At 52.1% G+C, this 144,179-nt stretch overlaps 1 protein-coding gene across 1 annotated transcript; it reads left to right on the forward strand.

Moving 5' to 3' along the window:
- The first annotated feature begins 5,259 nt into the window (after window positions 1-5,259).
- Window positions 5,260-94,878, forward strand: MEI1 (meiotic double-stranded break formation protein 1). Its single transcript, XM_078599916.1, has 32 exons — window positions 5,260-5,600; window positions 7,154-7,283; window positions 10,036-10,086; window positions 13,939-14,012; window positions 14,963-15,068; window positions 18,308-18,523; window positions 20,188-20,289; window positions 20,705-20,736; window positions 21,469-21,583; window positions 22,250-22,366; window positions 23,675-23,909; window positions 26,623-26,746; window positions 27,750-27,829; window positions 31,846-31,990; window positions 35,890-36,001; window positions 39,665-39,725; window positions 40,420-40,544; window positions 41,552-41,554; window positions 43,624-43,789; window positions 44,537-44,696; window positions 56,510-56,953; window positions 61,113-61,260; window positions 64,663-64,767; window positions 66,191-66,319; window positions 71,471-71,652; window positions 74,037-74,118; window positions 76,933-77,114; window positions 84,679-84,760; window positions 88,503-88,612; window positions 89,611-89,754; window positions 90,397-90,500; window positions 91,629-94,878. Exons 1-32 carry the CDS (start codon window positions 5,448-5,450, stop codon window positions 91,729-91,731), a joined length of 4,122 nt encoding a protein of 1,373 aa, XP_078456042.1. The 5' UTR covers window positions 5,260-5,447; the 3' UTR covers window positions 91,732-94,878.
- Window positions 94,879-144,179: the final 49,301 nt, after the last annotated feature.

A 144,179-nucleotide genomic window follows, 5' to 3' on the forward strand; every position in this document is an offset into this window, starting at 1 on the left:
CAAGGTGCACGATTCCAAAGTGATGTACACATGATTGAAAAGGTTTCCCTCTGGACTTTTGTGGAATGCACGGCACTGCATGATGGCCTTCCCACTCTTGTCAGTCATAATGGTTATTTGAATGGAGGTGTCCCAAGACAATTCGACATCACTTGCCATTAATGTTAGCCATAAACTGAATCGAACTCAGGTTTCTGGGTTCGTAGCGCAATGCGCTGACCACTGTATCGCCGCTACACCCTGCAAAAAAGATGGACAACTAAAAATAGCAGAAAGTGTCCCTCCCTTGCCCCCCCCATGCTCCCTGGCTAGAAGTAACGGTTGGGCTGAGCCCAGGTTACCTTGCTTGCTTTCACATGATTGCTAACTGCAGTGGCCATGGAAGACAACCGCTTGCTTGTGGCAGCAAATCGATCACATTGTACGGATCGTTAATGCTGCTGGTGTGGTGACGCATTTGTTGCGTGGAGGCACCGGTGGCAACAGCGTGTTGCTATTCACGGCTTCCGCACATGCAAGCCAAATGCTTAGAATGTGCCGTACGTATGTTAATGTTATTTTGAAATTTTACTGAAAAAATCTTAAGTTATCTATTCCCGCAGCTTATCGAACAATGTATGTTAATCCATGTAAATGATGTAAGCTAATTTCAACTTGTAAACTATTTCACACTTGACACAGTTGGATCTGTGTCGGAAACAAGTGTGGGTTGTTTGTAATGAAGCTGCTGCTGAGTGGGGGGGTGGGTTTCCGGGCAATTCCATCGACTCGAGCTGGCATGTGTGAGGGCACGCAATGTGCAGGTTGGCACAAACAGCCGCCTGCACACACTATAGTCATGTCACTGAACGATTATATTATAGTGCAGCTGCACCGGGTTATAATTTGAACACCATTTCGCCGGTGTGGGTTTTCACGTCACGTGGCCTGTGCACTGAATTATGGGCATTTGCTCGTGGGAGGAATGTTCTCAATGCATAATTTTGAATAAAATGTGGTAATTTAAAAAAAAGTTCTGTTCATGCGTGTTCAACTGACGTAATGTATGGTCTAAAACTCCTCTCTTTAGAACTGATATTTGTTTTGAGTTGGCCTCACCCCTTATTAGCGCGGTTGGCTACGTACGGTGCGAAAGACGTTCCACACGTGTACGTGAGCGCACTGTGGTGCTAACCTGGATACCCGAGTTCGATTCGAGCTTGCAAGTAATCTTTGTGACACCCGAACCGGTCCTGGGCTTCCCCCCTCATCGGCTCATCCTTAAACGAGTACCTGTCGGGGTATGGAGTAAACATTGGCACTGGGTAGACAAAGACGAGGCCAGGTGTGGTCCTGGCCACATCTCCCCCTCGTCTGCCGTGCCGGCTTTTCATAGGCGCTTGCTCTCACAGCACTTGTCTCCCAACAGCCTGGCAAGGATCCACGTTGGGTCTTTGTTCAAATTTACAACTAGTTTTCCCGGTTGTTGCACATCGCACGCGTCCCTAAAATATAAAATTCCCCGCCGTTTGAATTGTGTTGGGTATTTGGTGACACAGCGAGACGTGTCACCTGAAACTCGTGTGAAACGGTTGAAGTCTGGATGTTTTTTTGTGTGTGGCAGAGTTCACTGTCCCTTTGCTGAGAATGGTAGCGGCATAATTCTTGTTTACAAAATGCCACCACACTTGCCTTGCATTCGGGCGAGGGCACTGAGCTTGTGAATTACGTGCACGCTGGACGAATGCTTTCCCCACGCTGTGCTGATTGTGGCAGATCCAAGGTGGGGTAGTTCGAGTAGAGGGGAGGGGGGCGATTGATGCCTTCCCCGCCCCCTAATTTATTGCTGTGCACCGGCAGATGCTGCCGATGGTTCAGATCTTATATAAGGGTCGGCTACAAAAGTTGTCTTTTACTTTCAGCCTCAGAAGGAAAAAAAGTGGGAATCTAAACGTCAGAGTGATTCATATTCTTGGTTCTTTCGGTAAAGTCACGTAGATAGAAAATAAAATGTAATAAATAAATAAACTAAAAGAAAAAAGCACGACGTTTCGATCGCAACACAAGTGGTCTTCATCAGGCGGAGAGAAACGAGGGGGCAAGCCTCCAAATGCAACTGCGTCTAAGGGCTATCAAAGTGAGCAAAGCTGTGCGGCGTTAACAGCATGGGCGGAGCACCACAAGTCCAAGTAGTGCGTGACTTTACCGAAAGAACCAAGAACATTAATTCCTGCAGTCACGAAGGTTTTCAGTCAAAGTTTCACTGATTATTTCAATTACTAGGGGGCCGTTCATAAATGACGTCACGCGATTTTGGACGATTTTGACCCCCCCCCCCTCGTCACACGGCGTCACAAAAAGTCAACCCCCCCCCCCCTCAAATATGACGCCACAAAGCTCTGCCCCCCCCCCCAAACCATATTTACAAATAAAACATGCTTCAAATCTAGATTTGAAGCTTTCGTGACTGCAAGGATTCATATTGTTAGGTTTTTTTCGGTAAAGTCACTTAAGTGACTTTACCTAAGAATATGCTTCAAATCGCTTTAAACTATTGTCATTGTAGTGCGTATTTAATGTGGCACTGCACTCTGATGTTGTACAATTATATTTAATTAAGTAGAAAGTGTTGTCTGTATTTATTTAAAGTTGCGCATTTTTATGTGACGTCACATTTCTCACCCCCCCCCTTGTCACACATCGTCACAAATGTCTGACCCCCCCCCCCTAGGTGCGTGACGTCATTTATGGAGGGCCCCTAGAGGGGTAGTAGCCGCTGCGCAACTTAGTAATTCACAACCCACACACTCGTTGAGCACTGGCCTGGGTGACCGTTACATGTTTGTGTGCCTCAAATTATTGGCTTTTTCTATCAGATTCTTGGGTTACTGTCTCAATATCGTGAGTTTTCTTTCACCAGTTGCTTGGGTTTGTCCCAAGGATTTTCCATCCAGTTCGGGGCCTTTGCTGATTTTTTTTAACCCTTTAGGACTGACGCGTACGCTCACCCACTCACGGCTGTCTCGCTCAAATCAACTTGTTTGTAGCCCAAAGCTGTATCGAGTCTTTCTTTAAACGTCTTGGTTCTTTCGGTAAAGTCACGTAGAATGGAAATAATAAAATAATAAAAATAAAACATAATAAAATAATATAATAATATATAAAATAATTCTACGTGACTTTACCGAAAGAACCGAGAAGATGAATCCCTGCAGTCACGAAAGCTTTAAATCGAAATTCTTTCTTTAAAGTTGAGGCCGGTGTGCGGAGGGAGGGGCGGAGCCGAAAGAGAAAAAAGGGGGTGTGGCCTAAATACGAGGGGGTGGAGTCTCAAGCAAAAGAGGCGGGGCCTTAAAATAAAGAGGCGGGGCCTGGAGATTAAGGCCCGGGGACTGATGAGGGGCGGGGCTTGCATAAGAGGGTGGGGCCTAATTAGGGGCGGGGCTTGCATAAGAGGGTTGGGCCTGATGAGGGGCGGGGCTTGCATAAGAGGGTGGGGCCTGATGAGGGGCGGGGCTTGCATAAGAGGGCGGGGCTTGAATACGAGGGGGCGTGGCCTGAAGAGGATGGGCGTGGCCTGAAAGGGAGGTGGGCGGTGCCTAAGGATTAATCAATATTTAAGTTACTTCCAATTTAATTAAAACAAGAGCCCAAACAAAACTCTAAACCACAATTCTCAAAAGCTGACAGCGACTTAAAAAAAAGTTGTAATTGTGCGTATAGAAAAGTGTTTCAACCATGAGCTTCCCTGTTGTTTGAATTAAATGAAAGCATCGAATCAAATAAGCGTAGCGGGAAGCTAAAATGTAATGCCCGTAGATGCCGCCACAGGCCAACTCTTAAATAGTGTTTTATGATTGTCATCCTACAAGCCATAACTAAAATAGTCTCAAATACTACGGTCTTATCAGATCTCGGATGTGAAGCAGAATTAGAGCCTGGATAGTGCGAGGATGGTCGACCACAACTCAACATGTTTGTTCTATGGGGCCGTCCATAAATGACGTCACGCACCTAGGGAGGGGGGGGGTCCGACATTTGTGACGATGTGTAACGGGGGGGGGGGGGGGTGTTGAGAAATGTGACGTCACGTAAAAATGCGCAAATTTAAATAAATATAGACAACACGTTCTAATTAATTAAATAGACTTTTTAATAAATGTTCTCTCCTACAACATCAGAGTGCAGCGCCACATTAAATACGCACTACAATGACAATAGTTTAAAGCGATTGGAAGCATGTTTTATTTTTTTTTGTGGCGGGGGGGAGGCAGAGCTTCGTGACGTCATATTTGAGGGGGGGGGGTCTGACTTTTTGTGACGCCATTTGACGATGGGGGGGGGGGGTAAAAAATCGTCCAAAATCGCGTGACGTCATTTATGGACGGCTCCTAGACGCCTGTAGGGGTCACGCTGTGGGCAGCTAAGCAACATCCATTGGTCGCACTGTAATATGATCCAACATCAATTCTCTCACCACCTTCATCAACCCACTACGACCCGCGGTGCGTGGGGAGGCCCTCATCCAGCAGTGGATTGACAGGACGGCTTCTTCACACGCTGTTGGTCACTCACTTTCAGAGGCGTGGGGCCCACATCTTCCGTGTGCGAGGGCCGCCACACACTTGACACCATTGGGGGTTGATAGCAGCACGATGACGATGGGGGGGGGGGGTAGTGTTTTCACTCTTTGTGTATTGTCGGGGGGCTGCAGTGAAGGCCAACCCGGGGCCGCACTGAAGGTCACCAAGGGCCGCACTGAAGGCCACCAAGGGCCGCACTGAAGGCCACCAGGGGCCGCACTGAAGGCCACCAGACTGAAGGTCACCAGGGACCGCACTTAAGGCCACCAGACTGAAGGTCACCAGGGGCCGCACTGAAGGTCACCAGGGGCCGCACTTAAGGCCACCAGACTGAAGGTCACCAGGGGCCGCACTGAAGGGCACCAGACTGAAGGCCACCAGGGGCCGCACTTAAGGCCACCAGACTGAAGGTCACCAGGGGCCGCACTGAAGGCCACCAGACTGAAGGCCACCAGGGGCCGCACTGAAGGCCACCCGACTGAAGGTCACCAGGGGCCGCACTGAAGGCCACCAAGGGCCGCACTGAAGGTCACCAGACTGCTGGTCACCAGGGGCCGAGCTCAAGGTCACCGGGGGCCGCCAATAGCCCGCGGCCTCCAGCCGTAGGCGATTGGCGGGTGACCAATCAGGAGCGATGGGAAGCTTCGTGGCGAGTCTCGAGCACGTGCCGACACAGCATCACCACCACCATCACCATCGCCAAGTGTGCAGGCCATCGACCAGGGCAGGCCTTCTCGCCAATCAGACGTCTCGGACGGGGACCTCACACGGAGGAGAGAAGGCCCAGGCATCATTTTGTTTTAAGGGACATCTACCCAGTCTCGTTTTGTCCCCCCCTGGCGAGCAGTGAAGAGGAGGAGGAGGGAGGCGAGGGGGCGTCTGGCCATGGACCCACTTTGTCATCGCGACCACGCGGCCCATGAACCCAGCTGGACATTGGCCGCGGTCCAGAGACCCGGTCAGCAGCTACAGCAGCAGCAGCAGCTGCAGATGTGCGTGGCATGCGTCCTAGAGATCCTGGGCGATCATAACATCTCGGTGGGTGGTGGCATCGTAACAACAACAACAGCGATGATGATAATTCCACGAATATAATAGCGGCTTTTCGACAGCGATATCAGAATGTACTTTAAGCAGCAGCAGCAGCAGACCACTCGGCGTTACAATAATTATAATATGAATATATTATAATAATCCAGTTACTAAATTGATGACCGAAGCGGCTTCACAACGACTAATTAGAATATATTCTAACATTGGTGTGTGCGCAATAAACGAGTACTGTATAGTGTACGACTCGTACCCAATGGTTCCGCATGTCACATACTGTATTTGTTGCCTTATTTGAAGGTTAAAAAGGTAGAATACACATTGTGCGGAGACTGTAACAGGAGTGTGGTCCAATATGTCTTGCAACCCCCCGCAGAAACGAACAGGCAAAGGTTACGAATGGTTAGGGGTCACTTAAATGTGGGTCACAAGACATCTAGACCACGCCGTACATTCGAGTACAGTGGTGAATGTATGGGCGAGACGATTAATGTACTGTATGTTGAACTTCTTTCGCACCGTACGGTGCTTTTTCTGCAATATTTTGTTGTCTTTTCTTGGATTTCCTATTTGCACATATTCACTTTAAGATGTTTTCTTGTTCATGTTTTTTTGTTTGTTGCGGTTGCACCCGATTCAAGAGCCGAATGGCTCACAGGGCTATACCTAATACATGAACTTGAGTCAGCCTCGCAAATCGGAGGTGCGGGGGGGGTGTGAACAACACTGACCACAGAAAGCAGCCCTAAAGAAACGAGTTTCCAATCTACACTTAAAAGTGAATAGCTCCAGTGGCTTCGTAATATGTGAAGGCAGAGCGTTCCAGACGGCCGCTAAGAAGCGCGTCTTGAGACGAGGCATGCGTTGTGGAGTGGCAGGTCTAGCCTAGGGGACCCTCAGTGGCAAACATCCCTACGTGGCCCACACTTGTTGATGCCTGAGCTTGACTTCAAATTTAGGGTGTCATCTACAAGTAAGGAGGGGGGGGGGGGGGTTAATGTGTTTAATTTCCAATTATAGTTCGTAATCTGCGAGTAATTAAAGCAAATTCGATGATGTCGGCACGCACGAGACCGTTAATGTGTGCTGTGAAACACGTCGCGTATCGTGCAGTATTCATGGTAAATATACCCATAGTATTAACCAGGGCTGCCTTGGGTTCGAACCAAGAACCTCTCCTTCAACATTGGGCACACGGAATGGTTTGAATGATTGGTGGCATGAGTGTTGGGGGATCGGTGGTGTAGCGGTTAGCATACTGCGCTACGAACCCGGCCACCCGAGTTCGATTCCCATTAACGACCAATAACAGTGTCGAATATTTTAACCGTTCCTGGGCCTCCCCTAGGTCGGCTCAGCCTTCCATTTATTTCCTGATGTGATGCGTAAACGTGAGCACTGGAGAGACAGCCGGGCGTGGAACTGGCCACCCACCGCCTCGTGTGCCTTGTTGGCTTTCGTAGACGCTCGATAAACAGCACTTGCCCTAACAGTATGAACGGCTACATGGGGTCTCTTTGTGTTGTCTCATCACTCTTCAGGTCTGCCGCAAGACTCTTGCTCTGTCCCGGCTTCTGGAGCGCTTGCTTCAGGATGGCGGTGGGCCCCTTGTGAGCCTCCTTGCTGCAGGGAACTTGGCAGCTGCCTGGAGCCTGGTGCACAACCTGACAGGTGAAGGTCATGGGCTCGTGAGCTCAACGAAACTTGTTTTTATTTTACCAGGCCCCACTGAGCTATGTAGCTCTCTTTCAGAAGCGACCTGGCCACAAATGATAGCGCAACGAAGTGGCCTGTCGCGTGGGAAATGTATTGCAGCCAAATGCTCTGATGTTGATTATAAACGTGGAGGGAAAAACCGGAGGACCCGGAGAAAAATCCACGCGGCCACAGGGGAGAACATGCAAACTGTAAATATACAGCAGGCGGCAGGGTCGGGATCGAACCCACGAGCTCTCGCATAGCATGCGAGGCAGTTAACATCTTGCCACTGCGGTGAAGGTCGTGGGCTCGTGAACTACCAGCTGAGGGTGAAGGCTGGGTGGGTGATCTTCCATTTGGTAATATTTTGCTTTTAAAATTGGTTGCTGAGCACAAGGACAAATGTCCAAAGCTTTAAGCAGCCAAAAACAAACAGCATTATTGAAGGTGAAGTAGAAAAGAGTTGATGCGTTTCTTGAATTGCGCAAGGTTGCAAAAAAAAAACTTGTGAAGAGAGATGATGCGAAGGATTTTCAAAGGTGGGCAGTGCGGGGAACGAAGCATTGATGTAATATTTCCTTCGTTGTTACACAACTATAACGCTTTCTCAAGTCAATGACTGAAAGATCACCCATGGGAATAATAGGGGGGTGGGGGGAGGGTAGGCGAATGGGTGGGTAGGACTGAGCTGAATGTACATACATTATTAGCAATATCAACATAAATTGGTACACCCCAGTGTCCACTTGCCTATATGATCATCGTCGGCATTGATCTATCCACATGTGGATGAAAGTTTTGCCAAACTGTCGTCCTCTCTCAAGGTCTTATGTGACACGCAGGAGGGTTCTGGAACAGGACTTTTGGATAATTACATCTCAAGGAGTGAATTGCATGTGCAAAGGAAGCCAGAGCATAGCCTTGAGAAAACGCAAACGTATGAGAAGATAACACTCAATTGTCTACACAGATGGGTTTGTGAACCCACTTGCTCTACTGCTATATCCTGACCAGACCACATCAGGTTTAGGATTTTTGCAATATTCTGCGTGATCTACCAACCATTGCCTTTAAAAGCTAAGGAATGCAGTATTTTGCACAGAATTGGAAGACATCAAAACTTGTGATGACAGGTGAAATGTGGTCTTCATTATTGGAGCGTTTGACAAAAGGTTAAACAAACACTCTATTTATTATAATTCAATGACATTCATATAAAAATAAACTCGTTTAAAAGTTTTTTTAAAACAACGGTTTTATTAACAACTTCGTTTAACGCACGGTCGATAAGTACGTCAATGGCGCCTGAGACACGCGGCGCCTGCTTTTTGTGCGAGCCGATTCCACAGTTTAGGGACTGCGGCGTTTTTCACCTACACAAACATATATAAATAATTAAGCCTCCATACACAATGTAAATTGCTTTAAAGTAGCGAATTAATTGATGCCGATTTTGATACAGGCATGCATTGTCACCGGATCTGGGTACGTGTGCAAAATGTGGAATTGATTGGACAATGGGAAGTGGACGAAAGTTTGATTACAAGATTTGACCCAGACATACAGAAGCCTAGTTTATGTGTGAACAATTGTACCGGGTTACGTTATCCACTGAAGTTGTCTCTGCAGAATTTCACCGTCATTAGTGTGCGTGGAGTGTCGAGGTGGTTTGAATGCGGTGCTTCAGGTCATATCAATTACCAAAAAGTTTGGTGTCTGATACCTTTATTACATAAGTGTTATTAAGTTATTTTATTAGGGAATTATTTTCTGGATTGTATGAATGTGTGACCTCCCCCCCCCCCCCCGTCTCCCTGCAGCGAATCCATGAGTTTACATTAGTCAAGATCATGATTCGATTTGGAAATCGATAGTTTTTATTTTATTTTATCATCGTGTATTATATGTTGTCTCGTTGGTACCGTAACCTTAGATTGGCATTATATACAGACATAGGGCCAATTATAATTACATCAGGACTGTTACCTGAAATTACAACTCTATTGCTCTCCAATGTCGGCACGACGTTCGACATTTCGGCATGTGGAGAGAAAACGTCGGACATCATGCCAAATGACGGCCTAAAAACACATCACAGAGCTGTACAGCACAGTCTCAGATACCGACGCAGTTGTATAATTACATTGCGATTGCAATTCATTCCCAATGACACAAATACAATTGTAATCGATATCATGAGTGTAAGATTATATTTTAAAAACATAATTGATGTGTCATTTTATGCCTGCCGGAAATCATAACTATAAGTTTGAGCTGTAGCATAACTAGCTAGGTGGCGGTGGCTATGCACGTGGCCTGGAGTCCAACACTGGAGGCAGCAAGGGTTGGTGGCTCACCGCACAAAGCTTGTGAAACTCCCTTCTCGTGGGCTTCGAGAAAGTGCCATACCCTGGCTTGCCAGAAGAAGGCAGTACAGAAGTGGACTAATCACCATCTCCTTACATCTGTACAGTTATATAGTGTTTCCCCCTTGCTTGTGCAGATTTTCTCCATGTGCTCCGGTTTCCTCCCACACTTTTTAAACATCTTATAATAAAAACACAATGCAGGATCCTCCTGCAATAGAGTCACATGACTCGGTGTGGCTTTCCTAAATAAGAAAATTCCAAGCTGTGAAACAAATGGTCCCAGCTTCTGGTAGTGCTTACGAGGACCGCGATGGTGCTGTTGATATGTCTCTCCGCTTGTGCCTCCGTGTGCTCAGGGATGTTGACCGTTCTTCAGGATGTCCCAGCGCTCAACTTGGTGATGGAAGGTGAGGAATGGTACTAGTAGCTACGGGCCATGAGGGCCTAGGTCTCTTTTGTGAGGCCTGGGCACTATTACAATCGGCGGACTCCCATCCACTGTGGTCTCGCTAAATCCTTCTTGCTGCTCGCGCGGGTGATGGAGCTGTTGTCAAATTGGCTCAAACCTTATGGAACCATCGTTCCACTCTTGCTTTGTTCATGACCTTCTTTGGCTTTAAATCGGGCAGCGGTGTGGCCCAGCGGTAGCGCATTCCCAGCTTGTTGAAGAGGTTCACGTGTTCGAATCTAGCGGGTTCCCTGATTATTTCTCCGAGTGTAATAACGATGATGATGATAATACCACGCTCCGTCTGCTTCACAGTGGATATTACAGATTCCCTGACGTCAGCCCATTACATGTGCCTGCATCTGGGTCCAAATTTTTCCAAATTCGATAATTACACCACAAATGACTAAAGGAATTATAAATAGCAATCATCACCCCCTACTGGTGGGCTAATGCTCCAGGTCACTCTTGAAAATGAGACTCATCCTGGTTTCTTGAGTTTTCACCTGGTTACACGAAAGAAATTAAGCGCACCGCGTATGAGAAGAGGAAATGTGGTAATTGGGTGGTTCCTGATGAACATTATAGTGAATTATGATGGGAGCCATGTCACTGTGACTTATGATGATGCTATTGTGATTCAAAAAATGTTTCAGCCCTCTTGTTAATCCACTGCTGAATAAAGGCTTTCTTATGTCATGGGGATTGTTTGACCATACTTGACCATGCCGGTCATTGCGGGTTGGTGAATAATCTTCCGTTATCATTCGCCACCGACATTACCCGTGTCTGGGAATTGAACTTGGGTTGCCGGGTTCAGCGTGTTAACCACTGCGCCACCGCTCCACCCAAATCATTGCACAGGTATCCCTCGATTTACGGACGATCGGTTTACGAAATGTCGCATTTCATGCAATTCACAAATGATGGACACGTTTAGATTAACGAAATCGAATTTCCGCGTGAACTAAATTTCACTACGGCACGCGCCGTGTGATCATCAAACAAGAAGCACCTGGGAGGCTGCGCTATGTGTCCGTGACAGCGTCACGTGTCCCTACAGGGCAACAGTAACTACTCCGCATCGCCTTGCCAGTAATTCCAGCATGCAGATATTTTTGGTGAGTTCCCTGGAGAAGTAATTTTTCGTTTTAAATTCATTATTATTCTATCGTTTTAATATTTATGTTCTTTATTATTATTTTTGTATAGTAAGAAGTGATATAGGTGTACATATTTAGGTGAGGATTAGAGTTGGAATGACTATCCGAAACACATCCCTCTCGTTTTTAGAATTAAATTAATGGGAAAGGGACCATCCATTGGTTAGGTACGTAAAAATCTGTCAAAACTTGACCCCTCCCCCCCCCTCCCTGTACGCACGCGTACTTTTTACACCCCCCCCCCCACCTGCGTACGTACGCTTGACGCACCCCCCCCCTCCCGAATCCTATAGAATGGCCGATATTGAATCCACGCAGAAACGATCAAGGATGAATAATATTAACGTGTTTAAGCAAACAGATAGTCCACCGCCGGCTGCATTAAATAATGAAGTTGCGTACCTTGGCCACTTATTTTGCTGAGCTGCGTGATAACTGCAGTCAGGGGTACGGTGACATACAAGTGACACCTCTCCCACAGTCCTACTTCTCCCGGTAGTACTTGTTGTCTGACAGCTGAAGAAACTGAACTGTGGCTCATTTGAAGGCCAATGTAGACAAATTATTATCGAGGCTTCACCCCCCCCCCCCCCCGTTTTCTATGCATACATTGTCAGTAGACCCCCCATACGCAAGCGTACGCTATTGGGTTAACCCCCCCCTCCATGCTTACGTACTAAATGGATAGCCCCAAACACCATTCCGATTTACGAAATTTCGCTTTACGCACGTTTTTCTGAAGAATGCATCCCATTCGTAAATCGAGAGATACCTGTACAGTAAAGCACTCAATATTTTACAATATCAGTGCCTACCTTATTACAGATAAATTCAGACCTTATTGGTCACCCTGTGCCCTTATAAATCTCAATGTTCATCCTACAAAGTCCCATCACAAGCAAGAAACACAAAAAATAGACAAACATTATGCTGTATGGACCTGAAAACTCAATTTCTCTGTACAAGAATATGGGTAATCCGTATGGGTTGACAGGTATGTTTTACACATCTGGTGCCTCAAAAGTCTGTGCTTTCAATGCTGCTGCACGATTGAGCAGTTTCATATTTTGTGCATTATTGTTGCAAATCTAGTTGTAACATTTTGTTCATGATACATTCATAAATCACCATCCTTTACACATCGGCCACCCAGTACTGCTGCCATTGTCCTGTCAATGGAACTGTGCGTGTTGGAACATTAGCACCTTAAGTGTCCAATCCGCGTGTTGCCGAATACTAATTCTGTCCAATATTTGCGGGGGGGGGGGGGGGGGGCGAATGCCGATGTCGCCGTCAGGACCGGTGGGACAAATCTGCATGATGAAGGTTTTCGGAAATGTCACCGTTGACACCAACGCTCGAATGACACACGCAAAAAAAACGACTTGATGCATTCGTTAATAACACTGTGGCCGTAAAAGGAGAATTAGTCTTCTTGGTTCTTTTGGTAAAGTCACGTAGAAGGGAGATAATAAAATAATAATAATAAAATAATACAATTCTCACGACGTTTCGGCCACACCGCATTCAGATGCTGTCTTTCCGACAGACCTGTTCTTCACCTGAGGACGGCTGCTTGCGTTGTGGCCGAAACGTCGTGAGAATTGTATTTTATTATTTTTATTATTTTATTATTTCCCTTCTACGTGACTTTACCGAAAGAACCAAGAAGATGAATCCCTGCAGTCACGAAAGCTTTAAATCGAATTTAAGGAGAATTAGTATACAGCAGGCGACGTTTTGGGGGCAGTGGCCCTTCTTCACGGCACATGGAGATGCCAGAGGAGTAGAGGGAAGTGGCAATTGGCATTTCTTCTGAGACCCAGCCTCTGAGGTGTTCTCTGGGCCTTGGAGGGGAGGGTTCAGTTTCTCGTGTCATCTGCTAAAGCCATGATGCGCTAAGGGGTATTTTTGTGGCAGTCGTTGCGAGAATTTGTCACCCGAAACTCGCGTATTTTGAGCAACTGCAGAAAGTTGCTAAGGCGGTGCCACAGAGCAGTGTTTCACAATTCCAGTTTTCGCGACTCCCCATCGTCTGACTTTCCGTGATGAACATTTTTTTGTCGTACCTTGACACACTGCATGCGCCTGATAGTTGGCAATCACTGAAAGCTGTACGTGGTTGTGTCGCAGTGACTGGAGTTGAGAAACACCGCAATAGAGTGGAGGCAGCTCTGTCTAGCAATGAATTTGTTTAAAAGTGTGTTTGATCAACAGATAATTGGTCTCTAATGCACCAAATATGGGTAGTCACGTGACCTCCGCTTATGATCTGATTGGAGATTGTCATCCTAGTTTACCACCAGCGGGAGCAGCAATCACACTTAGAGATAATGATTTGCATATGTGGCGGTATTTGCGTAAATGCTTAAGAAACTGAAACCGCCTTGCGTCACATCTCGTCTCGGCCATTCTAGTACCCTGCTGTAGTCTAGCCAAGCATACCCCTCCCCCTTCAATGTCACCTGTCTCTGTGCGGCACAAGGTGTATGCAGCACCTGCCTGCGAAAGTGCATTCGTCCAGGATGAGCAGCCATATTTTTATCATTTTACAAAATGCGAAACGGTTCAGCACCCGTCGCCGGTGAAGGTTGCCAGCAACAATCGCCCGATAATTATTTATCCTCGTGAAACGCGACCGTTGTCAGTGCTCACTCAGCTCACGTGTCGGCTCAAGTCGGAGGACGTGGCGAGGGCGCTGCTGGCGATGGTGGAGAAGCAGGTCCGTGCCTCACAACGCACCCACGCGCAAAGATCCCCTGTATAGCCTGTTGCGGCAAGAGCGAGTAGCACCTATTAAGGCCGGCACACAAGAGTCTGGGTGGCCAGCACCATGCCCGGCCACCTTTGTCTCCCAAGTGGCGACGATTCCACATTGCACTAGGTACTAATTTTAGGCTGAGTTAACCTAGGCGGAGGCCCAGGACTGGTTCAGATAATTGTCACTGGTGTTGGCCGTGAGCGGGAATCAAACTCGGGTCGCCGGGTAAGGGGAGTGGCTGAGAGTGGAGAGCGCACTCTGGTGTTAATGTACAGCTCTCTATTTCTGTCCTTGAAGAATTTATATTTTATCGTAAAACTTAAAGAAGGCACATGCGGGGCATATTGTCCTATGTAATGCCGTCGAGCATGCGCTGTCCTCAAAAGTATTTAATTAGCTGTACAGAGAAACCGGCAGGGAGCTGTCGCAGCAAACGTGTTTGCACGTTTGAAAATAGTCCTCTTTGCTAGGATTTTTGCCAACCCTTTGATCTATTTGATCAATTTATATTAAAGTTGAATTCATTTTGGATAATTTTGTCTTGAGTTATCATGCCTTTCCGCCATAGAATGACGGGCAGACGGGAGCTAGTACATTAACGCTTTCAGCCACTGCTGGATAGCATTCAAAACACACACACGGTAAATTCCGCCGTTTTATTCTTTACAATGTTTCCCCCCGACCCCAACTCCCTCATTCAAGATTAAAACGATGCTGATAAGGCAACAGGGGCACAATCTCCATAAAATTAGCCCGTCTTAACCATCACTCGAAATTACAAGCCTGCCTCTTTGCCCGCTTCTCTAGCGATAATTGAACAAGTGTATTAAAAACCGGTAATTGCGTTCATTAGTGCCGAAGTGCGCCAGCGTTCGCGAATTCAGTGCCGGTTCTCCATTGTTTCTTGGCAGGTCACAGGGCCGGCGGGCCCAAAGCAGAGCCTCCCTTTCATTGCTCTGCTGGGGAAGCTGATTGATGCTCTGCCACCGTTAGCGGAGCGCCTGGCGCACCATCAAGGTGTGTGCTCTGTGTGTGTTTTTTGTATGCCATTAAAAAACCGAGGAGGGGGGGGGGAAGAAAAAAATCTCCGTTATGGAAATTTCCAGTCGTTAGGTGAACCGATCGTAATTATTGTGGCGTGGAGGAGGGTGGCGGGTGGTGGGGAGGGTGCGCTCGTGGGTTTGTGTTGCGAATTGTTTCTGAGATGCCCCAGGCAAAGGCCGGATTCCCACTTTCGCTGCTGGGCTGGATGATAATTCAGATGCTAATTCGGCCGAGTCATGAGATGGCAACCAATGTGAACGATTCCACGATGCGCTCTGTGCGTTAACATAGCTCTAATATCCCACTGCTGGGCAGAGGCCTGTATAACTATCTTCAGAAGCGACCTGACCATAAATGATAGCTCAGCGAAGTGCCTTATCACGCGGAAATTTATAACACCTAAATACTCACATGTTGCTTCTAAATGTGGAGGGAAAAACCGGAGGACCCGGAGAAAAATCCACGCGACCACAGGGAGAACAAATATCCAGGCGTCAGGGTCGGGATAAAAACCCACGACCTCTTCTGCAGTCTGTCTTTGCTTCTCTCTCATGGGGTGCCACGGTGGTGAGATGTTAACTACCTCACTGGGCATACAGGAGGTCTTGGGTTTGATCCCGAACCTGACGCCAGTATATTTGGAGTGTGCATGTCTCTCTCCCCGTGGTCGTGTGGATTTTTCTCCGGGTCCTCCGTTTCTTCCATTCACATTTACAAACATGCGTTTGGAGTATGTGGCTGCTATAAATGTCCACGTGATAAGCCACATCATTGACCTACCATTTATGGCCAGGTCACTTTTGAAAAAGAGCGACACAGGTCAGTGGGCCTTTATCTGCTAAAATAAAAATAGTTTAGTTTTAGTTTCTCTCGGCTTCCGCTCTAACAGAGTTAGTTTCATCAGCCATTCTCGTGACGTGTGCTGCCAAATTCGACTTGATTTTTCTTTCACTGCACCGTTGGTGTTACCCCTGTTTTTTTCTTTATCTCTTCAAATCCTTAGTCGATCTCTTTCAACTTAATCCTCAAACGTCTTTTCCTGTCGAGTTGTGTTAGACCGTGAAGCGAAGCCTCGCGAGAAAAAGTTTTTTTTTTTTTTTAACGGAGCCATCTTATATAACGTACCAAAAAAATAAGTCGAAGACTTTTGTTTTTAAAGAATGTGTGAGCTGCCCGTGAGGGTGTTTTACTCATACATGTTTAAAGCACGAGCGCACCACTCGGCTGAGCTCTACTTATTCCGGTCATTCATTGCGTGAGAGATGGCTACAGCTTTGGGAGCCCTTCATCCAGCAGTGGATTGATTATGGCTGAGGGTGATGACAATCATCTTTCACTGTGGTCGTCGTGATTCTTTATGAGCATCGTCGCCACTGCCATTGTCACAATGGGAATTGTCATCACCACATTTATCATCATGACCACCACTGGTCATCAACTAACTTCCATCGTCACCACTGCTGTCATCATCGTCGTCACTGTTGTCTTCATCCTCATCGCCATTGTCAACAGATTCACCATGAAACTGCTATCATCTTAATTGCTCTTTGATCATTCGCTATCCGGCATCACGGTTACAATTACCAACTTCATTAACCGTCATCGTCGTTACCGTAGTCTTCATCATTGCTATTTTTGCTGTCATTCACCATCGTCACCACAGTTAATCACGATGGCATGCGATAACACTGGGACACCACATGTTTACCGGTCTTATTACGAAAAAGGAGAAGGAGGCACGGCAAAAAAGGGTACTCCGCCTGTTCCACCTGTACGGGATAAAGTGTTGCATCCTTACATTCATGGGGTTTTCTCTGGGCGTTCAAGTTTCCTCCCACATGTGAACGCTTGTTAATTGGCCGAAAACACCTTCATATGCAGAGGGCCACGGAACTTCAATGGGACTTTGGTGCCGGCTCACCGCATGGCCGTGCCTCTGTGTTGTTCTCTCTCTTCAAGAGCGAGCGAATGACGTGCGGTGGTAGTGGCGGCGGCAGCGGTCGAGTTACGAGTTGGGAATTTTTACGATGAGCAGCAGTCCTTGTCTCTCTTCTCTTCTCGCTTTGTTGTCGCTCCTGGGAGAGACGCGGTAAAACGACTGACAATTATCTCCCTGTTACAGTTCTCTCCGTTTATTTTATTGACAATAAAGTTACCAAAATGATAATCGTATAGTCTAAAAATAATTTGCTTATTTATGCAGGAGAGCCACGCTTGAGTCATAGGACTCTTTTTCAGGAGGGTCCTTGCATTGGTGTTTTTTTTAATTTTAAGATTCTGTCGTTCAATTAATGACGAGTGTGTTCATACAAGTAGGAGGAAACCGGAGCACCCGTATTGGTCTCCTGCCTCATCCACGGGTGCCACGGTGACGAGATGTTAACTACCTCACCCGGTATCGAATAGGTCGTGGGTTTGATCCCGACCCTGACGCCTGTATATTTGGAGTCTGCATGTTCTCCCCGTGGTCGCGTGGATTTTTCTCCGGGTCCTCCGGTTTTTCTCTCCACACTTAGAATCAACATGCGTTTAGAGTCTTTAGGTGTCATACACTTAAATGTGATAAGCCATTTATGGCCAGGTCGCTTCTGAAAATAGTTATACAGCTCAGTGGGCCTTACCTGATGAAATGAAAATATTTTTAAGGTAGAGTAGGAGTATCATCTGCCGCGTTATAGATCTTTTCAGCAGGAATAATTTGTTATGTTCCAGTTCATGGGCATCTTGCAACGGTAAATATGTGATCGTTCTCTTCTGGGCTTGGCATTGGTCGTCCTGGCTTGCTAAGACATTTCCTAGAGTCTGTCTCTGACACTTGTAGTCAGGCGCCAGCAACTTCTTTTTTGTTAGCGTCCACCTCTGCGTTTCACACAGTAATACAGACAATCAGAATCTTTATTTAGACTAGCAAGAATCCGGTGAACTATGAAGCTCTTTTTCACAGATGTCTAGTAGGGGAAGGTCAGAAAGTTACAACAACAAAGAATACAAAAACCGATGGGAGTGCAAAGTATGGGAAAGCTAAGAAAGTCACGAAATATACTTAAAGATAATTCAAGTTTGTAAGTATCAAATTGCATGAAAGCACTGCAGTCTGAAAAACCCTTTGCTCTCCACTCGGACTCATCTCTCCGCTCTTCCAACGACGTTGACCGCTGTCGTACCGAGGGCCTTTGCCAGTTTCTCACGTTCCCTTTCGCCGTTGGGTGCAGCGCCTCTGCTGGAGCAGCTGGTGGCTCTGTTGCGCTTCCCGGACGAGGTGGTGCAGGTGGCGGCGTTCTACGCATGCCGCGGCGCGTGCGGTGGCGGCACAGGCGGCGTGACGTTGGAGGAGCGGTTTCCCGCGCGCCTCCTCCGCACGATGTGCGCCGCCACGCTCGCCACGCTGGGCGGTGCGCCGGGAACGGAGCTGCAGTTCAACGCCCTCGGTGGGTGGCGATGACGGTGGTAGTGGTGATGATGGAGTGATGGTGACGGCGATGATGTGGTGGAGGAGTGGATTATGATCGCGATGGTGATGACGATGATGTGATGGGGGAGTGGATGATGATGTGGTGGTGGGGGGGGGGATGATGGCAATGATAATTGATGATGACGATGATAGTAATGATGGTGATGATGTCCTTGGTGATGATGACGATCATCGTTGCACTGAAAGGTCATGGTGATCATGAGGCTTGTACCCATCCAGCCCTTCCTCCAGCAGTGATTTGATTTGATTAATTGTCTTGCTTCAGGGTCACGAGTGCTAAAAATGTAAATAAACATTTACTTTAACCACTTATTTCGTTTGCACGTCACCACAATTATGACGAGGAATGTGATGATTAAAAACTTCTCTCTCGGTCATGCCGCATGCGTTGAAGGCTGGCTCGTGAGAGTGTGTTATTTTCTGCCCTTGCAGATCACATGCCAACCTATGTGAATTTGCATTCGCTATGAACCTGGTCACCATCAGTAGCCAGTAATATCTGAGCCCCCCCCCTCCGCCTTCAAAAACACTGACCAGCGTGGTGAAGTATGGTCAAACAACTCCCATGATGGATGTGGCATGGAAAGGCCACCGCATGCAGTTATTATCTAGAAAGGAAGAGGTGCTATACGGTTTTGAGATGTCGCTTGTTCCGCTGGAATCGAACTCGGGTCGCTGGGTTCATAACGCATTGAGCTCACCGCTGCGCCGCCCCTCCATCGACAGTATCGTACACATAGCAAGTTTGTTTCGGTGCTGCGAAGTGAATTTTAGTTTTTAAAGTCAGTGCGCGAGTGTTTTTGTTTTGCACACGTGATGGGAATTGCCACTGTGAATAACAGATTGATGACCCGAGGGCAGACAGGAGGATGGTGACCTCCACATGGGTAGTGGGCGTCTGTGCCAGCCCGTGCACGCAAGACTCGCTTGCGTGTGTGCATGCGAGAGCGTGTCCGTGCGTATGAGAGTGTATCCGTGTGTGTGAGAGTGTGTGCGTGTGTGAGAGTGTGTGCGTGTGTTTAAGAGCGTGTGCGTGTGTGTATGCGAGAGTGTGTCCGTGCGTGCAAGAGTGTCCGTGTGTGTGAGAGTGTGTGCGTGTGTGTAGAGTGTGTCCGTGTTTGTGTGCAAGAGTTTGTCCTTGTGTGTGAGAGTGTGTGCGAGTGTGTGCGTGCATGCGAATGTGTGTCTGTATGGCTATTATCAGGGAAACAGAAGTTGTTTTGTGTATATGTGTGCGTGCCTATGGATGTGGGGGATCGGTGGTGCAGTTGTTATAACACTGCACTACGAACTCTAGCCACGGCTAACATCGGTGGCGAGTGTGCACGTGTACGTATGTGCGCGCACACGCGAAAGTGTGTGTGTTCATGTGCGCGCGTGAGAGTGTGTGTGCTCGTGTGCGCACGTAAGAGTTGTTTGTGTTTGTGTGCGCACGTAAGAACGTGTGTGTTCGTGTAAGCACGTGAGTGTGTGTGTGTTCGTGTGGGCACGCGAGAGTGCGTGTGTTGATGTGCGCACGTGAGAGTGCGTGTGTTGATGTGCGCACGTGAGAATGTGCGTGCGCACGCGTGTGAGAGCATGCGCTCCTTTGACCCCTCCTACCCTGCCCGTGCCGTGCAGGTCTGCTCAGGCAACTCCTGCGCGTCGCGCCATTGGTGTCCGAGCTGATGCGACCGCTGCCGGACCTGGCCAGGGAACCGTCGCTCGCGCACGCCGCTAACGGTGCCCGAACTGTTGTTAATGTTTTGTTGTTTGTGCCATGATCTATCCACTGCTTGATGAAGGACTCCCCGAGCCATCTGTGTCCTGTCTGCCACCGTCCCGTGATGTCAACGTCAACAAAAACCCTCTCTGGCTCCTGGACACAAGCCGATCGCGTCGCCCCGTCTCCGCGGGCGTGTTCCCTGCTTTTGGCTGCCATTCTCTCATTCGTCTTGACCACCGGCCTTTGTCCCTGTCAGCGACGTGTCCTGCCAGAGCCTGCCTACCGTTATCTGCATTCTCGTAACGCACGCGCTCTCTTGCACGCGCGCGTTCTTCTGATCGCGCGTCCCACGTGACGGCGTATGTCTCGTGCGTGCATTAACTTGTGCCCAACGGTTTGCTGACGAGGTTTTGCTTGCTTTTGGATTCGCAGACGAAGCTTCTCTGCCGCTCATTCTCAAAAAAGTAAGTAGGAAGCGCTATTGACAACAAGTAAGGTTTTAGAGACAATATATATATCATCGGATGAGTGAATGGTTATTCGGAACTCTTCGGGGAGAAGTTTATGAATTGTGCCTGGCATGTCCAGGCGGTGCGTCTTTGTGTCAACGCACGAGTGCGTATGTCCGCACCTCTGTGCGCGTATGGGTGGAGAGTGGCGGCGCGATAGTTAGCGCAGTGTTCGATTGTTGGTGGTGAATATCTGAACTGGGCCTATGCTTTGCCTAGGTCGACTCGGCCTTAAAGTGAGTACCCAGTGCGGTGTGTAAACGCCAGCTTTGGGGGAGATAAAGGCGGTCAAGCGTGGTGCTGGTCACACCACCCTTTCATTCCTGCCTGAAGAGGTGCTCGCTAACAACACTTGTCTCCCAGAGAGTATGAAGACTATATAGGGGATCTTTGCTTTTGTTGTGTGTGTGTGTTTATGTGTGCGTGGCTGTTTGCGTAACATTGTGTATCTCTGTGCAAACATGCGTGCATTCATAGACTGGAGATCTGTGAAAATAGCTTTATAGCTCATGGGATTCCTCCAGTACAAATAAATATTCCGATTCTAATTTGTAAATATGCGAAAATGCATGCATTGCTTGCATGCGGCGCACACACACAGACGCACCACGTAAACGCACGCACACCCGCGCATACGTGTGTACGCATCTTGTGAATTCACGAGTACGCGTGCGTGCGTGCGTGCAGCTGCTGCACTCTGGGGAGGACACCCTTCGCGTGGCGAGCGTGCAGTGCATGTGCTGCGTGCTCGCCCAGCGCCCCGAGTCGTGCGTCGCCACGTTCCTGCACGCGGACCTGCCAGGTCAGGCAGGAGAGAGACCCCACCACCCCATTCACAGGCCGTGCCACCGTTTCGACACACGCCTCGAGAAATCTCACCCAGGCCGTGCAGGTTTTCGTTCCACCGGTCGATCCTTGGCGCGGTTTGTTTCTTGACCCCCAAATGCCCAGCCAGCTCCGTTTCCACTCCTTCCCTTTCACAGCAAGTTGGGAAACAAAAAAATATTTGAAATTAATTGCAGCTTGTAACACGGCCACCGCCGCCGTGGAAGTATTCGCTTGCTCTCGAAGAAAGAGAACGATGCGGAAATGCGAGGAACCCCAGACGACCTGTCGCCAACAATTGCCCAAGCTGGGTGTTGACATAAGGGAGGAAACCGGAGCACCCGGCGAAATTTGATGCGTGCGAGGGGGCAACACTCTATGCCATACAGACAAAATGGGTGGAGTCTACGTGTTCGCTGTACAGCATACTCCTGGAAAGCCGGGTTACGGCACCAGTGCTGTGCCCACGGGAAGGGAGTTTCACAATGTGTGGGCGATGGATCACCAACCCTCACTGCCTCCACAGTGGTGGATTACAAACTACGTGCAGCTTAGCCCACCATAGCTCGGCCCATGGATCGTAATTCGATCAATGACACCCCCCCCACACCTCCCCGCCCTGTTTGGCTCCCTCTTGCCACAGAGTTCCTGTTCGAGGCGCTGTCGTCCACAAACGAGCTGCTCGTGTGGTCCATCTACTGCTGCCTCACTCACTTCATCCAGCACGAGCTCTTCTACTCCAAGTGCCAGAGCGCCTACGGTAAAAACAACCACCTCCTCCCACCCCACCCCCCCCTTGTCACAACCCCCCCATCCCCCCCCACATCTCGGCAATTGGGTGGTCACGTGACCCACCAGCAGCGCGTTCGCTGCTTGTTGCAGAGGTTCACGGTTCGAATCGAGCGGCCGCCCTCATTAATACTGCGGGTGTAATAACCGTAATGAGCGTAGTAGTAGTAGTAATAATGCTACACGGGCCGCCTGCTTCAGAGTGGACGATGAAGATCCTCCGAAGTCATCTGCAGGAGCAGGCCATCGTGTTCACTGGTTGGGGTCCACGTTGAGCCGAATTTAAAAATTACACCGCACATTACTTAATTGGGATTCTACTTAGCAATCGTTGCCTCTTACTGGCAAAGTAATGCCCCTGGTTATTTTTGCAAATTTGACTATCCTGGCCTCCTGAGTTCTCACCTGGTGAAGCAATCTTCACCCCCTACCGGCAGACTAATGCCCCTGGTCACTCTGGCAAAGGAGACGCTACCCTGGCCTCCTGAGTTCTCACTGGTTAAACAATATACACTTGAAGCTTGAGCCCCGTGTCCTGTGTAAGACCGATTTGGAATTCAGAGGCAGCTCATAGTGATGTCTGGGAAAGGCGTGCGTGTTCAAATAAAAAAAAGTCAGATGGCGAAGATGTTGCTCAGATGGAGGTGTGTCAATCGTTCTGCTCCTGTATGAGGGCCTTTCCACACCAAGCAGGTCGTGGGGGTTCATATTCCATGTGCGGGAGTATAGTACATTACAACAATGGCATTTTCAGCACTGCTTTCTACTGCCGACCACGTAGGCCTGCAGCCTATGATGTCTGTTATACACGGCGGTCACCCATCCATGCACTATGCAGGTGCCATCCAGCTAAGCTCTCGAGGTTCAGATCTGATGCGGCGCATTCCGGGTCATTTGGTCTCACCCTTTTCGATTCAGGCCACGCTTACTAATTTGTGGGGAAGTAAAGAGTGGTTGTCGTACGCAAACACTCGGCCCTGCCATGGAAATGCGGAGTTTTCCACCACAAGCTCAGGACTGGGAACAGGAGACGTGCACCGTCTCGATGCTCGTTTGACGCAGGAATTATGGGATAAATGACAAAAACTCACAAACATCCAGTGTGGGCAGGGGCGGGTGGAGGGGTATCGTCGGTTACGAATCAGTTTGCAAATCTGGCACCTGTTTTTTCTGTATTCCTTCCCTCCCCGGCCATGGAGTGACACCGTGCCGGCCGCGCTTGCGACGTGTGCCCCCCGCCGCCCCCACCAATTCCCACCCCCCCTGCCCATGTGAGCAGGGATCGAACCCGTCCTGCGGAGCCTGCAGTTCCTGCTCAAGCTCGTGAACGTGGAGGCCCAGAAGCAGGGCTTCTCCCTGCTCGCCGAGATGCTGCAGAGGCAGCCGGCGAGCATCAAGATCTTCCCGAGCTGGAGCACGTACTGCCTGTGCCTGTCGGTGGTGCGCGACGGCGTCACGGCCGCCGACAGGGACGTGTGCTCCGTGGCCGCCTGCGCCCTCGCCTCCTTCCTCAGGTCAGCGCCGTCATCGTTCGTCGGGGAGGCCTTTGTCCAGCGGTGGATCGATCAGCTGCGGGATAAAGGACTTCCGCCCCTCCCTCCCGTCCCCCGAATCCTCCGCCGAATTCTCTCGCTATTACTGCGAATGTCGCAATCCCTGAGAGCTGTCGCGCGTCGTCGTGATCAGCTGTGATGTATCCACTGCTGGATGAATGCCCGCACCGTACCATCACCGTCAGTCATGGTCTCACGGCGCCACCTGACCTGATTTCAACGCTCCCGTCTCCACGGTCGACGTACTCTCCGGCACGATTCCCCAACCCTTTACCCAAAGCAAGCCCTTGCCCTTGACCGCACAACACCTACGATTACAACAGCATTACACACACACACACGGCATCATTACAACCACAACACAGCCACAGTAATCGACATCAGCCTTAATGGAGGCAATCTACTCACCACCTGCGTACAAGATGATTTCACTGCTCCGTGTGTGTGCAGCGGTTGTCCTCTTGCGCGTGTCTCTTACCTTGGCTGCTTCTCTATCCTTCGCTTGTGTTCTCTTAAATACCTGGAATTTGACTATTTTTAGTATTTTCCGAATTATAGTTTTACGTTTGTTGTTTAACCATGCGATAGTTCAAGAGACCAGGACAAGTCTCATTTGCAAAGCAAAGCAATTGAGACTTCACCTGGGGCATTAGTCTGCCAATTGTTGTAATTTGCGCACAGGCGTCACGTTGTCGTGAGCTACGTTTCCGAACTCGGTGTACGACACCACCCCCACGTTAGGGCAGGGCCCGTGGAAGGTGACATCACGAATAGTACTTCTGAGGTCGCTTCAATCACCTGTATACCCCACACCAGGTGGTGCGGCGCCTTCTCACGCGCTCGGATGTCCAGGTGTTTGTCGCCCGTCAATCAAAGCGAAAGCGTATTGTTTGGTTCAGTCTTTGGTGACTGCACCAAGACCATCGGCTCGCTACCCTTGAGAAGCCGGTTGAATCACGGGTGGTTGCCCAGATCTGAACTCAGGATCACAGCGGTGCCGCCTCAGTGCTCTGACGTTGCATCAGCCCCCTAAGCCACATGGCCAGCTCACGCTAAAGCAGCTTTGACGCCGTTCCTCTCTCTTAGGCGACACGCATGCATTGGTAGTAACAACACAGGCGTGTGTTGGTAGTTGAGTGGTCAGTCGAGCGGGCCGACACCACTGAGAGGCTGGGTTCAAATCCAGGTGTCCGTGAATAAATTATGTTCTCAAAGTTGATGGTCTCATCCCGATCAAGAATGGACTCACAAAATAAGGGGTTTTATTTTCATTTAGCGTCGAAAAAATTCCAGCTTTGAGAATCGAAAACTTAAATCACAGCTTGACTGCCACACGATGAGCAGTCCCCTCGGTTCTGTGTGCGTCGGAAAATACAGCACCCCTGAGGCCAATAGCTAAAATTGATCACTAGAAGGGTACTCATAATTAGTTATTTGATATCTTCTGTGAAGAGAGATATCTTCCATAAAGAAGATATGAAGATATCTCTCTTCAATGGAGATATCTTTCTGTGAAGATAAATCTCGAACAAAGATGGTGATGTTCTGCCTCCAATTCCGGACGGACGCTGGGCAAAAGCACATTATTCCGATTGCGCAATTGGAATAACATTCCGGTGAATTCGTTGAAAGTGAAAACAAATTAGCGTGCACTTCAAATTTAAAACCAGTAAACAAGAAAAACCCAGTGCTCCCTTGTCGATATTGACGCTGACCCCTGGAGGTGCCCGTCGCCCCGGGACGCTGGATCGTAGAGGACGGTCACGTGGCTGCCGCGATGGTTGTCCTTCTCGGGATCCTTCGGCGGGAGTCTGCGTGAGCACGACCGCGATCGCTGGCGGGAACGGAACGCAGTGGCGGTTCGCCCGTTGTTCCCTCTCGCCGGGCGGCGATGCCGGAGGTCGCGAGATTTTTCGGGACCTTCCCCGAGGTGTCGTGATTTTTGTTTAGCTTCGGCAGGGCGTTTCAGCGTCGGCGCTGTGACATTTTAAACGGTTCGCGGGCCATTAGGCCTACTTAATTAAACTAACGTTAAGGGAAGAAAGCGAATTAAAAATTAAACCGCTTTGTGAGAACGTTAGATTGTGATGCCGTGCGGCGTTGGTTGCCGAGGCTCACCCGGGGTCTGGGGGTCGAGGTGGGGAGAGGGAGGGGTAGTTGCACCCTTCACAGCTTCACTTGTAGACAGGCCTTGCATATCACAGACCATTTCTGAGATTTTTCATAAATACCCGCCAGGGAGATGGAGCAACGAAATCACGCCGTGTGCTTGTGGATTCTTTCACATCGCAGCAACGTGAGAGAGAGCGGTGGCTTGGGGTGACCTTCATCCAGCAGTGGATCGGTCATGGCCGGTGATGATGATGCATAATATATGGTTATTTGTCAATGTACTGCTGGATAAAAGGCCTCCGCCCGTGTCAGTCATGTTTTTTTTTATTATACTTCACCACGCTGGTCAGTGGGGGCCCAACACCGTTTTAGATATTGCTCGGCACCGCCGTGATCCATGGCCGTAAATCGAACTTAGGTTTTCAGATTTAATATCGTGCAGCGCACTACCAATTCACCACTGTCTAGGGGCGAATTAATATTTTCTTCGTGTGCGCCACTGCTCAGTTGTAAAGTTTGCCTGTGCCGCTCGTTTTCCATGCGTCGGGCTGTCTGCGGTCAGGAGCTGCCACTTGGTGGCACCAGTGCCCTACACGGAGCTGAAGGAGCTGATGAATGCCCTCCTGCAGATGCTGCGGGAGATCTCTCCTCCTTTGAGCCACCGCATGTCCGCCGCACACAGCGTGGTACGCATCACACCGACGCCTTAATTTAGCGTTACTTGTGAATGATTAGTGTGGTGCTGCGATCTTGTTTTTTTGGTGGGGGGGTCCACGGGTGAGGTGGCGTCCTCTGGCATCGAGATTTGTGAAAGACACAAAAGCGTGCATGCCAGCGTGCCGTTTTTAAAACTCCCGTTGACCGCAAACCCATTTCCAAAACCAATCATACAGATAAACTATACAAATTTCCACTTTGAATCTATCTGTTTGCAGTTTTAGAGCGTCAATCCCCGTGATATGCATGACTGGATCTTTTATCCGGGTGCTCGGGTTTCCTCCCACACGACACCAAAACACTCGATGAGATGAAATTGGTTGAACAGCATCGCAATGCAGCCAGGACCCTCTTGAAGAGGACTCTTGAGACTCGGCGAGGCTTTTCTGGAGAAACCAAAGGCGTCAATAAAAGGTGAAACTCAAGCGAGAGGGGGCTCTTGTGTTGGTGTTTATATATATACAATTTTTTTTAGTTTTCCGCCACTATATTGATTCCCACGGCGCACGCGACAAGCCGCTAAATTACCCCGGCGTGGTCTGGGGCTGGAAGTAATGGTGAGCCACAAGGCTCACGCGGCGCACTGAATGGGCCTCGGGTAACAACACGGGCACCCACGTCCCCACGGTCACACTCCCCGGCAACAGTTTTATTAAAAGCGGTAAAAGGCAAAGGTTCAGCCCCGCAATTGCCTGCTGGCGCCACTGCCTGCAAAAGAGCCTCTGCTCAGGAGAGCTCCTCTCGGAGGATATTTTGGCCTTCTCTTCCACATTGGCCACACGTATTGGGAGAGGCGGGAGTCCCCGTAGCGCGGGGGAGCCATTAGGCAGAGGCAGCAGTGACCTTGTGATCAACAGCTAACGTCTGTCTTGCGAGAACTGCACCATTCTTGGGTGTCTCCTGCTTTGTGTGCAAACAAAAAGTATCCTCAATGTGCTGTCCGTCTGTCTGTTTTGTTTCCCACCCGTTCAGCGCGCCGAGGGCGAGACAAAGCTATCCGTATCGGAGCTGTGCATTATCCAAGGGCTGCAGGCCTTCTGCAGCGCGTGCAGGTAACGAGCGGGACACGTGACCTTGTGATGCACCACTGCTTCTCTCGCACAACACGTCCCTCGTAAGAACGGAGCGGCAGCGAGCGTAGCCTCGCCGCCGGGTCCGGTTTTTTCTGGACGGTCCGGTAGTTGGGGGGGCGGAGCGGTGGCTCACCGGCTGGCGCGCCGCGCAATGAACCCGGCGACCCGAGTTCGATTCTCGGCCACGGTTATAAGGCGAGCGGCGAGTGATATCAGGACCGGCCTTTCCTTCGCCTGCCATCGCCATCATCGCTGACGAGTGTGGTCAGGGTGTGCTCCAAAACCGTCCGCGGCCGACGCGGCGTGGGGAGGCCTTCATCCATTGGTGGATTGAGAATGGCTGCAATATTTCATTTTGAATCCACTCGGTGATGTTTGCTGCTTCGGTAGCGATGCAGACAGCGCAGTGGCGGTGTCACAATTGGGGCTATGGCCAATTGCTTGTCCAGGTTATTGTCAGCCTCTTGGTCTTTGGGCTGTCAATCACGGTCACTCGCTCATCCCTCCAACTGCACCCCCCTAATAGTTTCCCCATTGCTCCACCCCACCCCAACCAAACTAATTTATTTGAATTTGCAGTGCGCATGTCCCGGGTCTGGCATACCAAACTGGCAATCATAAGGGAGGGGTTTTTATTTCTTACTTCTTCGTTTGCTTTTCTGCTTTGTTTTTAATTTCCCCGGCCTCTTGAGAGCCGACCGAAATTGGCAACGGCGAGCGTTTTACCGCAACGCTGACCAAGTCTCCTGCCTCCCGCGACGCTTTTAGACAATCGGCCATGGAGTAGACTGCGGCGTGCGCACACGCGCGTGTGTGTGTGGAAGTTGCACGGATGTACACACGCGCGCACACACCCGCACAAATGCATAAAAGCGCCTGTGAACACTCATGCACACCAAACTCACGCACACGCGCACTTCCACACCCACACACACGCTCATACACACGCACGCACTCCCACGTACAAAGACAAAGATCCCCCGTATAGCCTTAACAGACTGTTGGGGCAGGTGCTGTAAGTGTGAAACTATGACGGCTGGCACGACGCATGAGGGGGTGGGTGGCGAGCACGATGCCCAGCCGCCTTTGTTTCCTCAGTGGCGATATTTACACATTTCACCAGGTATTCATTTGAGGCTGAGTCGACCTAGGGTAGGCCCAGGACCGGATCGTCACTGGTGTTGGCCTTGAGCGGGAATCGAACGTGGGTCGCCGGGTTCGTAGAGCAGCGCACTTTACCGCTACCCTACCGCTCCCGCACAACGCATACGCGCACATTCGCACGCGCCGGCGAGAGAGAGAGAGCAAGCAGTTGGCGAAGCCGTGTGGCGGCCGAATCCATCAGCGCCATGCCGGCGGGCCCTCGGCGCGGCCCCCCGGGGGGGATGGGACGTCTCTCCGCGGCCAATTGGGACGGCCTCCAAGTCGACCCCCCGGCGCTCCCCTTGGCCTGGCGCCGGCGCTGCCCACGCCCTCTGTTGCCGCCAGCGCCGCCGCTGCCGTGATTGAATTCTTGTCAACGCCGCCGCGACCGCTACGATCCGCGCTCGCGCCTCCCTCTGCTCATCACAGCACCGTTAGATAACAACTCTCCCTAGTTCTCTACAAAGATAACCGTCTGTCCCTCAACAGTTACAAACAAGTTAAGGTGCGGCCCTGCTATTGCTTGCCCAGTACATTGCCGGCGGAAGGGGCCTCCACTCGAGCGGACACGAGGGGGTTACGGGTACTTGGCCTACTCTTCCACGTCGACCAGCCTCGTTGGAAGAGATGGGCGTACCCACACTTTACGCCACCGCACGTGGCCTGCCGATTGACTGGCTGGTGTAGGCATTCATGCTGGGTGGACAAATTATCGTGCCGAGGATCGAATTGACCCGTCAGCCTTTGTATTGCAAGTTAACTGTGCCTACCATAACACCACTGCGGTATTCTTATATACCGTATATGCAGTGGCAGTGCTCATTCATTTGAGGGGCCTTAAGCAGAAACATTTTTTGGGAGCCCCTTCCCCCACTCTTTCAATTCATAAAATTTTAGTGAGATGACAGAATGGTTATATAGGTAAGAGAGAGAGAGATGAAGTGACATAAGGGATTTAGACACAAGAGATACAGATGTAGAGAGATGAAGGAAGGGAGATGCAGGCACGGCGCGGGTGAGATAGATTAATTGGCATCCATTTTAATTAGCTTGTGACATTTATTAGGATTTCAATTTGGGTTCATAATTGAAGCCCTCCTATTTTATGTTTGAATCCGCGGGCCCCTTCAGCTACTTTGGTTCCCTAAGCTTTTGCCGGGTTAGTTTATGCCTCATGCGGCCACTGTATGTACGTATATATATTTGTTTCTAATCTTGCCCGATTATGCATTTGAATTGTATTTGCTTATCTGCTATAGCGCCCTTTCCTCTAAACCCCCATCGTTGTTTGTTGGCTTTGCTCCCCGGTTAGATTTTGGCGTGCTCGTACCCAGATGGCCGGATAGCCGCCGCTCTTCCTGCGCCACTTGGGCCTGTCCACGGCATCGGCATAAGTCAGCGCCCCCGCGCTCTCTGGCCTAAAAAAAACCCTCCCTCCAAATTAGGAGCGCGACCAAAAAATTCAGACGTGCGGCATAGCAAGCAAAAAAAAAATCCCCATTTAATGTTTCATAATTGCAGGGCTTTTATTTTTTAAGTGCTGCTTTTGTCCTGATGCCTGATCTCAGTCATTTGTTCAATTAGCTGCGTCGGCCGCATCCAGCGGGAATAAAACAAGGGGTTGCTTAATTACGTGAATTAAAACGGAATTGAAATCTCAGCTCGGCGCCGGCGTGCGCATTACGCGGCGTACACACCGCCACCGCTGCTGCTGCCGCTACCCGCTGACAATCATTTTCAGTCCACTGCTGGATGACGGATGACTCCGGACGCTCCCCCTGGAGTCGTGTTGTGGGGCACAGTCCATCCGATTTTGTGGCACCGTCTTCTTCTCTCGCTTCCGGGAGGCCGCCGGGTCGATAGATCACGAGCCGTGCTCCCGCCGTCTATTAAGACGAGCTGGCGGCGCTGCGTCCGTTGTCAGCCCTCATTTTTGTAATTCCTCAGCGGTGATCTCGGAAAAGGACAGGAAAGATATGTGGGCAGGGGTAGAAGGAGATGGTTGAAGGAAAGGAAGAGGAGAGGGAGGGGAAAGGGGTTCACTTATTGGGGCGGGGGGGCGAATCCGAACGTGAGTGAATCGACAAGGGGGACCGTGGCTTCGCTGTAAGCCGCCAGCGATCCCTGCGGCGATCGGTGCCGCTTGAGTCTGCGAGTGTTTCTCAGCGGCGAGAGGCGACAGACGTCTCGGGGCTGCGCTGCCGCCGCGCGTGTCTGTGACTCATCTCTCCGAGTTTTTACACGCATGCCGCACCGACCCATGCTCCTCTGCACGAGTCATTTTTTTTTACACCCTCGTTCATCTGTGGCTTGTGTCGCGACACTTTAGAAAGCAATACCACCCCACCTTACACATCCGTTTCCCCCACCCCACCAACACCACCATCGTTGTGGCATTGACACTATAAATAAAGTCTGCACGTCACATGCCGCCACTTCATGATGTATGTATGTTGAACTTCTTTCGTGCCGTACGTAGTCAACCATGCTCCGTACATGAGCCAGTGGCCAACTGTATTAAAACCCCTTAAGTATATTAACGTGGAAAAAACATATACTGATTAATAATCATAATAATACAAATGAACTGGTGCTTATTTGGGAAATTGTTGTTCGCCAAAATCAGCCCCCAATTCCCCGTAGCGCTCGAGCCAGAATTTTGGGGGATTCTTACCATGCCCAAGGAGAAGGCTGTGCGTGATGGTGGACCGCGGCTGGCTATAGAGCACCAATCACTGCTCCATGGGCAGATTCCACTTGGCTCGGATGCATCTCTCGTCCATCCGTGGGGCTGCCCTTGTACGTAGTGGCCCAGTGTCTCTGTAACCCCTCGTGACCCCCAATCCCCACAGGCTGGTGGTGAAGTGCTCCTCGGAGCCTCTGCTGCGGGAGAACCGGTTTGCGGCGCCGGGCGGGCGCGGAGACCTCGGCTCCGCGAAGGAGCTGGAGTGGGCACTGGTCGGCGGCTGCGACTCCACGTGCATCCCCGTCGCCATGGTACAGGGACGGTCCTTTGCTAGTCTATGGGTCCTGTGTGAGTATATGGGCCTTCTCCAAGTCTATGGTCCACAGTGACATAGTGCGGTTGGCACGGGCGCTGGTGCGAGGAATAAAACGTGGCCCTCCCCTGTACAGTTTTAAACCCCACCCTATTCCTCATAGCCCGGGTGCCTGGAACCCTTCAGCCTGTGGGCCCCCTCGGTGCAGTCACACCACCTGCACACTCAATAGCTACGGCACTGGTAGGGGGCCCCCACCTTCTGTTGAGTGGCAGTTGGACGGTGGTGGGGGGGGGAGAGAGAGTTTATTTTGCGGGTCAAGAGCCAACACTTGAGAATATCATTATGAAGACCCTGGGATATGAGGACACGCTCTGTACAATACAACGTGGTTATAAGGAAGTGTCTCGGTGTCACCGCATCTCACGGTGCTTGACAGGTGTGTTTGAGGTGCGCATTGATACTTTTTATTATGGGAAACGTTTGGAGGGTAGGCATTGGAGTGGGGATGCAAAGCAGGGAGGCAAGAGGGTAAGAAGACATAACGGTGAAGGTGACGATGAAGATGGTTAATAGGACCAGGAAGCTGGCAGCGAGGTGGCCGGCTGGCTCAGACGTTGTCGGAGTGCCGAGCTCACACCGCCGACTTCCTGAGACCCTCGGCTCGAATCCTGGTTTCAGCCGCCTGTGGTTAAACTGGGTGCTGCTTGTCCCGGTGACCAGCGACTGCGCGGAAAAAAACTCTAAACGTCCGTCAATACCACCGTGGCCTTAAAATATAAAAAATAATATTTAAGAGGTGACGTTTTGGGCAATGGCCCATTCTCGTAGCACGTAATAATTTGCTATAAAGCAGGGCCATTGACTTAGGGCACTGCTTGCGCAGCACAACCAATGCAGCAGCTTCAAATAATTTGTAACCATTATATTTCATTTACGGGGTGCTTCAAGACAATGTTTTAACACTTCCGAGAATTTGCAACGACACCACAAGAAATGTGCCTCCGGGCTCTGGAGACCACCTGGAGGAGATTCCAGGCACGTGTTGACAATGATGGCGAACAAATGGAGACTCTTTGACTTTTTGAAGCGATGAACATACAGTGTATTATCCGTTATTTTTCCATTAAAAACGATAGTTCCATGTAAGTGTTAAAAAAATATTTTGAAGCACCCTGTAGTTCTGCACACAATTTTCCAATTCAAAGTATCGCTTTTAACTGTCTTGCTATGAACATTACTCTCCTGAGCAAGGGCAGGTGGTAAAAGTGGTGCCCCCTACCGTGTGTGGACCAGAGGTCACTTGAAGGCATCTCACAGAGTTAGCTCTGTGGCATCCGTTTCTGTGGATCATTCTCTTAGCACGGAGGCTTGCACCGCTCTGCGAGAGTTCCTCATCAAATCTTCGTCTCACGACGTGATGCCCATAGCACGGTTGGCATGAAATAGCGGGGGGAAAAAGTTCCAAGGCATTATCTTCGTATTCCCCGGCGGGCGGTACATTTTCCGTCCGCTGGAATAAAATCCACCCCACCTCGTTTTTTTTTCTTTCCGTGGAACGACGGGACGATTGCGATGATGAATCCCTCGGGGCGGCTAGTGGGCATCATCGTTGCGACGAGCTCGAGCGGCCCGCGGAATGGATGTCGCGGGCCGTAGCCCGTGATGGACGAGAGGCCGATCCACGTGAAGCAATAATAACGACGGACGGCGCTCGGCCAATTTGCGCAGGAATTATTCACCCGGGCTTTAAAGAGCCGCCCATTATGATCGCCGGGCCATTTTGTCTTTTTATGCGCGACGCATGCGGTCCGTCTCGCGCGCCCGCGTGAAGCCGCGCGCGTGCGCGTGCACGCTGCATCCAATGTAATGCACACGTGTGCACGTACGTGCATGGCCGTTTTGTCGGTGCGCTGCTGGATGAGGGCCTCCCCATGCTGTGCAGGCCATGGCGGCTCCGAATGTAATTGCGAGCCTGCCTACACCCCGCCTCCGCGGGAAACCAAGACTGCTTAGCTCGCACCTTTTGCCAACAATGGAGCATTAAGAGCGATCACGACTCGGTGCTCGTGTCTTGGTGGGATTGTCAGATTGCATCACACGTGTGTCTCGGTGCGCGCGTGTGCCCTCCGGTGCTCGATTAAGGGGCACGAGGCTTCGGTGCGCGTTCACGTTACGGCCCTGCTGCCCATCCGCTGCACCACGCTGGTCAGTGGGGGGGGGTTGGTGAAGATCGGGAGCATAGACGTGCTAGCCGAGTACGGCACAGCAAACAGTGGGATTTCCATCACTGCCCTTCGGCTGCCCACAGCAGCCCATAACAACCTAGAAATGCATGTGATCACTCATTTACTCGCTATCCAGGCTCAACCCTTCTCGACTTCCCAGCTTTCACAGGCGCAATCCTGGTGATTTGGTGAAAGGCGTATCCAGCGGAACGCTCTGTTATGATGCTACGTCGCCATTCTGGCGTGGTGGTTGTTTAGTCCTCATCGGCCGTGGTCTATCTACTGCTATCAGCAGGCATCTCCAAGCCGTCGCCATTTCTCACGGTGTTTGCGAAACGAAAGTATATCTGGAGCCTTCACACGAGCTGATGCCAGGGCTTATTAATACCGGCGATATATTTTCCCAGTTTAATATGAAGTTTAAGCGCGCAATGAATTAACAACATTGTCACCTTTATAACGGCCCGGTAATAGTTATATATGCGTTGAAACGCCGCTGATAATACAAGATAACGATAAAAAAAAAAATTCTTAATGAAAAATAATGACGGCCAGATTGTAACGGACGTGATAAAATAAATTATCACGTCATCAGGCTCAAGAGGGTCATGTGACTTGGGGATAATATCTGGGGACATTTAAAAACCCGATATTTTTGATTTAAATATCACCCAAACTAAATATCGACTTGGCGGGATATGTCAATAAGTCAAAATATCCCGACGTGGCATACATCAGCTTTGTAATCGCTTCATTTATCACCCGGCACGTGGAGGTTGCTGCTCGCGTAGTAAAATGGACCAATGGGCCCTTGCCGAACTCGCGTCATCCAGCGGTGTTTATTTCTTAAACAGGGAAAAATCCCAGGAGCCCATTAAACTTGGGCTCCTGGGGTTTATGTGGCATTATGGGTGAGAGCCCGCCCGCCCGCCCGCCCGCCCACCCGCCATCTCACGACCGCGCTGGCTGGGTTAATGGCATAGCGAGACCGCTGGCAATGTAATTATAAGCAGTGGTGCTCTAGTGAGCGTCCCTGGTGCATGGGCGAGCATGCTGTTGGGTCGGTGAGCACGTAGGTGGACTAGTGAGCACCGCTTGCAGTCTGAATAGCGCAGCAGTGGGATAGTGGACACACGTGTGGGTTAATGAGCATGTCGATGGGTTTCGTGGGCTCTCCCTATGGCTGATTAGCATGCCAGTGGGCTAGTGGGCAACCCAGTGATCCAGTGTGAACATGGCGAGGGGGGATCTGGTGAGCACGCTCGTGGGCTATCGGGCACACGCCGGTGCGCCAGCGGACACGTCGGTGGGAAAATGGGCAACCCTGCGGTCCAGTGAGGACTCGGGGGGGTGGGGGGGAGATTGTGTGAGCATGCCGGTGGGTGAGTGGACACACCTGGTGGACTGGCGGGCACGCCAGCAGGCAGCGCACGTTGACGCAGCACTTTGCTCGTGCCGCAGTGGCTTCCGGTTCCGTACCGCTTGTCTCCGTGGCTCGTGCCAGGCCGGTGTTGTTGCCAAGCGTCGTGCGACCTGGCACCGCGTCGCAGAGGGGGCGAGTGCGTGGCCGGGTGGGGGGCAGTGGTGGTGGTGGTTTATGTTACTTTATTTAATAATTTTATGTACGTCTAAAAATGTTTTTTTCTCTGTGCCCTTGGCTCACGCACAGAGGATGTATGACGCGTGTCCATCGAAGCCGCTGGCGCTCGCCCTGTTCACGTGCCTCGATGAGCAACACCAGCTGTGTCCTTCTGCCATGCGCTACTTCTCTGCCAAGCTGGGTACGTCTGCCACCCTTACCCCTTTGTCGCATCATCACAATCATGCGTGCCATCCCCTCCATCGCCCCAATCACCCGTGCCATCCCCTCCATCGCCCCAATCACCCGTGCCATCCCCCCATCACCCCAACCACCCGTGCCATCCCCCCCATCGCCCCAGTCACCCGTGCCATCCCCTCCATCGCCCCAATCACCCGTGCCATCCTCTCCATCGCCCCAATCACCCGTGCCATCCCCTCCATCGCCCCAATCACCCGCTCTATTTCAGGACCGGTGCCGCACCCGGGTTTTACACAGTCCCGTGTAAAAAGCCCTGCAATTTCTAGCTCGCACCGATGCTCCAGGAAAGGCCTCCACTAGATGGAGCTTTGGAGAGTTCCTCCGGAGCAGTGGTTCCTTATGTCTATAGACCCGTGGACTGTTTAACAGCAGATCACCACGCAACCATGACATATTTTTCCAACATTAAAATACCTCTTAAGCAAAGCATCTGCAACAGTGCTGCAGACAGCTTCCCATGGGCTTGCAGATCAGCAGTGGTCTGCAGACCACAGGGTGGGAACCACTGCTCTAGAGGGTATTTTGTCAGCTCTTCCACGGTGGCCACACATCTTCGAAGAGGTGGGGATTCCCACACTATACCCACACGTGACCTGCCGGTCACAGACTAACTCTGGTGTACTCGCTTATAATGCTGGATGGACAGAGGCAGCGGGGGGGGGGGGGTGGCGGGGTGGGATGGGTTACTTAAGAAACTTGCACCATTGTTGTTAACCGCCGCGCCGCCCGTAGATGGATTAAAATCGACAACCCGAACGAGCTGCTGACCATTACAGCACGGCAATCTTACGTAACCCCCCCGCCACCTCCCGCGTAACTTAACGTGACGTGCGCAGGGTGTGAGACAATTCGCAGCAACTTAAGAGCGCCCGGTGGCTGTGACCAGGAAGAGTGTGTTTGCTACGTCCCGACTCAACTGAAGGCGTAAGATAGCGACGCAAAATTAAAGCAAAATTATTCTCAAGGGTTTCCAAATTTGAGTTTTAAAGCAAAAGAAAACATGCCCCCAGCATTCCGTCTTCAATTTAAGCACACAACAAATTCACACCTATGGGAAAATAAGATTTTATTTTTCTATCTCCAGTGCACAAGATTGCACCCCACACTCCCTTTCACGGTGCGTGAAAGGGAGTGCGTCTCTCCTCCAAATTCCCTTTTTTCCCACTGGCATATCTGACCTGTGCCAGCGTGAGGCTCTGGTGGTATGCGTGGTTTTCCACGAGCCATTTTGCGTTTAGGCCACCACACGCACTACTGCAGGTCACCACCCTCCTCCTCCATCCCTCGCTCTGCGCCACTCTGCAATTCCCTCCCCGCCGTCTTCTTTTACACCTTCTCACTCCCCCAAACTCTTCACAACCTTTGCTAAAAACCACGAGCAATGTATTCACTCTCACGTATTACAACCTTCACAGAGTAGCACCGTTTGTTGCTGACCGCTTGGCATTTTTGGCCGTTTGGGCCTAGTAGAATCACAGACTCTCGGCGCCTGTGATTCTACAGAATGGATGACTCGGGGATCGATGTGTGGAGTGGCGTCTACGCCCTCCCTGCGTAGCGACCCCCCCCTCCCCCCCATCTCGTCCCGTGGGTAGCGTCTCGACTTGCCCGGCTGTCATGACTCCTGGTCGCGCAGCGGCTTAGCAGGGTGGTGTTATCATGGCGAGGTATCTCGATACGAAAGTGAACGCTCGGCAGTTTGACGCGCCCCACGTCGGGGCTGGCTTAAGTGCCACTGCCTCTGCGTTTGTCGCGCAAGCCCCCCCCCGCACACCGCACCTCCCCCCCTCCTCCCACTTGCCCCCCACCACCGGGTGAGTGGTGAGTGGGTGGTGAGCCTCCACACATCACTGCTGAGAGCGGCACCGCGTCTGGTTCACATTCATATCAGATCTTGATATCAAAATATGAATATCCCACCCATTGGTGCAGGGCTGCCTATGTAGCTGAGTTCCACCCATGCCCCGGCACTGACGATCTTTCGGCTTTTTACTCTTATGTACATACTTATATAAGATCTATAATGAATTATATAATTGTTCTTACGTAAAGAATTAATGCATAATCATGACCTCCTTCCCCCCCCCCTCCCCCTCTTCGTTATATAACATATGCGACAAAAATCCCTTTGGCTCACGACTGCCAAAGAGATAACAGAGATGAGTGTTATTCCAGAGCTCTTTAGACTCTGAATACAAATTGCACAGACGTAATAAAACAAATGCAATGTGGATTTATGTGTCGTTCAAATGCGACCGCATCTCGAAACATGGTACTGGAACGGTGGGCGTATGTGTTTTATAGAGAGGCAGCGAGCAATAGGCAGAGGAGCAGATAAAGGCGTTGAACAGGGGGCAGGGAGTCTACAGCACGTATGGCTGGGGAAGGGAGTTCCAGACTGGGGGGCAGCAAAGGGGAATGAGTGACCTCCCACTCATGAGAGGAGAGGTAGGAGAGCGTGTGGGGGGGAGCAGAGTGAGATGAGAGGGGAGAGGTAGGAGAGTGCGTGGAGGGGAGTAGAGTGAGATGAGAGGGGAGAGGTAGGAGAGTGCGTGGAGGGGAGTAGAGTGAGATGAGAGGGGAGAGGTAGGAGAGTGCGTGGAGGGGAGTAGAGTGAGATGAGAGGGGAGAGGTAGGAGAGTGCATGGAGGGGAGTAGAGTGAGATGAGAGGGGAGAGGTAGGAGAGCGTGTGGAGGGGAGTAGAGTGAGATGAGAGGGGAGAGGTAGGAGAGTGCGTGGAGGGGAGTAGAGTGAGATGAGAGGGGAGAGGTAGGAGAGTGTGTGGAGGGGAGTAGAGTGAGATGAGAGGGGAGAGGTAGGAGAGTGCGTGGAGGGGAGTAGAGTGAGCTCAGAGGGGAGTGGTAGGAGAGTGCGTGGAGGGGAGTAGAGTGAGCTCAGAGGGGAGTGGTAGGAGAGTGTGTGGAGGGGAGTAGATTGAGCTCAGAGGGGAGAGGCAGGGGAGTGCGTGGAGGGGAGTAGATTGAGATGGGAGGGGAGAGGCAGGAGAGTGCGTAGAGGGGAGTGGAGTGAGATGAGAGGGGAGAGGCAGGAGAGTGCGTAGAGGGGAGTGGAGTGAGATGAGAGGGGAGAGGTAGGAGAGTGTGTGGAGGGGAGTGGAGTGAGATGAGAGGGGAGAGGTAGGAGAGTGCGTGGATGGGAGTAGAATGAGATGAGAGGGGAGAGGTAGGAGAGTGTGTGGAGGGGAGTAGAGTGAGATGAGTGGGGATAGGTAGGAGAGCGTGCAGAGGGGAGCAGAGTGAGATGAGTGGGGAGAGGTCGGAGAGCGTGCAGAGGGGAGCAGAGTGAGATGAGAAAAGAGAGTTTGGCAGGAGCGAGTCCGTGGAGGATCTTGAAGACTGAATGCAATCTCGAAATTGATGGGGGGGGATTGGATTTGGAGCCGGTGGAGCGATGTGAGTGTTGGGAAACGTGCTCTGGCTTGCTTACGGTGAGCGCGAGGAGTCTGGCGGCGCTGTTTCGGATCGTGCATGTAGCCGACACGAGTGGCTTTGGGCCCCGGCGGGGATTACCACAGAGATAACGGGCGCCTCCATGAGCGTCCGCGCTGCTGATCGCCGCCTCCTGTGCTGTCGTACTCCGCAGCGAGCAGCGGGTTCATCAGAGCCACGCTGGAGGTGAAGGCTGCCTTCTGCCGAGGTCCAAGGTAAACATCAGCTGTCCCTGTCAGCTGGCAGGGTCGGGCCCGGGGGTCAGGGGTCGCGTCTTGAGGAGCAGACGTGACTTGTTTCTTTAAAGTAAAATGTAACGCAAAAATCACACGGCGAATTTGGCTGTGCTGTTGAATCATCGTACACACCAGTGGGGTGTTCGAGCCCTGCATGCATTTAGTTTTTAGCTTGAGCGCACTCAAGTCAAGCTTGCGTGGGATTGTGGGAGTTTCCCATTGAGCTTAGTGGCCCAAACATCACATGCTCTTTACCGTGTGTATTTTCGCTGATGTCGTCATCAGCCGCACGAAGTCTTCTCTGGGCCCCTCCTCGTGTCGAAACATTTAATTGGTGCCGTAATAAACATTTTTATTACCCAATAAAAAAATTGCAATTATATCCACATCTCCAGTAAAGCCTCGCACAATCTCGAGGCCAATTCAGGACTGCTCAGCATTCAGATGTTTGTGGCTGATTTTGATTGAGCCCGCGCTATAAATACCGAACAATCCCTCTACGCGTCGGCTCCTGAGCAAACCGCGCGGAGATGAGGAGTGCGCGATTGGCACTGCCGCGGGCGGACGAGCGGCAGCGGTGTCGGCACGCGCCTCATCCTGTCTCAGCCGCACAGGCGATCCAGCGACAACCGCCCTACCCGCCGTGTGTGCGTGCATATGTGGTGTTGCGCAGGGACGACGCCTTGAACCAGGCCTGCTCCAGGTTCCTGCTACGGACGTGCATGAGCCTCGGCCTACTGGCCAACGAAGCCTCTCCACCGACGCTGCCGCCGCCACCACCGCAAGCACCGCTAGCCGGTAAGCGCCGCCCTGCGCCGTCGGGGTGGCACGTCGCGAGACCCAGCGTCTGTTGGGATCTCCTGCGGAGCAGCGCGCTCGAGAGAGCGGTCCGCTGAAGCCGATGTCACAGAGCTACATCTGAGAACCCTCCCGAGTGACATGTCCACGCAGTAGAGGACAGCCCTGTAGGTGGCAGCCCTGTTCCTCAACCTCCGCACTGCCATATGAGGGAGTAACGTTCTCCCCATAATGACCATCGAGTCTGCATTTTATTTGAATTTAGCCGTACGTACGCCCTCCGCCGGTCGATTTAACGTCTTCAGCTAAAACGCGCGACGGCGCTCGCCGGTGACAAGTCAGGCACCGGGGCCGGTTGAACGGCAAATCATCGACGCTGCAACGTGCTTAAGGAGTGCGCGTGCGACTGTCAAAAACCGTACTCGTAGGAAGCGGCCATTAAGACAAGACGCGCCTGTTCGACGACGGACGGGGCTTTTTAAAATTCCACGGGAATTCCCCCGGCGCGCGTTTTTTTTTTACGATGACGACGAGGCTCAGCGCGAGTAACACCAATCATCCCGTAATTTGAGCGGGCAGCAGACGCGTGCCACGGGGCTGATCCTCTGGGAGAGGAGGAGGAGAGAGGGAGGGAGGGAGGGTTTTTCTCAGCAGCGTCTGCGCGCGTGCGAACGTGCGCGCGCGCATTGCCCGCATCGCACGGCGAGTAATCCCGTCCCGAGCGTAGGCGTCCCAGCCTCTTTGCCGCCGGCGATCGAGTCACTTTGTGACGAGCGTTGGCGGATATCGTGTTGATTTGCAAACATTATTTCTAGTTTTGCTTTACTACGAGTGGCCGGTGTCAGTTCCCCACCCCCCGGAGCGGCGTGATTGTTAACGTTTGCCAATCGACGGTAAATAATATGACGAGCCACCTACGGCCGAACCACGCGGTCTTGTCGCTCCCCGGAAGCTAAGCAGGGTTGAGCCTGGATATCGCTTGGACGTGGACGATCACCACGCACAAGCAGGTTGCCAGAATTAGAATCTGAATATTTATTTATTCTGGAGGAATCCGATAAGCTATGAAGCTCTATTCCCATATTGTCCAGTAGGGGCAGCTCTGAACGGTACAACAACAAACAATACAAAACGCTGTGGAGAGTGCAAAGTATATCTTACCAGGTGAAGTGCACTGAACAATTAGCTCCTTTTTCAGAAGCGAACTGGCCACCAATGATAGCTCAACGAAGCAGCGTGTCACTTTGTGGTCTTGATGTGCTTATCGCGTGGAAATATAGAGCAGCAAAATGATCTAAATAATCTAGATGCATGTTCATAAATGTGGAGGGAAAAACCGGAGGACCCAGAGAAAAAAATCCACGCCACCACGGGGAGAGAGACACGCAAACTCCAAATATACGGGCGTCAGACGTCAGGATCGAACCCGCGACCTCCATTCCCGTCGGCTGTGGAGTTACATCGCGGGCAGAAGAGGGCAGTGTAACAAACTCCACTGTTGCACTGTAACTGCTATCCTCCCAATGTCTGTGCTTCCCCCCCACCTCCACCAACCCTCGCTGACAAGAGTAGAGAACACTGGTCAAAGAACGCCCCCCCCCCACCCACGACCCGCACGGCGTGGGGAGGGCGTCATCCAGCAGTGGATTGACAAGAGCGTCGTACGCTTACAAACTGATTAATCCGTAATGTTTTGTATCGGGACGGCCGCTCTCTCGGAACATTCTAGCATCTTTGTTCTGTAGACTTTTTTTGCCAGTTGAGCTGTTTCGCTCATGCCCAATGGCTTCAAAACCTTGAGATAAATGCATTTCCCATTTGGAACGATTACCGGGAGCAGTGTATCAGGCAACGGCCTTTCGCGGAACAAGATGTTGAAGTCGTTTCAGGAGGCCGACTGATTGACACGAGGCGGTGCCGGCTCAACACCTCTGACTCCCCCCTCCCCCCCTCTCTGTTGAGCCACCCCGCTTCCTCAGATGTTGCATTTTTAATAGCCTTTGAATAGTTTATTCACAATGAAAGTGGGTTTGAGAACGCATTTGCAAATGCAGCGCTGCTAATTAACACAATTTGTAAAAGGAAATCTGTATAAATTGGATAATTGAATTCGGAATGTTATTTTAATCGGATAAAGCCGATGAAATGTACGGCTCGGTGGCAAAGACGCTGGAGCACTTGACTCGCAATGAGAAGGTAAAAAGGTCAAGTTCGGTGTAACGTTGACTCACCTACCAGTCGAAGTGGACTAAGGCCAATTTTCCTTCAATTAGCACGTTTGGCTGCTTACGATGCAAAAGAAGTTCAACATACATACATACATGGACCCTTCTTCCGTTCCCTTGGCGTTTTAGACCGTTGAGGACATGTCTGTTTCCTTCTCCGACATCTATTGGCAATGGCCTCTGCTTATTTTGTCTTCCGTCGCTGCGTCTTTCAACTGAGGCGGCTTCCATGCCATCCAGCGGTTGATGTTTGATGTCCGGTCGGATCGTGTTCTTCCTCTTCCCCGAGCTCCTTTGAGTGCTCCCTAAATGCCTACCGCGTTGTATGGAGTCTACAACTGCTGAGCCCACGTGTGTGTCTGTGTCTGTGTCTATTATGGGGAGTGGTAGTGTAGCGGTTAGTGCGCTGCGCTGCAAACCTGGCGACCTGAGTTCGATTCCCGCTCACGGCCAACATCTGTGACGATTATCTGAACCGGTCCTGGGCCTCCCCTAGGTCGACTCAGCCTCAAATGAGTACCTGGTCAGGTGTGTAAACATTGCCACTGGGGAGATAAAGGCGGCCGGGCGTGGTGCTGGCCATCCACCCCCTCGTGTGCTGTGCCGGCCTTCATAGGCTCCCGCTAACAGCACTTGCCCCAACAGTTTGCTAAGGCTATACGGGGGATCTTTGTCTTTTGTTTGTTTGGGGAGCGGCAGTGCAGCGGTTAGTGCACTGCTCTACGAGCCTGACATCCCGAGTTCGATTCCCGGTCACGGCTACCATCAGTGGAAAAATATCTAAACCGGTGCTGGGCCTCTGCTCGGTCGACTCGCCCTCAATGTGACTATACGGGGGATCGTTGTCTTCGCAGACGGAGGGGAGGTGGTGGACGCGTTGGCCCACGGACTGCTGGACGTGGCGCCCACCCCCCGCGACTGCCTGCTGCTCCTGCGGGAGCCACGCGCCGACCTGACACTACGCCCGGCCCAGCTTGCCGCGATGGCCGTCCTCTTCACCGCGCTGGCATACGCCGATCGGTATTGCCCCCCCCACCCACTCCATCTCCCCCCACCGTGGTCTACCATGTGGGGCAGGGGTGGGGGGGATAGGAGCAATCGTCCGTATCTTGAGACCCACGAAAGTTGGTATTTTATAGACATTTACAATAAATAATATTTGGAATTGTTCATTATTAATGTAGCCCGCCGCCCACCTTGGGAAGTGTCTAGATCCACGTCGGGCCGTGTGTGACTCTCGCCCAACACCCACACTAGCCCGTAGCAGCAGGGTTCATCCAGGGTCGCAGTTTGGGGGAGGGTTTCAAGGTCCTCCACGGACTCACTTCTGCCCACCGCCATCCTCTCATCTCGCTTTGCTCCTCTCCACGCACTCTCCCACCTCCATCCTCTCATCTCACTCTGCTCCACTCTACACACTCTCCTACCTCTTTCGTAACCCTAACCCTACCTATATCGTAGTATAATGACCTTGGCTTGGGGGTGAAGTGGTCAGTCATATTGCCGAAATAGAATTTCTATCTCGAGGATAAAATCACAGAGACATTCTGTAGGGACGGAATATTATCTCACGCTGGCCACAGTCAACATCGGCACGACCTCGCTCACTCGCTCGCTTGTTCGCTCGCTCACCTGAAGTTTCAAACTTTTTACGTTCTCCCCCGACACCACCGTTGGGAACGAGACGTTCCATCATTTCGTTTCGTAAAAAATATATATTTTGTAAAAAAATAATTATTGCCGTGCGTGTGTTTCCGCTGTTCTCAGGCTGGCGCGTGAGCAGGAGGTGAGCGAGGCCCTGCTGAATTTCCTCCACCACCTGGGCGAGGGGCCTCCGGTGATGCCCGCGTCGCTGCACCTTGCGCTGGTGCGCTTGGCGCTGTGCCTCCTCGCTCTGTGCCAGCGCGGAGAGCCGTGCCTGCCTGCGGTAACAACCCTCCCCCCACCACTCCCACCTCTTCCACCACCCTCCCACAGCCTCCCCCACCCCCTACACCCCCCCCTCCACCCCCCGGCTTTCATCCGCACGCCAGTTTCGCTGGCCCTGCCTGTGAGGCCCCATGTCGACGTTTGGCTGGTTCTTCGTTTCTGCGGTCAGTATTACGGTTATTAATCAATTCCCGCTACTGCGCGGTAATTTGTGTGCCGAATTACCGGAGCGTGCCATCTGCTTGTGAAGTGGACCTTGAAGACCCTACGACGTCATTCTCTAGAGTGTGGGTGGATGGGTGGGGAGGCGGTTACTGCTTTGCGCTGGTAAGCCATTGAACGCCACCACCAAATTTAAATTGACAATTAAAACTCGATTAAATGTTTTAGATAGTACGTGGCACTCGAAGGGACGATTGGCCCGTGGTCAAAAATAATAACGGAGTGGTGGCCAAGGAGTAGAGCGCGTCCGAGTGCACGTCCGCCGATTTTGAGAGGTGGCGGCAACTTTGGGAGGCCTTCATCCAGCAGTGGATTGACCAATGTCTGATGGTGACGACGACGTAGCCTTAACACGTGCTTTCATCTTTGACCGCCAGCTCGCGTCGAACATCGTGTTGAAGTACGCACAACAAGCTCCCCTACGACCAGCACGACACGGCGACGCCGTGATCCAGCAGTGGATTGACGCGGGGGGGGGGGGGGGGGTGCCGCTGCGAATTAATGTGGCGTTAGGTTTCCTTTGCGAGAGAGCTAAATGTGGTCCAACGTGCGCCCGTCACCTGCCCGATAAAGTGAGAGGCGTTAAACGGTGAGAGGCGTCCGGCAGCGACGTCAGCGCGTGTCTTCACTGCGCCGCCGCTCCGTGTCAAGTCGCGACACATCCCCGGGGCTCCACGGCGTTGCCTCACGGGCGATGATCCCGCTTGTGTCGTCGCTCGGTGAGAATCCCGACCCCCCCCCCCCTGCCCGCCCCCCACCCTGCACCTTCCTCCGCCCGCCCGCCGGCCCTCCCCCTCACCCCCTACCCCCCCCCCAGATGCCAGCTAAAGCGTCCTTCCTCGAGGCGAACTCGCGCTTCAGAATGAGACTCTTTATGAAGATTGTGGGAGGAATCCGATGAGCTATGAAGCAATTTTTCACAGACGTTCTCTAGGGGCACAGGGGGGTCAAGGGAGTTGCATCAATAAACGATGCTCGAGAAAAACAACGATATAAGAGCAAGGAAGCGAAAACGTTGCTTAAAATAAAAATAATAGAAATAAAGGGTTAAAGCAAAAATTGCACAGGTAAATAAATTCCTGCCAATTTGTCAGCACCAAAATGCACGCTTGGGCAAGACGGTTCAGCAATGGGGCGTCCATGCGACGAAAGCCTACGTTGTTAAACTGATGCTACCTCGGTTTTCGCAGCTGTGCTACTGCACGGCTTTCGGATGCTTTGCGTTGTTGTTGTTTGGCACGACGTCCAACGTTTTGCACCATGTGCCGGGGCCTCTTTCAGGGAACTAAATGGAGCAGCTCACGTTCTCTCCCTCGACTTTCAGGGAGCTGCTGTGCTCAGTTTCCGGAAGATGACTCTGTCTTTTTAAGGAGGGTCCTGCATTAAGATGTTCGGCCAATTCCGTTTTGTAATGTAAATATTGAAGCATTGTTATCATTGTTTATTACACTTGCTCTCCTGTTTCAGGAGGGTCTTGCCAAGTTTTCGCAGTCGGGGGTGGGGCAATGTCGTTACGCGTAATCCTAACGGAAAAAAAACACGTGGTACAACCCAAATCCCCCCCCCCCCATCCCCCTCTGCCCCCCCCTGAAAGATAATGAGACATCCCATCCCATGCAAGGTGGAGCGACGCAGAGGGGGGGAGCAGGTGGGGGGGGTACCTCCTTTACGGTATCAGCCAGGCGATCCAGCGCTTTGGAGGCAAGGGTTGCTCGCTGGCGTGGAGGCGGGTGCAACTCCCAAGAGCCACTGTTGCTGCAGTGTTGCCAGGCAAATGGTAGCGATGCAGCGATGGGCTGAGTGTGTGTGGAGCTCTGGGTCATATTTCACCATTTGTGTGGCTGTTTGCCGGGTTCTTAAGTTTCCTCCCGCGTGAATTAGAAGTCTCAGTAAAATAAAATTGGCTCGAAACCTAAATGCAAGAGCCACCTGCAAAAGCGCCTTGAGGATTGCTGAGGCTTTCCTGGGTAAATACGACACATGGCTGAAAGAAAAACTACGTCACTGGTATTCGCCAAACATTCCAATGTTGAAGACTCAAGCTGCTCATTACGCAATTGGGATTTCATTTTATAACATCGCCCGCCTCCCACTGCGAACATCTGGCAGGACCCTCCTTAAAAAGTGTCTTCAGCAAGGCTCTCCAGGATGAATAAATCACATCATACATTTTAAATGAATTGGCTGAATATTACACTTTTATGTCCCTCTATACAAGTAGCCTTGAGGCCCGGCAAACCTGTCCCAGATTAATAAAAATGACATTAGCTATGCAATTGACCAGCAAGGGCGATCCCTTGCTGACGGTGACATCATCACGGCAGGGCTTGGAACTCGGGGTGGGGGGGGGGAGGTCTGTAGGCACGGGTCTGATGTGACCCCCGAGGAATCCTGTGGTGGATTTGCCATATTCCCCACATGGATTGGAGCTCCAATCCGGTCACGGTTTGCCGGACCCATGCGCCGTAAAGCGGCAGCGAGAGCTGATGTAAATTTCATGGGGAGAGATGAATAATTTAATAAACTGCATTGTCCGCTCTTGACGTACGTATGGGTATGTGCTCTGGGCACCCTGGGTCTGCCTATAAAAAAATAAAAATCTACATGAATACATTAATAAAAGAGGGGGAAACGTGTTTAAAAAAATGGAGCTTTCGCCGTACGGAGGAACAAGTTAATATTTTATCCGCCAGGTCTTCGCGATCGATATTTCCCAGTGGGCGTATCGACAGCTTGGCAGATGAGGACTGGCTTCCTCTGCGTTGGCAGTCCTCAGCAGGCCGTAATAATGGTTTACGATGTTAATAATTCCGTAGATTTGGTGTTCGCGCCACCAATACAGGCCACTGGTAGGGGACGAGGTTAGCGCGCGGATATCCCCCGTTAAAGCAATTTGCGAGCAGCTTTTTAATACTTGGCCACATTTTGACCGTGACGACGGCACACGTCTTTCGAATGAGGTCAGGGGATCTTTGGCGTCAAGTCGAATGGTTTGCACGGTACGCGGTAATAACCGGAGTGGTCCCTGGGCTCGAACCGCGATATCCTCTGCAACTGACCCCGTGCCCCTGCTGGACATCTGTAAAAAGAGTTTCAGAGCTCATCGGATTCCTCCAGTCTAAATAAAGATTCTGATTCTGAACAAGCGGCATACGCGCCACCGCTGGGCCGTGCCACCGCAAGCCAAGTGCAACGGTTGCCAGCGCTCACCCAGATGGTAAAGGCGAGCGCCAGCGCTGCGGGGGAGAGAGGGGGGGGGGCAGGGGGGCTGTAGTTCTTTCGGCCAAGGTACAAAACGGTAGCGCTCGGCACGGAGTATAATTGCAGCGTCTGAAGACTGAGACGCAGCGCTCGCGAAAACAAAGCCAAAGGAAATTTGATACGAACGTGACGCACACTATGAGTAATGTCGCTTGTGATGTGCGCTGACAAAATATGTTAGGGCAGAGAGGGAAACAATTGCTCCCCCTATTATGGCCTTTAATATATCGTGGCAGCTAAATAATAAATTACATTAGTCACAAGTTATTATGCACACTGCGTGGGCCAGGCGAGGCAGGGCCGCGCCCGGGCCCCGCTCGTCGCAAATGTCGGCCACGCTCTCTCACCCCCCCCGCCTCCTCTGCCCGTGTGGAGTTGGCGTTGGAGCCGGCCTCTGCAATGATTGACGTGAGCGAGTACGCAACCGATTATCGGCTCGATCGCTTGACGAATCGGACGGCAGGAAAAGTGTTTTGAGACAAAACAGAAGAAAAGTCCGTTCTCATCTTTGTTTCCTACGTGTGCTGCCGCGCTTTTTATTTGACAAAGCGACCCGATTGGCTGATCTTCCCGGCTCTGCTTGGCACGGAGCGATCCGTGTCGCCGGCGATTTGAGGAACCGTTGAGGTCGCGCCACTCGGGAAACGTTCCCTCTGCTTGTCGCTCAACCGTTTGTCTCGGCCGTCGTCCCTCCAAGCGACGTGGTGTTGCTGCACAAGCAAACTTAACTCCTCTTGACGGTCAATACGGTGCCTCTCGCTCTCTAATCCACGCATTCCTCTTCCTGTTGCTCCGCGTAATTCCGAGCGGGCGCTCGTCCACGCCGCTTGACGCATTTCATATTCTTCGTCAAGGTCCGTCACGTAACAGCAGGTGATGTGCGTTGATTGCAAGCGCTCTTAATTTAGGTTAATTGCTCTTCTTTATTGAGTTAAGTTTTTCAAATGGCTCCAACCTGCTCTCATCCGCCGTCCGCCTTAATTCGCTCCCCAATGTGCGCAAGCATCTCCGCTGTGTTTCCAGTAGCGCCCTTCCAACAACTATAATGAGCTAAATAATTATTCTTGGTTCTTTCGGTAAAGTCACGTAGAAGTGAAATAATAAAATAAAAAATATATAAAAATATTTTATTTAAACAAGATTTTATTATTATTTTATTATTTCCCTTCTGCGTGACTTTACCGAAAGAACCAATAATATGAATCCCTGCAGTCACGAAAGCGTTAAATCGAAAATTAATTATGATTTCAACCTGTAACACGCTGCACAATATTCGCTCACTCTGGAAGACGGGGGAACGACTCGGAGGATAACATATTCAGTTGTTTTCGCAAACTTGTACGCCAGTTTTGTTTTGCTGATGTATATCCATGCAGGTGCATGTTGAACTTCTTTTGCATCGTACGTGGACAACCGCACTAATCGGGAGGGTCCAGAAATGATGACCGTAATGGCCGTGATTGTGAGCGGTCACCTGAAGACTTGTAGATGCTGCTCCGGCTGCCCGTCCCGCTCATCGTTGTTGTTGTTGTTATCGTTGTTGCCGTCGTCGTCGTTGTTGTCGTCGTTGTTGTCGTCGTTGTTATTGTCGTCGTTGTTATTGTCGTTGTTGTCGTTGTTGTTGTTGCCGTCGTCGTTGTCGTCGTTGTTGTCGACGTTGTCGTTGTTGTTGCCCTCGTCGTTGTTGTTGTCGTTGTTGTCATTGTTGTCGTTGTTGTCGTCATTGTCGTCGTTGTAGTCGTTGTTGTTGCCGTCGTCATTGTTGTTGTCGTCGTTGTTGTCGTTCTTGTCGTCGTCGTTGTCGTCGTTGTCGTCGTTGTCGTCGTCGTCTATGTTGTCGCCATTGTCGTTATTGTTGTTGTTGTTCCGCCCCAGTTGCTTCGTGCCGGGCAGTGCCGCAGTGTGTGCTCTCCCTCTGCTCCCTCCTGGCCTGGCTATGCCACCTCCGCCACACCTGCTCCCTACCCGAGTGGCGTCGTACCTTTATGTAAAGCGCCTTGAGACGCGGTTGCATTACGCTGCCGCCGCTGTATATGTAATGGGTTCTGGAGACACTTGTAGAGGTAACTTCTTTATTACAATACAACACTTCAACAGTCCTTATACACTATTACAGCCTAGGGACACAGCCTAGGAACACAGCCTAGGAACACAGCCTACTCCTAGCGTGCCTGACACTGGCTACGCTCTCGGGTCCTCCGGCTACGATTACCCTAGGGGAGGCTACCTGACCCGACCCAGCCAAGGTGCGGGTCTAGACTCTGGCTTCCTCGGACCTCGCCCTTACAAGGACGTCGAGCCGCGAGTCCCAGAGTCCCACCACTGGCCCGCACAGCGTCCCGGCCCTTACAAGGACAAGCGGGGCGAGGGGGTCCAGGGTCCTAAGCTGGCTGGTCTTGGGTCTTGAGCTGCGACTGGTCCCGATCGGCTGGGGAGCAGCCCTTTTACCCCCCTTGCCCATCGAGGGGTGGCGTTGCGTGGGCTTAGCTGCCTAGGATCCTAGAGCTCCCAGCAGCCCCCCCCCCTCTTGGGCTGGCACAGTGGCCTCTCCCCTGGGGGTCCGAGGTACCTGCAGATGGGCCCTGTCCACCACTGCCGGTAAGTGTGGCCCATCTACGGCACTACATATATACAGGTATGGTTACTGTTGCCATTTATGTTGGCTTCTTTAGCGCCTTGTTCATCACCCTGTGTGCTATGTTATTTACGCAAGTACATGCGTGAGTGAGATTGTGTGCGTGCGTGAGATTGTGTAGGTGCGTGAGATTATGTGCGTGCAGAAGTATTCAGTCAAAGACGTCGAGGCCAGTTCCTGCTCAAGATGAGCATAACTGGGGTGTGCTCGCCTACATGCAGCCCTGAGCCAGAAGTGGAAATTCTACAATCTTATGGCAGGGCTGAACTCTTCCATCGGATGACCACTGTCACCTTTTTTATAGACCCCGCAGGGACGATAGGCTGGGTCGACCCCCCAACCGGGATCCGATCTCGCAACCTTATGATTGCGGGCCACTCGCAGTGCCATGTGGTCGGATTCGGTAATGTACAGCACGCATGTGTGGGGAGCGGTAGTGTCGCGGTTAGCGCGCTTGGCTGCGAACCTGGCCATCGGATTTCGATTTCGGTGACGATTATCTAAACCGGTCCTGGGCCTTCCCTCGATCGACTCAGCCTCAAATGAGTACCCGGTGCGGTGTGTAAACATCGCCACCGGGGAGACAAAGACGGTCGAGCGTGGTGCTGGCCACCCACCCCCCTCGTGTGGCGTGCCGGCCTTCATAGGTCCTCGCTAATTGCACTTGCCCCAACGGTCTTTTAAGGCTACACGGGGGATCTTTGTCTTTTGTTTGTTTGCAATGGCTAGTGCACTGCCCAACGAGGCTGACATCCCAAGTTCAATCTTTGCCTTTTTTTGCGCGCGTCACTCTGCGTGAGTGGCTTTGGGACCATCGCGTGGCGTGCGTGCCGGATGCGCGTGACTGCAGGGACATCTCGCTGTGGTTGATTTTTGGATGGACCCGACCGGCCGCGGCGCGGGTGTAGCTCGTCGCTATTGCCGTCGTCATCACCGTCGCCGAGCCACGCGCCCCGGCCTCGTCCGCGTGCCAACCCCCCACCACCCACCCACCGCCCCTCGCCCCCCTGCCGGCACTCGTTTTGGTGAGAAATGCCCCGACTCAGCGAGATCTCCTCCAGGCATTAACCGGGCGTCCCTCTCGACACGGTGGCCCTAATGGAGCCGCGTTATGTAACTTTCCCCCTCCTTGCATAATGCACGCGCCTTTTGCACGGTTACGCAACGCATCGTGCGGCTTCACGCTCGCGCGCGGTTATACACAACGGCGCTAGCCCGGACGATCGTTGTGATATCGCGGGCATCCTTTTTTGGGCCGTGTGAGTCTTCACTCGCGCGTTGTGTAAAAGGTTACGGGGCTGTGCGCGCACGGTGCAATCTTGCGCGGCGCGTAAACCCGCTGCACGTCGTCGCCATGTGTATGTAACATTTACAGTTTGGAGTTTATGGTATTATTATTATTATTGTGTGGCTGCGTGATGTATTGTAGATTGTCGCACAGCGGTGGCGCTGGTGTAAAGACGTTCATAATCCAACTCGGCTGACTCAGTAAAATTGAATGTATTATTGAATGTTTTCTCTGGGGTAATGAGCTTCCACGTGTCAGATGTTTCCCTGCGCCAGTTTCGCCACAGTTTTGCCCACGGCTGTAATGCAGCCCTTTACGGGCAAAGAGGGTCGGTGGATCACAAAACAGATTATAAAAAAACAACTCCCAAACTCCCCTGATGGTTTCGTGAGAAGGCCCAAGAGATGGATGTACAGAAAGTGGATTTGTCATCCTCCTGCCCGTGCAGGTGTCTGCATCTTTCGGTGACGTGGCCCAGCGGTAGTGCGTTCGCCTCTCGTGGTGGAGGTTTGCGGTTCGAATCCGCCGGCCGCCCTAGTTATCTCAGCGGGCATTAAAGATCCCTTGGCGTCTTTCGAAAGAGTAGGCCATTGTGTGCCGGCGTCGGCGTTCAAAGTCCCCCCCCAGCTGTTGAACTGCGGTAATGTACGTTCGAAAACTCACTTCTTTCGAACTGCTTTTTGTGTTTAGTTTGTCGTCCTTCCCCCGGGCCTCCGGTTAGCACGGTTGGCGACGTACGGTGTGAAAGAAGTCCTTCAACATGCATACGTACAAATTAGGAAATTACGCCGCACATTACTCAGTTTGGGTTATACGTGGCAATCAGAATCATTATATTTATACCAGAGGAATCTGATGACCCTCAAAGATGTCCAGTAGACGTGACAATCGTCACCTGCTGTCAGACAAATGCCCCAGGTCACTCTTGTGAATTAGGTTCATCATGGACTCTTGAGTTCTCTCCTGGTTCAGCAAAATATACCCGAAACTTGAATGGCGTTTGGCCTTTGTCAATCCACTGTTGTATGAAGGCCCTCCCAGGTCATCTGAGGTCATTGGAGTTGTCTGACCATACTTCACCATGCTGGTCAGTGTGGGTTGGCGGAAGAAGGGGCCCAGGACTGGTTCAGATGTCACTCGCCGCTTATGGCCGGAATCGACTCAACCTTTTAGGTTCATAGCGCAGTGCGATAACCACTGCACCACAGCTCCACTTTCATCATTGTTCCTAATATAAGCGCTCGGATTAAAAGAGCTCCTGACGGTAAGAGAGATCCACCACTCGCACGTGACACCAGCACGGCGTGGTCAACCTTGGCTCCTGTTGTCACATTGTAAGCATCGTCGTTATCATCAGCCGCGATCAATCGACTGCTGGATGGAGGCCTCCCTAAGCCGTCGGCGGTAACCGCCCTCTGCGACGTGACAATCCGCTTGGCACCTGCGCACGATTCCATCGCTCCTATCCCTTCTGCGGACGCGACGAAATTGGAAGCAGCGTCAGAGGATGTTTAATGTCCGCGCTAATTAACGGATGGAGCAATTACTTCACCTTGCTCCCCCACCACCCCCCGCCGTCCCTCGTTATTGATGAGCCACTTCTCGGATTCACGGCGACAAAAATAACAACGGGAATAATTATAACGTGGAGGAGGCATGCAAAAAAAGAACCAGACCAGAGTAATTAAAATTAATGCCACCCGACCTTCAACTTAACGGCACAAAATCCGCACATTACGCTCGGTTTGGGACGATTTGCGCGGGGAGCGGAGGTGCATTAAGAGTGAATTACGTCGGTTGGCGGAGCGTGGGACAAACTTCTGTCTCCCTGGCATTGTTTACCGATGGAGATAAACGCGTGACCTTTATGTCCAGGTAATGGCCCCCTGAGATGCTAGGGATCGCCTGTTTTTGTAGGCGAGACCCAGTTTCACATAAAAGCGGTAGCAAGTCGCATATCCAACTCTTCCCATATCCGCCCAGGCCAATTAACTGCCCACACCCAGTGGAGTGGCCTCCTCCTCCTCGGCAGGCCCCGTCTCTCGACCGGGACGAGCAGGCGAACGTCGCTTCTCTGTCACGGCGTGTCTTTCCTGGGGTTCACTCCCTCCGTAGGCGAATGCCCATAGACTCACACAGAGACCCATAGACTCACACAGAGACCCATAGACTCACACATAGACCCATAGGCTCACACAGAGACCCATAGACTCACACAGAGACCCATAGACTCACACAGAGACCCATAGGCTCACACAGAGACCCATAGACTCACACAGAGACCCATAGACTCACACATAGACCCATAGGCTCACACAGAGACCCATAGACTCACACAGAGACCCATAGACTCACACAGAGACCCATAGGCTCACACAGAGACCCATAGACTCACACAGAGACCCATAGACTCACACAGAGACCCATAGACTCACACAGAGACAGATAAACTCACACAGAGACCCATAGACTCACACAGAGACCCATAGACTCACACAGAGACACATAGACTCACGCAGAGACCCAATGACTCACGCACAGACCCATAGACTCACGCAGAGACCCATAGACTCACACAGAGACCCATAGACTCACGCGGAGACCCATATAATCACACAGAGACCCAAAGACTCACGCAGAGATCCATAGACTCACGCAGAGACCCAAAGACTCACGCACAGGCCCATATACTCACACAGAGACCCATAGACTCATATAGAGACCCATAGACTCACACAGAGACCCATAGACTCACACAGAGACCCATAGACTCACACACAGGCCCTGTTGCAGCTCCACTCCCTCCTCTCTCACCGCCGCCGCATGTCGGCATTGGTGCCGTCCCCTTCTGTCCGAATCTCAATGCATTACTCTCCCGCACCTCTGGACGTCATTTAAAGTTACATTTGTGCATGTTACAAATTTGATAACGAATGGATTAGTGTTTTTGCATGCTGTGTCTGCCATTTTCTACCGTGACGTTTGGGTAATCTCGCGTACATTCGCTCGCGCTTGTAAAGTACAGAGGAGCGTAGTCCCATGCTGCAAGCAGTGCGTGGTTTTCTTTTTAAATCCTTTATATTAAGTTCACTTGCTTGCTTGCTTGCGCGCTTACGACCGTGCAAATCTTTCAGTCGTTTTTTAACCCAGAGCTGACATTTTGCACACAGACTCGTTGTGCGTGACAATTTATTTTCGTGAAAATTTTTTTCCAAAATTTTCCACTTTTTAGGAAAAATTTTTTTTCATATTTAATTTAAAATACCAATGTGATAAAAATGAAACTCTTACTCAAGAAAAACAGAAATGAATAATAAAATAAAACCGATGCCACGCATATAAAGGATTTATAGTGAAAACTTTGTTTTTACGGGTTAATTTTTTTCCAGTCCAGCAATGTATTTACGCCACCCTCGTTGGCAGGACGGGTGGGGCCAGAGGTCACACGAAGGGATCTCAGAGTTGGCTCCGTGATGTCCTCTTCTGCGGGCCCCTTCTCTGACGCGAAGGGGCCCGCAGCTGTTGCGCGAGAGTTCCGAATGCATTCCGCGGCTTGTGACGGTCGCACTGCTCGGATGAAGTTGTGGAAAAAGACGAATTGACAAAAGGGGATTGTTATTCATTATCAAAGGGTGATTTATTGTCGCATCATCATCATCACTGCTGAACGATTATACTGCGCTTCCCATGCAGTACATCCCGATGTTCTCTGCAGCAGGGGACCCCCATTGGCAGCTATCCCTGTGTGGCACAAGCTGAGCGCAGTATCGGCCAGCCAAGTTGGCCTTATTCTGCGAGTTAGGGGTTGGCGATGTTGCCGCGTGTCTTTGCAGTTAAGTTGTTTACGAGCCATTGATCAACTATGGCAAATGTAGGCCGTGACTCCTGGCCCACTTGGCCCATTCCTATTCAAATGACGTCGCGCTATCTTGAAACATCCACGGCGAAGCGAGCATAGGTGTGCTATATGGTGACGAGATGTTAACTCCCTTGCCTGGCATGCAGGAGGTCGTGCGTTGTATCCTAGCCCTGACGCCTGTATATTTGGAGTCTGCATGTTCTCCCCGCGATCGCGTGGATGTTTCTCCGAGTCCTCCGATTTTTCCCTCCACATTTAGAAGCAACGTGTGTTCAAGAGTATTTGGCTGCGATACATTTCCACGTGTTAAGCCGCTTAGTTGGGCTATCATTTGTGGCCACGTCGCTTTTGAAAAAGAGCTACATAGCTCAGTGGGCCTTACCTGATCAAATTAAAATAGTTTTAGTTTCATACGTTACAATTGACACCGATGGGGCTCGAGCCGACGGGTCGCCCGCAACGAACGGCAAACGTGCGACCACTCCGCCCCGCTTCACCGCCCCGCCTCGACCTGCCCGCCAGTTAACGCCGTTGCCCGCCCCGCAGGATCGGCTGGCGCCCGTGGTGCGGGCGGTGCGTGCCGCCGACTCCCCGGCTGAGCTGTACTCGCACCGGCCGTCGTTCGTGCGCTTCGTCTTCGCCCACGAGGATCTGGCCGCCCTGCTGGCGCCGCAGGTGCTGCGGTCGTGGCTGGGCCGCCTGCGTCCCACCCTCGCCGCTCGCCAGGCCGCAACCGCCTCCACCGAATTGACCGATTCCACTGCCTCCGTCGCTTCTGTCACCTCGAGGGCATCCGCCGCATCCTCGTCCTCCTCCGCCGCCGTTGCCGCCGTCCCGATGATCCTCGACTCCGGCTCCTCCATCCTGGAGGGCGGCACTGACAGAGGGATCGAGTTCCTGTCGGGGGCGGAGGCCATGGACGAGCGGAGTCACATGGCAGCGATGCTGGCGGTGTTGCAAAAGAGTTTGCACGCCGGCAGGGCCTTGCTGGTGCGTGACGCGACGTCACCTGGTCGATGCTCGTCAACCGTCTTGTTATTGTTCGATCCCCTCGGTCTGCTCGAGCAGTTGCTCGTGCTGCTGCTACATCAGTGCATTGCTCCTGCCTCCAAAACGTCTATCCCCTTCTGCTCTTCTGCTCATTTTCTGTTCTGTTTCCACCTCCTCTTGGTCCGTTCCTTGATGCTGCTGCATGTGCTGCTGCTGCTGCTGCTGCAACTCTGTTGATGAGCATTTCTGCCATATTTTTGCCTCCCAAGTTTTGCGGTGTTTTCTGACCGTATCAGTAACTCATTTTAGGCTGAGCTGATTTAGGGCAGGCCCAGAACCAGTTCTGATATTTGCCACTGATCTTAGCTGGAGCCTGAAATTGAACTCGGGTGCCGGGTTTGTAGCAAAGAGCGCTAACCAATACCGTGCAGTATCGTTCCCTACAGACACACACAAAGATAAAGATCCCCCGTATAGCCTTTAAAAGACTGTTGGGGCAAGTGGTGTTATCGAGCACCTATGAAGGCCTGCACAGCACACGAGGGGGTGGGTGGCCAGCACCACGCCTGACCGCCTTTGTCTCCCGAGTGGCAATGTTTACGTACCGCACCAGATAGTCATTTGAGGCCGAGTTTACCTAGGGGAGGCCCAGGAAATGGTTCAGATATAATCGTCACCGATGTTGGCCGTAAGCGTGAATCGAACTCTGGTCGCCAGGTTCGTAGCGCACACGCGCTGACCGCTAGACCACCGCACACCAAACCTTACGCACACACAGGCGCAGGCACGCGCACACACACACACACAGTTGCACACAAACGCAGAGACACACGGGCAGGACAGGTGCCATGAATCACACGTCGTCGAGCGTCCCTGATCGATTCACTTGTTGCACGCGGGTGACCCCGCGGCCCTTGCCCGCGCCTTGATTTGTCGATCGCTCGCTGGTTGTCGTTCGCTGCAAGCGCTGCTTGCCAGTGGTGCTCACGTTGCAGCCACGGGAGCGAGCGTTGGGCGGGGATCACACGGCGCCACGTTCGTGTGTCTCTCCGTATGTATGTTGAACCTTTTTACGCACCGTACATCGCCAGCTGTGCTTATCGGAGGTATGTGGGAAGGACAGAAAACTTAACACGAAAGGCAGTTTTAAAGAAAGGAATGTTCAATCGAGATTACTTAAAAGTGCATAGCTCCAGTGGCCCTTTGTTATGGGAAGGAAGAGCGTTCCAGACGGCTGCAGAATCGCATCCGAAAGCGCGTGATGCAGTGACCGTCTCTGTTCGATGGCTAGCCAAAAGCCGCTGCGAGGATGACCGGAGTTCGTGTGATGGTTTACGTGTGATGGTTTATGTGTGATGGTTTACGTGTGATGGTTTACGTGTGATGGTTTACGTGTGATGGTTTACGTGTGATGGTTTACGTGTGATGGTTTACGTGTGATGGTTTACGTGTGATGGTTTACGTGTGATGGTTTACCTGTGATGGTTTACCTGTGATGGTTTACGTGTGATGGTTTATGTGTGATGGTTTATGTGTGATGGTTTACGTGTGATGGTTTACGTGTGATGGTTTACGTGTGATGGTTTACGTGTGATGGTTTATGTGTGATGGTTTACCTGTGATGGTTTACGTGTGATGGTTTACGTGTGATGGTTTACGTGTGATGGTTTACGTGTGATGGTTTACCTGTGATGGTTTACGTGTGATGGTTTACGTGTGATGGTTTATGTGTGATGGTTTATGTGTGATGGTTTACGTGTGATGGTTTACGTGTGATGGTTTACGTGTGATGGTTTACGTGTGATGGTTTATGTGTGATGGTTTACCTGTGATGGTTTACGTGTGATGGTTTACGTGTGATGGTTTACGTGTGATGGTTTATGTGTGATGGTTTATGTGTGATGGTTTACGTGTGATGGTTTACCTGTGATGGTTTATGTGTGATGGTTTACGTGTGATGGTTTATGTGTGATGGTTTATGTGTGATGGTTTACGTGTGATGGTTTACCTGTGATGGTTTACCTGTGATGGTTTACGTGTGATGGTTTACGTGTGATGGTTTACCTGTGATGGTTTACCTGTGATGGTTTACGTGTGATGGTTTACCTGTGATGGTTTACCTGTGATGGTTTACGTGTGATGGTTTACGTGTGATGGTTTACGTGTGATGGTTTATGTGTGATGGTTTACCTGTGATGGTTTACCTGTGATGGTTTACGTGTGATGGTTTATGTGTGATGGTTTACGTGTGATGGTTTATGTGTGATGGTTTATGTGTGATGGTTTACGTGTGATGGTTTACCTGTGATGGTTTACCTGTGATGGTTTACGTGTGATGGTTTACGTGTGATGGTTTACGTGTGATGGTTTACCTGTGATGGTTTACGTGTGATGGTTTACCTGTGATGGTTTACCTGTGATGGTTTACGTGTGATGGTTTACGTGTGATGGTTTACGTGTGATGGTTTACCTGTGATGGTTTACGTGTGATGGTTTACGTGTGATGGTTTACGTGTGATGGTTTACGTGTGATGGTTTACGTGTGATGGTTTACCTGTGATGGTTTACGTGTGATGGTTTACCTGTGATGGTTTACCTGTGATGGTTTACCTGTGATGGTTTACGTGTGATGGTTTACCTGTGATGGTTTACCTGTGATGGTTTACCTGTGATGGTTTACGTGTGATGGTTTACGTGTGATGGTTTACCTGTGATGGTTTACCTGTGATGGTTTACCTGTGATGGTTTACCTGTGATGGTTTACGTGTGATGGTTTACCTGTGATGGTTTACCTGTGATGGTTTACCTGTGATGGTTTACCTGTGATGGTTTACGTGTGATGGTTTACCTGTGATGGTTTACCTGTGATGGTTTACCTGTGATGGTTTACGTGTGATGGTTTACGTGTGATGGTTTACGTGTGATGGTTTACCTGTGATGGTTTACCTGTGATGGTTTACCTGTGATGGTTTACGTGTGATGGTTTACGTGTGATGGTTTACGTGTGATGGTTTACCTGTGATGGTTTACGTGTGATGGTTTACCTGTGATGGTTTACCTGTGATGGTTTACGTGTGATGGTTTACGTGTGTTATCAATCCCTGACCGTGAGCGACATTGACGGCAATGGGTGTCCTGAAGCCCGGCTGGTCAGACGCCAGTGCTGTCTCGGGCCGTGTCGGCCTTGGCTACAGCTAATGGAGAGACAAAGGCGGTTGGATTTTGCGTGCCCTTGGTCTTCCACAACGTGCTGCAGCAGCAACCGTGCATTGACCTAAATATACACGTGTGCGTGCGTGTGAAGTCTTGATTCTTTAACCAGGTAAGAACTCAAGAGGGACGTGGGGGCGTTAGTCTTGATTGGTGATTGGCCAGTATGATTCAATTAGGCTAATTTGGACGCCGATGCCTGTTGGGATGTTCTTTCGAATGACGTCAGGGAATGTTTGATGTCCACTGTGAAGCAGACGGCGCTTAGTATTATTATTTATGGAGGTCATTACACCCGTAGTAATGATAAGAGTGGCCGTTGGATTTGAATCGTGAACCTTTGCATCAAGCGCCCGAAAAAGCTTCAGCTTTGTCTCGGTTAGGGCGCTTCGCTACGAACCCAGCGACCTGAGTTAGATTCCTGCTCGTGGCCAACAGCAGTGACGATTATCTGAACCGATCCTGGGCCTCCCCTATTTCGACTCAGCCTCAAATGGGTACCTGGTGCGGTGTGTAAATATCACCACTAGGGAGACGGTGGCAGCCAGGCATGGTGCTGGCCACCCACCCCCTCGTGTGCCGTGCCGGCCTTCATAGGTGCTCGCTAACAGCACTTGCCCCAACAGTCTGTTCAGGCTATACGGGGGATATTTGGTGTAGTGGTTTTCACGCCGCACCATGAACCCGACCATCTGGGTTCGATTCCTGACCATGGTTAACATGAGTTGCGATTATCTATTATTTGTGCCTGGGCTTCCTCTAGGTCGACTCAGAGTGCCTGGCCGCACACTGTCCTGCCCACACCCCCCTCTCGTGCGCCGTGTTCGGCCTTCACAGGCGCTCGCTGACGGCACTTGCCCCAACGGCCTGCGAGAGACGACACGGGGACTCTTCGTTTCTAACGCGCGTGCGTGTGTGCGTCTGTGCGCGCGTGTGTGTGCGGTCGCAGAAGCTGGTGTGCAACGGTGAGCGCGGCGAGGCGGAGAGAGCCCTGAGCCTCACGCGGCGGTGGGCGTGCGCCGCAGCGTGCCGCTCGCCCACGCTGCTGCTGCTGTGCTCCTCGCTCCCCGACGTCCTGCAGCGAGCCGCGCATGGAGGTGGTCGCTCGCTCGCTCGCACGCATGCACGCTCGCTCGCTCGCTCACCACCCGCAGCTCGCCTCCCAGAGCTCGCCGCTCCCACCGCCGCTCGCGAAGCAACGAACGCAGAGCCGCGAGCGTCGACGATCACCGTCCGCCGTCTCCGAGAGTTTTCTTCGCCCCCCCCTCTCCCCTCCGCGGACAGACGGACGGACATAGTTGTTGTCTTTCCACCTCGGTTACATACTGCGAATCGTTTCAACCAAAAAAACATTCCGGATGTGTATAAACGGCTGAGTTGCTCACCGCTCACTTCTCACACCGTTTCAACGCCTACCGCGTGCCGCCTAACCGTTCAGTGCTCACCACCACCCACGGCTCACCGCTCTCAACGCTCACCCATCATTGCTCGTGAAACAGTGGACACGGAATCATGGGCAGCACCCACACGGGGGGAGGGTTGAGCAGAGGGCTGCAGTTTGCTCACCGCTACACGGCGGCACTGGGCCTCACTCATCGAGAGAACAAAGTTGGAAATAACTTTTACAAAGTCTGCCTTTGCTTGCATTAACGAACATTTGCATAAACGATAATTTGCATAAACGGTCTGCGGCGGCCATCAGACGGCTTTTTAAAAAATGTTGGGGGCAAGGGTATTTTGGTTGGGGGGGGGGAGTGGGGGGTGGAATAGCCCCCTCTACCCCCACTCCACCCCCTCTACCCCCACTCCACCCCCCCTCTACCCCCATTCCATCCCCCTCTACCCCCACCACACCCCCCCTCTATCCCCACTCGACCCTCCCTCTACCCCCACTCCACCTCCCCCTCCCCCACTCCCCGGGTAAGCGGTGGGCGCCCTCTGAAATAGCTGCCCACGGGGCTACCCAGCCCCGATGCGGCAGGGAGGGGACGTCTGAATGCACATTGCCATTGATTGGCACTAATTGTCAAATTTGACGAATTAAGGGGCGTGATGTGACACAGATGGTCTTTTAGCGACAATAATAATTTAATTTAATTTATGTGACTGTTGCTTAACGACGTGAAGGCCCATTGGTATTCATTGGCTCTTTTTTTTTTCCCGGGGCGAGCTCTAGGTAGCGCAATTACTTACGGTCAATTGTTATTATTTTGTCATTTAGTCGCAGATCATAATGAATGAGGGAGATTAATTCATTTGCGAACCATAATAATACTACAATGATAATTATTTTGTCAATGCTTGCAGTCAGTCATTTACAATCATAACGTGGGCACTCGTTAATTTTAATATTCAAAACATACTATTAACATTGCTAATGAGTGGCGTTCAGCCATCACAAATAGTGTTTTATGGAACTCTTACATCACGACCACGTGCTTGAGCAGAGGACTACTTACTGATTATGGCCGTGCATGGAGACGCGGCATGATCACTTATTAAGGAAGACTCACCAACCTCCTGTTGCCTCGCCTTTCTCATCTCACTCCACTCCCCTCCACGCACTCTCCTACCTCTCATCTCACTCTACTCCCCTCCACGCACTCTCCTACCTCCCCCCTCTCATCTCACTCTACTCCCCTCCACGCACTCTCCTACCTCTCCCCTGTCATCTCACTCTACTTCCGTCCATGCATTCTCCTACCTCTCCACTCTTATCTCACTCTACTCCCCTCCACGCACTCTCCTACCTCTCATCTCACTCTACTCCCCTCCACGCACTCTCCTACCTCTCCCCTCTCATCTCACTCCGCTCCCCTCCACGCACTCTCCTACCTCTCCCCTCTCATCTCACTCTGCTCCTCTCCACGCTCTCCCCTACCTCTCCCCTGTCATCTCACTCTACTCCCCTCCACACACTCTCCTACCTCTCCCCTCTCATCTCACCCTACTCCCCGCTTATATCACGCGTCTCCCCGCCGCATACTCCCTGCTCCAACAACCCTGGACGCTGTCGACAACTCAACATTGCTGCATTGTAAATTGCATCGTTGACCCTCCAGGCATCTTCATTCGGCACACAACTTGCGCCGCAGCGCCATCTCAATCTCCTCTCTGGCCTGTACAATTCTACCCATAATTCTGTGCTCTAACGTACAAAAAAGCCCTCTTCAAACTCTTCGAATTGGCAGTTTTCTGCCGTATCGCGAGGCGAGGGTCCTGAGACGCGCGTGCATTTGGGGCGCTCCATAAATCAGTCTGGCATCTCTGAGCCGTGGGGAATCGGACGTAAACTGGTTAACGAGACCCGATAACATTTGCCTGCCCCCTCTTCCTTCAGGGCAACCTGGGGGGCAGAGGAAGAGTGCAAGGGTCACCGACCTGTGCCACCGGCTGCTTCTCTCCCGCTGATTCAATCCATCGCTTTCTCTTTGCGGCCCTCCCTCCACACCACACCCCCCCCCCACACCCCAAATGATCTTCTTCGTTGTGGGACCCGCCTACCTCTCTGGCCGTCTCTCTGTGCTGTGAACAAGGGGGGCCTTTGCCCGAAACGTCGCCTCTTATTTGCATATTCTTTTTGAGGCCACAGTGATATGTCTATTCTTTAAAGCATTCACGTAGGTAAATTAGTGGAATGTTAATCATCATCATCATCGCGTCCAGGAAAGCCATGCCGAGTCTCAAGATTCGTTATCAGGAGGGTCCTGCCACATTATTGGGATGTTTGGCCAATGGCATCAGTGAGTGTTTTGCCTTCGCGTGGGAAGAAACTGGGGAACGCAGAGGAAATATACACACACTATCCTCACAGACCAAGTCCACTACACCGTGGTATTCCCAGGCAGTCTCCCATCCAACTGATAACCTGCCTCAACCCTGGCCAGCTTCCAAGATCCGACGAGATTAGGAGCGGTGAGGGTGATTTGGGCTTGGGCAACCTCTTCGAAACTTTAACTTGGACCGGTCACAAATTAACGCCAACGCGTGTCGATTGTTTCAATGTCAAGACTTTTGCCCCAGCTTCCGTGCGAGTGACGTTGCCGCCCCCCGAATTCAACACCTTTTTTTGCCCGTTCGGAAACAGGGTCCAGTGGTGCTACCGCCTTGCGTCAAAACAAATGTCACAGGGCCACTGCAGGAGACCCCAACAACGTAGTCCCTGCAGCCGCCTATGAAACCTGTTATGCACGGCGGTCACCCATCCAAGCACAGCTGTCCAGGCTCAACCCTGCTTGGCTCGTGAGATCTGATGAGATTGGGTGGATTCTGGGTGATTCGGTCACAGGCTTTACTTATTTGCCCGAGTAAAAAAAAAGCCACCCCCTTGATTTAACGAATCTGTCCTTGCGTCTGATGGCAGCAAAACCGTATGGTTACGCTCGTTGGTAAGTGTCCAAAAAGCGCGTCCGTGTGCTCGAGGAACTGTGTCCTTTCACGCCGCGCTAACGGAACGTCTGGCCCCTGCGTGCGTCGCCCCCCTTCCCCCTCCGTCACAGACGTGTGCAACCTGCCCCTCATGCTCGGAGCTCTCTGCCACCTGCAGCTACAGGGCGCCCTGGATCACAGCTCGGAGGAAGTCTCCTTCCGGCTGCTCTACCACGGTGTGCCTCCGCGTGCAGCTCCCTGCGGTTAGGGCGGATCCGCTGGCGGGCACTCTCAGTTATCTATCTCTCCATGGTGGCCAATGTTGGTGGTCGGCGTTGGTGGCCGACGTTGGTGGCCGGCATTGGTGGCCTGCGTTGGTGGCCGGCATTGGTGGCCAATGTTGCTAGCCGGCATTGGTAGCCTGCGTTGGTGGCCGGCATTGGTGGCCAATGTTGCTAGCCGGCATTGGTGTCCTTGCGTTGGTGGCCGGCATTGGTAGCCAATGTTGCTGGCCGGCAATGGTAGCCTGCGTTGGTGGCCGGCATTGGCGGCCAATGTTGCTAGCCGGCATTGGTGTCCTTGCGTTGGTGGCCGGCATTGGTAGCCAATGTTGCTGGCCGGCATTGGTAGCCTGCGTTGGTGGCCGGCATTGGTGGCCAATGTTGCTGGCCGGCATTGGTAGCCTGCGTTGGTGGCCGGCATTGGTGGCCAATGTTGCTGGCCGGCATTGGTAGCCTGCGTTGGTGGCCGGCATTGGTAGCCGGTGCTGTGGTGGCCAGAGTTGGTGGCTGGTGTTGGTGGCCGGAATTGATGCTCTTTACTGGTGCCGGATGCTGGTGGTCAGGGTTGTTGCAAGGGTTCAACTCTAACCCTCAGCAGTTTGATGAATGGGTTCCACTTAACTATCTATGGTTATTTCACACTCCCATTACTGTGCTCCCTGAGCCCCAAAACCAATTTTGATTGGCTGCAGTAGTAGTTTTCAGAGCTGTAATATATTTTTCACTGGAGTGCCCCCGATGTGATGCGGTGTGCGGTTGATGTGCAAAGTACGGCGTGCGGTGGGGGGTGCGGTGATGTGAGCTGCGCGGGGTGGCGATCCGTGCGGTGTGCAGTGTGGTGGGAATTGCGGTGTGAGGCAAGCAGTGCGGTGTGGTGAGCCGTGCGGTGTGGTGAGCCGTGCGGTGAGCCCGTGCGGTGGGCGTTGTGTGGCGAGCAGTGCGGTATGGTGAGCAGTGTGGCGTGGTGAGCGGTGTAGTGAGATTTGGCAGTGGTGAGCCAAGCGGTGTGCATTGCGTGGTGAGCAGTGTGGTAGGGTGAGTGGTGTAGTGAGACGTGTGTTGCGGTGAGCCGTGCAGCGTGGTGAGTGGTGCGGTGTGCGTTGTGTGGTGAGCAGTGTGGTAGGGTGAGCGGTGTGGTGAGTGGTGTAGTGAGCAGTGTGGTAGGGTGAGTGGTGTGGTGAGCCATGCGGTGTGGCGAGCCGTGCGGGGTGGTGAGCGGTGCGGTGTGCGTTGTGTGGTGAGCAGTGTGGTAGGGTGAGCGGTGCGGTGTGGTGAGTGGTGTGGTGAGCACTGGTAGGGTGAGTGGTGTGCTGAGCCGTGCGGTGCGGTGAGCCGTGCGGGGTGGTGAGCGGTGCGGTGTGCGTTGCGTGGCGAGCAGTGTTCCGGGTGGTGGATCGAGTAAAGAGCGCGAAGGCGCCGGTGCTGCTGCCGGCGTTCTCCTTCGTGTACGCGAGCCTGGGCCAGGGAGCGGGGGCCGGCTGGGGCCGCAACTCGGGGGACAGCCGCGGTGAGACTCGCGCACGCGCTCACCGCCCTTGCCGGCCGCGTTCCATCTCCACAGCACCGAGGGCGCGGACCGACGCCTGGGAACCACGCCATCCTCACCGCCCTCATCACCGTCGTTCAAATCACAGCCCTTACCATATCTCACCACAATTGCCAACCATTTTCAGCCAATCTCATCACCCATTCCATTGTCACGATACATCTCCACTACACTTCAGCCTCACCACCGTCACTGCCATCACATCCATCGCCATGCCCCTCACTCCCTCACCCTCCTTATTCCATCTCTCCCCCCCCCCACTGCCCTCACCCACCTTACCACCATCACCATCGTCACCTCCATTAATACCCTTGCCTTCCTCTCCCACCCTTAACTTCCTCTCTCCTCCCCGCCCCACCACTCCCTCCTCATCCACCTCACCGCCCGCTGAGCTAAGAGGCACCGTTGACGATCTCCGCCTTAATTAGCGGCGTTTCCAGCCGGGGCGCTCGCTCAACCCGCTCGCCGTGGAGCAGCTGTAATTATTGGAGCGATCGTAATGGTTTACATTATTTGTATATTTTGTTAATTCACCGGGAAACTCCTCCCAAGTTCCCATTACACTTTTAACGGTGGCTTAAATCGTTAGCTAAATGTTTTTTTTGTACGCGTCGGAAATTAACGTCGTTCTCTTGGCTCCTGCGTTTTTTTTTATTGGGAGGTAATACAAACGGTGTGTGAATTTAACTTTGCGAGCGCGCGCTTGCGTGCGTGCGTGCGTGCGTCGAGAGAAGAGGGAAATAATGCTACTTTCCGCGATGGTGGCTCCTCCCTTCAACGCGGCACGGATGCTGGTCACATAACTACGGGGTGGGGGGGCAGGGGGCGGGGGGTGGCGATAGGGGAGGGGGGATGGGGTGGTAGAACCCCGACGGGTTTAGAGAGACGTCGCCCCGTGATTACAACGCGAGACCTCTTTTGCTATTTGTGATTACGCGCACAGCGGCAATCATCGCCTCCTACTGGCAGACTAACGCCCACTCGCAGGCAAGGTGGCGAGTCACCTTGTGCCGCACAGGGACAGCTACCCATGGGGGTCCCCTTGGTTGGACCTCATAGCAATCCTACACTCCGAAATGGAATCAATTGAAAATTAAAGACAAGCAACAGCACGGTTGTGGCCGTGTAACCCAAGCTATGGACCTCATAGTAAACCGCTTTAGTCTTCTCTTCTTCAACAGGGGAGTAGCAAAACCACACCAACTTTCCACCGAAGCCCTCTCGTGGCCAGGGGCAGACCTCGGGCATTGGCTCCTGAACTTATTGCTGCGACACGCAAGAATAGAATGAAATCTCCCCCACCTGGCAGACGTATCGCCTGCCTGCAGGCCATGTGCTGAATCACCCCGTGCCACACGGGGATAGCTGCCACTTGGGGTGCCCTTTCAAATGTGTTGAGATGACACGTGATGCATCTTGCGTATCGCATGCGAAGCCCTCTGAGACGCCCTGGAGTAAAGGGCACTCGATCAAATACAAATTATTATTATTACATTGCGGACGGACGTGAGCAGAGAGATGGTCAGGCTCGAGGCAGCTTACGGAGAAGGTAGGATCACATCAGGCTGGAGACAGAGCTAGCCACGTGGATTATGGAGCGTCCGCAGGTTAAGGCACGATGCACTCTTCTAAGAAACGTGTGGGCAAGGGCAGGACTCGTCACTGGAAGGGATGGCGATGGCCGGCGGTCGAGAATGGTGACAAAGCGGAAACCCAAAAAAATGGAACGCATCCAGGAGGGGGAGATGGAGCGATGAAATCGGCTTGCGTGTGCAGGTGCTAGGCGGATTGTTACATCGCGAGAGGTGGCGGTGGCGGCTTGGAGAGGCCTGCACCCAGCGGTGGATCTACCCTGGCCGATGGTGATGATGATGATCGATGGGGATCACCATCTATTACTGCGGAGGCACAAAGGGCTCGGCAGATGTTTAATCTCGGGACCCAGCTCCGAAGAAGGTCCATTGCCTGAAATATCTAAAACAAGCACCATCTGTATTGTGGCCCGGTAAACGCACTTTTGGGCCGCCCTGTATTTTCTCTGTCATTCGGCGGCGTTGATGACGAATGTGCCGAGCGCTATCGCTCTCTCCCTCGTTCATTTTAAACAAACGACCCTACTGGAAGGTCAGCGAGTGCGCTAACGGGCCCTGCGTCAACTCTCAGACTTAACCCAGCCTCATTATTTTGCAGGGCTGCGACGATCTAAAAAAAAATGTACGGCATAGCGTCGGGTCTTTGAACACGGGATCAGCAGCCATCTTCATGCATTAAGTTTTCGTGCCTTCCAAGTTACCGAGCTGTGTTTACCGTCAAGTCACTATTGTAAATATATATCTACATATATCTATACACGTATGGATAATCCACGTTAACCGCAGCTTCGTGCGCCGATTCCGCCGGGGCGCCCCAGCGAAACAAGCCGTTTCCATCTCGCGTGTTCCACTCTCGGCTCGAGTATCTCTTATAAATAACTGAGAGGACCATGGCCTCGTAAATGTGAAGCGACGTGGGCCCCCCGCACTTCTCCCCGCTCTCGCGCGCTTCCTCGCCGCCATTGCTTTCTTCCCCGCGCTGGCTTTTTCCGTCGGCTCCGGAGATGGGTACGCCGAATTAATTATTTTGGCAGTAACAGCTAATCGCCGTAATTTGCCGGCTGTAATTAGGAGTCATTTCATTACGCTCGCTGCAGGGCCGATAAACTGCGCAAGATTTTTTTTTTCTATTTTTTTTTTTCCGCCTCTCAGAGGTGGGTGGAAATTACAGGCGGACAGCCGGTGGATTAAGGAAAGTAATTTAGTCCAATTTCCATAATGGACGTGTGTGCGTTTACCAGCCCACAACACGCTTTTGAGAACCCTCGCGTGATTGATCGAGACGCGCTGTAATATATTTTTTATGCAGGTGCGCATTTACCGCAAATGAATTATTTAAACCCCTGTCCACATGGGCCCTCCTCACGTGTGGCAATTTGAGTGCGAGGGCGATGACCTGGCATAATAATTTTAACCCAACTTTCACAGATTTCCATGCGCGCGTGTGCGCGTTGGGGAGCGGTGGTGTAGCGGTTAGTGCGCTGCGCTACGAACCCGGCGAGGCGTGTTCGATTTCCGCTCACGGCTAAAACCAGTGGTGATTATCTGAACCGGTCCTGGGCCTCCCCTTGGTCAACTCAGCCTCAAATGAGTACCTGGTGCGGTGCGTAAACATCGCCACTAGGGAGACAAAGGCGGTCGGGCGTGGTGCTGGCCACCCATCCCCTCGTGTGCTGTGCTGGCCTTTATAGGTGCTCGCTAACAGCACTTGCTTCAACAGTCTGTTAAAGGCTATACGGGGGATCTTTGTCTTTGTGCGTGGCCCCGTATCCCTCTCTGTGCCCCGTCGACGTGATCATTTGTCACGGTTCACGGTCGTGATTTGGTAAAAAAAAAAATAGTTGTAAGATAAATACGTTAGTCAGTTCAACACGTAGGCTTTCGCGACCAATATCAACCATAACACAGATTATTTTGGGTTAGATCGCGTAAATATATAAATGTGTTGTTAAACTCACCACCGCCCGACACAGCCAATTAGTAAGATTTGTCACGTAAACAGAACATGCCAATTTGTTACTAGTACAACATTTACAGTTGTGACTTTGCTCTCCAACACACCGGTGTGCTGCACTAGTAACGAATTGGCATTTTCTGTTTATGTGACAACCCTTACTAACTTGGCTGTGCCAGGTGGTGGCTTTACGCAATCTAACCCAAAACACCTGTTATGGAAAACACGTTTGTCTCGTTTTTTCAACAGTCTCATTTGTATCGCTTGTTGGGGGTTGTCGTCATTCGTCTTGGTTTTTCTTGTCTTCTCGGTTAGTTTTGTTTAGTACCGAACGAAGTGCTAGTCAGGAGAAGCAAACCGTGAATCATCTCCCGAGATGCCCTGCAGCACCCACAATGCACTCCTCAAGATTTGGCAATGCCAACATCGGAAGCGGTGGGCCTGTGCAGAATATTGTGGAAAGACGCGTGTAGGTTGGACAGGAGACGCGACGAAGAAGATGATTCGTACCGCTAGCCCAACTGCATCGCTCAAAATATCACCTGCGTGCAATTCGCGCAGATCGATGCGCGTGCTGCGAGCGCGAGAGGGAAATTTGAAACGACAAGTCGATGGGTTGCGATGTGCCTAGTGGTGATGTGTCGGCAGCCAATCACAATTGGTTTTGGGAGTAAGGGGTATGACCAGTCGGGTACGGGGGTCAGCTGTCTGGATATAAGCACACCATATATAATCACATATCTGTAAGCATCACATATTTACTTGACACCAGTGGGTCAACGGAGAAGGGAAACTTCTAATACAAGCACATGACTTCAATATAAGCTCAGCTGGCCTTGCTTCCTCCCAAGGAGTGTGCTTATTGGTCACATGGTTCCTCTGTCACAAGCCCCTCGAATGCCCGTCCATGGGCCAGAGCAGAAATTGGTTAACCCAAACTGTGAGCACGCAACCCACCCTTATTGGCCTCTTAAAGACATTGCAATCCACTAAAGTTATGCCACCTAGGGCAGAACCGATAAGTGCAATATCTGGTATGTCCCACTGTGGGGTGCCACGGTGGTGAGATGTTAACTACCTCGCCTGGTATACAGGAGACCGTGGGTTCGATGCCGGCCCTGACGCCTGTATTTTTGGAGTTTTCATGTCTCTGTTCCCATGGTCGCGTGGATTTTTCTCCGGGTCCTCCGGTTTTTCCCTCCACATTTAGAGATTCCGTTTCGAGTTTTTGGCTGCTATACATTTCCACATGATGATAAGCCACTTCGTTGAGCTATCATTTGTGGCCAGGTCACTTCTGAAAAAGAGCTATATAGCTCAGTGGGCCTTATCTGGTAAAATAAAAAAATTGTTTAGTTTAGATCTGGCACGTGGTGCAGTGAACCTTGCAACCTGAGCCAACGCATCTCTCCGCACGCCTCGTGCCGGCTTCACCGCTTCGGCAACCGGCAAGAATTTGCGGGATGCACGGTTCCCAGCCTGGCAGCCGCGCCGGGCTTCTGGCTTCACCTGTCGTCGCTGTCACCCACGGCGCGTGTGCCTGCGCGTGTGCCTGCTGTGCGTCAGCCGTGGCGTTGGCGCTGTCCAGCGAGCGGCTGCTGGCGCTGCTGCAGGAGGCGGTGCAGCCACCGGTTGGCGACGAGTCACCGTGGCCGTCACCGGCGTCGCCGTGCGAGTCGGAGCTGCTGGGCAGCGCTTGGCTGCTGCTCTCGGCGCTGCTCGGGTGCCAGGCGGCGCACGACATCGAGGTGAGGGGTCATGAGGTACCCCCCCTTCCCCCCCCTACAAACCCCCCTCCGCACACTCTTCGCTACGCAGCCAAACCCCTGTGTGCATGCACACTGGGCCTTGGCACACCTTGCCTGCGGTCAAATTCACACCTCTACCAAAACCACAAAGACAAGATCGCCCGTATAGTATTAACATACTTTTGGGGCACACGAGGGGGTGGGTGGCCAGCACCTTTGTCTCCCAAGTGGACGATGTTCACACACCGCACCAGGTACTCATTTGAGGCTGAGTCGACCTGGGGGATGCCCAGGATCGGTTCACTTCTTCCCTATATCTACCCACACCTGCCACACCTTTGCCAAGCGGCTATCGTGCACATCTCCGCATACAGCCGCTTAACATACCCCCGCTGCACATACAGCGCCTCGTCCTAGTTTACCGCACCTCGTGCGCCGCTTGCCAAACACCGTCACCCTTTGTGTGATTCACCTCCAGTTCACACGCACTCCTTCACGACCAAGTAAAATATACCAGTTGCGTTGGTTTATCAGCAGAACCGGAGGAATGTTAAAAAGCAGCGTAGATTTAACCACTTTTTTTTACGACGTTTCGCTGGAGGTTATCGCATCCCAGCTTTTGCCGATAAACAATATCAGTTGCGAAATTTGCCCATAACGCGACGACTTGATTTGATATTCACCGTCGGGTGGTGGAGGGCTACAGTAAAGAGAACATTGTATCCCACACGACGACCCAACCCAGAAGAAACCGCCCGTGAATCGCGACGCACGCCTCACCAACGTGGGCGCTCGGCGTTCTGTAAACCGCTCACCCCAAGCGTCGCCTTCCCCTCCATGGGAGATGCTTGGTCACGTAGTCCCACGCGTACCCCACCCGGTGCCACCAACCTTGCCCCCCGCGCACCACGGCCCGCCCGCTCACCTTCACGATGTCACGCCACCTGTTCGCATCGCTCGCCGGGGCTACGCGCCACGACTTGCTGGAAGCTTTATTTTTTCACTTGACGACGATTGCTTGTGTTGCGATGAAAACGTCGTGATTTTTTTATTTTTATATTTACGTGACTTTACCGAAAGACGCAATCAGTATGGAAGCTTCGTTTGTGGAAACAAGTCAAGGTCATGTTGACTTCTAACCGCCCCCCTCCCCCCGGTGACATCGCTATGACATCACTGCTTTTTGTTTTTATTTTGTCGGTGCACGGTGTCATCACTGTAGTGCTATGGTGGGGACGCCTGATCGTCATTTTAGAGTTTTGTCTTTGTTATCAACGTAACTTCAAATCCATGCCGGACAGTGCAGGACGCGCGACCTGTTTGTGTATTCAGAGCACGAACGCCGTTGGGTTTTTTGTTGTTGCGTTTGTCATTCGATCGGCGCGGCGGTCATGCCCCCACATCACGGTCCTCGTCATCATCGTCGTACATAATTGGCCTTGATCGATCCACTGCTGGATGAAGGCCTCGCTTAACCGTCGCCGTCTCTCACGGCCCTGTGATGTAACCCAGGCACCCAGGCGGTAATCGACCGACAACTCAAAAAAAGACACGAGACTGCGCCGGCCCACGCTCGGTGCTGCCGACACCTCACATCCGTCCGCCCGTCCAACAGTCGATCCGTCTGTCCATACCTTCCGTCCGTCTGTCAGTCCATTTGTCCGTCAGTTCATCAATCCATCCGGCAGTTGATCAGTCCCCATCCTTCCGTCTGTTCTTCAGTCAATCCCTTCTGTTCGCGAGTCCATTCGTCGATCCGTGTTTTTGTCAGTGCACCCGTCTGTTCGTCGCTCAGTCCATTCATCCGTTAGTCGCCCGTCCGTCTTTCCATCTGTCCGTCCGTTTTCTCCGTCCGCTCGCCTGCCAACGACGAGAAAAAAAACAAAAAATCCTGCAGCTCCGCGCAGTGCGTGGCCCGGCAGCGTGGAGCAATTTCAGAGGTGAGATTTACAGCGGCGATGAGCGGGGGCAGCCGAGACCGGGCTGCGATGACTGCCGCGCCAGAGCCCCCCGTCAGCAGCAGCGGCAGCGGCAGTGCAGATAACTTAATCTAGAGGCGCGCGCGCGCAATGGCACACAGGGAGCGTGTTGCATTGTTGACAGAGCTGATAAAACACCCAATTTAAGGCAAGCTGTTAAGTCGCTTGGGAGATTTCAGAAGCTGTGACGTTTATAGATTAATTTTCTGCTCGAAAACAAAAACAAGCGAGCAATTCTTGTGGGAGCTCGAGATGAAAGCTTCTAATTAATCAGTCAATTACAAGTTGCCTCAATTGAGGAAATTCCCTAAGCAGGAACAAGTGTTTTTTGTCTGCGTTCGTGGTTGTTTTATTTGTTGTTGTTATTTTTTGTTCTTTTCACCGGGGGTTGTGGGGGAGCTGCAGGTGCGTGGATGCATCGGTGTGGATCCTCTTGTCCTGCTGGCGCCGCTCACCGGGAAGCGAGGAGCGTCTGGGCTGCTGCAAGGTGACGGGGGGGGGGGGGTGAAGGGTGGCACACCCGGGTGTCTGGTTGGGGGGCTGTCGTGCACGTCCACGCTGCTGGGCGGCTTGTGTACCTGGTGAGCTAGGGGGGTCTGCTGAGCAAGTTGTCTGGTGGGCAGGAGGGAATGTCTTGTTGGCACGATGTCCTGATGTCCAGAGTCCTGGGACCCCAGTGGATCGGCCAACTACGTGGCAATGGGGGCAAGGTGTCCGATGGGCGAGGGAGTCTTCTAGCGAGCAGTGTGGTGGGCCGGGTGTCTTCTTGACAGATGCACAGGACGCCAAGCAAGCCGGTAGGCTGGGCGTCGGTGAGATGCACTAATGAGCAGGGGGGCGCAGGGTGTCTAGCAGACATTGTTTTGGTTGGCAGGGAGTTTGAGGTTCAAGGTGTCATCTGTGCAGAGTACTACTCTTCTAATAGTGCAGGGTGCCAAGCATGTAGGTATCATCCGGTGGGCTGGGTGTCAGCAAGGCACACTGATGAGCAGGGTGTCTGGCAGGCAGGGGCAGGGGCAGGCCGACGGGGGCTTTTCGTGCCGCGGCCAGCACTCGTCGCTGTCTAACCCCGTACGCCCGCGCGCGCCCCTCTCCGCCCGCGCGGTAATTGCGACGCGCACCTGTTGGCGTGGGCCTGGCACTTGCCTTTAATTTTCATCCTGCATCATGAATCACAATTAAGTCCTGTAAACGCCTGTCTGTGGTCCTCGGAGGTGGGCTGGGTGGCGGGAGGGGGGGGGGGTGCGTGGTGCGTATTTGCCACGGGATGCTCACCATTCCCACTCACAGCCGCTTGACGTCCACTTAATAAATGGGCGTCAAGCTCTGGCGTGATGCAGCCGCTGCAATCGCACGCGGATGCACAGTCTCTTGACGGACGCGCTTTGGTGTAACGTTTCGGTGGGGGGGGGGGGGGGCGGTGGGAGGAAGGGGGGCGGGGGGGCTGGAACAGCCTGCTTGGACGGTGCTCGCCCGCCTGCCCACCCTCACCGGGCGCTGCCGTGGCCCTGATTGATACTAAATTGGCGTTGGAACTCATTTCAGAAATTGGAGTCGCGCCACGGTGTTGTGCCCTGGGCCTCGGCTGGTGTTAATAATCATTTTTCACGCGATGACATCCGGAACACGGGACCGCGGCCAGCGCGGCTTGATTACACGTGACCTGGCGTGCGCGCGCGTGCCCTGTAATGTTTGTCGCCGAAACGCACCGGGCTGCCCCCCCCCCCCCCCCACCTGCGCGCGCGCACACGTGCATGCGCACTCGTATTTGCGTTCGTCCTTGTGTGTGTCTGTGTTTTTACGTGTGTGTTGTGCGTATGTTTATTCGTGTGGTGAGCTGCGGTCCAGCGGTTAGCGCGCTGCGCTACGAACCCGGCGACCCGAGTTCAATTCCCGCGCGCACGACCAACACCAGTGACGACTACCTGAACTGGTCCTGGGCCTCCCCTCGGTCGACTCAGCCTCAAATCAGTACCTGATGCGATGTGTAATCATCGCCACTGAGGAGAGAGAGGCGGCCGGGCTTGGTGCTGGCCACACACTCCCTCGTGTGCCGTGCCGGCCTTCACAGGTGCCCGCTAACAGCGACTGCCTCGAAAGTTTGTTCAGGCTACACGGACGGGGGCGGCAGTGTAGCGGTTTAGCGCGCTGCGCTACGAACCCGGTGACGTGACCTCAATTTCAACCTCACGGCCGACATCAGCGATGGATATCTGAATGGTCCCGCGCCTCTCCAGTGTGAGCGTGCACGTGCGTGCGTGCGCTCGCTCGCGTATATAAACATTCCCGCGCGCTCGCTCGCTCGCGGGAGCAGATTGCATTGCGGGCGCGTTAAAAGGGCGGCCGTTATTTACGACGCGTCGGGGGTTTCGCGACTTTTTTTCTCTTTGCGTCATTATCAGCCTGCGACGGAGGAGGGTGGGGTGTGGGTGGGGGGCGTGGGGGGGTTGGGGTTGGGTGGAGACGCCGCTGGGATGTCAATCTTCAACGCTCGCAGGTTCAACCCGGGGCGGGGGGGGGGTCCGCTGGCGCGGGCGGTCAGAGGGAGCCGTCGATCGCGACGCACGCGACGTGGCCTGCGCGTGCTGCGTAAAACATTTAATAAGGTCGTAAATAAGGGAGGGTTGGAATAAATGACTCCTGGCTCACCCGACGGATATACGGGCAGCCAACTGGATGCCTTCATCAAAATTGCATTTACTTTTTTTTTGGGTTGGGAGGGGGGGGGGGTGCGGTGGTTGGGGGCTGCAATTTTCCAAACTAAGGTAACAAGCTGTTTGCGACGATCGCAACGTTTTTTTGTTCGGAGCTGCCTCTCGCGCCGAGTCGTGAGTGGAGCGGCGCTAATCGGCCCAGGGCAGCCGTGACTTCCTCCAGGCCTCTCTCGTCGCGCAGGTGGTGCGGCCCAAATCAGCGCAGTTCAACGCACTTCAGGGCGCCGCGCCGCTTGTGTGTGTGCGTTGTGCGTGCGCGCGGCTTCGTCTTATCCGGGACGACCTAGCGGGCGGGGGGTGGCGGCGTGGTGGGGGGCGGCGAGTTCGTCCCAGAACCGATTCGGATATCGCGCACCGCCGCTTACGTGAGCCGCGGCTGGGAATCAAACGGAGGCCGCCAGGTTGGTATCCCGGTGCGCTCAACATGGCCGCTGTGGAGACAAAGGCGGCCCGGCGTGGTGCCGGCCACACCACCCCGTCGTGCGCGCCGCGTCGGCCGTTGCATGCGCTGGTTGACAACACTTGCCCCAACAGCCCGTGAAGGCTATAGATGGGGGGGTGAAATGTTTGTGTTTGCGCGTGTAAAGTGTGCGCCCTGCAGCTGCTCAAGACGCTGCTGGGCTTGGGCTTCGCGTCGCCGCTGCTCCGCATCCGCACGGCTCCGGCCCCGAGCGACGCTGCCGCCAGCGACGTGGACGCCTCTCTGCGGCCGCTCTCGCTGGACCACATCACACACCTCGCCATCGCGCTGGACAGACACCTGGTGCAGGTAGCCTCCCTCCTCCCCCCACCCACCCAGTGCCGACGGCGCACGTTCGCCAAAAGTCCTGACGGAGAGAGCCGATGCCTGCGTCGGGGGAGCCCACATCTCGCATAGTAACGCAACAAGGCCATGTCCAGGACCGACAGACAAACGGACAGCCTCGGGGGAAGCTGAATGCGAGTCTGCAGCTCGTCATTAGGTGACCTTGAAACTTACCTACTCATTATAAACTGCATACACTCCCTTCTTTCCCCCCCCTCCCCCCACCTCCCAACCAATCCTGCTCTGGGCTTCCCTGCCCCGTAACTATATTTGCCCATCGGCCGCCAATGGATACTCCAGTGCCTCCGCTGAATGATTTATTAACCAAGGCTATGCCATGCCTCACAGTGCTGTCCCCCACGGTCTGTCTAGGATTTCCATGGTCGCGTGTCCGTGGGGCTTTCGCTGGGTTTTCCGCTTGAGTGTATATACATTCGCATGTTGAACGTCTTTCGCACTGTACGTAGCCAATCGGAGGTGCGGGGGGAAGGACAAACTAAGCACTTAAAGCAGTTCCAAAGAAATGAGTTTTCAATCTACACTTAAAAGTGCATAGCTCCAGTGGATTCCTAATATCGGAAGGAAGAGCGTTCCAGACGGCCGCAGAAACGCATCTGAAAAACGCACGAATGCAGTGACCGAATAGGTGGTGGCTGCATATTGGCACCACCTATTTGGCCGCATGTGCCACCATTTTTTCGAGGCAGAGCTCATCCAGGGGTTCGCTGGATGGTTTGGGGATCAGACGTTCATTGCTTTTTTCGGAAGAAGATTTCCATGAATAGGGACGCGTGCTGGAAATGCTCCAGCATCTCCAATTCAGTCGTTACGATGCCCAGCTGTAGTTTTGTTTTTGCCTAGCGGACTCCTGATGACAGCTGTCCCTGTGCGATGCATGGTGACGTAGGGCTGGCCTGCAAGTGAGCATTCGTCTGGCAATTAGCGGTGAACGTTGCTATTGGTTATTCCAATTCAATGCTTTTGCTAATAATTTTTCAAATTTTAAGCGTGACGCCAGCACACATGGCCTATGCCTTTTCGAATAACATCACACGGAATTTGTATGGTTCATAAAAACCACAGTATTGGCCGGGGTGGCCAGGTGCATGAACCGCAAAACAACGACCCCCCCCCCTCTTTGCCTGAACAGTTTTCATGCCTACACGGGCGATCTTTGTCCCCGTAACGTGCATATGGATGTGACGTCACGAGAGTGGTCTCCTTCTCCGTGTGCCCAATGATGTGGAGTAGCAACTATTATTTTACGTGGAGGTGGTGGATGAGCCAGATGATTGCATCGGGAGTAGCAGAGTGAGTGGTGAATCGCTGTGATGACGCGTCTTCCTCCTCCTTCGTGTTTATGAACACGGGGCATCAAGTCACATCATTCCACGTCCCATGGTTCTGTTCTGAGTGGCGACCACAGCCTCCGCGACACTTACCAAGAGAGGTTTTTTTTTCCATTTGCGAATCATCATCAAGTATCCGTATCTGCTGCTGCTGCTGCCATAGCATACCAGTCAGCCCATACGCTGTACCCGTAGTCTTGTTCAGGGAAATTGAGTAAAAAAAAAAGTGTAATTTTTTTTGCTTTTCTCCCTTGTGATGGGACTTTGTAGGATTATCGTTGAGCTTTATAAGGGCACGGGGTGATCAATAAGATCTGAATTGGTATGTAATAAGGTAGGCACTGATAAGGGGTTGACAGGTATGCCATGGTTTGTGCCGGCACCACTGTGAGCCTAGGTTAAAATCCAGCTTTTAACAAACCGCCTGCGGTGAATCTGAATTCTCAAGCGTAGCGGGTTTGGCGGTCTAGGCCTGGTTACCGTCAGTGGTTGTCGTGCTAGATTCGTTTTCTTGATCGATACCAAAAAGACGAAGAAATATATTTTTTTATCGGCTTTGCCCTCCCCAGCAAGAATACAGGCGTTAAGATGTTCAAACGCCAAATACACACAAGGCATCAAGTCTGCATTAACCACACATGATTGGGGTAAAACATGCCAACGAATTGGCAGAAAGGGTCCCAATGATATCAATAAATTCGCCGAATGTGGCTTTAAAGTTCTTGAATTGAAATAGATTTTTTTGTATCTTGACTTAAAGCTTTCGTGACTGCAGGAATTCATATTCTTTGGGTCTTTCGGTAAAGTCACGTAGATAGGTTCAAAGAAAATGTTTTAAAAATTACGACGTTTCGATCGCAACACAAGCGGTCGTCATCAGTAGCCCTTTATTGGTGGAAGCCCACAACCAGTGCCGTCATGGCCCTCTACGCGTACCATCACCTCTAGCAGCAACCTCCACCGTCAACAGCGTGAGTGTGTAAAGCGAGGTGCAATGATTACCTGGCAGCCCTTTAATTGGTGGAAACCCACCACCAGCGCCGTCGTTGTACTCTACGAGTACTTACATCAGCTGACCCGCCCATGCTGATTAAAATTAAAAAATTAAATAACTAAAACTATCCTGTAATTGAAAGCGTGCTTCCAAAATCGAAATGTTATGACAGATTCCCAAAAGCGCAAAAAGTTAATTTTATTTTATATTTTATGCCCTTGACACAACAATTACATTAAATCCATGCCGCAGTTAGAATCCATTCCAGCATTTCCAGCTTTCGCTTTTGCAGATCCGAGTCGATGTTTTGGGCAATTAGTTGCAGAAGGCTGCTGAGAAGCGATGAAAATCTAGGAGGAGATGTCTGTGTTTCCTCTTTTTTCTTAAACCTAACAGTTCATATTTATTGGCCTTGAAGTTGTGTTATTTAATCGCAATTAGAAGTCGTGTCAGGGTGCATTTTTAATGAGGTGATTTCTGATTTGTTTTGTTTACACATTGTAATTTCCGTTGTTTTGCTGTTATTATTTAAACGTGCATATCCCTTGGATCAGAGATGCTGCAGGTCTCACTGGGCTCTCAGCTGATTGCTGCTCAGGTCATCTGTCTGCCCTTAACGAAGCGCTTATTTCGTGGCTTGCTCACAGGGATCGCTGACTGCCTGTTGGAAGATAATAATAACTTAGTCTACCTGGGAAAGGCACACCGAGTCCGGCGTTATGATCAGGAAGATCGTGCTGCATCGGGATGTTTGACCAACACTAATTACGTGGTTTATTAGCTGTGGAAATAAACCGGAGAAGCCGAAGGAAGCCCATGCAGGACAGGGGGAGAGCATGCAAACTCGACGGAGAAAAGTGCCCGAGTGAGTAAATCGATCCCGGGTGCGTTCTTGCCTTGAGACTCAAGTGTTGCTCTTACGCCACCCTGCCACCCTTCTGCCCCACCCCACCGAGGCCTGCCCCTGCCTCGCCACCCCAGGTGCGGTCCCCTTGTGCTGTTGATCCATTGCTCTTTGCATTCACTCCTCCGCCCATCACTTTCTCTCCCTCTTCTCTTTTTCTCCTCCCTCCTCTGCTTCTCTTTCCTGCCACAGACCACGACCGGGCTCCTCTTTGGACCCGTTCGACCCTACCGGACGCGGCGACCCTGTGCATCCTCGGTCGTTTATCACGTTGGCTTTGCTGAAAATATAACTTTTAAAAACACACACACAGGACGCCTATTTTTAACTACGTTAGCGGGGGCGTTGGGTGACCCACGCCCCTCCACGCCCTCCGTGTCACGGCGCGGTGCCGCAAGATGACATCACTCAACTACTGCTTCTGCAGTCTCTCCAGATTGCCTCCCAACCCTCCCCCCCGTTCCCCCGTCGCTCGCTCCTTGCGAGGATTATTCACGGCCCGGCACTCATACCGAGAGATGCGCGGTCTTACGGGCCGGGTCTTAGTCACACAGGAGGTGCAACTCCCAAGTGCAGCGAGACGATTTATATTCCGCAGTCCTCGCAAGGCAGGGGCAGGCGTGACGGGGCATCTGGACGGTAAATGCAAAAGTTTGACAGGTGCAGCAGCCCTGCGATTGCTCGCTCACACCACCGCTGCCGGAAGGTGCCTCGACTAGAGAGAGCTCTACAGAGCCCGCCCCCCCCCCCCCCTCCGCTAGGTGTTGGCCTTCTCTTCCCACGCTTGGCTGGTACATCTTGGGAAAGGTGGTGGGGTGGCAGCGGGGGGTAGGGGGGGGGGGTGATTGAAGAAACTTTCAACTGCCGCGCCGGGTCATCTAATCTATCCGGCGGTCTCTGGGTTTGCGAGTCTGGCGGTGCGGCCTGTGCCACCACGCAACTGCTTCCCATTGCGGTAAATGGAGCGAGCGCCGTTAATCCGGCTCCGAGGTTTGGGGGCGGCGGGGAGGCTGGGGGACGGGGGTGGGTGGAGGAGGGGGGGCACGCTCGCGTGCAAGCGCCGTGGCACCTGTGGTGGGGTTCAGTGGAATGGAATGCTCGTTTGTATTACTCTCGCCTTGTACCACCGCCAGCCCCCCAGCTAAATTGACTCCTCCGAGACCGCCAACCCTAATGTTTTCCCTCTCCCTGCATCATGGATCACATCTGTTGCCGACACTTGCTTGCCGGTTTTAATTGAATTGCAAGTCGCTAAGCTATTTACAATTAAAAATCCTAATCAGTTTGTTGCGAGCGGTAAACATTATTTTATTTTTAGCCGCCGTTGATTTAAAGTTGATGAAAGATGTCTTGTTTTTTTGTATTATACGCGTCCAAAGAAATTGTGATGAATTGCTCGTTTATAATGAACGCATACTGTCTCGAATAAGGGATGGCTTCAAGTGCCAGGAGCGACGAAATTAACGAGAGATTTAAAAAAATATTTAATTTCTTACTCTCTTCAATCGTGTCATTATCGTTGAGTAAACTCGCACAAAACGAAACGAAAGCACACACTCATAATTTACATTCAACGCGAAGGTCTTTGCATCCTTAGTGCTAAATTCGCTTGCGAGAACTGTTCTCCAACTCCCCCATGGCGAGCTGGAACAATTATAATTGGCGCGTTACACGCTTGTAAACGTCCACAAATTTAATTTGTTTGTTCTGCTACGTTGGCGAGATGTTAAGACGTTTGCCGCAGCCGGGGGATCGAACTCGGGCTGCCGGGTTCGGAGGGCGGTACGCTACCCACTGCGCTATCACCCTTGCACCCCCATCCGCCACCCCCCCCCCCACCCCCCCACCACCACGCGAGCTTCCCTGATCCGATGTACCATTTCGGAATTGTGTGTTAGAAATTGAAAATTTAGCTCGCAATTCCCAGTTCACATAAAACAGCGATCACTGCAGAAATTTTCTCCTCTGATAATGGATGTGGGATATCACTGGCCGGCACCCAAACCCGTGAGGAGGCTTTGAATGCAATCGTCTCCCCCTTTATAATAGAGAATGTCCTTTTGTAAAAGAGATTTCGCACTCTCTTGTACTTCCCTCCCACATATTCACAAAGACATACATAGTCACACAACGCGCGCACGCCCCTGCGTACGTGCGTTGTGTGTGTTTTTCTTTGTGTGTGTGTGTGTGTTTTGACGTGTGTGTATTTGTGCGTGTGTGTGTGGGCATGCTTGTTAGGTGTATGTGTTTGGGTGTGTTTATGTGAATGTCTGTTTCTGTGTGTGTGTGTGAGTTGGTCTTTACACGTGTGTGTAGCTGTGTTTAAGCATGTGGGTCTGTGTTTCATTTATTTTTGCACATTTGTGCGTGTATGTGTGCATATGTTTGCATGTGTGTGCATGCCTTTGTGTTCGTTTCGGTGTGTGTGTGTTTGTATGGGTATCTGTCTGTGTCTGCGTATGTGTGTGTGTATCTGTGCATATAAGCACGTGTGTGTCTCTGTGCTTGGTGTGTCTGTGTTTGTCTGTGAATACAAGTATGTGCATATAAGCATATGTATATGTGTGCGTATAACCATGTGTGTGTCCGAGTGTGTATGTGCGCGTCTGTGCGTATAAGCATGTGTGTGTGTGTCTGTGCGTGGGGAGCAGTGGTGCCGTGGTTTGCGCACCGCTTAATTTCCATTCCATGAATAACATTAGAGGCGAGCGGTGCCGTAGCCAATCCCCGCGCCTCCCGAAGATCAACTCTGGCTCGCACGAGCACCTGGCGCAGTGCGCAAACACCGCCACCGGCCGACACGAAAGCGGTCGGGGCGTGGTCCTCGCCACGCACCCCCCGCCTCGTGCGCCGTGCCGGCCTCAAGAGGTGCGACCGCGTGGGTCAGCGATGGCCAACCCAGGCGATAGTCGGTGGGCCACGTGAGCGGCCCTCCTTCACCTCGGTGGGCCGCAGGCTTCACATCGTGCTCGCGCACGTGACTCCCTCGCGTCGCCCCGGACACACTTAGACCAGGCCATCGGGAGGGGCTCCACGGGGACGACACGTGGCCCCGCTGACCGCAGGTTGCCCACCACTGGCGTAGGCTTTTGCACGGTTGTGCCGTACCTACAGCTGTCCCAACGCGCGTTCCGGCCGTTGACCGCGTGCATTGCGCCCGACGTTTCGCTCCACGTTTTTGGGGGGGGGAGGGCGGTGGGACTCCTTCAAGAGATGAAACTCTTCTGGCTGCGTGGAGCGAAACGTCGGACGTCGTGCCGAAAGGCACGCGGCACAGCCCGAGGGCACGGTGGGAATCGGGAGCCTGCGCTTGAATTCAGCCGCCGGGTCAGACTGCTCGGGGAATTATTTAAGCATGCAACATCCTCCTATTTTGTCTTATGCCTGTTTGTAGTATTCATATGAAATTAGGGTACACGAATATATACTTGTTATGGATAGGCGTGCCGTGTAATATAGTGGTAGGGCCTTGCGATAAACGAATTTCTTGGTCCAAGCCGGCCTGGCGGTCGTATTCCGGGAAAAAATATCGAGTGAGAAATGAAACCCCAAACCCCAGCATTATTATCGTCATCGTCAATATCATGCCTGTCACCATCATCATCATAATCGTTCATACATTAACCCCCAGCTATAGCCTTATTTTGCTGCTATAAATGAGCCACTTCATTGAGCTTTCATTTGTGGTCAGGTCACTTCTGAAAAAGATGCAAATAGCTCAGTGGGCTTTACCTGGTAAGAAACAAAATAGTTTAGTTTTATTTGTATATATTTTTGTAAGTGATGTGTTTACCTTTCCTTTACTTTGCACTCCTGTCGTGTTTTTGTATTGATTGTTGCTGTAATGTTCTGACCTGCCCCTACTGGACATCTGTGATGAAGAGCTTTATAGCTCATCGGATTCCTCCAGTATAAATATTCTGCATAATCAACGTTTTTTGGTTACATGGCGTTATTTATAAATGTGTCGTAACCCTCCACCACCCGACACGGCCAATCAGCAAAAAAAGTGTCACGTTGACAAAAGACAAAATAGTTCACTGTTTTAGCCCACCGGTGTGTTGAAGCGTGAAACTACAACATTTACAATTTTTGAGTGCAAAAAATTGTAAAATCATGCGATCTAACCCAAAAAACGTTGATCATGAATAATATTGGTCGCGAAAGCCTACGTGTTAAAATAAATATTCTGATTCTGGGTGCTGGCAAACAGCACTTGGCTCCCCAGTTGGGTGGGTGTGTTAAAGGCTACCTGGGGGATCTTTGCCTTTGTGTGCTCAGCCCCAGGATGCGCTGGCGCTGGCTGCTGCGAGCTGCCTCTGTGCGCTGCTCGAGTTCACAAGTGAGCGGAGCGGCCCCGTGGGTGAGTGGAGTGCCTCTCCCATCACCCCCCCCCCCCCCACTTGCCATCATCACCGCACACGATGGCGGTGAGCAAAGACTGCCCCCCCCACCCCCTAAGAATCTTAAGGCCCCCCCCCACCCCCGGATTCACTATGAACTATTAATAAGAAAAATATATTACTTATCAGCTCATATTCTAATGTGAATGAACATGGAACGCTCGTTAGTGGAGTTGGCCAAGCATCGCAGCTATAGGACCACAGAGCTTGGGAAATTGTTGGCGCCGCTCGCGGCTGCCTTGCCACTTGTCTGCCTTCCTGTGCTCCCGTGTGAATATTCGGCCACGCCAATTATTTTACAGCGAGTTGAGGTACCTTTTGCTCGAATGACGCTATTTAAGTATAAACAACGAAGCATCAATAATAACAAGATGATACGCGTAAGAAAGCCGAATAATCTCTCTCATCTATATCTTGCCTGCATCTGTCTCCCTTCATGTCACTCGATTTTCATCTACATTTTTCTTACCTCGGTACATCTTTATATCACGAAATGTATAACATCCCATGAGGATGTTATACATTTCCTAGCATCCTTTACATGTTCTTTGGACATGTCCTTCCTCCCTCCTCCCCTCCCTGCCTCCCACCAACAGCCAGCCAGCCAGCCAAACTTTTTTGTACGATGGAATGGTTTTGCATCGCAAACAAACAGTGATGGCAGAGGGTTGTGGTGTTGCCGCGACACACGAACCCGGCTCCACACTCTGGGATGCGGGTGATGTCGTCACGGAGATGTGCTCGGTGACATCGCCACAGCGCACTCGCAACTTGCCCACGTGCCAGCCAGCGCAGCCAGGAAGGCAGCCAGCCAGCAAAAATTTTCTTCTAATATACAGGGACTCCTCTACTTATGAACATTTGACTTACGAACTTTCAGAGATGCGAAGAAACCTGTCCGTATGTCGAGTTGCCTGTTCAGACTGAGATTCGTAAGTTCAACCGCCGCGCAAAAGAAGGCAGTGGTGTCATCTACAGCTGTAGAACGTGAAGAACCAGTGGCATCTACATATGTAGAACGTGAAGAAGCAGTGGCATCTACATCTGTAGAACGTGAAGAACCAGTGGCATCTACATCTGCAGAACGTGAAGAAGCAGGGGCATCTACATCTGCAGGAGATTACACAACTTTTAAAGCCATTCCCCGTGTTTAGTGTACACGCCGTTCAACACGTTTGGAATCGACAGGGGTAAAGTTGGACTTGCAAACAAATCGACCTACGAATAGACCTCTGGAACCTAACTCGTTTGTGAGTAGAGGAGTCCCTGTAGTATGAAAGCGCACCTGCTTGTTGTCCCTAGTAGACCCGAACCACCACTGATCAATCAATATTTATTGATATCGCACACTTAACATCAATAAAAGGCGTCTCCGAGCGCTCTACATAAACCTAATATTTCAATCAGTCGGTGTATTTTTTTTCCACGAAGCGCAATTCATAGGATGATTTTATGTGATCGTATACGTATAATATCAAACATTCACTCTAATGAGCATGAAAACATATATTATATATAGAAAATACATGCAGGATAAAGCAAGATGAATAAAGAGTGAGTGCAGATCTTCAACTCTCGACGGACAAAGCCCTCCCTCTCTAATCTGACGAGGTGGAGAGTTTCACACAGGGTAGGAACCACAAAACACAAATGCTCGGGCACCCGGGGTCACCGGACGGACCCTAGGCATACCCCGAGCGATCCCACTTCAGCGGAGTGGAGTGAGCGGAGGGGGCAGGAGTGGCGGTGAAGCCCTTGCAGATAATCCGAATGATCCCGCAAGCACGAACAAACGAACACACATACATGCACGCCCCCCCCCGGCTAGTGGATATTCGGCCGTAACGAGGCACGTTGCTCATGGCTAAGAGCGGCTCCGTGCGGGACGCCGCGCGTGGGCGGTCTCCGCCATCGATGTGAAATTGAAACATCGGCGGCGGAGGTGGGGGGGGGTAGTAGGGGGCGGGGGGCAGGGGCGAGGATGGGGGGTGGGGGGAATTTTCAAACGACGTGAACTATGAGACATCCGACGTTCAGCGGCGGAGTTAATCGTTTCCGCTCGCTCTCTTGCCAAATTAGTCGTAAGCAATGCGGGAGTTGGGTAGAAACATAAGCTACCGTTCGTTAAAGTGCACGTTAAATAACGAAAAATTCGGAATAACAACTAGTTCATCAACCACTCTCCGATGGCGCACAGACGACGGCCTTCATCGTTGCGAGTCGGAGAGAGCGGGAGAGGTCACACGGACAGGGCGGGGACCCTCCTCCTCCTCCTTCGCGCTTTCAATTTGCGAAAGAGGCTTCTTCTCTCAATGGGCCCTCTCACTTCGTGTTTAATAAAGGAAATCTATTTGCCCCTTCAATTCCACCCTTGGCTCAATTTTCATCATTCCACAGGCAAGTGTGGGGAGTGCTCAGACTCGTAGGTGGTGTGCGGCAGAGGCGGCCTGCAGCGCCCAGGGGGTCGCTTCCTGGCAAAGCCCCTCCCCCCCCCGCCACCAAAGGGTCTTCCTTCCCACTCACTCCTGAACGTGGACTATTCGCAGCCGGTGCAGCGATGGTCCATAGTTGTATGTTGGGTCGGTCCCCCTCGATTCCCGAGTTCGCTACCTGGTTTGGGCAAAGCGTCGTCTGCAAATTGCAGGGTGGGTGTCCCGTTCACCGCTGAATCCCGGAACGCGCAAGCGGTCAACGTTAATTTTATTTAGAGAAGCGGAGCGCCATTGTTTTTAAAGACATAGTACTCATCGCAGTGAACGATAGCTGGCGTCAAAGTGTGCCACACGCCCTCGCGCATGGCCTTGTGGGAGTTTAGGTACCGATTAAGTCATCGGACTGGAATCAGAAGAAAAACAGATGATCGACACGTACGTCATCGGAATGGGAGAGGGTTAAATTTAGTCGTGAGAAGTTAAACGTCACGGACAGGAGGATTAATGACAATAACTTTTGCGTAAAGAATAACATCACCGTGGCTTTAGTGCCAAAAACAAACAAGGACCATTCCTTACCTCTCTTCGCTCACTCGCCACGGCAGAAATTGCCGATCCTCTGCAGCCAATTTCACCAGCGAGGTTCTATGCCGGCCTAGGGGAATCTGTGTTGTCCGATGGGATTTGTTTAAGTCTCTGGGATGTATGCAAGTCTACGGGGTCCTATGTAAGTATATGGGTCCTGTGTTGTTAGTCTTTCAATTTGTGGGTCAAATATAAAGATATCGGTCCTGTATTTTTCTATGGGACCGATTTAAGTTGTTGGGTCCTATGTTCCTTTATGAGGTCCTCCTATGTTACTATCTGGGCCCTATGTTTGTCGTTGGGGTCCTATGTTACTCTACGAGCCCTATATTAGTCTATGGGCCACCTTCACCCACGAGGGAGTACATTTGGTGGTAGGATTACCAAAATTCCGAGTTGGCACTCCCCTGTCAATACAGGCAGCCAAACCTCATCTTGCTCTGCCAGAGAGTTCTCCGATTAGCAACAGAGTAATCCCAGCGCTGTCGAAACCTCCTACAAGACAATCAAATCAGATCCATAATCAGGACCTCAGCGTCCACCTCGTCCACGTCATGGCAGAGGAGAGACGGCGACACGGCGACACGCTCGATTTCGCGGATCTCGGCGTCGGTATTCGTTCACCGTCCCCGCTTGTGGTTAGTCCGGCTAACCCCGGTTTTGTGGTTGGGTGTGGCGCCCGCAGCGCACCACCTGGTGTCTCGCGCCTGGTTCCAGAAGCTCCCGAGTAACCTCGCCACCACCGTGCTGATGAGCTGCGGCAACCCGTCCTCCGCGCTGCTGCTGCTGTCCGTGGTACCCGCACGCCGACACGCCACTGCCACGCTACCTTGACACGCACACCCCTGTCACGCCGGTCGCGTGACATCCAATTTACCGTATCGCCTAACCACACTTCCCCAAAACCCCCCTACCTCAGCCTCCACGCCTTACAAACAAACGCGTTCCCTCTCTTGGCTGCAACTCAGTTGTTAGTCTCGACCTCTGCCCATCACTCCTCGCGACGTGTTCCGGAGATCGAACAGCTATGCATAGGTTACGGGAAGAAACGTACCGAAACACTTTTGGTGTGAATCGTATGTACGTTTTGCGAACAATTGATTTGGCGCACGTATCGTGAGCTTACAGGTAAAAAAAAAATTATCGGTGATTTCTCGAAAGCCTTCTCAAGTGAGGGGCTGTGAATCACGAGGGCTCGGTGCTCGGTGGTTGTCGTCAGCGAAAGGGGTTTTGGTGAGGATTCTCTGGGCCGATGGCGTCACTGCCATTCAGCCTGCGTCAGGGGTACCGCGCGTGGTCCCGTGGCCCAGCGCTGTGGAGGTGGCAGCGAGGGTTGGTGGATCATCGCACGAACGTTGTGCAACTGTCTTCCCCTGGGGCGTCGAGGAGGAGCCCTTAACCTTGGCCTTCCTGTACGTTATAGAGCTTTTGTCCCCCCTCACACGTGTGGGTTTTCACCGGGTGCTTCAGTTTCCTTCCACAAGTAAACTCATTAATTGGCTAATAACACCGCAGAGCTTCCCACTCGTCTGCGTATGTACTTGTATTGAACTTCTTTCGCACCTTACGTAGGCAACCATGCCAACCAGAGGTCCGTGGTTCCTCCCCGTGCCTCTGAGTCCTCGCTCTCTCTCTCGACGAGAGCGAGCGAACACTGCGTGGCGGCGGCGTTGCTGTCGCTGTGTTCCAAGTTATTATTATTATTCATTAACCCGACGAGCCGGGTCTCCTCCCGTGACGGCGGTCGGCGCCCGACGTTGACCAGCGGGTTTCTCTCTCTCCACCACTGGCAGCTCCTGCGGCACGAGGGGATCGGCGGGAGCGGCCCGCTGGAGACGCAGAGCTTCATCGAGCCGCTCCTCCGCCTCGTCCTGCAACGGTCGACCTCCGGCCTTAACCCCGTGACCTGGGACGCCACTGTCGCCCTGCTCACACAGGTTCGGCCTTCTCGTGATAATGACTGCCCATGTCTTCAAACCGCCCATTAGCGACACGTTTGTAATGTGTTTACCCGTGCGTGCGTGCGTGCGTGCGCGTGTTGCATGCGTGGTCCAGAGCAGGTGTGTGTGGTGTGGGGAGCGGTGGTGCAGTGGTTAGTGCACCCCGCTACGAATCCGGTGACCCGAGCTCGATTCCGCTCGCGACCAACATCATTGAATATCTGAACGAGTTCTTAGCCTCCACTAGGTCGACTCAGCTTTAAATTAGTACCTGATGCTGTGTGTAAACATCAGCATTGGTGGAGACAAAGGTGACCCGATGTGGTGCTGGCCACCCACCCCAATGTGTATCGTGCCGGCCTCAATCGGTTACAGCGCTTGCCCCTACAGTCTGTTAAAGGCTGTACTGGCACTCTTTCTTCTTTTCCTGTGTGTGGCCTGTCTGGGTAGCCACCTGGGGCCCACATTGTACGTGTGTGTAATGCCCATACCAGGCTGTACCAACAATGGTACCCACGTGCGTGATTCCTCTGTGCGTGTCACGCACGCAGTACCCATATGTGTGTCTGCGTTGGTGCCCATGTGCGTGCGATACCTGTGCTTGCGGTGCCATGTGGGTGTCCGACTGGCGCTCGGTAGCTGGTGCAAAGTGGACGGGACACTGCTTGGCTTCAGCCTCGCGAGGAATGGCTTCGGATTCTGCGGGACCCACATCCTCACCAGGGCGCCCCCACCGACCTTGTGTATCCTTCACCTCGATGCCGCCCCCCCCCCCCCCCCCCACCGCTGCCCCCCCCCCCCCACCGTTCACCCGCGCCATCCCACGCCAGCCTGCGCACTCCGCCGCACGCTCGCTCGCTCCCTCGCTCGGTCCACGGGACGATTATGATTTACATCCAATGGTTAGCCTCCATTAACCTCGTGACCGCCAGCCTTCCCTGTGCATCTGCCTGACGAGATGAAGCAGATTTGACGAAAACAAACGCACGAGGCAAAGGTGAATTGAGATGAATGGGGCCGAGAGGTTTCGTGACATTTTCGCGTGGCTTTGTTGAAGTTGAAAGACTGGAGAGAAAACTCCTGCGGTAATCGTTAAATAGTAATGGTTCGCAGCGGACTTGAGAAAGTACGCAGGTTAGAGACATCGCACCGAACGCTAAGAATGTTAACTCAAAATAAGCATTCGCATCGCTGCGAAGAATGTCATTAAAGTAAATGATCGGACAATACCGCATCGAACCGTGATCCCCATGTCTTCACATCGACAGTTCAGCCTTGATTCAAGAGAGCCTGACTGCTGCTGTTGAGACGCTGTACATATCGAAACCGGTACAAAGTTTGTTTGTCTCGAAACAATGCCGCTAAAACGATGCGCTCGCAGAAGGCCGTGCGGCCGATGAGCCGCGAACGAACTGGTCCGTGCATTTGCGTAGAACGGTGAGATACGTGAAGGAGACGTATTGTGTACATATCGACTTTGCCCAGAGACGTAAGTGGGACGGTTGATTGGTGACGGAGACTAACGACGGAATGGTGGCCAAAAGAGAGAGCACGCCTGAGAGGACCTCCACGATGGAGGGATGATGGAATAGAGAAGTAATGGAATTGCGGAGCGGGAAAACAAGAGGGAGTGATTTTGTGGCGGCAGAGGAGTCATTACAGAATGGAGTGGAGGCGAGTTGGTGGGGATGACGCGGAGATCACGAGGAGTGTCGGGTTTTGCGTACGGAGTGGCGCCGAGTGATGAATGCGCGGAGCGGAGCGAAGGTTGACGGTGGAGTGCCAGGCCGGCTCCGCGCCCCGCGACCCGCCCCTCCAGCTCTTGCGCGCTGAGCGAGCGTTTTTCCTGAGCGCCGCCCGCCGGACTGCAGCTCCATCGGCTCCGTCACCGTCTCCCTCCGCCACCTGGCCGAGTGCACCAGCTGCTGCGACGCGGAGCGCCGTGCCGCCCTGCTGCTACCCCTGCTAAGCTAGCGCCCCGCCGCCGTGGGTCGCGGTGGGGGCGGGGGGGGATTGGCCCGATCCGGCCGACGGGGCCGGTCAGAATGATCGGTCCGATAACGGTGGGCCGCCGAGCGCCGATGAGTGTCCCCGCATTGTTGCGCCAGGTTTTAATTGAAGGCTGAGTTTACCCAGGGGTAGCTCAGGACTGGTTCGGATATCACTCACCGCTGATGTTGCCCCCCCCCCCCGTCGCCCAAGCGTGACCGTCGCTGACGCATTCGCCCACGTCAGCAGAACAGGCCAAGCGTTTCTGTTGTACATTTGTGGTACGGGTCGAGTGCGTTTGGGTTGTGCGTTTGTGGGGTGTGATGGTGCAGCGGATAGCGCCCTGCATTACGAACCCGGTGACCTGAGTTCAATTCCCGCTCGCGGCTAAAATCGAATATCTGAACCAGGCCTCCCCTAGTTCAACTCAGCCTTGAATGAGTACCTGGTGCGGTGTGTAAACATCAGCACTGGGGAGACAAAGGCGGCTAGGCGTGGTGTTGCCCACCGACGACTCCCTCGTGTGCCGTGCACTCACTAACAACACTTGCTCCAACGTTCCCGCATCTCCGATTACCACGGTTGTCTACATATGGTGCGAAAGAAGTTCAACATTCATACATACATTAAAGGGCTATACGGGGATCTTTGTGTGTATGTAATAAGTACCTGCAAACAGCAGTCTATAAGGCTGTGTGGTGGATGAGTACCTGGTGCAGTATGTAAATGCCTACGCTGGGGAGACAAAGGTGGCCGGGCACGATACTGCCCACACGACTGGCACACTTGCCTTAAAAAGGTGCGCACGAACAATACTTTCCCCAGCAGTCTGCAAGGCTTCGAGGGGAAGCTTTGTTTTTTAATCACGAGCGGAGTGGCGGCGCTGTCGGTAGCGCATTGCACGATAATCCCAGCGATCCGAGTTGGATTCAAGCCTTCAGGTCATATCAATGGCAAGTGTTATCAACAATTGCCCTGACCTTCCCCTAGGTGGACTCAGCCTAAAACGGGTTTAAACATCGACACTGGGGAGACAAAGTGGGTCGGGTGAGTTTTCTGGCCACAGTTGCGGCCTTAGTAGGTGCTACCTAACAGCACTTGTCACAGCAGCTCTTTGTGCTATTATTACTGTTTAACACTTCAGATTTCACCAAGCCTGAATACCAAACCCGAATACCAAGCCCGGCGCAAATGGTTGGTTCTATCGTTGTTGTTGTTGACCTTTCGTGCAGTTAATAGTGGACCTATCCTTGCACAACGAGTCCTGGTGATGGTTTAGCACATGTTGTTGAAAATGGCTCCCGTGTTTTCGTTCTCGTTTAAAAAGGCACCCAGCCTGGCACAACTTAACCTCATGATGAGTATGTCATTGGGAAAGTGGCTGCTGCTGCTACCGTCTTGTTTTCACCATGACGTGTCATGCTGATTCTCGCAGTGTTTCGGTGAATGGCCGCGGTTTCATTCAAATAAAGATTCATCTTTACTTAGTAGTTAACCAGCTGAGAACTCAAGATCCCACGATAAGAGTTCTCATTTGCAGGAGCGACCCGGGGAATTGTCAGTCGTGGGCGACGATTGGCACGTGTAATCCAATTTGAATAATTGCGCCGATTTTTGCTGAATTTTGACACATTTTGGAACGTGACGCCGGCACTTGACGGGTTATTCTTCGCGAAAGACGTCACAGGATCCTTTAACGTCCGCTGTGAAGTAGACGATGCGTAGTATTATTATTATGGTTATCACATCCGCAGTATTAATCAGGGCGGCCACTGGATTTGAACCGTGGACCTCTGCAACATGCGGCGAACGCGCTACCACTGTTGCAGCGTCACCGTCACAACAACTTTTCCGTGTTGAGGTGGCTGGGTGGGTCAGAGGTCAGAGACAATGAGCCAGCACCGCTGAGAATCCTGGATTTTGTAATTGTGGCTTCAGCCACTTGCTGTAATTAAACCGGGTTCTCAAGTGCAGTGAGTTGATGGTCTCAGTCACTTAAGGACTGCACACACAAACGAAAAATCCCACGTTAAATTTGGTTCTGCACTTAATTTGACTGAATTCCAGCAGTGAAATTGAAAAACATCAGATGGACCGATTTCGATTTAAAGCTTTCGTCACTGCAGGGATTCATGTATTTTATTATTTACATTCTACGTGACTTTACCGAAAGAACCAAGAAGATCAGATGGACCGTTTTGCGACGAACATTTGTCTCAGTGGCAGGACAGGTGAGAAAGTGCTGCCCTCGCTTAGATGGGCTCTATGCTATCCGTTTCCGGGGATAGTGTTGTTCACTCACCCCCCCCCCCCCGCCCCCCCCGATACCACAATCGGGATAACATTGGAAATAGAACTTGTTTTTGTCAGGCTTCGGTGTGTTTCATCTTTAAAAGGAGCACACGAGACGTGCTGGCTCAGGCAAGGGACCAGCAGCGACGCCGATGCCACACATTGAATCTGGAAGCTTTAAAACTGATTCACAAAGTGTTACCCAACAATTGTGAGCCACCTTTTGAACCACGTGGAACGAGGCTCTTCGAGAAAGGAGAGGCGCTGGTTGATATGGCTGGTTGCTTCTGAGTGGTGCGGTAACCGCGTTAGAGTGGGGGGCGGGGGGGTATGCACAGAGCTCAGTGCAGAAATGTGTTTGTTCAATGCACAGCATTTCAGACTTGTTCAAATCGCCATCAGTCATGGTGAATCTCCGCCGCTGGACGGCTGACGATGGTTTGAATGATAACATCCGTAAATGCATCCGCTGTGGGAGGGAGTCCTCCCCAGTCCCGCAGGGTTCCGCGATGCGACAATCCCATTTCCTGCCCGCACGCGAGCTGATTTAATCGCTCCATCTCTTCATTGTACGCACTGTCGGGCACGTTCCATCCTTTTTTGGCTGCCGAAAGATTTCCTTCGGGTGAAAATGTTCACCGATATGAAGACGTTGCCGTGTTTCAGTGGTCATTAATACTCAACAAATCACCGTGGTTTGTAATTATCTTTATTTTTGGGTGAGATCGTGTTGGTATAAAAAAAAAATTACTTTCACCCTCCACCACCCAACAGAACCAACATGAACGAATTTTGTATCATGATATTGGTTGTGAAAGCCTACTTAGAAAGTTAATAAATTTATCAAACGTTGTTTTTTTGCTTTGTGATTGTTTCAAGCCCTCTTCAGCCAAATGTTTGGTCCATTTGGATGACACAGGAGGCGGACACTCTTATCAGAATCACTGCACCTACACCACTGGGGAACTTGAGTTCTAGTCCAGGCTCAAAACTGCGACAATGAACCCTGGTTTGTCAAGTGCAGCGAGTTGATTGATGGTCTCAGCCCAGCCACCATTGAAACAAAAAAAAAGAAATCCCCATCTCGTTAAGTTACATCATTCGCCTAATTAAACTTGTTCCAGTGGTCGAGGATTAGAAAAAAATACTGCACTTGAACGGGACGTCTATAGCAGAGCTTATGAGAAGGTGGCACCACCACCACCTAATGTGTGGGTTAGAGGCAATAGCAGGGTCCTCGGAAATAGATTATTTAAATGTCATCTTCCAGAGGCCGTCTGCAATAGCTCCGATTGGAAATGTGTTCATGTCTAAACATGGCGGGGGAAACACAAATCATGCAATGAAGGGGCAAATCAAATACTTTTTTTTTTAATATATATACAATCGCCTTTGATCAACAGTGAAAGTAACGAATGTCCTGATGATTACATGAGCTATTGTTAAATACAGCGGTCATGCATTCATTCACACACTAGTCTCTCTTATTCACTCTGTTGTGTTCACGTATTCAACCACTCACCCATGAAGTTACTTACGAATTCACTCCATTTACTCATTCAATTGCTCACCATTAACTTTATTCATGCGTTGCATCTCTTGTTCATCCGTTGACTCATTCACATATGTTCATTCGATTACACGTTGATTCATGCATTTATAATGTGTTCACGCACCTGGCCATTCACATGAGTAATTCGCTCACTCATCCATTCACGTGTTTCTGCCATTTTTTCACTCATTCCATTACCCACTCACTCGCTCCCCTCTTTCACTGCGGGGGGATGGGGGGTCCAGAAAACACCACACACGGACCTCCGGGTCGTCTCAACAGTCGCACGCAGAGCGCGGCAAAAACCCGGCACGGAGCGGTGACGCCGGTCGGACCTGGAGCCTCGATCAGTGGGCCGCCAGCCCTGAAAAAGGGGTTTCCACAGTGAGGGGGCAGATGCTGCACATTACGGGGCGAGCGAATGGGCTGGGTCCAAGCCCAGCGAGTTCGTTAAGTTTCCTGGCGAGGGCCTCGCACTGCAGGGGAACAGATGCCGCGCGATGTGCCCGCGACCGCCCCTCGTTGGTCGCGGGGTCCGGTGGGGCTCTGACCGCGGAGTTTCGCGCGGCCACCGCGCTCGCTGGCTCGGTCGCCGGCCTCGACGTGAAACGATGGTACACGCTGCGCATCAACTGTTTGCCCGCGTTTCGGTTCAATGGGTGTCCTATGCGAATACATATACACACACATTGAGTACCTGGTGCCGTGTGTAAACATCGCCACTGGGGAGACAAAGGCGGGTCGGTCGTGCGTGGTGTTGGCCACCCACCCCCTCGTGTACCGTGCCGGTCTTCATAGGTGCACGCTAACAGCACTTTCCCCAACAGTCTGGTGAGGCCATATGGGGGATATTTATCTTTATATAAAACAACACCAAACACGCTCGTCAATTACACTATGGCCTTCAAAAGAAAACTTTATAATAATCGGCGACGTTTTGGGTAATGGGCCCTTTTCCGCAGCTCATAGGCCAAAGTGGTCGAGTGTCATTTATTCATCTGTGCGTGAGATCTATGAGTCTCTTCGAGTGTGGGTCTCCATGCCAAATCTGCGAGTCGCTGAGTCTTACGCATGTGCGTGTTGAGTCTATGGTTCTCCATGGGCGTCTCCTTAAGTCTGCATCTCCACGTGAGTCCTTGGCTCTCCATGTGAGTGGATCTCAAACCACGGACCACAGTCACCAGCAGCGTTTCAAACGTTCACCATGTGGCTACTCTGGAAGCTGTCCCCCGGCTCACCCACCAACCTCGACACGTGCTGACCAAGTCGGATCTCTGTGCGAGACTATAGCTCTCGTGTAAGTCCATCAATGTCCACCTGAGTCTGGATGGGGTGGGATGTGGGCCAGGTCGTTTGGCCCACGGGGCCGAAACAGAGATTGGTAAAAAAAAATTTACCCTGAGGTAGGCAACGTTTTTAGTGGTCCCTAAATTGTTTATACGGCCAATGAAAGTGAATCACAACGGGAGTTTTAATTAGAGGTTGTAGGAATCGCTTCGCTTGTAACGATAGAAGAGCGTTTTATCTTATTCACGGCGCCTCCAATGCATTCGTTAAAGAATGGCAATTTTACAATGCACAAGAAAGCCTTGGGGAGTCTCGGTGCTTATTGTTTCAGGAGGGTCCTACATTTGAAATGTTTGGCCAGTTCTTTAGAAGCAGCGGTTTCTTAAGCGAGACGCGAGATGCATTGTTTGTTGCGGGGTGGTCACTTGGCCCCAGTGGTAGCGCGTTCGCCGTTCGAACCGAGCGGCCGCCCTGGTTAATACCGCGGGGTGCATTGACGTTAAAACTTCCCGTGACGTCATTTGCAAGAGTGGACCATCGTGTACCAGTGTCGTGATCCAAATGTTTCCTAATTTTAAACAGTACCCGCAAAATTACTCAATGGGAATCTACATGGCGATCACCCCCCCCCCCCCCCCCCCCACTGCAAAGACTGGGCAAAGACCCTCCTAGAGAAGAGTAATGAGACTAATTGTGGGATTCCTGGCTAAATGAGCATAACGATCAGAATAAATTAAATGGGACGTGACTTTTTTGTTCAACGTCTGTCATCTCCTGGTCACCTCGCAGCCCTTGCTTGGTACAGGTGTTCCCACTCCGTCTCCCATCCAAGCACTAATAACCAGGCTCACCCATGCTTAGCTTCCGAGATCCAATGACATCGGGATTGTGGAATTTCCACCATTTGCTCCGGATCGCCTTGCGTCTCGTGTGGGAGCAGGGAGACCCATGTAAAAGAGGTCAAGGTTCATGCAGCATTGAAATTGCTTTCTCATTCCACCGTTGGCAGAAGGGGCCTTCACTAGATGGATATCAAGAGCCCCCTCCAGAGGGTGTTTGGCCTACTCTTCCACGCTGGGCAAACGTCTTTAGAAAGAGGTGGGAGTATCCACACTCTACCCCACCGCATACGATCTGCCCATCACAAAACCGTGGTGTAAACCCATTTATAATAAAGACTGCCGGGTGGAATGGAGGCGGGCTGAGGATAATAAAAAAGTCAAATTATTTCAACTGCCACGCCGGCAGATCGAACCGGCGACCTCTGCATTGCAGGTGCTGTAGACCCCCAGCGTAAGGGAGACTGCAACTCGATATTGATCAAAGCGCCGCGCTGTGGGGCTCATTGAGCGCACCTCGCTAAAGAGAGCAATATCAATCGATCGATGAGGGCTGCAAACCATAACCTTTGTCTTTATCAAATTAGCCCCACGCTGGAAATTGAAAGTGTCAATCCGGCTCGAGTGCGTGATCTCTACGGGAGACACCGCCACCCGCCCTGTCATCATGCGCCATGGTCACTACCCACGGCTGGATGAAGGCTTCCCTCCACCCAAGCCGTTGCTGCCGCCGCCACCGACAAATCTGACGATCCCGCGGTGCAAAAATCCATCGACAGCCAGCAGCTGGCCGTACAGGAGATGATTTCATGGCTCCCATTTCCCCCCCGCAGGCCATCGTCTCGGACCCGTTCCATTCCTTAGCCGCTACTACCCCTCCGCTGTTACTCTTCTCAACCATCGGGTCATCGTCCCGCCTAGCCACGGCGTGTCCTGCTCAAAGCCAACACTTTTTTTTCCCATCGTAGTTTTTAACGACGTCTTTAAGCCGCGAATATTCTCTTAATCCGCGCGTTCCCTCTTGCTGGCTCCGAATGTAATTCCAAAGCGTGCCCAACCCTCGCCTGCGCGGGAGACCAAGACTGCTTAGCTGGCACCTTTTGCCAACAATGGGTCATTAACAGCGACCACGACTCGGTGCTCGTGTCTTGATGGGATTGCCAGATTGCATCACGCGCGTGTCTCGGCGACGGTGCCACGCGCGCGCGTGCCCGAGTAAGGGACACGAGGCTTCGGTGCGCGTTCACGTTACGGCCTCTGCTGCCAATCCGCTACCTGGATTCGGCTCGTGGTGGGAGGGGGATGAAGGGTGCTTTTGGATCATACTTCACCAGTGTGGGCTTTTGATGGGGTGCTGGGGGGACGGGACGTCGAGACGTATCGTCCCCACGTCTCGCCTCCGCGTGTCCCCCTCGTTCACGTCCCTCTGTCTCCACGTGTCCCCGCGTGTCCAACCTCGTAATGTACCCCTTGTCCCGTAGTCTCCGCGTGCCCCTCCTTGTCCTCGCTCGTATCCCTCTGTCTCCACGTGTCCCCGCGTGTCCCCGCGTGTCCCCCTCGTCATCGCTGAGCGTCCCCTCGTCTCCGCGTGTCCCCGTGTCTCGCGAGGTGACGGCTGCATCGCTAAACAGGAGCGCGCGCGCATGAGCGATCAAAAAAAACGAGCAACTGACTCCTGGGGGCCGTTCGCGACTCGTTTGGCCATCTGTGCCGTGTAGGGGCTGAGGCTGCTGCTGCTGCTGCTGCTGTTGTTGTTGTTGTTTAGTGTTTGTTTAAAGTCTGGCTGCGCCGCTCCATGCAGGGAAAGCGGCGAAGGGGCATCTGCCCCCCCCCCACCCGCTTCATCTCGCCCATTAACCCATCTCTACCCCTTCCTCGTGGCCTACCCGGGCTTGATTTGCAGTGAGTGGATTGAGCCCCCCCCCCCCCCCCCGAGGAAAAGGAGGGGGGGGGCTAGTCCGCGTGGCCGAGACACCTGGGACGCCTCCCCACCTCTTCGTGTCCCTCCCCCCCTCCTACTCGCCGAGCCATCTGCCTCTGCGTTCGCTCCACTCCACAACCCTCCTCCTCTTCTACCCCCTCCCGCCCCCCAGATCGGAGTTTTACTCGCGTTTGTCTTCGCGGTCTCTCCACGGCCGGCGCGCGTGCGACTGTTTTGCGTAAAAGTTCGGCACTGGGGAGACAAAGGCGTCCGGGTGCGGTGCTGGCAACCCCCTCCGTGATAGGCGCTCGCTAACATCACCTGCTCCGGCATCCTGCCTGGGCTTTGCGGCGAGACTTGTATATTGTCGCGTGTGTGTGTGTGCGTGTGTGTGTGTGCGTGCAATTGCGCAATTGCGCGCGTGCCATTGCAAATTCGAGATTGCTCCGTGAGCTCCAAACACACAGAGGCGTCAGGGTCGGGGTCGAACCCACGAACCTCCTGTATACCAGGCGAGGCAGTTGACATCTCGCCGCCGCGGGGCCCCTTTGTGAATGGCCAATGTAAGTGTTGCCTTCCGGATGTGGTAGGCGAGTGACGTCGTACTCAGGCACGCTGATCGTCGCGATTGGGCACGAGATACCCACGCGATGTCACGAAGTGAATATTAACTCAACGAATTCGTCAATAGCGCTGTTTCCTTAAAATGTATTTAAAAAAATATTTTTTTAGGCGACGTTTCGGGCCATGGACCCAACTGCAAACGCGGTGTACACATTATATGTTTGCTCGCTCGCACTCAGCTGAATCTCCAGTCGCTTGGCAGTCAGCCAAACGCAGACGGCGCATTAGCATGTCATTAGCATGTAATTAGCATGTCATTTACACGGATCGAAAAGTATCGATTCTAAATATGCATTGAGGGCATTACGCGTTGCGAGCTTGGAGACCCTATTCATATGAGTCGCATTATCTGGTGGTGATGCTGTTGTTGCTGCTGCTGCGGCAGTGATGCACAAACACAAATAACAACAACAACTCACTCAACACATTTGTTAATAGCACTGTGCGGCCTTGAAAGTAAAATCTATAATGAACGACGATTCGGGCAATGGCCCATCTTCAGAACACATAATAGAGTGCTATGAAGAAGGGCCTTTGCGCGAAACGTCGCCTAATATACAAATGTTCCCATGGAGGCCACTATTATTAACAAATGCGTTGAGTTTCGATTTAAAGCTTTCGTGACTGCAGGGATTCATCTTCTTGGTTCTTTCGGTAAAGTCACGTAGAATGGAAATAATAAAATAATAAAAATAAAACATAATGAAATAAATTCTCACAACGCAAGTAGCCGTCCTGAGGACGGCTGCTTGCGTTGTGGCTGAAACGTCGTGAGAATTTATTTTATGTTTCATTTTTATTATTTTATTATTTTCATTCTACGTGACTTTACCGAAAGAACCAAGAAGAGAAATGCGCTGAGCGTTCAGTATGTATATTACACCACGAGTCCACCGTGCTGACCGGAGGTACGGTATGATCATACAAGCGGCCGATTAATCGATACGCCTCGTGCAGTATACCGGCTCTGTAAAACTCTACAATCGGATTGGCTCAAAAGACGTTTTTCAAAATTGTTAGTGGCGTCTCGCCCGATTAAACAGTGCCACGTGGGTCCCACCGAGGGACAGCCCCTCCCCCTTTCTCTTCCCATTTCATCTACTTCTTGAAGCGTAAAGGAAGGAGGAGGAGGGGAGGGAGGGATGGATTGGGGGGCATTGATTGCCTGATTAAATGAATCCGTGGCATGGATCTTTGTGCGTAATCGCTATTGATGCCTCAGATGGATTTGCAGTCTCAGGGCTTCCGAGCGCCAACAGTGAAAGGGATCCAGGCTGCTTCACCCACGTACTCAGGTGGGGGGGGGGGGGGCTGGGGGGTGGAGGGTCTTTTTTTTACAACAGGGTTACAACATTGGGGTCATAAGCCGAGTTAGGGTTGGGAGTTATCCGTTGACTTAAGAACCGTACGGACAACGTCTTCCCAAAACGACAAAGTGACCTTTTTTGTTCGACCTTCCAGCTCTTAAATTTCGATTTAAAGCTTTCGTGACTGCAGGGATTCATCTTCTTGGTTCTTTCGGTAAAGTCACGTAGAAGGGAAGTAATAAAATAATAAAAATTAAACATAATAAAATAATTCTCACGACGTTTCGGCTACAACGCAAGCAGCCGTCTTCAGGTGAAGAATGAGACTGCCAAGCTTGGAGCTTATATATAAGCTGGGTTGGAGGTGGAAGAAAAGCGCCTTAACAAAATAATGTGCATATCAAGAGGAATTTAGCATATTCATGGCAAATGCGTAGGAAGTGGGCGGTACGCTTGCCACAAGACGAAGGGACTGCCCATTTTTTTGGGGGAACGCTGGCAGAATGCGGCGCGCCGCCACCGCGTGTCAGAGACAATCCCCTCTGCGAGATGAGGTCGCAAACGACTCACGAACTCGGGGTCCCTTTAATTGCCTCTTTATCCACCGCTAGATGGCGCTGCGCATTTTCACGCATTGCTATCGAGAGACGAGAGACTTTTGACTTTTAAACAACTTTTGTTGCCGCCAGCAGCAACAGCACTGGAGGCGATTTCGATATGAAATACGCAGTTACCAGCAAACAAATAAACGCTCTAAATCCACGCTCTGTTGCGCTAAAAGCACCGCGCACAAGACGAAAGAAAAGTCACGTGGTGGTGGTGGTGGTCATCGCGCACGCCACGGTGACGAGCGAGCGCTTCAGAAGGTGAACACGAGGGTGCCGTCCACGCTGGTACAGAGGGCTTTTCCGGCTCCCCAGCGTTCGAAGAAGATGCGCACATCACTGACATGTGTGTGGTACGCGTGCTCCAGCCGGAGCCGCGCCTTGAGCAGTGAGAGACAGACACAGAGAGAGACAGAGACACAGAGAGAGGCAGAGACACAGAGAGAGACAGAGACACAGAGAGAGACAGAGACACAGAGAGAGAGAGAGACAGAGACACACAGAAGAAGACGCGCTGCACATCACTGACATGTGTGTGGTACATGGCGTGCTCCAGCCGGAGCGGCGCCTTGAGCAGGCCCCTGAACACTGGAAGCACCACAGAGCAGCCGTCAGTGTCACCTTCCAGCTTCTTTTTCCTCGTTATGCACACCGCCAACTTCGCCTGAGCACAGGCGTCGTGAACGCGTCGTGAACGCGGCCCAAACCAGCTGAGCCATTGGACCAGAGCTGGATTATCCTAGTAGCAAAAGTAGCTACATGTGTAGTAGCTACATGTGTAGTAGCTACATGTGTAGTAGCTACATGTGTAGTAGCTACATGTGTAGTAGCTACATGTGTAGTAGCTACATGTGTAGTAGCTACATGTGTAGTAGTAGCTACGAGCCCCGCACTTTCAAGGGCCCCGCGCTAAATGCTTTCAAGCTATCAATTCCGGTTAGGCGATTCTGCACTTGCTCTATTACTATAGTACTATACCACCTTCAACCTTAATGAACGAATGGGTGTTTAAAGTTAGCGATTTGTCGTATTATCTGTCTGTAAAGCAAATGAAAAAAATACAATTACTTTGCTGTGCAAGTTAAGAATTTGTGTTTTAATATTTACGTGTTTTTTTATTTATTTAGGGCCTCTTTCTAACATATGCTACCGGCCCCGCACTAGCTTCATCCGGCACTGCATTGGACCACCACTGAGGACGTTGCGGCCGGCAAACTCGGACCTCGAGTGGCGCCTCGATTCAAATCCAGACGAATTGAAGAAGAAGCCTTCCACTGACCCTGACAACCTTAGCTCCTCACCCGATCTTCGGCGTGTCTTATTGTTTGTTCCCTTTTCAGTGCGTGGAGGTTGTGGCTGTTGTGTCGGTTGTGATTGTGGTGGTTGTGGTGGAGGGTAGTGGTTGTTGTGGGTGTGGTGGTTGTGGTGGTGGTAGTCGTGAGTGTGCTGGTCGTCGTGGTGGTAATCGTGGGTGTGGTGTTTATGGTTGTGATGGTTGTGATGGTGATAGTGGGTGTGCTGGTTATGGTTATTGTGGTAGTGGTGGTGAGTGTGGTGGTTATCGTGATAGTAGTGATTGTGGTGGTGGTTGTAGTGGTGGATTTACTGGTTATGGTTGTGGTAGTGGCGGTGGTTGTGTTCGTGGCTGGTCACGGCGCGCGTCAATGTCACCCCGCGCTCCCCGTGGGGTCACGTCCTCTGTGCGCCCTCCTCGCACAGAGGACTCGATCGAGGCGGCGCCGTGACGTCGCGACCCCGGCACGATTGCGGTCAGATCCAAACCTCCTGCCCCCCCCCACCCCACTCCTCTCCCCGGCCTTGCCCTTCACTTGTCCCCTTCCTTCCATACCTCTCCCACCTCGTTACGCCCCTCCTCCTCCTCCTCCTCCTCCACCACTCACCCCTTTGCCCTCCTCTCTCACCTCTTCGCTCCCTCCAAACAGCACCACTCTTGAGCCACAAACTCAACGCATTGGACATAAGCACTGCCCCAATTGGACAACTCGTATATGCCAGGCGATGTTTCGGGCAACGGCCCTGCTTAATACAAAGACGTGTTTTGAATCATGGACATTGGTGGAGCACGTGAGAGTTAGAAGGACCATTGCCCCGAAACATCGCCGATTTTTGTCTATTCCTATTTTCATGGCAGGGTAGTTATAAACGCACTGAGTGTTGTGTGTGCTGTTTGTTGTTGTTGTTTGTGCACCACTGCCAACGCAGAACTAAGCAAACAAATATACAATAATCAGACATTACGGCCTCTTCTCATTGTGTTCCTCCGCATGAAACATGCACGTATATATGTATATAAAAGTAGGAGTTTTTTTTGTTACACATTACATAAGCCGCACGGGCCTACTGGACGTGATTCACGTGAAACAATTGGCGTCTCCCGTCGGCAGCGGTCAGCTTCGGCTAAAAAAAAAACAATAATCCCCAACGCGGGCGAAACGACTCCACCCAATGTCGTCTCGCTCGGAGTGCTTGGACGCGGCGTGTGAACGTCGGCAAACGGGGAGACAAAGGCGGCCGGGGGTGGGGGGTGTGTGTGTCTGTGACCGCGGCACGCCCTCGTAGACACGCACCGTCGTCAACGCAGTCCGCGTCAGCCTTGATAGGCGTGCTCGTGAACAGTTCAATCTTGATTTGAAGCTTTCGTGACTGCAGGAATCCATACTCTTTGTTTCTTTCGGTAAAGTCACGTGGGTAGAAAATAAAATCAAATCGTAGATTGTTCCTCGTGCTCGTCTTGTCAAGCGAATCGAGGCATATTTGCTTTGTGTTGTGTACATCGTGTGCGTCTATATGTACACTAGAGAGTGAGTGTGTATATAAAACGTGTGTGTGTGTGTCTATATGTAATGACACTATATTTACACTTGGGCTTAATGAGGTTCCTCCCTTGCGCTCGGGGTCAAGTTGATTTTTTTTTTTACAAATAGGGCATGGGGAATAATTCACGCACCCCCGAAGGGCAAAGACAAAGCCCCCCCCCCCCTCCAGGTAGCGTACAGAAGCTGCTGGGGCAAGTGCGGTTAGCGAGCACCTATGAAGGCCACGCCCGGCCGCCTTTGTCTCCCCAGTGCTGATGTTTACAAACTCGCTTTTAAGGCCGAGGCCACTTCACGCGGACACTTGTACAGCCACGGGCATTAGCGAGACACGAGACGCTCCGTGCAGCCTACGAGGAGCGGATTTCATTGCTCCACGCAGTATAAATGGTGTGTGTGGTCAACCCGTTGATTGTGCCACTAACGTTAGCCGTGAGCCGGATTCGAATCCAGACCGCCAGGGTCCAGGGCTCAGGCAGCACTTTAATCGTCATTATCCTAGCGCAAAAGTAGCTCTACATATATACAACAAGGACAAAGATTCCCCATATACAGTACTGTAGCCTTGAACTCTTGTAATGTTGGGGGCGAGTGCTGTTAGCGAGCACCTATTAAGGCGTCACGGCGTACGAGGAGGTGGGTGGCCAACACCCGCGGCCGGCCGCCTTTGTCTCCCCATTGCTGATGATACACTAGGTGGACTCAGTTATGGCTGAGTCGACACAGGGGAGGCCCAGGACCGGTACACATTATCCGTCACGGGTGTTGGCCGTGAGTCGAGGGAATCGAACTCGGGTGGCCGGGGTCATGAGGCCCTTCCCACGCAAATTCGCCCATTCACGGCACGCGCACAGAGAGACACAAACACAAACAGAGAAACCTCCTGCCAATCGACTCGGAATTTTAAAGGGAAAAAAACAAACACATCAACTGAGAGGCCCTCAAGAAGCGCGGGCATTGGATGGTGATTGTGGGAGGGGGGGGGGCTGAATGGGCCGTGCGGGACGTGCGGAGGAGGGGTGGGGGTGGAGGGTGGGGGACGGAGGAGGGAGTTCCACCTGGGTGTTTTAATCGATAACCGAGGTCGGTGTACAATTACCTCCTTACACGCCCCCCCCCCCACCGCAGCTCAATACATTAGCGCTCGATGGGGGTAGGGGGAGGAGGAGAACGCGCTCGTGACGGGGGTGGAGGGGGGCAGCGCGCACGTGCCCACACATCCCAAGCACTTGCTTGGGGACCCAAGGCAGTCGCAAGGGGTGGGGTGTGGAGGGAGGGGAGAAAGAGAGAGAGGGGAGAGAGAGGGCAAAGAGAGGAGAGAGAGAGTGTGTGTAGAGGTGAGCGGATGGATGGGGGGGGTAGAGAGGGGGGTGGGGGTGGAGATTGTAAAGAGCGGAGAGAGGAAAACGAGGTAGAGGTGGGAGAAGGTTAGGGTTAGGGCAACGCGCTTGGGACTCCTTGCAGTCACCCACACACTCCTCGACCCCTGTCACCCCACAGACAGCCCCCAGCACCCCCCCCCCCATCCACCCCCGCATCCTCCACTCGCGAAGACCTAAAGACCTTAAACGTCCTCCTGGAAAGAAAGAGAAAAAAAAACCACCACGGACACATCGAGGAGCATCGATGCTGTCCAATTGCGAATCGATGTCCGTGTTAGGAAGCCGGTGTCAGAATGTGTTAGCTCATGCGTTAGGCTAAACACGTTTAGTGTCACGGGGTCAAGGGTTTGGTATTAAGACTACAAGGGATGAACGGGGGTCGCGGTTCTGGGGGTGGGAGGGGGCAGAGGGGTTGGGGGGGGAAGTTCCTTGCGGGTGCGGTCAGGGTTAGGACAATTATCGACTCTTGGGTTCAAATGACCTCAAATATGATCGCGAGCGCACATTCGCCCGCAGCGCGCACAATGTCTTCGAATCGCGCGCAGCAGCTAAGCAGGTTAGAGCCTGGTTCGCGCTGCGATGTTCTGTATGCATGTTGGACTTCTTTCGCACCGGACGTATCCAACCGTGCTCATCGGAGGTGCGGGGATGCAGGGAAGGACAACAACACTAAATTTCGATGTAAAGCTTTCGTGACTGCAGGGATTCATCTTCTTGGTTCTTTCGGTAAAGTCACGTAGAAGGGAAATAATAAAATAACAAAAATAAAACATGTTATTATGTTTTATTTTACAAAAATAAAACGTAATAATAATGTTTTCTTTTTGTAAAATAAAATAACAAAAATAAAACGTAATAATGTGTTTTATTTTTCTAAAATAAAACATTATGTTTTATTTTTGTTATTTTATTATTTCCCTTCTACGTGACTTTACCGACAGAACCAAGAAGAACAACACTAAACACACAATAAAAACAACAACAACAATGGGGATACTGCCTGGGAGCGATCACGTGCCTTCGCACAGGGTGCCCATCAAAGCGCCTGTCATGGTCAGAGCCAGGAGATTTGGGTTTTTTAGACACGTTTGCCCCGGGCTCGACGCCTCGGCAGATCCATACCAGGAGCCCCCTTGCGTTTGCGATCATCGACAGCGGCGGCCGACCGCGTGATGGGAGACGACCCCGCGACAGGCCACGGCCGGCTTGGACCACGCACGATCGAGGCTGATCTTCACCACCACCTCCACCACCTCCACCACCACCACCACCACCTGCGCAGAATATTGGGAAAAGTCGACGTAAGTTTGACCACCGTAGCCTTCGCCTGCACCCGAAACTAAACTATTTTCGTAGGCAAGGTCCATTGAGCTATGTAGCTCTTTTTCAGAATCGATCTGCCCACAAATTATACAACAAAGTGGCTTAGCACGTGGATATTTTAATTCCTAGCGAGCAAATACTCCAAACGCATGTTTCTAAATGTCGAGCGACAAATATGAGGACCCGGGGGGAAATTCACGCCACCACGGGGAGAGAGAGAGACACGCAAACTCCAAATATGCAGCAGGCGTCTGAGTCGGGATCGAATCCACCACCACCTGTATACCAGGCGAGTTAGTTAACATCTCCTAGCCACCGTGGCGGCGAGTGCAGGGTAGGATCGCCTAGCGAGGTCTCGTAGGGACCGCTTCCCCCAGAGAGGGGACACTGCGCATCATGATGTTGATGATGTAAGGCAATGTAATCTTGGATCTATCCATGCGAAGCTTTGGAGTGTTACCCCCCCCCCCCCTCGTATACGTACCGGGCTTTCTCTCCATCTCCGGTTTGCTTCCCCAGCGAAGCCAAGCTCACATTACATGGAATTGACCACATATCCCAACGTGGCAGGGATCCTCCGAATACTCTTATGCAGGGTCGTCCATAGGGGCGTGCGGGGCCCCCCAAAGCGCTGGGCACGGGGCGGTCGCGCCGATAATCCATACCCCAAGGGACGACTCTGCTCCTATGAGAAGGAGTGTGGAGACTCGGGTGAGACTTTTAACATTTTGGGAGCAGGAAAGGAATGCGACCCACGTGTGGGAGCCTCCATCCAGCAGTAGATAGGCCACGCTTGACGATGGTTATTCTGGTATTGTGAAAAATATGAATTCATGTAGAAGGCGGTGAAAATTTGCGTTGTGTCTCTAAATCAGAATCAGAATATTGATTTATACTGGAGGAATCCGATGAGCTGTCAAACTCTTTTTCACAGATGTCCACTCGAGCCAAGGCCAACCCCGTGTCTCGTTTATTTTTACTCGGGGTAATGATATTGTTTTATTTTTCTTCAGATTGTGGGTTGAAGATTGCGATGAAAATGAATGGGTTAAACATTCTTAACACCCGGCGAGGTTTAAACTATTGTGGACAGGGTTATGGTTATGGTGCGGGTTAAACAGCATTAGGGCTGCGATAATATTTGAGGTTATTGCTGAATCTGTTAAAAGTAAGACCTTTAAAAGCCACAGCTTGGCCCTGAGCGATGTTGAAATGAACCTCATCGAATTATATTTTTTAGAAACACACACAGTTCCACACAATTTTTTTTTAAAATTGTGCATTTTGTGAGTGGTGGCGCAGCGGTTAGCAGCTGCCAACCACTGTCCTACGAAGCAGTCGGTCCCGAGTCCGACTCCCCATCACGGCCAACGACATCAGTGACGAGTATCTGAATCGGTACTGGGCCTCCCCTAGGTCGACTCAGCCTCAAATGAGTACCTGGTGCGTAAACATCGCCACTCGGGAGACAACGGCGGTCGGGCGTGGTGCTGGCCACCCAGCCCCTCGTGCGCCGTTCCGGCCATCATAGGTGCTCGCTAACAGCACTTGCTCCAACAGTCTGTTCAGGCTGCAGGGGGGGGCCTTTGTTGCCCCAAGAGTCAGTTCAAGACTTATACGTGGGATCTTTGCCTTTGCGCAAGTACGTGTGTCTGTGTTGTACGGCACATACGAGTGCCTATAACTGTAATGTACAATGCGTACGCCATGCACACGCGTGCACGCGCACGCATTGTACGCAAAGTGACAGCGCGCGCGCGTGCGTGTGTACGTGTGTACGTGCGTGCGTGTATGTATGTAATTATCTCCCCTTCTCTTGCTCGGGCCGCGGTGTCTTAAGATCACGTAGCTCACAGCTGCCGCTGTAATTGAGACATTAAACACCGCGCCGCCACGGTGGCGAGGCGCCCTGGTGGGGCTGCGCGCGTGCTCTGCGCGCTGATCCGGTAATTACAGCACGCGGGACTGAGTCCTCGACACACACAGCACAGATAAAGACCCCCCGTATAGCCTGTGACAGACTGTTGGGGCAAGTGCTGTTTAGCGAGTAGTAACATTTGAAGGCCGGGCACACGAGGGGGTGGGTGACCAGCACCACGCCCGGCCGCCTTTGTCTCCCCGGTGGCGATGTTGACGCATCGCACCAGGTGCTCGGTTCGGATAATCGTCACTGGTGTTGGCAGTGAGCGGGATTCGAACTCGGGCCGCCAGGTTCGTAGCCACCGCTACAGTCGGTCCCGAATCCGATTGCTGATAAGGGCCAACAACGAAAGTGACGAATATCTGAACCGGTCCTGGGCCAAGGTCGACACACCACCACCACCACCCCCACATCGCCCACAGTATTCGTCGGATTATAAGACGCGCCATTCGGAAAGTTAGACGCACCACAGACGTGTGCACGGTGTCAATACAGTTCTCCCGAACTGATCACACAAAGGTGAAAAAAAATAGAAATAACTAAATTAAATCACGACGTTTCGGAAGCAACACAAGCTTCCGTCATCAGGTTGGACAACCACAGCAAGAAACATTTTTTTTTCACCTACGTGACTTTACCGAAAGATCCAAAGAGTATGGATCCTTGCAGTCACGAACACTTCAAATCTAGAAGATCACACAAACTTGGGCTTTTACACACCTACTGGATTATAATACACACTTATAATCCACTTATTGCTCAGTGGGCCTTACCCGGTAAAATAAAAACAGTAAAAGTTTTTTTTTTTAAATAGTTAACAAAGTTGTTGTTGGAGGGCAATGGCCTCCAACTGTTCAATAACGTAATTCACGAGTCTCTTCCACAGAGGCCGATCCATATCCTCCTGTGCCGCATCATCCCATTTAATCTCCAGCCCATGCCGTAACCCATTCGGCCCCTTATATCCGGCCTTATACGTCCACTCACATAACATTGACACACGTGTGTATCCATTTATCTCATCATTTACTTGCATTGTGTTGTATCTGGCGCTCTCAACTGTGTGAAAGCATTCGCGAAATAAAAATCCGACCAAACAGAAGCTTCTGAGGGCACGCGGTGGCTGGGAGCGAATGTGGAAGATTGTTACAATCAGCGCAGTCCCCCCCCCGCCCCTCCTCCACCGTCTCATGCAGGGCGGCCACAAAGCGGCATCCTTCTAATCCTGCGGAACCACGTGGTGGTTGTAATGGTGTCGTGTGAGTGCATCCTTTCTCCCGATCGCCACCCTCGCTCGGGAGTTCCTCCCTGGCCGGCGCTTTTTACCCTCCTCTCAAGCTGCGGATCGCTCTGCGGCACCTCATCGACAGATGGCACATCAGCCAGCCACACGGCAGGGGCTGGCTACAAAGACAAAGATCCCCCGTATAGCCTTAACAGACTGTAGGGGCAAGTGCTGTTAGCGAGCACCTATGAAGGCCGGAACGGTATACGAGGGGGTGGGTGGCCACCACCACGCCCGACCGTCTTTGTCTCCCAGTGACGATGTTTACACGCCGCACCAGGTACTCATTTAAGGCTGAGTCGACCTAGGGGAGGCCCAGGACCGGCTCAGATCATCGTCACTGGTGTTGGCCGTGAGCGGGAATCGAACCCGGGTCGCCGGGTTCATAGCGCAGCGCGCTAACCGCTACACTACCGCTCCCCACGGCTACACACACACAAACACACACACAGGCAAATACCCCCCGTATAGCTTACACAGGCTATTGAGGCAAGTGGTGTTGATGGGAACCTATGACCCTATGAAGACTTGCGTGGCGCACGCTGTGGTGTCGGGGTCAGAACTAGGCGCGACCGCCTTTGTCTCCCCAGTGGCGATGTTTACACACCTGCGCCAGGTACTCGTTAAGACTGAGACGACCTAGGGGAGGCCCAGACCCCCGGTCCAGATAGTCGCCAGTAGATGTCAGCTGTAGCTGGACATTGAAGTCACGTCACCGAGTTCATAGCGCAGTGCGCCAACCATTGCCTCAAAGACAAAGATCCCCCGGTATACCATTAACAGACTGTTGGGGCAAGTGCTGTTAGCGAGCACCTATGAAGGCCGGAACGGTACACGAGGGGGTGGGTGGCCAGGACCACGCCCGACCGCCTTTGTCTCACCAGTGGTGATGTTTACACACCGCACCGGGCTACTCATTTTAGGCTGAGTCAACCTCGTGGAGAAGGCCCAGGATCGGCTCAGATATTCCTCACCGGGCCTTGACCGTGAGCGGGAATCGAACTCGAGTCGCCGGGTTCGTGGCGCAGCGCGCTGACCCCTACACGGCCGCACCCCACGCAACACACACGCGCGCGCGCGCGCACGAGAACACGCGCGCGCGTGCGCGTGCACCAACACGCGCCTAGCGGGCATCGTTGACTGAACCTGGCTGATGCACGCGCGGCTAAGGAGCACGAACATCAATCTGCTTCTTGAGCGAAGCAGATTGAAATAACGGGACATTAGTTCGCTTCAAAGAAAATCATAGGCCATCAACTTTTCGATCCGCACACCTCCACGATCAATAGCTTCCATCGACCCATTCTCAGCGCGGCAACAAAAAAAAAACTTCGGTCGGAGCTTCGCGCTTTCGCTACTCATCCGCGAGGCGCGATCGATGGCAATAAACGTCGGCACCTGAGTGCCTCTCGGCTGAGAGGTGTGGTGCTTAATGCGCGAACGCGTTCCAACTCGGGTTGGAAGGGGTTCATCCGTAACGTAACGTCCGTCCGTAACGAGGAGGGAGTGGGGGGGGGGGTCACAGTTCCTCTCGTGAAAACGATCGGATATGAACGGAATCGTGGTGTCAAGTTACGTTGTTATTAGCGACTCACTTCAAACAAAAATGTTAATCTTACAAAAAAACTCGTCTCAAACCGATCCAAAGTTTCTCGCCAAAAAACTGAAGACCGTAACCCCGATTAGAAATTAATTATTTGCAGCTACGTACACGCGTTTTGCCCTGGCAGCTACCCTTCGGCAAATGAAACACTTTCGAAGACGAACGCGCCACTGTTGCACCACGCGTAGTTGCACACCCTGACCCCGCAGCCTCCTCATGGACACCCGCTGCAGCAGCGCAGATGGCACTCGATCATCGATGACCCCGACCCTCCAACTCTGACCTCACCGTCCCGGCGAAATCTTGACCACGTGAACCCGTGACCTCACCTGTGATCACAGTGTCTCTGTGTCTCTACCTGCCTCTACCTCCTGGCCTCTACCTGCCTGTGCCTCCTGTCACTACCTGCCCGTATCGCCGTGAGTCTGTGTCCATATATATCTGTGTTCATCTCTGCCCGTGTCCCTCCCTGCCCGTATCCCTGACTGCCCGTGTATCTGTGTATGTCTATCTCCTCGTGTGCCTGTGTGTGTGTGCGCGCGTGTCTCTGCCGTAGGTAATTAGACGGTATCGATCCGCACCTCTTAACGCATGCGTCGCGTAGTATTTGCTTGGCCCGGACGCCGTGAATTCAATCCCAGAGGTCGCGGAGTGAAGTTTTCCCGTGCGGCTTTGGCACCACGTGGCGCGTAAAATTCCACTCTCCGGGTTTTGCCGGGCACTTGTTGTGCATCGGGCGGCCTAAATATTGATTGTAGAATCATAATTAAAATGTAAATTGATTTTGCGAAGTATGCCAAATGTGTACACAGACAGACCCACACACACACAATATATATATAATTAAGAGACTGCGTTGAGAGTGGCGCTCGAGTCTAAATAAAATACTGCCATAATAATGATGATGATGATTAAAGGCAATTGACTTTTGAACACTGGAGCACGATGGGACAACGCTCGAGACGTCGTTCCTGGAGCTGTGGCGCCGTTGTTTGTGTCGGGTTCGTGTCGCAATCCCACGCTGCGAGCTGAGTTCCATTTCCAGTCACGGCCAACATCAGTGGCAGGTTACGTCCGCAGCAGCGCGTTTTCCGCGCCCATTGCTCGAAGACGTCAATCTTCCCACCCGAAGTCATTTGACATCGAAATTCCCCGTAATGCCTTCAACAGTCTGTTTGGGCAAGTGCTGCTGTTGAGCGCCTATGGAGATCGGCACGGTACACGAGGGTGCGGGTGGCCAGCACCACGCCCGACCGCCTTTGTCTCAACCGCCTTTACCACCACCACCACCACCACCATCACCGCCAGTCATCACCCATCATCACCAACAGTCATCACCCATCATCACCAACAGTCATCACACATCATCACCGCCAGTCATCACACATCATCACCAACAGTCATCACCCATCATGACCAACAGTCATCACACATCATGACCAATTCATGTTCACCTCGCTCAATTTTGGCACGGTATTGACAGGAGATGCGTGCGTGGCGGTGGGGGGGGGGCAGCACCCCCAACTCTTCCAAACGACTCCCTCCACCCCTCCCTCCCCCCATCTTATTCTGGGACCCCCCGCATAGGCCCCACGTGGTCCCCAACCCTAGGTAATTCAACTCAATTTCCTCGCCTGGAATCGTAATCAGGTATTGACAGTTGGCACCAATTTACATTTTTATGAAATGAAATCCCTCGCAAGCCGCGCGGCGGTTACCGGCAGATGACTGCGGGCTTAAGTGTTGGGGACGTGGATACAATTGTGGTGCGGGCGAGTGGGTAGGCGCGTGTTCTCGTCATCGACGTCATCGACGCGTTGCTCGGATTCGAACTCGGGGCTCGGTGTGGGCGGTGCCGACTCGAGTGTCCGTGGCCACTGCTGAGCCACTCAACCACCGAGCCACCGCTTCGTGTGTTGGTTTTCAAGATGTGTTGTCGACATTGACGACTTGTCCTGCGAACCCTCCTCCTCCCCCAACCGCTGCCCACCCCCCCACACCCTTACCAAACGCACTGACCAGCGTGGTGAAGTACAGTCACCCCTCACCCTGTCAGCCCACATGACAGACATGTCTTGAGTAAGCCACTGGCTGCTTGAGAATGGCTGGAATTGATACAATTGTATTGTAAACAACTGCGCTCATCGGACGGACGTGATGACCGGCAGTGATCAATGTCCGATTGGAACGCGCTCTCAAGGCGAGGCCCTGCACCTCCCCGTGCGCTAATGGACCGAGCCCGCAAGATGACGTCGCAGAACTTTCTCTGAAGCAACTTCTTCGATTCGCTCGTTCCGCACAATCACAGTGGTCGCTGCGCGTCGAACCGAAACGTCTCATCCTCACAGCTGGTATAGGTCGGCTCACGTGACAAACCGGTCCGGTGGAGCGCTACGCTTGTTCATCGTCATCATGAGCATTGTACGTCCCTGATCATCGCATCAATCATCGCCGCCCAGTCATCATCACGCGCTGCCTTCGCGTTCCGATCACCAATGACCTCACCTGCACAACGCCACCCAAGGCCGTAACAAGTATAACCCGTAAAAACAAAGTTTTTCACTATAAATCCTTTATATGCGTGGCGGCTAGAGTCCTCTCGTCCTCTGGCTTGAGATGGCTGCCACCGATGGGTCAGATGATTGTCTGCCAGCATTAAGCAATTGGTAATTAAATATTTAAACAATTTTCCCTAAACAGTGTAACATTTTTTTAAAAAAATTTCACGAAAATTATTTGTCACGCACGAGTCTGTGTGGAAAATGTCAACTCGATTGGATCACGGGAAGTGGGTTAAAAAACGACCGAAAGATTTGCACGGTCATAAGCAAGCAAGCACGCAAGCACGCAAGCAAGCAAGCAAGCGAACTTAATATAAAGGATTTAAAAAAAAAAATAACTCCCTGGGGCAGAGTTTGTAAAGTTGAGTCGGGGCGATAGGTCCATTCAGATAATTAATCCTACCTCTGATTGGACCACTTATTTATCGACGAACATTTTTCATCGACAACTTTCTTGGAGTTGATTACACTGGCACCCACAAGCCTTACACCCTCCCGTCCAGCGACACACATGGGAAGAGAGGTGAGACTCCCCCCCACCCCCCACCCCGCCATCAATTTCTCGTTCTCCGATTAGTCGAGTAGCCAAACTGCTAATTGGTAGCATTATCGATTAACCTATACAATGGTATTGCCCAGCTCTGCTTTAAAGCGTGACGTGGATGATGATGATGATGATGATGTCGATGAAGTCTGAAAAGTTCCGCCCACAACCTCCCGTCCAGTGCTACATCTGAGAACAGAGGTGAGATTATATGTTTTAATGGCGAGCGTAAATCATCGGGTACCACAGCTCTAGTTGGTGTCACGGTGGGCGAGAAGTTCCATATCTCTCCTGGTAGGCAGGAGGCTTGGGCGTTCCATCCCGACACCCGACGCCTGTATATTTGGAGTTTGCGTGTCTCTCTCCCTGTGGTCGCGTGGATTTTTCTCCGGATCCTCCGGTGTTTCCCTCCACACTTAGAAACACGCGTTTAGGGTATTTGCTGCGATACATTTCCACGTGATAAGTGACTTGCATTGGGCTACGATTTGTGGCCAGGTCGCTTCTGAAAAAGAGCTATGTAGCTCAGTGGGCCTTACCTGGTAAGATAAAAAAAATAGTCTGAGTAGAGTAAATAGTGGTTGAAAAGCAGCTTCGGAAATCTGGAACCACGATCGGACAATCAGCGAGACGTTTGTGGCAGCGGTGTCAGTCGTGGAAGCGATGGATGTGGTGGCAGTGGTGGTGGCAATGGCGCTAGTTGTGGCAGTGGTAGTGGCAGTGATGGTGGTGGCGGTGGTGGTGGCAGCGGCGCCAGTTGTGGCAGTGGTGGTGGCAGTGGTGTCAGTGGTGGTGGTTCCAGTTGTGGCAGTGGTAGTGGCAGTGGTGTCAGTGGTGGTGTCAGTGGTGGTGGCGGTGGTGGTGGCAGCGGCGCCAGTTGTGGCAGTGGTGGCAGTAGTGGTGGCGGCGATTCCAGTTGTGGCAGTTGTGGTGGCAGTGGTGGTGGCGGCGGTGCCAGTGGTGGCAGTGGTGTCAGTGGTGGCTGACATCAGAGGCGTAGTCCCTGATTACATCAACTTGAACTTGACTTGCCTCTTCAGCCATCCCAAGGGGCATCGTCTAAAATTTGAGGGTGACGGTGGGGGAGGAGGGGGATTGGGGGAAAGGGGGGGAGACGCTCCCCACCCCTCCCCCACATCCTATCCCAGCTCAAGAATCGCCCCTGGTTCAGGATCGCGTGAAGGTACGCGGGCCGCGGTGTCGTGTTGCGGATATTAATCACGGAGGGGACCAAATGTCTTAAGTGATGTCGCGTCACAGAAACGAAGCAAAGTCAATTAGATTTTTGTCACGTGCTGCCGCAAGCCTGATTTATGATCTAATTATGCAATCAGTTTCAGGATGGTTATTTCATTATTTTTGTTACGCAAAATTTATGCATTAAAAAAAAGATTAATTTCGGAACACATTTAATCTATAGGTTTTCAAAAATATATTTTTCCCCCCACATCCGTCCCCCCACCTCATCTTCTATTTTTGTGCTGAGCACTGTCGAAAGATATTGCACAGAGAGAGAGAGAGAGCGAGCGAGAGAGAGAGAGAAAGAAAGAATCTACATAAATTTGGGTTTTTATAACGGGAAGTGCAGATGCGCTCTCTCTCGTCAGGTCCCTGCCCATCTGGTGGCGACATCCGCGCCTGTGTCGTGGGAAGAGCCGCGGATCTCATTACGCACAAGAGTCTCGCTAATAAAGCAATCGATAGCGCAACACAAGGACAAACGACTTAAGTTTCAAGACAAGATGTCCCGCCCCCCCCCCCCCCCACAGACCCTCCCGCCCTGGCCGCCCCCTCCTCTGTCCCCCCTTCCGCCCCCCCTCCTCCCTCATCCTCCGCCCCCCCCCGGCCCCCCCTGAGCTCCCTTCACGCTTCCTCCACCACCTCCATCAGCGCCATTCCAGCAACCCCTCTCTCACTCGTACAAAGGCACAGATCCACCGTACATCCTTGAACAGAATGACCAGCACCACACCCGTTACTCACACTCCTCTAAAAATACAAATATCTCCCGTATAGCCTTAACAGACTGTTGGGGTAAGTGCTGTTAGCGAGCACTTATGAAGGCCGGCACGGTACATTAGGGGATGGGTGGGCAATACTACGCCCGACCGCCTTTGTCTCCCTTGTGGCGATGTTTTTTTTTTTTTACACCGCACCAGGTACTCATTCGAGGCTGAGTCCACCTAGGGCAGGCCCAGGACCGGTTCAGATAATCGTCACTGGTGTTATCCGTGAGCGAGAATCGAAATCGGGTCGCAGGGTTTGTAGTGCAGCGCGCTAACCGCTGCACCACCGCTCCCCCACACCACGTGCTCCTTGTAATCGTCCCGGTGTTTGATGCTAACAGCTAACGCCCGCATTTGCACTTTGGGGCCGTCCATAAATGACGTCACGCGATTTTGGACGATTTTTGACCCCCCCCCCCCCTCGTCACACGGCGTCACAAAAAGTCAGACCCCCCTCAAATATGACGTCACAAAGCTCTGCCCCCCCACCCCCAAAACCATATTTCCATTTTGAAAATAAAACATGCTTCAAATCGCTTTAAACTATTGTCATTGTAGTGCGTATTTAATGTGGCGCTGCATTCTGATGTTGTAGGAGTGTTGTTATAACAATTAGCGCTGTTAGAACAATTCTATATTCATTTAAAGTTGCGCATTTTGATGTGACGTCACATTTCTCAAAACCCCCTCCCCCTCGTCACACATCGTCACAAATGTTTGACCCCGCCCCCCCCCTCCGGTAGGTGCGTGACGTCATTTATGGACGGCCCCTTTTCTGCTCAACCTTCTTCATCCTCTGCGCCTTCTCCTTCGTGTTCTTCCCCATCCTCGGCTTTCCTTTTCCTCGGCCTCCGCGTCCGCCTCCCTGCCCCTTGTCATTCCGACAACTCCTCCGCTGACTCCCTCTTCCCTCCAGCCTCCTCGTCGTGCCGCAACCTCCCCGAGTCTCCTCGTTCTCCTCCTCCACGTCCACTCCCTCACCCTCCTCCACATCCAATGTTTCCTATCCTCCTCCTGCTTGCTCCTCATTACCTGCACCTTGCTCTCTCTCTCTCTCGCTACCTCTCTTTTTTTTTACCTCTCCGCGTACAGGTGCACGCAGCTGCAAGAAGCTGGGGGAGGGAGGCAGGTCGAGGGGGGGAGGGGGCACACACGGCTATGGATGCCACCCCTCACCCGTGGCGTGCAACCCCCCAAAACCCGCCCCGGCTCGTACCGCTCACGCCGTTCGTTCTCTCCGCGAGTTCAACAAACCAACAAACAAAAGTGACCAAAGCGTGAAGGCATCGCGGCTCGACGGGGTAAAGAAGACCGACCGATGGGGGCGGCGTACGAGACTGGCGACGGAACGGCAGCACAATGAGGGAGAACGCGAAGCGAGAGCACCGCCGCCGGCGGAGATGGAGCAACATTTTGCTGTCTTTTCTTCGATTTTCTGTTTGCACATAGACACTTTAAGATGTTTTCTTGTTCATGTTTTTTTTGTTGCGGTTGCACCCGATTCAAGAGCCGAATGGCTCACAGGGCTATACCTAATAAATTAACTTTGAACTTTGATTGAGATCAGGTCGAGTGAGCGTGGATGGTGGCAGCCCATAACGAGCCCGCCCTCGTGCTCGGCTCCCGTTCGGCATTCTCCGCATGAACGTCCCCAACGCGGCCCGGCGCTCTTCACGGCACGCGGCTGCGCCCGCAGCCCCTGCTTGGCTTCTCCTGATCAATCGTCTCCTCCCTCCCTCCCTCTTCTCAAGAGCGAAGCGTGTGCCAGGCAAGGGAATCCCCCCTTGCTTTAAAGTCGCGTTAGAGTGAGCAAGAGGGCGAGAGCGGAAGGCGGGAGATGGGATGGGGGAGCGGGTGGGGATAAGGAGCGTGGAGGGGGGTAGACATTAACATAATCCGTTCGAAGCTGCGAAAAAACAAGAGATTTGTTTGCGCGGATCTGGACGTTTTGATTTCATTTACAAACTCCAAGATCCGCGCAGGCCGATCACATCCACGTTGCTGTCAACGCGAATATCAAGAGGCCCATGAAGCAGAGTCTCAGGGTTCTGCAAACCCGCGGCTCATGATCAGCACGCGACTTTTTCCAGACTGCATCGTGACGTAATGTAACCACGCAATGTATTCACGTTGCGTCGCGGTTCTTAAAATGTTGAGTTTTGTACCGAGTTCTAAAGAAAAATGGCTCCTCTTGTTGTTGTGGTTGCCGACTCCTTGAGCTAGTCCATCAATCGATAATTGTATCGATCAATCAATCGGAATATTCATCCATCGATATATCAGCCGGACTGTCAATAAATCTGATATTCAGGCAAATTAATCAAGTCATTTGATCTACAAATCCATCAGGCAATTGATTCGCTGGTATATAAATCAGTCAATGAATCAATTCAGTCTATTTCAGTGAATGGACTCTGCAGTCTGTCAAAATAATATCCATGCAGGGCAATCAATCAATCAAAACTTCACTTTATCAATCAATCAATCAGACAGTCCATCAATCAATAAGTAATCAAAGCAACCAATATATTAGTCAATCAATCATCATGATGGTAATTCTTCCTGAACTATTCACTGCTGGATGAAAGTCATCTCTACGCCACCAGTAAGGGTATTATGATAAAACTGAAACTTAAACAACTTTTTTTTAATAAAAAAAAAACTCAATTTTATTTTTTATTTTACCAGGTAAGACTCACTGAGCTAAAAAGCTATTTTTCAGAAACGAGCTGGCTATCACAAATGATAGCTCAACAAAGTGGTTTATGATGTTGATTTTTGTTTATTAGCAGCCAAATACTCTAAAACGCACGTTTCTAAATATGGAGGGAAAAATCGGAGGACCCGGAGAAAAATCCACGGGACCACGGGAAGAGAGAGACACACGCAAACTCCAAATATATACAGCAGGCGTCAGGGTCGGGATCGATCCCACGACCTCCTGTATACCAGGCGAGGTAGTTAACATCTGCTAGCCACCGTGATGATGAGAGAGAGACACGCAAACTCCAAATATTTCCAGCACGCATCAGGGTCGGGATCAATCCCACGACCTCCTGCGTACCAGGCGAGGTAGTTAACATCTCCTAGCCACCGTGATGATGATGACAGAGAGACACGCAAACTGCTAATATACAGCAGCAGGCGTCAGGGTCGAGATCGATCCCACGGCCTTCTGCATACCAGGCGAGGTAGTTAACATCTCCTAGCCACCGTGATGATGATGAGAGAGACACGCAGACTCCAAATATACAGCAGGCGTCAGGGTCGGGATCGATCCCACGGTCTCCTGCACACCAGGCGAGGTAGTTAACATCTCCTAGCCACCATGATGATGATGACAGAGAGACACGCAAACTGCTAATATACAGCAGGCGTCAGGGTCGAGATCGGGGGGGGTGAGGGGGGTGAAGGGGGCTGAGGGGGGGGGTGAGGGGGGGTGAGGGGGGTGAAGGGGGGTGAGGGGGGGTGAGGGGGGGGGGTGAGGGGGTGAAGGGGGCTGAGGGGGGGGTGAGGGGGGGTGAGGGGGGTTAAAGGAGGGCTGGGGGGGGGGGTCATGGGGGGTGAAGGAGGGGTGAGGGCGGGTCGGGGTGGTGAAGGGGGTGAAGGGGGGTGACGGGGGGTGACGGCCGGTGAAGGGGGTGAAGGGGGGGGGTGACGGGGGGTGACGGGGGGTGAGGGGTGGTGAAGGGGGTGAAGGGGGGGGTGAGGGGGGGTGAGGGGGGATGAAGAAGGGTGAGGGGGGTGAGGGGTGGTGAAGGGGGTGAAGGGGGGGGGTGAGGGGGGGTGAAGGAGGGTGAGGGGGGTGAGGGGTGGTGAAGGGGGCGAAGGGCGGGGGGCTGATCTTGATGTGCCCGCGCTCACGTGACCCGTGTGAAGCGTCACGAGGCCCCCGCCACTCGTTCCATTGTTTCTTCTTCTTCTGAATCTCAAAGTTGACGTCACCCCCACGACATTTTTCCTTCACTTAACCGTAATGCGACAAACTGCGCGCCGATTATTGGGGCGTAATTAACAGGCGCGCGGTGTTCAACTCTTTAAGGCTGAAAACTCTTGAAGGGGGGCTGGGGGGTGGAGCTTGAATATCGCCCCGCCCCCTCTCTCCCCTCATACCCCTCCCCTCTGCCCCCCCCCCCTTTCCCTAACCTTCTTACTCGGCTGGTTCCACCCGGAGATTCAAGTTCGCAGGGGCATGCGGGCGCGGTGATGCACACACTACTCGTGTGGTCAAGCGCTTTGGATGCAAGGGTTGGTGGGTCACGCGGAGATCGCTACTGCCGAGGTGAACTCCACTCGGCGATTCCTCCACCCGTGTTGAGGACTCGTCAACCAGGCACTCACCCACCCACCCACTCACCCACCCACCACACTGCAGGTCACAACAACACACTCACCCACCCACTCACTCACCACACTGCAGGTAACAACAACACACTCACCCAACCACTCAGCGAACATCGATCCACGATCTCCCGGCCTCCAGAGCAACGACTCATTGCCCACAGACTAACATTACCCATAGACTAACATTACCCATAGACTAACATTGCCCATAGACTAACATTACCCATAGACTAACATTACCCATAGACTAACATTACCCATAGACTAACATTACCCATAGACTAACACTACCCATAGACTAACATTACCCATAGACTAACATTGCCCATAGACTAACACTACCCATAGACTAACATTGCCCATAGACTAACATTACCCATAGACTAACATTACCCATAGACTAACACTACCCATAGACTAACATTACCCATAGACTAACACTACCCATAGACTAACATTGCCCATAGACTAACATTACCCATAGACTAACACTACCCATAGACTAACATTACCCATAGACTAACACTACCCATAGACTAACATTACCCATAGACTAACATTACCCATAGACTAACATTGCCCATAGACTAACATTACCCATAGACTAACATTGCCCATAGACTAACATTACCCATAGACTAGCATTGCCCATAGACTAACATTACCCATATACTAACATTACCCATAGACTAACACTACCCATAGACTAACATTACCCATAGACTAACATTACCCATAGACTAACATTACCCATAGACTAGCATTACCCATAGACTAACATTACCCATAGACTAACATTGCCCATAGACTAACATTACCCATAGACTAACATTGCCCATAGACTAACATTACCCATAGACTAGCATTGCCCATAGACTAACATTACCAATAGACTAACATTACCCATAGACTAACACTACCCATAGACTAACATTACCCATAGACTAACATTACCCATAGACTGACATTACCCATAGACTAGCATTGCCCATATACTAACATTGCCCACAGACTAACATTGCCCATAGACTAACATTGCCCATAGACTAACATTGCCCATAGACTAACATTGCCCATAGACTAACATTGCCCATTGACTAACATTGCCCATAGACTAACATCACCCATACACTAACATTACCCATACACTAACATTTCCCATAGACTAACATTGCCCACAGACTAACATTGCCCATAGACTAACATTTCCCATAGACTAACATTACCCATAGACTAACATTACCCATACACTAACATTACCCATAGACTAACATTACCCATAGACTAACATCACCCATACACTAACATTACCCATACACTAACATTACCCATACACTAACATTACCCATACACTAACATTTCCCATAGACTAACATTGCTCATAGACTAACATTACCCATAGACTAACATTACCCATACACTAACATTTCCCATAGACTAACATTGCTCATAGACTAACATTACCCATAGACTAACATTGCCCATAGACTAACATTACCCATAGACTAACATTACCCATAGACTAACATTGCCCACAGACTAACATTGCCCATAGACTAACATTACCCATACACTAACATTACCCATAGACTAACATTGCCCACAGACTAACATTACCCATAGACTAACATCACCCATACACTAACATTACCCATACACTAACATTACCCATACACTAACATTACCCATACACTAACATTTCCCATAGACTAACATTGCTCATAGACTAACATTACCCATAGACTAACATTACCCATACACTAACATTTCCCATAGACTAACATTGCTCATAGACTAACATTACCCATAGACTAACATTACCCATACACTAACATTTCCCATAGACTAACATTGCTCATAGACTAACATTACCCATAGACTAACATTGCCCATAGACTAACATTACCCATAGACTAACATTACCCATAGACTAACATTGCCCACAGACTAACATTGCCCATAGACTAACATTACCCATACACTAACCACTGTGCTGAGTGAGACATCCACCCCCACTGTGCTGAGTGAGACATCCACCACCACTGCTGAGTGAAACATCCACCACCACTGTTCTGAGTGAGACATCTACCACCACTGTGCTGAGTGAGACATCCACCACCACTGTGCTGAGTGAGACATCCACCACCACTGTGCTGAGTGAGACATCCACCACCACTGTGCTGAGTGAGACATCCACCACCACTGTGCTGAGTGAGACATCCACCACCACTGCCACCATAAACCCGGGGACCGAACATCGCCCACGCATCTCCCCGTCTCCCGGGGGCGGATGGACCCGCGTCTGAGTTCTCTGCGGCGAAGCGAGATCGCTATCGACATAGCACAACCTAATCGCCCGCCTCCACGTGGCCAGGTGAAATGCATCTTGGCCTCGCTCGAGTTCACACACCGCTCAAACGATGAATAAACTTCAGCTTCAAGCAAACGACTCACTACATTTGTAAATGAGCATCGCGACACTCGACGAAATAACAAAAATACATTCCGAATGTTCAAGCTCCGATAATAGGGCCCCATATAAGTGACAATTGAAAAATGCCATGTATTTGATTTGCTAAATATTCTAGCAATAAAAACAACCAATATAGATACTCTTTGTTTTTTTTCGGTAAAGTCACGTAGGTAAAAAATATATAAAGAAATTCAATGAAATTTTTTTTAGCTACGTGACTTTATCGAAAAAACCAAATAGCATGAATCCTTGCAGCCACGAAAACTTCAAATCTAGAACCAATATACATGTTTAGGGTTTCAAGGGTGGGTGAGGTAGTGGCGGTGGTGGGGGCGGGGGGAGGGGGCAGGTAATCGCCCATCACATCGCCCTTCCTTTAGTGCCACCATCGCTCGGAAGCGTGGCCCACCGGGGCCGGGCACCGCTAATTCATTCGGCAAAGCCAAAAAAAGCAGCAATGAGATCAACGGTGTAACAACCGCGGCGCTCCCTCGCGTGGAGGAGAGAATGCGCTCCCCAGCCACTAAAGCGCTCGCTTTGTTCAGACGCGGCCCCGCCGGGGGATATCCGGGTGTTGCCGCGTCGGCGCCGCTCGCCCTCGGATTAATAACGCGCTGATTAATTGGCGGGGGGTGGCGGGATGGTGTCACTCGAGGTGTGAGCCAGGCGATCGCAATTGATGCAAATGACGCGCCGCGCGGGCCCCCGCGGGACTGAGCGCGGCGGCGGCGCGTGGCGATGAACACGGCGCGTGGCGATGAACACGGCGCGTGGCGATGAACACGGCGCGTGGCGATGAACACGGCGCGTGGCGATGAACACGGCGCGTGGCGATGAACACGGCGCGTGGTGATGAACACGGCGCGTGGTGATGAACAGGGCGGGTGGCGATGAACACGGCGCGTGGTGATGAACACGGCTCGTGATGAACACGGCGCGTGGCGATGAACACGGCGCGTGGCGATGAACACGGCGGGTGGCGATGAACACGGCGCGTGGCGATGAACACGGCGCGTGGCGATGAACACGGCGCGTGGCGATGAACACGGCGCGTGGCGATGAACACGGCGCGTGGCGATGAACACGGCGCGTGGCGATGAACACGGCGCGTGGCGATGAACACGGCGGGTGGCGATGAACACGGCGCGTGGCGATGAACACGGCGGGTGGCGATGAACACGGCGGGTGGCGATGAACACGGCGCGTGGTGATGAACACGGCTCGTGATGAACACGGCGCGTGGTGATGAACACGGCGCGTGGTGATGAACACGTGGTAATGAACACGTGGTGATGAACACGGCACGTGGTGATGAACACGGCACGTGGTGATGGACACGGCGCGTGGTGGCGGTGGCCGTGCCTGTGGGGAGCGGTAGTGAAGCGATAAGCGGCGCTCTGCTACGAACTCAGCAATCAGAGGGCGATTCCAGCTCACGGCTAGAATCGGTGTAGCGGCGGTGTCAAGTTCGGCATCTATGGAGGAGGCCCGTGAAGGACGCTACTTGCCAGTTGGAGGAAGCGGGCCTCCAACAATAGAGGAGGGCAGAGCAGCGACGCTCACAATATCTAACAGAGTACTGGGCGGCTAGTAAGAGGAGGAGGTGGGGGTAGAAGGAGGAAGAGGTGGTGCTAGTTCGGAGGAGGAATGAGTCGGAGAAGCGAGGGAAAAAAAAGTTGTTGTTGACACTGAAATATCGCTGCTCGCCGATGTCCCCAAAAGCTGGTCAGGTTCCTGGTCTCGGAGTCGAGGGACCGAATTGAGACCTCCACCGAGCGCCACGTTCGCGACCCCGTCGTGTCGGCTTTGTGGAGCAGGTGTTTACAATGACACCTGCGCCGCCGTCTCATCCTCGCCGCCAGAACAACAACAATAACAACAACAACAACAAAACCCCACAAGACACAAACACACAGTTCCGCTTGACAAAAGAACCGCGCTGTGATGAACGGCAGCAAGCGGCGTGGAACAATGCGGAGTTGATGGATGACGGGTCGGTTCGTGTTCTTCCTCCCACGACTCTTCACGCCGCTCGTGCGTTACGTGGCTAACGGGGGCACGGGCAGGGCTGACATTGGACCGGGGCGGGTTAACGGACCGTAAACCCGGGGCGGTCCCACCCACGCTCGAGTTTTACGTGTTTTAATTAATTTAATTATTCAACGTCCAGCAAATGCAACAAAGGTCGAGACGGTGCTTAACATTGTGCGCGGCATTTCGTGTGGCTCCGGATCGTGACAGCCCCCCCCCTCGCCGCCCCTCCTCTCCCACCCCACTCCCTATCAAACATCGCAACGCCTGGATGTGGCGTTTCCTCTCGCACCCACTGGTGTAACCAGCAATCCCATCGGAACATCGCCAAGAGGATCTATGTGCCCATCTCCTTCAAAAGCGGACAAGGAAAGACACAAGCCACAGTAGTGCGATTGTGGCCACCAAACCAATCTAAACTATGGGCCGTATCGTAAACCAGCTGTAAATTTCGCTCCTCGAACGGACGAGGAACAGCGAAACTGCACGAGCTCTCTCTCTCTCTCTTATGAAGCCCTCTCCTCGTGGCCAGCAGATCTCGACATTGGAATTTAGCTCCTGACCATATTTGACGTCATCACACGCAGGAACGAGAATATAACCAAATCCCTCCTTTTCCCCTCTCTCTCTCCCAATTTGGGACAGGAACAGCGACGCCGGCTATGGGGTTTGAGCAGCAGCAGCAGAAAAATAGTGCCGCAAAATATCCTGCTGTTGTACTCTACGCCTATGCGCTACCGGCCGTTACCAATCCAGCACCACGCAGCGTGCTCACGCACGGGTCGATCAACCTCTGCGACCTCAAACGGCGTGTGGAGCGGGCATCTCGTCCAGCGGTGGAATTGGCAATAATGGCTTTACACGACCGATGAAGAGCGACTCGGGCGGGAAGTAATATCTTACGCGGAGGGCGCAAGCCCCCTCTCACGCCGGCACAAAGTGTTGATTTAAAAAATAATTTAGAGAGAGAGGCGCCGTGAAGAATGGAGAATCCACGGGCCCTCATTGTCCCTGCGTGAATCTGACAAAATTACACTTGACCCAGAGGTCGTGTGCGTGTTTTGGGGGTGGGGAGGGGGGGGGCGCTGGTCACCCACCCCCTCGTGTGACGTGCCGGCCGTCATAGGTGCTGCTTGCTAACAGCACTTGCCACAAACGTCTGTTGAGGCTATACGGAGAGAGGGGGGGGGTCTTTGTCTTTGTCAGGATAAAATGTGGGGGGGCGGGGGGGTTGTGAGTGGACGGCAGGCGCGGTGAGAACAATCTTAACGCACTTTTTAATAACTAAAAAAAGAATCAAACGTATTACATCAACAACCCCGCAAGTGTTATTCGTTTGGCCTCTTTTGAAATTGTCCTTCGCACGAGCAACAGATACGATCGAGCCAATTACATTTCCTGTATTTCATTGCTGGTCGTCGTTGTCGTCGAGAAATCATCACCGAACAATGACGGACGCTGCTCGGTTGCGATGTCGCGACGGTGCGCCCGTGATGTTATTGCCCTTCCCGCCGTCGTCGTTGTTGCAACTTCGATTCATGGCAGCCTCGTGGTGAGGCCTCCTCGTGGCAGATCTCGAGCCCCCCCCCCCCAAACCCCCCAGCTCGCTCCCAGATTCTCCGATCACTCGAGGCTGTCACCGACGCCGCGTGGCCACGCGCGCACGGCGTGTGACGCGCACGGAGCGTGGCGGCGGTGGAGGGGGGGATGGAGGAGGAGGATGAGGGGGGTGGAGGAGGAGGGAAGAGGAGGCGGGGCCGGCCGAGGCTATAGATTTGATGTTGGCCTCGCCGGCGGATGCCCCACGGGAGAGAAACACGCGCACTTAATTTACACTTTGGCAATTCAAATGCTGTGAATCATAGCGATCACACTGTGATAAATGAAACGTCTCGCTCACACTCAAATCAGAAACAGACTGCGCCGTGATTAAAGTGCCGCTTGAGAAGACACGCCACACGTGCCCGGGTGTGGGTTCATCCCAATTTATAGAACATTGTATTTGTTATATATATATATACCCACACACACAAACACGGTGGCTTCGGGAGGCCTTTCATCCAGCAGTGGATTGAACATGGCTGCTGCTGCTGATTACAATGGCGCGCGTGTTATTTATGTTTAAATCCCTCTTGCGCAAAGAATGAGCTTGGACAGGTCCTCTGACTGGCGAGCGGGTCTCATCTTCGCCAATGGTGATGATCATGGTGGTCAAAGACGACACTGCAATAATCAGTAGCATCATCATAATTATCACCAACAGCGCAACGCCAACATCGGCAGCTTCGTAGTCATCATTTTAGCAGCAGCATCTTCATCACCATCAGTTGCATCAGCAACGAAATCATTATTCATCACAATAATCATCATCAGCAGCAGCAACTGCATCACTTTCAGCACCAGTAGTAACAACAATAGCATCAGCAGTAAATAGTATTAGCAGCAGCAGCATCATCATCATATTAACTATAATCAAACTAACGAGAAACATCCATATCCCCACTTTTCTTAATTTATGGTTAAATAAACGTGCACCTGAAGAATTATCACCGGCGAATGTGGTAGTTAAGATTCTCATAGCCGCTTCATAAATCGCGACACCGCCCCGCCCCCACCCCACCTCACCCCCCGCCAGCACCTCAACACCCACGCACATTAATGAGCGCCCCGTTACTCAGGGAGCAGGGAGGATAAAGGTTGCAGCCCTGCAACGGCTTTCTCGCCGCACTGCTGGCGGAAGGGCACCCAACGTACTCGCGATCCCAACGCCCGTCAGGGGGCGGCACGCCAACGCGTAACGAACGTCTCACTCGGACCTCCGCACGCGCGCACGCAAAGAAAGTCAAATCGAGAATTTGTTCAAATTACGCATTGACGCGATGTTCTTATTCTATTGGTAGCCCTGAAGCTAGTAGGGTGGGTGGGTGGGGGGGGGGAGAGGGGATTTGCGTGTTCCTATAGCGGGGCCGAGTCTATCCACAGGACTGCAACCGCCGTCAACGTCCCCAGCGAAGTGACAACGACAGACCACGATGTACTCTTGAGAGACGCCGGCGGGAGCGGTCTCACCGTGACTGATGCGACTTTCATCGCGTCGCGTCTGGCAAACATTCGAGAGGGCACCCCCCCCCCTCCCCAGCGGGTGATGTCCCTGTGCGGCGCCGAGGTGACGCAGCAGCAGCAGCAGCAGCCTGGCCTGTGATCGGGAATTAGTTTGCAAGTGGACGATGATCGCTGCGACGCGCAACGCCAATTTAGTCATTTGGACAACATTTGGAAACACCGCGCGGTGACGCAATGGCGTGCTCGTTTTCGAATGACGCCCGACGGTGAGTTTGTATGTTGCGGTGACTACACCCACTCGCAAATAATGACCACCGTATTGACACCGTGGTACCCGTTTTATCGGCCCCGGATGAATGATGGGCTGAGTCAAAGATGCGTAACTCGAAAGCTTCCGAGAGCGAGGCGCTCGTTCACTCGCTCTGGCCCATGAACTACCGAGAAACTCACGACCGGTCTCAAGTCAACGGGGTGGGTGGGCAGGAAGGGTGGGCAGGGTGGGTGGGCAGGGTGGGCGGGCAGGGTGGGCCGGCAGGGAGGGTGGGCAGGGTGGGGGGACAGGGTGGTTGGGCAGGAAGGGTGGGCAGGGAGGGTGGGCAGGGAGGGTGTGCAGGGTGGGTGGGCAGGGTGGGTGGGCACGGAGGGTGTGCAGGGTGGGTGGGCAGGGAGGGTGTGCAGGGTGGGTGGGCAGGGAGGGTGGGCAGGGTGGGTGGGCAGGGTGGGTGGGCAGGGAGGGTGGGCAGGGAGGGTGTGCAGGGTGGGTGGGCAGGGTGGGTGGGCAGGGTGGGTGGGCAGGGAGGGTGGGCAGGGAGGATGGGTGGGTGGGCAGGGTGGGCAGGGTGGGTGGGAGGGTGGGCAGGGTGGGTGGGCAGGGTGGGTGGGGCAGGGTGGGTGGGTGGGAGGGTGAAAGGCGGAAGGCGTGGCTTGCATTTAATTTCTGCATTTCCCACCACGATAATTTCTCTCTCTCTATATATAAAAACATTACATTTCTTCTAGATTTTTTTTGTTACGTTGCGTTCGGAATAAATCGCAGCAAATTAAATATAGCCACGAGTAGCAGCAGCAGCAGCAGCTCGCAATGCCTCTCGACGCCGCAGTAATGCGCCGCGCAGCGGAGCGGTAATCTCATTATTAAGGCTCCGTTCTTGTTGCCGAATCGGGTCCGCTTGTTATTTCATTAAGGGGATGTAACTTAATTAGCGTCCTTTGCGGCAGAAGGCGCCGCCTAACCCCGACTACCTTGCGTAATTCGCTTTACGTTGGTGTTGTTCCTTTGTTGGTTTTGGAGTGGTCGAGCTGAGTTGGGGGGGGGGGGGTCACAGGGACCATGCCGTGTAGTGGGGGTAGGGGGCACTCCACAGTAGCGGAGCCCCCAGGTTGAGTGAGTGTGTCTGTGTGTCGTCTGTTGTTGTTGTTGTTGTTTGGGAGCGGTAGTGTAGCGGTCAGCGCGCTGCGCTACGAACCCGGCGACCCGAGTTCGATTCCCGCTCACGGCCAACATCAGTGATGGCTATCTGAACCGGTCCTGCGCTTCCCCGAGTCCAACTCAGTCTCAAATGAGTACCTGGTGCGATGTGTAAATATCGCCACTAGGGAGACAAAGGCGGCCGGGCGTAGGTGCTGTCCAAGCCACCCCCTCGTGTGTTCGTGTCGGCTTTCATACGAGCTCGCTAACAGCACTTGCCCCAGCAGCCTGTGTGGGTTATTTGGGGGGGGGGGGGATGTGTTTATATTTGGTGTGTATGTGTCAAAAACGATGATGCCCAGTATGACCACGTAGACTGTTGGAAGAAAGTTAGCGAGCACCTATTTCGGCGGCCACGTGGGTGATGAGTGGTGGCGTAGTGGTTATCTTCTACTACTGCGCTGCGTTCACGACTACTGGAGTTTGAGCCCCAACCACGGCTGACATGAGTGGCGATGGGTATTCCAAACGGTCTTGGGCTTCTTCAGAGGTGTGACTCACGTGTGTTTATTTTAAATGTAATACCTGGCGCGGTCTGTAAAACACTGCTCTAGGTCGTATCACCCAACTTGACGCCACCTGTCGAAGGGTTATCCAGGAAAGCCTCACTGAGCCTCAAAGACACATTTACAGGAGGGTCCTGCGTGCAAATGTTTGGCCCCTTCCACGAACGAGTGTTTCACTCGGGACAGATCTCTGTGGTCTTTGGTGGCTTGGAAAACATTTGACGGAGGGGGCGGCCGAGCAATGAGCTGCGTCGGAGAGAGACTTTGACTTTTAAACAACTTTTATTGCTGCCAGCAGCAACATCACTGGAGGCGATTTGGATATGAAATACACAAAGTCACCAGCAAACAAATGAAAATAAACGCTACAAATCCACGCGATGTGGCGCTAAAAGCACCGCTCACAACACGAAAGAAAAGTCACGTGGTGGTGGTGGTCATCGCGCACGCCACGGTGACGAGCGAGCGCTTCAGAAGGTGAACACGAGGGTGCCGTCCACGCTGGTACAGAGAGGGGCTTTCCCGGCTCCCCAGCGTTCGAAGAGGAGAGAGAGAGAGAGAAGACGCTCACGGAGGAGACGGAGCGACGATATCAGCTCGCGTGCCAGAGCTGGGTGGACCTTTGCATCGCAAGGATCGTGAAAGACGGCGACGGCTTGGGGGAAGGCCTTCATCCAGCAGTGGATAGATCACGGCCGACGATGATTTATTGATGACGGTGACGACGACGCGACGTTTTCCACACTTCGGGTGTTAATGAGCGAATTCTAAATGACCATAACTCGCCGTCAAAACTCCTGACAAATAGCGAATCCGCACAGCCGCGGAGTATCTCATCGATTATAGGAGGGGGGCTGAGCGAGGGAGGGGGACGTGGGGGGGGGGGCGGTGTGGAAGTTGGCGAGGGGGTTTGGGGGGTGGAGAATAGCAGCCGAAGTGAGACAGAATGGTGGTAGTTCAGTTGGACGCGTGGTGTGCGGGGTGGACGGGCATCGGTTCCCGTGACGCGGAGCAGAGTTTGACAAAGACGTCGTCTGCTGTTGTGAGCTCTCGAGCAATAACTGCGAGTCCCGACGAAGCCGTGTGGGCATCATCAGTGGGCATCGGGAGGGAAGGAGGGGTTTGAGGTGAGATTGGTGGGGGGGCACCGGAGGAGGGAGGGCGGGGGGGGGGTGGAGACTGAGCTCCTGTGATGGAAGAGATGCGATTTTCTCGCAGTCGTGGGGACTGCCCAAGAGGGAGGGAGGCCTTTAGCTTCGCGGGGGAGTTAGTGATGGTGGGAGGCTTGCTGGAGGGGGGGGGAGGTGTTCCCCCTGCCCACGCACTGGCGGCTCAAATCTCCAATAAAAAAAAATCACCCACTGCCATTCCGCCGTGCGATTCACTTTTGCATAATTGCATCCGTGGCGCTCTGCCGACGTATGCGCCTTGGGGAGGGAGCGAGGGAGGGAGGGAGACTCGCTCTCCTTGTTATTGCGCGCGGCGCGAGAGTGGAAGAGTTCCGAAACCCCCCCGCCCCCCCCCCTCTTTCGCTTCCCTCAAGATCCCTCCTCAATATTCTCTCCATCAATACATCGACCGCGCTCCCCTCCCTCGCCTGTCCTTCTCCCTGCCTCATCGCCAACCTCTTTTCCTTCCATCTCCATTCCTCCTATCGATCGCCATCCCTCCGTCCCATCGCCCCCCACTCCCTCTGCCACCCTATTCCTCTCCAAACTCTCGACTAATCCTCCTCCTTTCTCTAATCTCGACTGCTCCCTTCTCCCGCCTCTCACCATTGCTCCCGTCTCCTTCTCAAGCGTCCGACCCACGCTGCGGGCGCCTCTCTCCCCCCCCCCTCTCTCTCTCTGGCCCAGGGATGAAAGCCCATTAGGGGCTGTCACTGCGCTTGTACACAAGCAGCAGCAAGCAGTAGCAAGCGGCGGCATCGGCCGCGCGAGGATGTGAAGACGGTGCGAGAGGCGTCGGTCCGCGTTCATTAAGAGGCGCACGGGTCGCTCGCCGAGGCTGTTTGTCGCCGTGACTGATGAACGCAATCTTCGCCGCTAAAGTATCTGGTTATAAATGAAATGCATTATCTCGCAGTTTATTAACGGCGCGAAATGAATTACGCGTCCGATGGACGACGCAAGAGAGAGAGAGAAAAAAAAAGACACGAGTGCTTGATAAATAAGAGGCTGTTTAATCGCGTGATGTATGTGGAGCGAGTGGTACTCGTGCCACGGCGGGACGATCCGATCTGATGGGTTCTCTTATTTATTTATTTGTATGGCTCGTGATGGTCGCCGATCATCAGAGATAGTACGGCTTCATTTCTGGGAGGCTCAACGCGGGTGGGGGGGCACGTGGTTGAGTCGGCAGCCTCGCCCGCACCCCCAGAACCTCGCCCGCTCCCACACAGCCCCGGAGTGAATCCACCACGTGTGCCCGCGTTGTCCATCACTCGCAGGATGCAGGCGGTGTGTTCTTGGTCACCCACGCAGCACACAGGGATGGGAATATATATTTTTTGCAGGGAATTCACTATGTTAAGCTTTGAATCGGCATTGAGTCACGTCCGTGCGATATTTGTCGAATCTTCATGTGACACGGCTGTTTTTCGTTCCGATTTGCCGTTCGTTTCGTTTCTTCGCTGTGCTTTATTTGATTTGTTTTGCTTTCGTCATTGTGGTGACCCAGGTCCTTCTCGCAAATGACTCATCCAGGTCTCTTGAGTTAAACGATAAGAACCTGAAACTTCAATTCATCCACTAACCCTTGGACCACACCGGGTTGTATAATAAGATTCCAAACTCTGTTTTAAAAAAAACAAAACCAGAACTAACATCGTCATGCGCAAGTAGCACTGGACTGCCATTGTTTGGATGCCCTCGTTGTAATTAATTTGAGAAACAAACTGGATTTTTGTTTGGGCGTTGCAACGGTGGGAAGGACACCGCGGGTAGCACAGAGACCTGGGGAGCCCGTTCCGACTTGATGATGACCTCAAATTGCGGTGCTGCTGTTGCCTACAAGAGATTCCTCAGTCAATACAAAAAGTTGAAAATAACCCCCCCACTCCCCCATCATCGTGGTCAAACTCCAATGGTTTCAGATGTGTAGCGGTCCTCACACTGGTGATGTCTTATCGGCGAAAGTGCTCCCCCTCCCCCACCTCTAAAAAATCGTGACCAACGCTCGAACAAAGAAAACACGCAACGAGTCTGCCAAACATTTTAGGCAGTTTCCATTCCGATGATTTTCCAAAAATTGAAGACATCTGCCCACATTTTTAGTCGGCCTCAAATATGTAGCTATTTACATCAAAGTGCAAACCGGAGCCCGAGGCTGAGACCATCAACACGCTAACTCTTGGATTTGTCGGCCAAACCCAGGGTTCGACACCCAGAATTCTGACCCACGATTCGAACCCAGCATTCACACTCAGGATTCTGACCCAGGATTAGAAGCCAGGACTTGAACCCAGGATTAGAACCCAGGATTCTGACCCAGGATTCAAATCCTGGATTAGAACCCAGGACTTGAACCCAGGATTCGAACCCAGGATTAGGACCCAGAACTTGAACCCAGGATTCAAACCCAGGTTTAGAACCCAAGATTCTGACCCAGGATTCTGACCCAGGATTCTGACCCAAGATTCTGACCCAGAATTCGAACCCAGGACTTGAACGCAGGATTCGAACCCAGGATTAGAACCCAGGACTTGAACCCAGGATCCTGACCCAGGATTCGAACCCAGGATTCGGACCAGAATTCGGACCCAGGATTTGAACTCAGAAGTTGAACTCCTACGGTAAGCCGTGTCGGCTCTGCATCTCCAACACAATTATCATGCCCCCCCCCCTACCCCTCCATGCGGTCCCCCACTCGCCACAAGAAGCTCTGCAGATCCTTGTCATAAGCAACACGAATATATTATGATATTAATTAATAATAAAGCTCAACCGGACAGGTCTAAGGTTTGACTTCGCATTCGGAGAAGGACCATGACCTAAAACGTCGCCTATGTTTTATATATATATACACATATTCCTGTTAGGGCAGTTATTGCCAAACACGTTGAAATTTTGGCGAATGATACCCGGGGAGTGGATTGGAGAAGATAGTGCCTCGTAATTAGGGTCCCTGATTAGCTTTGCCCACGCATAACAGCGGGGAAGGAGGGGGCGAGGGGGGTGGAGGGAAGGGGGAGGGTGGAGGGGAGGGGGGTAATGCCCAACATCTTCAGTCTCGTGGCCACACTCTTTAACGACGCCTCGTCTCGTGCTATTTGTTGTTTTAGTTTAAACGGTGGTAAAGTTTAAACGGTTATGGTTAAGCAACTGTTCTTGTAATCCACGTGCTGTTTCCCCTGGTCAGAATTAGAATCAGAATATGTATTTATACTGGAGGAGTAATCCGATGAGCCGTGAAGCTCTTTTTCACAGGACGCTACAACGACAAACGATACAAAAACACAATTGGAGTGCGACATTTACGAAAGGTACACGAGTAACTTTTAAAAAAATATCCCAATGAAACTAAACAATGTTATCTCATCAGGTAAAGCCCACTGAGGCATGAACTTTATTTTTTTCAGAAGCCACCTGGCCACAAACCATAGCTCACCAAAGTGGTTTATCGTGTGGAAATGTATAGAGGGTCAAGCTGCGTGTTCGGAATTCTATTCTACCACAGCTTTCGCAACGCACGACTGCTTGCGGGCACCTCTGGGCTCTTCGCGTGATACACGAATTGAAGTGTTTCTTACAACAAGCCCATTAGCCGCACACACGGCCCTTACTGCCAGTGCATAATTTTTGCTGCATTGATTCAAGACAAGCAAAAAACACCGGACCCGTTTGGACGCGGAGTGTCTCATCGGCAGCAGAGTCGAATCAATGCTTGGCAACTTGCTCGCATTACACGCAAGGAACGCTTACCTCGTACTTATTATATAACAATACATAACTCATTACATCCACAAAATATCTGCTTATTTATATTGTTATTCATACTCTTCACACCAACGCTCATGGTTTTTTTTTCAAGTCTCACTGAGTGAGACTTTTCTCGGACAGACTCTCAGCGAGGCTTTTCAGTCTTACTGGGCAAGGCTTTCAAATGCCTTGGGTGGTTATTACCGAATTTTACTCGACGGCTTGCGTCGATGTTAACATTTCCCTTCGGCAACCCCCGATTAGTAACTGGCGAAGGATTAATCCGTCAAATTTGCGGTGACGGATTTCAATGGCTATCGGTTTTGCGGCCGGTTTCAAACGTGGGTAGTCGGCCTTACCACGTGGCCTTGGGTCGTACGGAACGAAGTCGGGGGGCTCTGTTTTGGCCCGCGGGCTGGTGCGTTTGCCCGACGCACCCACCCACCCAGCCCCGGTGTTGGATTTCACGGTGAGTGGGTTGTGCTTTGCGTTCCGTGTTTATTGCAGCGTGTGGTTTTATGTCCGACATCTGCGCCCACCGCGAGCCGGGGGTGGCGAGGAGGAGTGGTTGGTGGGTGTGTGGGGGGGGGAATGCAGCCGGCACACGCGGCACGCCCGCACCACCTCCTCCCTCGCCTCACCTCTCCACCCACAGCGCCACGGTCTGCTGCCATCTGCTCCTGCCAGTCGCCGAGCGATCCACGTGGCCTCGGGGTGCTGCCACCCAGGCCCCACCCACCCCTGGCACAGGAGGCGTGGACGTAGTTTTAGTTGCGAATGATAGAACTTGCGCCATGGGCGGTTGATCAATCTCCCGTTTACAGCCCTGAGCCCTGTTGTGTAAATTCCGCATTCCCAAGGCCGACGGCGAGTCTATTTCCAGGGACAACCATTGTTGTTGACTTGTCCACAAATTTGTACTTAATTTATCGACCCCGGAGGAATGATGGGCTGAGTAAATCCACCCCAACCAGGATTCGAAGTAACCTGGCCGACTACTGAGGATAATCATAATGAGCATAATCATGCAGCAGGTTGTTTACGCGAGTAGAGCATTGCAACCCTCATCCATCCAGCAGTGGATTGATAATAAGAGCTCCACACGTTTTCGTGCATTGGTCGAGTAGACGGCACTCAGTGTTCAGAGATGTCTGTGTGTATGTTGAAGCTCTTTCGCACCGCGCGTAGCCAACCCTGCTAATCGGTGGTGCGGGAGGAGGACAACCAACTAAACACAGCACGCAGTTCTAACTAGATGCGTTTCCAATGTCGACTGAATTGTGCGCAGCTCCCGGTGGCTTCCTAGGGAAGAGTGTTCCAGACGGCCGCAGAAGCCGCATCTGGAAGGGCGCGCGACGCGGTGAGATGAATGTCTCTATCGCAGAAGCGCTGAGCGGTGCCCCCCACCCCACCCACCCACCCAACTCCATCCCCAACCCCCAACCCTCGCACGACGCGGGCCTTTCATATTCCACTCGGGCCGCTTGCATCGACGCTCCCCTAATACGCGTGCGTTGTAATTATTGCGCGATTAGGTGATATCTCATTTGCTTTCATCGCGTGCATTTTTCATCATGTCAACTTTTCCTTGGCGTGTTCCCCAACCGCCCCCCCACCCCTTCCACCCACCGGTCTATTTTCCCGTGGCCAAGTCCGAGTTTTAGGAATTAATAACTATCGTTCATCACCGTGCGGCGCCGGAGTGGGGGCCCACCAAGGTGGCTGCAGGAAATATCGCTTAAACATCGGATTATTATTTCCAAATTAATCACCGCCTGCCGAGACTTACAACGCCCCCCCCCCTCCCCGATAATGTGATTAATGACGTTTCGCAAAAAAACTCGAGGTGTATTTTTCTCTCTCACAATTATCAAAACATATCGCCACGTTAAACCTCAGAGATCAGGGCCGGATGGTGCTGCTCCGTCGCGAAGTTGCCGGCATTCCGTTCCATTGAGAGGGGAGAAGGGGCTGTGGGGGCGTTGAGGGGGGGGGGGTCTGGAGATTGGTTGGTGAGGAATTTAAAATCAAGTTCAAAATAAAAACAACCTCTGCGATGTGTTTTCGAGTTGTACAGCGGTGTTATTCGGCGCCATATCTGATATCCGGTATTCCTCGAAGAAGCTCCCCAGCATGTGGAGCGAAACGTCAGACGTCGTGGCGACCAAACGGGCGGTAACAATCGTAAACGAAAATAAACAATATTGGTAATCTGCACAGCACATATAATCCTGTAAAAAGCCTTACCAACAAAAAGAACCATGTCAACTTTTGAAGGAGTTCAAAAACGATTCCGTTTCTCGACTGATAGCGAACGCATTCACGCCTGAATTAGCACGTGTTAATACGTCATTGAGCTTTGTCACGTGGCCTGTCATGTTGCTACGGCAACGATGAACTCGGCTTCCGTATGTTGAGATAGGCTCAGCTCGATTGTTATCCAACTCAACAAGTTCGTTAATAATAACACTGTGGCCTTAAATATCAACTAGATACATCTATATACATTCACGTTTTTGGACGATGCACCTTTTTGGCAGCAACATAAATATAGGGCCCAGTAGAGAGACAGAGGTTATAATTAGAGTTGGACTCTACACTTGTTTACACCATGGGGACCTGATGAGAATGACATTTTTAGTTATTTTTTGATGACCGCTTTTTAAAAAAAAATTGTTTAACTAGATAAGGAGCACTGAGCTGCATAGCTATTTTTCAGAAGTGACCTGGCCACAAATGATAGTTCAACGAAGAGTGGCTTACCATGTGGAAATCTATGGCGACCAAATACTCTAGATGTGTGTGTGTGTCTGAATGTGGAGGGAAAAAGCGGAGGATCCGGAGAAAGATCCACGTCACCACGGGGGAAAAAGAAACAGCAAAACTCCAAATATATAGACGTGTCCGAACCCACGACCTCCTTGCATACCAGGCGAGGTAGTCAGAATCTCGTCACCACAGCATATGAATAGGTACGCTAATAGTAGCTATTGGGAAACTGACAAATCCCTTCAAAAGTCACAAAGCATGACTACGAAATTTTATCATTTACATCGATAGTAAATCTATAAAATGTTGCTAACACATTGCATTGTGGGAAGATTTGATATTGTGACAAAAAGGCACAAACCACCGAGCAATGCATTCTTGGGCCACGTGGCGACCGTCTCAATAACAGGAATTTACCTGCCCAACATTCCTGATGCGGAGAAATCTGAGAAATAAAACACAACGTACACATCGTGCATGATTATTCAAGCCGTTCATCCGCAACCACGAACTACCAAGCGGACTCGTTCTGCGCGTAGAATCCACCCGTGCATCCATGTCAGGGATTCGTTTCGGCCGTTAGTTGTGTACAGGCAACTTACAGGGCCAGATTCAAGAGGCGAGAGCAGGGGTCGGCAACTGATGGCGTCGGAGCCGCATGCGGCTCTTTGAGGACTGCTTCGTGACGTTGTTCACGTGATTGGGTTCAGGTGATGACGTTGTCCTGCTGCTCTAGTTATGACCGGAAGCAGGTGGATTTCTTCACTATTCTGGCAAATCGCCCGATGATGCTGGATCTAATTACCAGCGAAACGTCGTACTCAAATTGTAAATGTTGTGGATTTACTCTCCAACACACCGGTGGGCTGTACTAGTAACGAAATGGCACGTTTGTTTACGTGACAAACCGTTACTAATTGGCTTTGTCGGGTGGTGGCGGGTTACGACACATTTATACTTACGCGATCTAACCCAAAAACCTTTATTATGAGTAATATTGTTCGCGACAGCTTAAGTGTTAAATTGTTCATGTGGCATTGAGGCTCTTTTTAAATCCTTTATATTAAGTTCACTTGCTTGCTTGCTTGCGCGCTTACGACCGTGCACATCTTTCGGTCGTTTTTTAACCCACTTCCCGTGATCCAATCGAGCTGACATTTTGCACACAGACTCGTTGTGCGTGACAATTTTTTTCGTGAAAAAAAATTCCTAAATTTTCCACTTTTAGGAAAAACAAAATTCATATTAAATTTAAAATACCAATGTGATAAAAATGAAACTCTTACTCAAGAAAAACAGAAATGAATAATAAAATAAAACCGATGCCACGCATTTAAAGGATTTATAGTGAAAAACTTTTTTTTACGGGTTAATTTTTTACTGAATTACTTAGACCCCTGGTCTCGAGTGAAAGGATGAGAAGCGGTGTTGGCTCCGTGCTCTGACCTACATGAGCTTAGCTTAGCCGCCCACCTTCGTGTGACACGTACTTGGCTTTTAAAAAAGAACGAGCGCACGCCCGGAGACAGCCTTCATAACACCACGATCCGCTCGAAAAACGCTCTCCAGTGGCGTAGCGCGGTTGGCTTTGGCCCAGGTTGTAAGGAAGGAACTGGGGGTTTTCCGTTAAACGTCTACCCTCTTCTTAGTCCTGCAAACCTGGGCCCCATCCCGCCTGTGGGTGTCCGTGATTCGCTCCTCCTGCACTCTCGATAGCAAACGACGCTGTCCTCCTGCGCGTCTTTGACGCGATGCTCCTCCGGTATCATCTCGAGCCGGCACGCGTATCGGCGATCGTGGGAAACTCGAGGCATGAGTAGAACCAGGGTACGAGCGCTCTCGGAGTGATTGGCAGGCGTTGGCTTGCTCCCTTTACCCTGCCACGACGGGGGGGGGGGGGGGGGGCACGCTGGCCGTCCCCCTAATTACGAATTTAAAACGATCTCATAAGTACACTTCAATATTTCCACTGCCATAGCGCGCTCCCACAAGGCGCCAGGTTGACCTAATGCAGTTGAAATCGTAAATTACTCGACCGCATTCAGTGATTTTGATTAATTCCGAGAATAATTTTGTGACTGCTCAGCTGAACGAAGAGTGCTTCTGAAAATGTATGAAAGTTTTTTCTTTCCTGCTTCGCCACCCCGCGCTGTCTGACGATATTAACACTCGCGCCCCCCCCTCCACACCCCTTGCTCCCGTCCCATTTGCACACCGCACACGCGATGTCTCTACTGCAAACTGGGAATCTCACGGGGCCGCGCGAGAGACGAGGAGGGGGATGAGGTTGCCTCTGCGTCTCTTCGTGTGCGTATTTGGGCTTCCGCATGTGCGTGTTTTCTTCCGTATCTCTATCTCATTCGGTCCGGCCCTCTGTGCCTTCGAGCCCGTCTTTGTGTTTGTTTGTTTGTTTTTGCCTGTTACCTTTCCTCGTCGGTCCCACGTCTCTTGCTGTGGGGGATTCCAACTCCCCTTGCTCTCCCGAACCACAGGAGAGCCACGTCTCTTTACAGCGACCAGGCGATAGAATTACCCGAGCTTAATTGTTTTTCCAGACTGGGTGACGTGGCGTGTGGCTTGTAGCCACATCCACAGCGGCAGGCATTACTGGATAGCGTGTCCATACTCTTAGTTCTTTCGGTGAAGTAACGTAGGTAAAAAATGAAATAAAAAAATCATAATAAAATAAAACAAGTGATGCAGCTAATCTGGCTGTGACGGTCCCACATGATGATGGAGACTTGTGTTGCCTCCGAAACGTCGTGATTTTTTCAATTAATTTTAATTTCATTTTTTACCTACATGACTTTACCGAAAGAACTAAGAGTATGAATCCTTGCAGTCACGAAAGCTTCAAATCTAGAATGGATAGCGTGTGCCGGCCGCGGACATATTTTCCGGGTCGCTTGGAGACTCGAGCCAATGTCGCGTAGGAAGTAGGCAAAGTCACAGCGAGAGGAGGTGTCCTGGATGTTGCAGGGACGTGCGGTCAGGGGAGGCAAGGGAGGCAGAGCCTCACCTGTCATACTCCAATGAAAATAGCTGTTACGAAAAAAAACAAAAATAATAATCGAATAAAATACATATTAAGATTTTCCACTGATCTGTGTTATAAATGTCATTTCTGTACGATTCCATATAGTAAAAATCGCCACATTTGCGGAGCTTCGCTGTAAATACAGGAAGAGACGAGAGGTGAGGCAGCGACGCGCTCAGCCTCCCCTTTGATTGCGCAACCCTTCAGTAACTGGATGGAGCGTGGACAATAAGCGCGTGCCTGTTACTATCTCAGTATGTCACCAATGTAATGTTTGTAGACCCCTTCATTTAATGTCCTCGCCTTCTATACTACAGGTAACTTATTTCACGTATGTGTATAAAGATATTTAGGCTCGCTGGTCTCGTCATGAAACTGCAATGAAAAAGCACCAGGGGAGGCAGCTATCACATCTGCCTCACTGAATGGGACGGGTCTAACACGCCCCCCTCAGTGAGGCCCCGCCCCCTCCGTGAGGCCACGCCCCCCTCAGTGTGTGAATCTGGCTCTGACACGAGCCAGTGCCTCCCCAGCCATTGACCTCACCGCAGGTCACTGCTGGATGTCGTGCGCCAGGCAAGGAACTATTCTCCAGGTCACCAACCCGGGCAGAATTTACATCAACTTAAGCAAAGTTTTTTTTTTAATGATCAAATACAGTGTTAGCAGAACTCCATTCTGTCTTTGTACATATAGATAACAAGACTAATTATCATTGTTAGTCCCGCAGCCTATTGGCTTTCCAGACCAATATAATCAAAACAACATTTTGTTGGGGGTAGCGGTTACGACCTTCCTTGGCTTCATCAGCAAGAAGTCAGTCTCATGTACGTACCCACCACATCTCTCTCTCCCTCTGTCTCCCTCTCTCTTTCGCAGTCACAGTCGGGATCGCCAGCCACTCACGGAGCCCGCGCACCACAGCGGAGGTCGCGGCACGCGGGACCGGTCACAGCGGCGCTTCCGATTATCGCACCCGGGAGGATGGCACCGTGCGAACAACTCGCCCGCGCTAATGTCACGAATCTGCATTTCCCATAAATATGCTAAATTCCTCTTGATATGCAAATTATTTTGTCAAGGCGCTCTCCCCCCTCCAACCCAGCTTAAATAGACGCTCCAAGCCTGGGGTGTCTCATTCAGATTCTGTCTTCTCGACAGACCTGTTCTTCACCTGAGAACGGCTGCTTGCATTGTGGCCGAAACGTCGTGAGAATTATTTGATTACGTTTTTATTTTTATTATTTTATTATTTCCATTCTACGTGACTTTACCGAAAGAACCAACAAGATGAATCCCTGCAGTCACGAAAGCTTTAAATCGAAAAATGTCACCAATGTTAGCCGCATTGAGATGCCCCCTCCTGCCAGCCCGCGTTAAGTATCGGCCGCGACTCACTCAAGCGGCGGTGGCTCCAAGTTCCCTCCCCCCTCCCCCCCCCACCGCCGCCGCGGCCGCATTTCCATATTTGGCAACGAGCACGTGCTCGCTATGAATCATTATCTCATTTACATGTGAATAGAGGATGGAGGTGCATGAACGCGAGGGTATAAACGTGTGGGAGGTGGTGGTGGGGGGGTGAGGATGAGGCATGTTAACACGTTGGCATTCGTGACCAATGTTGTCCATAACAGAGATTTTTTTGGATGAGATGGCGTGAACATCAACGTGTCATCAGGCCACGGACAAAACTTTGGCCGTCGCCTGATGATGCTAGTTGTAATTCCTGGCGAAACGTCGCACTTGAATTGTAAATGTCGTGGGTTTACTCTCCAACACACCGTGTGTGCTGTACTAGTAACGAAATGGCACGTTCTGTTTACGTGACAAACCTCACTAATTGACTTTGTCGGGTGGTGGCGGGTTTAATGACATTCAAATTTACGCGATCTAACCCAAAACAACCTCTGTTGTGGAGGACGAGGCGTATCTGTGTA

This window comes from Lampetra planeri, chromosome 1 (assembly GCF_965212315.1).
Source record: "Lampetra planeri chromosome 1, kcLamPlan1.2.h2, whole genome shotgun sequence".
Taxonomy (NCBI): Eukaryota; Metazoa; Chordata; class Hyperoartia; order Petromyzontiformes; family Petromyzontidae; genus Lampetra; species Lampetra planeri.

Bases quoted from the DNA above. Each gene is read 5' to 3' on its own strand.
- MEI1 (XM_078599916.1), top strand. From the start codon at position 5,448: ATGGACCCACTTTGTCATCGCGACCACGCGGCCCATGAACCCAGCTGG. The intron at 36,002-39,664 runs GTACGTCTGCCA...CGTACTCCGCAG, and splicing joins CTACTTCTCTGCCAAGCTGG to CGAGCAGCGGGTTCATCAGA. The intron at 39,726-40,419 runs GTAAACATCAGC...GGTGTTGCGCAG, and splicing joins GCCTTCTGCCGAGGTCCAAG to GGACGACGCCTTGAACCAGG.